The sequence below is a fragment of the Somniosus microcephalus genome, chromosome 12, assembly GCF_052327205.1.
Source record: "Somniosus microcephalus isolate GS21.2 chromosome 12, FLI_Smic_1.0, whole genome shotgun sequence".
In the NCBI taxonomy this organism is placed as follows: Eukaryota; Metazoa; Chordata; class Chondrichthyes; order Squaliformes; family Somniosidae; genus Somniosus; species Somniosus microcephalus.
Window position 1 is genome coordinate 44209378 of NC_140998.1, and position 144179 is coordinate 44353556.

Here is a 144179-nt window from a genome sequence, read left to right on the forward strand (position 1 = left end):
TCTTGTCCAGCGCACTGTCAGATCGCAGCCTGCCAACAGGACTCCAGGGGTGAGTTTGATGTGTAGCGTGAAAAAAATTAGCAGAGCGCAAAGCAGGCAGTTGATAGGGAAAGCGAGGAGACCCAAGGGGAAATTAGGACCTGTAACCCAAGGCTGGTGAGAAAGTAAAGGGAGAAAAGGGAAGAGAGAACAAAACAAATAGAAAACAAGGAAGTTGTTAATAGCAGAAAGCAGGATGAAAGGCAATATAAATGAAATAGTACAATTTAAAGGGGGTGCAGGAACAGAGCGACCTGGCGGTTCACATACACAAATCTTTGAAGGTGGCAGGACAATTTGATAAGTCTGTTAAAAAAGATACTGGATCCGTGGCTTTATTAATAGAGACATGAGTACAAAAGCAAGGAAGTTATGCAAAACCTTTATAAATCTCTGGTTAGGCCTCAGCTAGAGTATTGTTTCCAATTCTGGGCACCATACTTCAGCAAGGATGTCAAGGCCTTGGAGAAGGTGCAGAGAAGATTTACCAGGGATGAGGGACTTCAGTTATGTGGAGAGACTGGAGAAGCTGGGGTTGTTCTCCCAAGAGCAGAGGAGCTTGAGGGGAGGTTTGATAGAGGTGTTCAAAATTATGAGGGGCTTTGATAGAGTACACGGCGAGAAACTGTTCCCACTGCCAGAAAGGTCGGTAACCAGAGGACACAGATTTAACATATTTGGCAAAATATCCAGAGGAGAAATGAGGAGAACAAACTTTACTCAGCGAGTTGTTGTGATCTGGAATGCACTGCCTGAAACGAGGTTGGAAGCAGATTGAATAGTAACTTTCAAAAGGGAATTGGATATATACTTGAATAGGAGAAATTTGCAGGGCTATGGGCAAAGAGCGGGGGACTGGGGCTAATTGGAGAGCTCTATTAAAGAGCTGGCATAGGCACCATGGGCCAAATGGCCTCCTTCTGTGCTGTATGATTCTGTGATTCTAAGGTAAAGGTAAAATATAAAAAGAAGAGAAAAAAGAAAGAGGAATGAAAAGTGAGGAGGAAGGAAGAAACTGGAAGGTAAATGAAGAGGAAAAGAGCGTGGCAAAAATCTTCACGAGAGAAGAAAAAGAAAAGGAAGACAAAGTTTTATTTTAAAACAGGAGTAGGAGGGAGGTTTTGTGATGGGTGAATTATTGTAGCAACTGAACACATACACATAACTTGTATGTGAGACAGGCTGGAGAAGCTGTGTGATTGACTCCTGCAGCCCACCAGAGATAATGGGAGCAGGAGGAAATCACAGTTATTTCATTCCTACAGCAGTTCAGCTCTGTGCTCGTGAGTGAGCTTGATGGAGTAGGCCATGCCCTGACCCAGAGTGCGTATTTACAGCCAGTCCTGAGAACCAAGGCCTAGGGGGAGAAATTCACAATCGCCCCGTTTGGGGCGCTCATTTATTAAAGTTTGAAAAGTTAGCGCCAGGTGCTAACGATTACATACTTTTGTAAAATTCGCCGTTTGCGCTCCAAGAAGGAAGTGGAGTGCTAAATCAAGCGTTCCACTTCCTTCTTGGAGCGCAATCGGCAGCAAGCGGGACGGAGACTTCAGCAGCACTGCTCACTGGGCCGTGCAGCGCTGACGCATTCAAAGGCTCCTTCCCTCCCTTAAAGGGAAGGGCCATCGCTGCAGGCTCTGCAGTTTAAAAAGCACCTACCTGGACTACCAAGGCAGCCGCGAACCCATGCGATCAGCCCGGCACTCAAGCAGATCGATCGCGTGCAGGAACCTACGAAAAAACTTGGAATAGGAAAGGTAAATTTTTTTTTACTTACCTCGGCCACCTCGCCTTTAATTATCGCCCCCTGGAAGCGGCCGGCCGCCCGATGCATGCCTCCTGCAGCTGTCGATGTTTTCGCCCGGCGTTGCTGTAGGGGGCAGAAGTCAATTTCGGGTCCGGGGCACTGCCGGGACGATGCGCACGGTGATGATGTCACAATCTCCAGGTGAAGGAGATCGGGGTGCAGCGCTATAGCACCACCGCAAAACTCCTGCCGAATATGGTGGAAGTCGATGTCAGCGCCGCGCCTGGTCGCAAAGCCATTTGCGCCCCCCGGGGGCACTAACAGGAGGCGCAAAGGCACCCAATTTCACCCCCTTAGTGTTTTTTAGGAGTCTGTAGGCTGAGATGCAGAGCAAACTCTTGTCTCTAACCCTTTATTCAGAGGTACCTATGGTCCCAGATCCTTACAAAAGGCAAATATGTGAGGTAAATTCCAAGAAAGAAAGCTCCGTTGATGACCTCAGGACGACCCAAAGTGCTTTACAGCCAATAAAGTACTTTCTGAAGTATAGTCACTGATGTAATGTAGGAAACACAGCAGCCAATTTGCGCACTGTGATGTTAGTTGAGGGACAATTATTGGGCAGGACACTCGGAGAACTCCCCTGCTCCTCTTCAAATAATGCCATGGGATCTTTTATATCCACTGAGGGTGGACAAGGACTCGGTTTAATGTCAAATCCGAAAGGCGGCACATTCAATAGTGCAGCGCTGAAGTGTCAGTCTGAATTATAAGTGCAAGTCCCAGCCTTTGGCAGCATGGCCCAGACACACACTGACCCTGGTGAGGGGCAGAGGTTCACAGAGAAACACGGGTGAAGATCCTTCAGCCCCCACCGAATTAAATATTCAGATAAAATAAATAGCCAAGCTATAGAGTAACAATAAAAACAGAAAATGCTGGAAATACAAAAGAGAAGATCTTGCATATCATCCTTTTGTCATTTAATCACTCCCGCCCTCCAACCTATCACAGACCTTCCCCTTTGTTCTTCCCTCCACACCCTCCCCCATTTTCCCTGGCTCTGTACTTGCTTATAAACTGTTAAATCTCTAACTTCTCCCAGTCCTGACGAAAGGTCATCGACCCGAGACATTGGCCGGAATTTTCCGTACCTTGGCAGGTCCGCTGCGGCCGGTGTCCGAGGCGGGTCGCGACCCCGCTGCTGGCTCCATCCCACTGTACAAAATGAACTTACCTTAATGGGGTCTAGTAAGCCCACCCAGCTCGTTACCCGGCCCAATGAGATGGAGCGGTCTGGTGACGTCATTCATGACGCGTTTTAAGCTGGGATCCTTAAAGGGACCCTGGCCACATTACATTCTCAGTCCAATCTAACATAGTGGGTGTTGAATCTTTACTGTACAATCTTATAATAAAAGTTATATATGAGTGACAAATAAATATTTAAATAAAATTATCATTAAGTTATCTACAAATATGATCAAGAGCATAATTAAAAAAGTACATTAGTTGTGAAGTTATTGGTGCTTTATCACAAATCTATAGACTTTTGTATCAGTAACTGGCACAAATAAAAGATGTGTGTGTATAGGTAAGACATAAAATGATGCAGATTTTAAATGTAATTTTAAAGGGGTGGATTTACAATCTTATGCAAGTTCAGTGGAGCGGCTGCATTCCGCTGAACTTCAAGTGGTGCTTACAATATGTTTCTGGGATTTCTGCAGCTCTTCTGTTGCAGTTAAAAATGGACAAGTGAGCGAACTGCCGCAGAAATTCACCCTAAAGTCTCAGACATATTCAGGGACTGAAAGCAAATGGAACCAGTGGAATGAGTGATGAGAATGAAATTGTTACAGTTGATGACTTGATTTAATGTGTAACTGGATAATCACAGTATACTGTGAGAAAAACCTGACCAGAAAAACACAAAAATTTATTGAAATGCTATATGTCATTTTTTATAGTGCAGTTCAATTCACTGCAATTGCTGTTCAGTTGGAAGGCAACAGCAGAGAATGGCCAGTGAAAAATTTATATTTACCAGTAGCTTTTCAAGTAGAACAGAACAGAATCTCCATCAATCTGTTAGCTGATGTAATGAAGAGGTTTTTATTTTGGTTTGTTTTCCACGCTGTCAAGTAATCAGCTGGAGCAATGGCCACGGAACTCCCGTCTCAGGTTGACAGATGTGGTTCCCGAGCTGTGTGAATCCCATGGCCATACAGGGAAATTTAAAAAGTAGGGGGAAAAAGGCTCTTAAGTGCCTGTAAAGTACCTGATAATGATTTCAATTGGGTCCCCCGCCACTACAGGTCGGGTCGACTCCACGCTGACAGATGCGCCTGTGCGAAAGGCACGTGGGAGCGAGATGACAGCGGGTTCCCGTCCTGCTGTCAAAAAAAACAACTTTCCCACACAACCCGCCACCGATCGCACCCACTACCACCGTGGAAAATTCAGCCCATTAACTTTGTTGCTCTCTCCACAGTTGCAGCCTGAACTGCTGAGTGGTTCCAGCATTTTCTCTTTTTATTTCAGATCCGCAGTATTTTGCTTTTGTTATAGAGTAGTAGTGACTGCAGATATTTTGGATTTCCTCATTGATTAATCATAGTCCATATTTACTGAAGGATGGAACGCAAACGTAAGGGTTCATTTCCTTGTTGCAGTTCAGGTGGCTATTAAGGACTAGAAATTCGGTAGCTTAGCGCCTCCCATTAGTGCCTCCGGGGGGCGCTAACGACTTACCGCCCGGGTGCGGCGATGTTAGTGCCGTTGGCGAAATTTATCTGGCGGTTTGCGGCGGCACTAATCACTATCTCCACGCCCACCAGCAGCCGGAGATCGTGACGTCATCCGACCGCTCATCGCTCCGGTAGCGCCCCGGAATGGAAATTCATTTTCGCCCCCTGCCTCAGTCCCTGCCGTTAGGAACGACAGGTAGAGGAATCGTTTTCAGTTGGCTGAGAGCTGCAGGAGTGCTATTTAAAGGCGTAACCAATTTGAGGTTTTCCTACTTGAAGGAGTTTTGCTCCTGACAAAAATTTATCAGGTTCAATTGTCTTACTTTTGATACTGCAACATTTCCAACACTTAATGGGGGCTGTACTGGCACGGGGCCTCGCCCTCCAGCTTCACCGTTGGAGGCAGCGGAGGCAGAGAGAAAGATTGGAAAATGTGGCCAGAGGGAGGAGGGCCAACAGGGCTCTCAACAGGAGACCTAAATATCCCAGGGTATTCCGGGAGCACTTCTCCTACATTCATCTGTCAGAGGAGCAGTTCTTCGCTTCAGCAAGGAGGTGTTCACAGAACTCTGTCACCTCCTGCAGCCAGAGCTCCAGCCTCAGCTCAGGACCAGGACGTCTCTCTCAGTGTCATTGAAGGTCACAGTCGCTCTCAATTTCTACACCAAGGCTCCTTCCAAACTTCAACAGGGGATATTGCAAACATTTCACAGTTCGCTGTCCATTACTGCATCTGAGAGTTAACAGATGCTCTGTACAGAAGCAGAAGGGAGTACATCTCATTCCCCATGACCAGTATAAGGGGTCGTTTTAACGAGCTTATGGTGTGCTAGATCGGTTTTGATTTAGCACTGCTCGTGAGCGGTTCCGAAGCGCTCCCCCCTCACCGGTTCTAGACACTGGGCTTATTGCCAGACAACCTTGATGTGTGGCCCAACTTGTGACTCGGAAGACAAATGGATCAGGTGAGACAAGGTGAGTTTTAAATCAGAAATATCTTTATTTTCAAGGAGAATAAACACAGAGAATGCAAGAATCAATTTAGACAAAAATCATTAGCACGTCTCCCAATGGGAACTGAAATTTAACACACAAGGAATAACTTTGACTATCTTAAATCATACAACAATTCTTAATCAGCGGTATACTAAAACGGGGGTGGGAAAAACGCACGGACACATCGAGGGATAAATCACACTCCTGAATTCCAAAACCCTTAATGTTACAAACCCTCCCGTTGCTAAAATATACCTCAACTATGTCAGTTAGGTAGAGTTGGGCCTTTATGCTCACCAGAATTTTAAAACCCTCCTGGACCTTGGTACTCCTTGTTACGTCTGGGATCTCCAATCTTCCTTATGGGACCGGCTCCTGGACCCGCTCTCCTGCACAAACTTGGAAGTCCTCCGAACTCCTCGAGCCGTCTCCTCTTCCGCACGGTCTTCAAACTCCTGATGGTGTCTGGACTTGGACTTCACTGCTTCTGGTGATCTTGTGGATCTGTCTGAGTCTGGCTGAATCTCTCTCCTGCACAATCTTGAAAGTCCTCCGAACTCCTCGAACCGTCTCCTCTCCACTCGGCCTTCGAACTCCTGATGGTCTTGGATCTGGACTGAACTTCTGAATCTGCTCTCCTGCACAATCTTGAAAGTCCTCCGAACTCCTCGAACCGTCTCCTCTCCACTCGGCCTTCGAACTCCTGATGGTCTTGGATCTGGACTGAACTTCTGAATCTGCTCTCCTGCACAATCTTGTGGGTCCTCCTCACTCTGTCCTTGACCTTGTGTCTGTGTGAATCTGTGATGGATCTGTCTGAATCTCACTGAATGAATGTCTTGCTGTTGATTTTCCCTCTACAGTTATACTGTTTCCTTGCCCTTACCTCGGCGCCAAATCAGGGGTTTTCTTTTGTCAAGGTAATGGGCAGGCTGCTTTGACAAAAGCAAGTACTTTATTTTAATGTCTTGTAAATGAAACTGATGGGATCTGTCCTGTGTCCCTCTGAGTCTGGTACAGATAATGGTTTTTTTCTGTGCTCAGCGATTTCAGAGATGGGTTTGCATTTTGCTAGCAATTAGCGCACCTCCAGGTGCAAATACTTTTGTTTACGAGTTTGTTACTGCTGTAACCATATTATCATATCAATAGCAGTAAGTTCTGGAATCTTCTAATCGGTGATGACTCAGGCTGCTGTAAGATACTGCTGGTGTGTCCTTTTGAACTGAGCCATGAGAACTGCCAACTCCATCTTGTGTTCTCAGAATGTGGCCATTTCAGGGGTTTTACCAATCTAGACTGTATTTTCTGGATTTTGCGAATCCTACACCAGGGAGAAACAGGATGAACACTCATTTGGCTTTGCAAGGATAGCAGGCTTCCCCATGGTTCAGAATGCTATTGACTACACCCACGTGGCATTGCGGGCACCTCATCACAATGCAGTGGTGTTCTGTAACCGCAAAGGCAACCACTCTCTGAATGTGCAGTTGGTATGCAACCACAGACAGTGCATCCTCGCCGTCAATGCCTGATATCCTGGCAATAGCCATGATGCATTCATCCTGCGACAGACTGGTGTCCCAGCACTGTTCCACCCACCACATGAAGCTTGCGGCTGGCTGCTCGGAGACAAGGGTTATCCACTCGCCACCTGGCTGATGACACCCCTCTGCAACCCCAACAATCCTGCTCAGCACACATACAATGACAGCCATAGCGCCACCAGGAACCTGATCGAACAGACTATCGGCGTGCTAAAGCAACGGTTCCGCTGCCTTAACCGCTCTGGAGGAGCCCTGCAATACTCCCCTGATCGAGTCTCCATTTTCATTGTTGTGTGCTGCATGCTGCACAACCTGACCATTCTGAGGGCTCAGCCATTGCCACCAGGGATTGTAGGTCCACCTCAGGAGGAGGAAGAGGGAGAGGAGTGTAGGAATTATTAACGGGGATGGGGTTATTGTCTCTGGCCAGTCAGAAGCCTCTGAGCTGCTCCAGAGCCCCGTGTGATTTCGAAGCGCTCCCCTTTCCTGGTTCTGACCGCCGGACTTATTCGGTAGCGATGTAGACAGATACGAGACTCATGGTTGGGTGCAAAACAGACCAGTATTTATTGAAACAAAAAGAAACAACTTAAAACAATGAATACAACACACCTGTGCTCGATACAGCACTTTTACTGAACACAGTACACTTATTGTCCACTACAACACTCTTATGCTTAGTACAACACTCTTTTACTTAAATACAGCACCTTTACTACAGTACACACTTACTTAAATACAGCACTTTTAACTAGTGCAGCACTTTACTTCTCACAGTACACTTAGGCCTAGAAATTCGGTGGGCTGCACCACCAGTTAGTGCCTAAAGAGGGCACTCAGTGGCTTTAGCGCCACTGGCCGTGCCTTCCGCGATATTTAGCGGGGCGCTAATGGCGGCGTTAGCCTGTTGCGCTGCGCCACCACCGATGACGTCATCGGTGGGCGCAGCGCCCCGCTACCGCCCTGATCACAATCTTTGGTCGTGCCCGCCTCTGTAACGCCGATCGCGCCCGGTTCACGGGGCCTACCTGTGGCGGTAGTGGCGCAAATTAAGGTGGCGCTGCGGGGCGGCCATTTTTTCGGTGGCCGCCTGCCAGCACCTCCATCCCCGGCCTCCTGATCCCCCCGCCGGGCAATGCCGGCTGTGTCCCGAGAGCCCGGCACTTCTCCTCGGTGCCGGGCTCTTTTGCCAGCACTCGCGATCGGTCATCGCGCTGGTGCAAGCCCCTCCCCCTTAAAAAGGGGAGGAGGGCCTGCAGTACCGCAGTGCACCGTGCCGCAGTGTGTGGCGCTGCGGCATGTAGCGCTGCGATATTCAGTTTGCGCGCCCCAAGCGGGATGTGGGGAGCCTCGAGCAACACCCCAAGTCCCTCTTGGGGCGCTCCAACTGAATATCGGGAAGGCGCAAGCGGCTCTGCCCGGAGCGCAAATTCCAGCGCCCAGGTGAGCTTGGCACCCCAAACACGGCGCCACCGAATTTTTAGCCCTTAGTGTCTACTACAGCACTCTTTTACTTAGTGCAACACTCTTTTACTTAAATACAGCACTTTACTTCTCACAGTACACTTAGTGTCCTCTACAGCACTCTTTTGCTTAGTGCAACACCTTTACTTAATAGGGAAGGAGAGAACGGGCACAACGAGGGACAGTTGACTAAAATCACAATTTAACAAAATCCCCCTTAATTCCCACCCCTAAATACCTATCTAAGTTGCCTTGTGATGGGCTAGAAAAACTATGCTCACCAGTGAAACGCCTGCTCCGTGCCCCTGCGGTCTTAGATTCTTCACCACCCTGAAATGGAGATACCCCAGTGTTTAAAAGTAACTGCTGGTATTCCACTCCCTTGGGCGGGCTCCTGAGTTGTAGATAGGGCACGGAGGCGAGGCTGCAGAGAGAGAGAGAGAGATGGCTTCCTGAGAAGCTATCTTATACCCCATTTGGAGTCTAAATCTTCCCGCCCAAATCCGGATGTATCTGGGCTATACAAAAGGGAATCGATCTGCCCCATTGACTGTGATGGGTTTTGGATGAATTACCCAGTTCCCTTGTGATGGGTTTTTGAATGTATCCCCATTCATTGTGATGGGTTGAATAAAGCTGTCTCCGTTTGAAGAAAACATGTCTATTTCCTTAATTGCTGAGTAAACAGCCCTTGGATGTTAGTGTAAACAATCTGATTGTCCTGTGGTCACGCCCAACCGCAATTGATTGGCAGTCTCAAGTGCTTAATCTCTTAAGTCAATATTGTAAAGCGTTTGTGTAAACAAAGTTCCTTTGTTCATGCTGACAGTCTCAAGCACTTAATCTTTTGCGTCAACATTGTAGCAGTTTCCCAAGCCACATTTGATTGACGGTTTAAATACCTTATTGCTTCAGGGGATGGGTTCTTTCTAAAATCCTTTGTCAGCCATCTTTGATTTTCCTTTTCACAGCACACAGGCTGTGTTGTGTCTTCTGCCATGAGGTCGGACAGCCATTTTTGCTCCCTGGATTTTTAAAGGTGTATTCTGCCCAGGTATTCTTTAATCAAAAATAAGTCTTCGGAGCTGTAGAAAATTTCAAAATTATTGCGAAATCCTACAGTCCCCCATCGGATACTAAAACTTGCTTGTAGTGTCCTGTCCAAAGGTGAACAATAATTTCTGACCCCCCACAAACAACCTTCCCTTATACTTAGCTAGATCTATCTTTGATCCCCTGACACCTCTGATGTAAGAAAAAGGAGTCTCACACATTAAGTAACTTTAAAGTAAGCTTTAAGCAACTTATAATCACACTATATACAAGAGAGGTCCTCACCATGCCTCTGGTAAAAGCCCCGTACAATACTGAGCAGTTCAGTATTTATACCAGTCCAACAGGAAGTGACGTATGACAGGAAGTGAGGTATGTACAAAGTTCACAGTTCATAGTTCACAGTTCACAGGAAGTGATGCACATAACTTCCCGGAAGTTATTATTATTATCACATTCTTCCCTCCTGCAGGATTAGAAGGCTGTGGTCTTCCTATTGTTCCGCAGCCGCCGAACGAGGATGAGTCGCACCCGTTTGGGTTCCCGTCGTAGAGGGTCACTGGTCCGCTTACATGCAGTTGGCCATTGGTCAGAGTCTGTGTGGCCTGGATTACCCTGTGAAGGGTCGGGGAGATCATGGCTTCGTGTACGAGCCCCAATAGGTTCAAAGTCGGTCTGCCTCTGTTCAGAGGGAGGTGCAGAGCTGGTCTGTGGCGGATCAGTACTCTCGTGCGCGGTACTGGGAGGGTCGCAACTTTGAGTACGGGGTTCTACCGGCACCAAGCTAGTTGGTGTCCGATCAGGATCCTGGAGAGGGGTACCCGATAGATTCCAAGAGTTTCCCGGTAAAATACCATCACCCGATGTCCCACTAGGTCCTGGTGGGCAGGGAGCCAGATCCCGTAATGATACGGTAGATTCTCGGCCGTCGGGATATCGTATGTTTGCATAGGTGGGGTTGGCATCGGTTAGTTCGACCTCGTCTACGAGGGGGTCATTTTTAGACGTCCGAACGTATCTTCGGAGTAGTACCGGTCCAGGAGTAGTTAGCCATGATGGGAGTGATGTCCCATGAGATGAGCGACGCTGGACTCCAAAGAACCGCTCATGAGGTGTAGTATTTGTGGCTGTAGAAAGAAGGGACCGTATAGAGTGCAATGCATCCGGAAGCACTGCTTCCCATTGCTGGTCTGGTAGGCCCCGAGATCTTAAAGCAAGACGTACGGAATTCCAGATGATACCGTTATACCTCTCTACCTGCCCATTTCCGATGGGATGGTAAGGCGTTGTTTTGCTTGTAGCAATTTCCCATTCTGAGAGGTAGTCCTTGAGTTCCCTTGACATAAAGGAGGGACTCCGATCTGAGTGAATATAAGCCGGCATGCCACAGAGAGAAAATACCTGCTCAAGGCAGCAGATTACTGTGGACGCCAGCATATTGGAGCAGGGGAAGGCAAACGGAAAATGTGAATATTCATCAATCATGGTGAGCAAATATGTGTTCCGAGTTGAAGAGGGCACTGGGCCCTTAAAATCGATGCTAAGTCGTTGCATCGGTTGGGTTGCATGTATGAGTATACCATCTGAGGGGCGGAAGAACTGAGGTTTTAATTCCGCACAAAGCCGGCATTCTGAGCATATTTTCTTCATATCTCCAGTAGAAAAAGGGAGATTCCGTGATCGTACGAAATGTAGCACGCGCGTAACGCCAGGATGACACAATCCATTATGGACATCTATGAGAGTAGAGGATGACATAGTGGAGCAGAATGCCCGTGTGAGGGTGTCCGGGGCCACATTCTCCTTGCCAGGTCGATAGTGAATGGTATAACCAAAAGAGGCCAGTTCCATCCTCCAAAGTTGTATTTTATTATTCTTAATTTTGGTTCGTTTTCGATTATCGAGCATGAAGGCGACTGATCGCTGGTCCGTGATTAATGTAAAGTGCTGGCGAGCTAGAAAATGGTTCCACTTCCGTACTGCCTCTATGATGGCTGTGGCTTCCTTCTCAACCGGAGGATAATGTAGCTCGGCACCTTGTAAGGTCCTGGACATAAATGCTACAGGACGACCTTCCTGATTTAGAGTAGCCGAGATCGCCACCTCCAAGGCATTACATTCGACTATGAAAGGGAGATTCTCATCGATGGAGTGAAGAGTCGCTTTCTCCAACTGTTTTTTGAGAAGGTTAAAGGCTGCAACAGCCGCTGTTTCCAATGGAAAAGATCTAGCATGCAGCAAGGGTTGGATTTTGTCTGAAAAATGAGGAATCCATTTAGCGTAGTATGCAAACAGACCGAGAGCCCGACGTAAAGAAGCCGGATTCTTAGGTGACGGGAGCTCTTGGAGGGGGCGAAGTCTTTCTGGGTCTGGCTTAATGATACCATTGCCTACGCAGTAGCCAAGGATGTTGATGGTCGGTTGCGACTCAATAGATTTAGATTCATTCACGGTTAAGTTACGGCGATGGAGGGCATCCCGAAATTTTTGGAGGTTGGCGTTGTGTTCCTGTTGATCGTGACCTGCAATAGTAATGTTATCAAGATAGGGAAAAGTGTCCCTTAGGTTTTCCTGTTTAACCAGGCCATCCATTGCCCGTTGGAAGACAGCCACTCCATTAGTAACCCCGAATGGAAGGCGACGAAATTGGTACAGCCGTCCATTAGCCTCAAAGGCCATGTACTGCTTATCTGAGACCTTCAAGGGTACCTGATGATAGGCACTTTTTAAATCGTAAGTTGAGAACACTTTGTATTCGGCCAGTTTATTAACCATATCATCAATGCGTGGCAATGGGTAGGCGTCCAAGTCTGTATATTGATTGATGGTTTGCGAATAATCAATGCATAGTCGTTGTTTGTGAGGTTTTAGAGGGTTCTTGACAATGACGACTTGAGCCCACCAGGGCGACGAACATGGTTCGATGATATCCTCTGCTAGAAGTCGAGAGATTTCAGCCTCAATAAAAGATTGGTCTTCCTGATTAAAGCGCCGCGATTTCATTATTATTGGTTTGCATCGAGGCGGAATACTGGCAAATAATGAGGGTTCATCAAGTGAAGCTGCTGATAATGCACAAAACGGTAATTTAGATGGTATATTAGAAATAGTAAGTCCAGGTTTGGATCCGCCGAACTCAATGGTGAGTTTCTTATGCTGTTTTTGGAAATCCAGCCCTAAGAGGACATCACTACATAAGTCCTTGAGCACCGAAAGTCGGGTGGAGGGATACATACGACCATAAAGTGTCATATCAACAACACAAAAGCCGGAGATTCTGGTATTAAGTGATGACTGAGCCATCGCAATTGCCTGGTCCGATGGGAAGACATGTAGTTTCAATTTCGCAACAATCTGTTCTTTAATGAAACTATCAGTACTTCCTGAGTCAATTAAGGCATCTAAGGTATGCCCTTTAATTGAAACTTTTGTAGCTGCATGAAACAGGTTCTGTGGGCAAGCAGCTGTAATTGGTGTCGTTGCACAGAGAGTGGCTGAAACTCTCGGTGTGCTTCTTCGGGAGAGAGCTCGAGAGGAAGCTTGATAGGTCCTAGCTGGAGCATCTTGATAGGCCCTAATTGGGGCAGTTCGGTAGGCCTTAGCTGGATAGGCCCTCGTAGAGGCTCTTGATTGGCAAACTTTAGCAAAGTGTCCTTTTTTTTCGCAATGACTGCAGATCGCATTGCGAGCAGGGCAGAATTTCCTAGGGTGAAAAGCATCTCCACAAAAGAAGCATTCCTTCCTAGATTGCCAAGAGGCTGCTAAAGTGGGGTCATCCTCCTCTTCTTCATCAGAATTATCAGGATTAGATTCCTCCATGATAGGGTTCACCTGAGACCACTTGAATTGTCTGGTTGCAGTTACAGCAGCAGATCGAGATCTGGGCAGCTGATAGAGGTCTGCATTTCTCTTTGCCAAATCCAGAGAACAAGCTAGGTCAAAAGCTTTTTGTAGCTCAAGTGTTATACTTTCTAGTAGACGCTGGCGTATAAATGGAGAGGCAATCCCGCAGATGAAAGCATCACGAATCATTTCTTCGCGGTACAGCTCAGCTGAGGCTGCCTGAAAGTTACAATCTATGCTGAGCCTGCGAAGTTCTTGAAGGAATTTGTTAATCGATTCCCCTGACCCTTGTCGGGCTGTGGCCAGTAGATGTCTAGCATAGACCTCATTTGGAGTCTTGGCATACAGTTTTTTAAGTGCCCGAATCACCTCATCGTAATTATCCCATTCATCAACATATTCAAACACTGTTGGGGTCACATGGTTGATAAGCATCCTCAGTTTAGCAGGAGCAGTCACTTTACATTCATCAAGGAAATTCTCAAAAGTACGGTACCAATGCTTTCATACCCTGCCAGCTGCTGGTGTGTTTGGGTCCAAGTCCAGACGAGTAGGTTTAAGGAGGTTTTCCATGATGGGTGGTTCCCTGGATTCTTAACTCCGAGTTTGTCCGAAGGTCTAGTATTTGTGAGTGTAAATATTAAGGCCTAGAAATTCATTGTAGCCACTTTTGGGGGCGGTAAAGTGGGGCGGCCGCTAAAGTTTGCGCCCGCCGCCAAATCGAGGCCACTTCTCCGATATTCATTAGCTTCTCCCTAAGAGTTCGCTCGAGCGCTAAAACTGGTGCTGGACGCCTCTCTTTGGGCGCTAAGCCGGAGGTGCTGATCGATAGCGCCGAGGCCGGGCGCAGCGCAGGTGCGGCCATCTCGTGATTGACAGCAGACACCCTGGTGCCGGCCAGCTCTTAAGGGGGAAGGGTCGACTGTGTCTGCTGCCACGCCCTGGATAGTGGAGCCCTCCAGCTAGGCCTGAACACTGCTGCTGGACCCAAATAGTGCCTGAAGCCATGCAGAAGGCCCGTGAACGTATGCAGCGCTTCTCAGAGCGTGATCTGAGTGTGCTGGTTGGTGCTGTGGAGAAGAGGCGCCATGTTTTGTACCCGGACAATGGCAAGAAGGCGACGGTCCGCGTCTACAGGAGAGCCTGGAGGCATGTCGCCAGCAAGCTGTCAGCCAACAGCGAGGTCCCCAGGAGCGGTGTCCAATGCCGCAAAAAGTTTAATGACCTCACTCGCATTGTCAGGGTGAGTACCCTTTCCAGTGACCTCCTCATCCTTGCATGTGTACCTCACATTATGGGCAAAGGGACCTGAAAGCCCTAATGGCCAGCCCTCATCCAGCAGCGGTGGGACAGGCATGAACATCAATTGCACATTCTGCACTTAACACACTGGCCAAACTATTCCACCATGGGAGGCAGTGCAAACAAGATCAGGGCGACACACTGGCCAGGCTATTCCACCATGGGAGGCAGTGCACACAAGATCAGGGCGACACACTGTACTTAGAGGCCGTCCTTTCTCTTGCAGGCCAAGCTGGCTAATAATCGGAAGAGCCGGACTGCGACCGGGGGAGGCCGACCCCAGATCCAGCCGTTCACCGAGCTTCAACATCGCGTGGAGCGCATCATGGGTGCCCGGGTGATTGGCCCTGTTGCATGTGGAGATGCCGACCCTGTTCTGGCCAGCAATGGTAAGGACATCACCTTTTGGACCTCTCTCGTCCCACTTGCGCATCAGATCTACATCCTTTGCCACTGTCCGACCAATGCGCTGAATGCCACCACTCATGCATCCCTTGCTGATGCCCTATCCTCACTCTAAAGCTACTCTTGTGCCTTCCTGCTTTCAGATGGTGAGGAGGAGGTCCCTGAACTTGCCAGTGACAGCCCCTCAGAAGAGGAGCAGGAGGAGGAGCAAGAGGAAGGCGGCCCATCAGGGGAACCCTCAGCCGCGGCCACCCAGGCCAATGTAGGGGACACGTCTTCCCTGGAGGGGAGCGTGGCGGAAGTGCCGAAGGGGAGGGGAGCTCATGGGACCTGCGGCCTGCAGAAACGCGGGAGCGGGGTGGAAGCTCGGCGGCCTTCTCCCCAGAGGGGGGATGCGTCGGAGGGGAGTCCAATTGCTGGGCCCAGCAGCGTCCAGCAACGCAGGAAGGGTCGGCCAGCTCGGCGGCCTTCTCCCCAGAGGGAGAGTCCGGCCTCCAGTCCAGAGATGGCCTTCGCCGAGGAGACGGAACGCCTCGAGGACTTGTCCGCGGACTCGGAGCGCCGGCACACGGAGCTCATGGCGGCAGTGGCACGGTTGCCTGAAGCCATCGAGTCCCTTTCTCGGAGTGTGACCGAGTTCGGGCCCTCAGAGGCCACCAGTCGGGCGGAATTCCGGGCAGATCAGGCAGCGAGTCGGGCGGAATTCGGGGCAGCTCTGGCAGCGAGTCGGGCGGAATTCCGGGCAGATCAGGCAGCGAGTCGGGCGGAATTCGGGGCAGCTCTGGCAGCGAGTCGGGCGGAATTCGGGGCAGATCAGGCAGCGAGTCGGGCGGAATTCGGGGCAGCTCTGGCAGCGACTGGCCAGGTGATCAGTGCTGCCGTCCAGTCACTGGCTGCTCTGATGCGGTCAGTGAACAGGTCAACACGGGCACTCACTGCTGCCACACTCGCTGTGTCAGCCAGGCATCGCCAGGGCACCCGGCGCGCTGCAGCAGCACAGCGGTCTGTCCCTCGGCAGATTGGTGCGCATGCTGCAGTGCTGGCCCGGGCGAGTGCCAGTGTCTCAGGCGACCAGCGAGCGCCTGCCATCTGCCAGCTTGCCCCCATTCGTCCAGCCGCCACTGCCACTCCCCCAGTGGAGCTGCCAGGAGCTGCTGCAGCGACTGATGCTGGCCAGCCACAGCTGCAGCATTCAACAGCCGCCCGCTCGACGGCCAGACCTCGACTAGGCCGACCCCCAAGGGCAGCTGCCGTCACGACATGTGCCCCTCAGAAGCCTGCCCCCAGCCTTGCAGCAGCCAATGGCCTTACTTTGAGGAGGAGCAGCAGGGCGGGCAGGGGCCACACAAAGATGGCCAAGGCATCGCCCTAGCGGGCCAAATAGTCGAATGTGTGGCCAGTTGTGTTTGTTTTTTGAGGCCGAGAATTGGATGTTTGTTTTTTGAAGGCCGATGATGTGATGTTTGTTTTTTACGAAGGCCGAGAATGACGGCCATTTTAGTTGCACTATTTTGTTAATCCTCTCCAGGTTGTGGGAGCGAGTAATGTGTTTGAGTGTTTTTTGGGGGTTTCGTCTGTTTTTGGTTTTCATGTGGGAAGGGACCTGAGTTTGTACAATAAAGCATTTTATTTATTAACATTGTCCATGTTTGATTTTTGAAGTGTTTGTTGCCTTAACCGGCTGAGGGCTTGCGGAGCGGCTGCAATCATGTTCTTTCATTGGCACAAGCCATTCCCTGACAGGGGGCCTAGAAGTGACGTTCAATAAGCAGCCGACGGGCGGCCCTTGGACCTTGTGCCTCCCTCCTGGGCTGGTACTCCTCGTCCTCCTCCTCCTCATGCTCCTCCTGCTCCTCCTCCTGAGGTGGTGGTCCAACGTGTGGTGGCAGTGCCTGAGTCCTGCGGATAGCCAGGTTGTGCAGCATGCAGCAAACGACGACGAATTGGGAGACTCGATCCTGCGAATACTGGAGGGCTCCCCCGGAGCGATCGAGACAGCGGAACCGTTGCTTGAGGACGCCGATTGTTTGTTCAATGATGTTCCTAGTCGCTTGATGGCTCTCGTTGTATGCCTCTTCAGCAGGGGTCGTGGGCGCGCGGAGCGGGGTCATGAGCCAGGTACACAAAGAATAGCCTTTGTCCCCGATAAGCCATCCTCTTGGGGGAGGCTGTGCCTGGAACATGTCAGCCACAGTTGTCTGTCACAGGATAAAGACATCGTGGCTGCTGCCTGGAAAGCGGGCATTGACAGCTAGAATGCGCTGCCTGTGGTCACACACCAGCTGTACATTGAGGGAATGGTAGCCCTTCCGGTTGCGGTAATCCTCGGCATGCTCAAGAGGTGCCCGCAAAGCCACATGCGTGCAGTCAATGGCGCCCTGCACCACGGGGAAGCCCACTATTCTTGCAAATCCCACTGCACGCTGCTGCTGCTTGTCCAGGGTCATGGGGAAGGAGATGAATTGATGTCTCCTTGTGAAAAGGGCTTCGGTCACCTGGCGGATGCAGCAATGCACGGCGAACTGGGAGATGTTAGCGATGTCCCCAGTAGCGGATTGGAAGGAGCCGGTGGCATAGAAGCTGAGAGCCACCGTCACCTTCACTGCCACCGACAGAGACGTCCTGCGCATCAGCTGTGGCTGCAGATCTCTCTGAAGCAGCCGGCAGATGTCTGCAACCACCTCCCTTCTGAATCGTAGCCTCCTAACACACATCGCGGCAGACATGGTCAGATAGGAGGTCTGCTGGCGGTATACCCTGGGCGGGTAAGGCCTCAGTTGGCGACGCCTGTTGCCCCCTCTGCGTCTAGCCAGGGCTGCCACTCTCTCACGGCGTCTGTAAGCCCTTCTGGCATAAGGCTGAAAGTCAGCGTTGCCACCCAATGCAGCCCCCATTATATGCTGGCAAACACTGAGCTCTCAATGAAGGCAAAGATAATTGCTAAGCTCTGGCCTGAGCCAAAAATACCTGTCCTAGTGTTGGTCCAAACCAGTAAGCTCTCCTCCTTGGTCTCTGTCCAAAAAACCGTTGCACAAGAGTGAATGCTGCAAAATGGCGGCCCTTTATTGTGCAGGGTAAGTGCCCTTTAATTAGCGCTCCCCGCGGCCCACCTCGGCTGTGTACCGTTCCACTTCACAGTCGTTAGGGCCGCTCGGCGCACAATGGGCCGGCGCGAGTGAAGTTCCGGTTTGGGGCGCACAAAGGGCGTTGCACTAGTAAATGACGTCATGATCTGCGCGCGCAGCAGGGCACGCGCTAAGACTTTGTGCCGGCGCTAAATGTGTACTGAAGTTGGGGTGAGGCGCAGATCGCGCTGCGCCCTGGCGCTAAGCGCCTAGCGCTCGAGATCTACTCCTCCTAAGGCGCTAACGGCTGGCGCGCCCAACTGAATTTCTAGGCCTAAGTTGCTTAAATTGATGTAAGAAAAAGGAGTCTCACACATTAAGTAACTTTAAAGTAAGCTTTAAGCAACTTATAATCACACTATATACAAGAGAGGTCTTCACCATGCCTCTGGTAGAAGCCCCTTACAATACTGAGCAGTTCAGTATTTATACCAGTCCAACAGGAAGTGACGTATGACAGGAAGTGAGGTATGTACAAAGTTCACAGTTCATAGTTCACAGTTCACAGGAAGTGATGCACATAACTTCCCGGAAGTTAATATTATCACAACCTCCATCTCCCCTACCCAGAGAGAATCGCAGTACACGGTAGGCATCTATCGACAGAAAAACAAGATTAGTTAAATAATCAATACACGGAGGGTGTCCAATGCCCCTGCACCACTTGCATTCACAGTAATTCAAGCATGGAGGGGTCTAATGCCCCTGCACCACTTGTGATATAGTTTTAACATGATACAACCTCTTCAATGGGATTATCATCAAGCCAACATATCTGTTAAAAATACACATGGAAGAAAACGAGCTACCTCTTTTTTTAAATTAAAATGCAATTGCCTGACACTTTATTAAATGGCACTATTCTTTAGCCTTAAATGTATTTCAAATTTTCACACTCTGCAAACACAACAATTCATAGGCATATGCAATTTATTCCATTAACTCCAAACAAGTAGCCCAATCTTACGGTTAGGAACTAAATTCACGCATTATTTCCCTTGGAGTTGGGACCAGTACATAATACAAAATATAAAATAATTAACAAGCTTTTGTAAACTCTTCATCTTAATCTGGATTTCCAAATAGCAGCTTAAACGTTGTGGGCATCTGCCTCCTGCAGACCCCTCCCGTCGTGGGCTAGGGGTGCTCCTTCCTTGAGCATCCAAAAACATGCTGGTCCTCTGTACCTCCTGGAACTCTGAAAAAGACTTTAAAAAGTAAACATCTAGCCAGGTCCCCTGGCTCGGGGGAGTGTGATCAGGTCCCGCGACCTCGACTCACATAGACACTCTGGAATGGTTCCATACTTAAAATTTATACACTAATAATTACTATTACTGAAATGCAATATAAAAAATTTAAAATTAACACATTCTACCTTAATCCTCTATCCATATTACTTGGACAAAGCTATATACAAGCGCCGCCCGTCTCCGGGCGGCCAGCCTAATCCCTGTTTGGGCTGCCACAGGCTGCTCCCTGTGGCGTGGCTGGACTGATTCCAACTTCTAGTCCCTTGCAGCTTATGGCTGCTGGTTGGGGACTTCTTCCTTTTGGCTACTCACTGACTCAGGAGACCGCCCTGTTCCACTGGAAAGCTGGTGACCATACTTTCTTGGGCTGGGGTACCTGAAGAGACCTCCTAGGGAGTGTCACTGGTGGGGCTACCCTGGCAAGCGGACCCATAGCTTGTGTCACACTCCCTGCTGGCTGGGGACTTCCTCCTTTGGGTCCCTCCCTTCCTAAACCTGGGCTGGGGACAGGAAATCCCTTGCCACCGGCTGCCGGTGGCTGAGAGCCTTCCCCTTCAGGTTCAGGCTCCTCCCCGGAGTCCCACAAGAGAGGGGGAATCGCTCGGGCCAAGTGCTGGGGAGCTTCTCCTCTCATACACGCGACTGCGCCTGCGTGTGCAGTTTGCGTGTGCATACGCGCTGCAGGTTGGGGATTTCTAATCTCTGGTACAATCCCAGCTGCCTGTTCCCCTGCCCCCTGCTTAAACAACCCGCATTGCTTAATATAACTGGCAGCCTGCCAGTAATCCTGTTCAAAATCCTTTTCCTTCACCAGGGCGGCCTTAAATGTGGAATCTTAGGGGCATGGACCTGCTTTTGGTCCGGGGCCAAAATTATCCCCTGTGTGCCTCCCTTGTCCCGGATCGTTGCTACCGGACCTGCTCTACAGGGGTCCCAGAACTCTCCTTCCCTGTTCCCCTGCTTGAACAACTTACACTGGTCATGTATGGCTCCTTCCCAGCACAAGCCACAGCGCCTGCCTGTGCAGCCTGTGAGCTTGTACCTGCTTCGGGCTGAGGATTTCTGACCTCAGATTCACTCCCAGCTGCCTATTTCCCTGTGGGTCCCATTAAGCTAAATGGGACGTTGTTAGACTCGGTGGAATTGGTCAGGTCTTCCGAGTGGACCACCGTGCTGGAGGCTCCAGTGTCCACCGAATACCTCCCCTGCCCGATCTTCGCCCCCATCTTAACATAGGGCCTGCTCCCCTCAGCATTTTTGTGGGGACACAGGTCAACAGGTTGCACTGGCTCTAGTCATATTGGGGTGGCAGAGGGGGCTGAGGGAGCCACAGCACCGGTGGTGGCAGCTATTTTTCCCTGGCTGGCCAGGAGAGACTGTAAAAATGACTCTATCACAATGGGAGGGATATCTGGCCCTGCCTTTTGGGCTGGGGCTATGGGATCCTTTCCCTTGCTATCCTTCCAGGGATTCTTATAGTCTTTTCTCCAGTGACCGTCTTTCCCGCACCCATAGCAATTTAACCTAGCCTGGGAGGGACGGTTCCCCTCCTGGTGCCACTCTTTCTTACTCTGGCTCCCAGGTTTAACCTCATGGACCCTTCCTTTGAGTTGGGGCATCTCGATACCCCTCATGTTCCTGAAGGCTACTGTGAGCCGGCAGATCACCGCTTCTTCGGGGGTTTCGGGGGTTTCGGGGGTCGAACCAAGTCACTACCTGGGCTTGGATCTGGGGTAGGCTGTTTGTCATGAGACAACGGAGCTAGTGAGTCAATTGGACTGGGTCCAGTGCTGCCCGCCCTGGCAATCCCGGGCACGCGCTCCGGTAGACTGGCCACAGCCTGTCTGCGAACACCTGCGGGGACCCCCCTGGGAGCTGCACCGTTCTCTCACTGGGCGAACGGGCTACCATCATTGAGTCCCATGGCCTCCAATACCTCATTCTTGAGACCCTCATAATCCCTCTGCCCCCTTTTGCACTCACCAGATAGGGCCTGGAGGAGATCACCTGCCAGGGAAAACAGCAGAATTTTTGCTTGCTCTGCATCATCGCAGTCATTTACACAAGCTGCTTGCTCTATCTCACTGAAGTGCAGAGAGGGGTCTCCCTTTTTAGTGAGTGTGGGGATGTGGCTAACCATGTCCCTGAGCTGGTGGGTGCCATACGGCACCACAAACTGATTCTGGATGGCCCCGTGGTCATCTTCATCAACGGGCGGGCCGTACCTCCATTGTCGGAGGGGGTACACTGGTCCTGGTCTCAGCCTATCTAGCGGGGCCTGCTGTGCTTCCTCTACCACCTCATCCTCCACCCCCCTTTGCTGCCAGAGCTCCTGATAGCTCGGAGCCATGGGTGGCGGTCGTGGGACCTCTGATTCCCTGACCAGCCTTTTCCTGGGTGTTGCCAGTGGCGCGGTTTTACTTGGGTTGCCAGTAAAATCTGACGACCTGCCTTCGGGCTGATCAGACATATTTGCCCTTTTTAAAGCCATATATAAGCTTTCTATCTCTGCCCTACAGGGGCCATGATCTATTTCCTCAAACCCTTGCTCGTAGGCCAGCTTATATGCTGCCTTTACCTCCCTAACCTTTACCTCCTGCTCCTTTACTTCTTGTATGAGCTGGGCATTCTCCTCCCGCACCCTCATCTCATTGCTCTTGGCCTCTGCAACTAGGTACTTCAGGTACTCTGACTCGTGCCTCGTGTGGCTTTTGCCCTCACTAAACTGGACCACCAGGTGCTCTATCTTGGCTTGCTATTCTTCAACCTCCCTTTCCCTATCCCCACTCTCTGCTCTAGATTCCCTAAGCCTGCGGGTAACTTCCACAAGCCTGCGGGCACCTAACCACAAACAAACCAGTGGGATAAAAAGAAAACCAATAACTGCTGCTCTCTCCAGACCCAAACCACCGTCTGCTACATCGCACACCATTGCCGACGGTCCTGCCGCGGTCGCCATTTTGTAGGAATTATTTAACGGGGATGGGGTTATTGTCTCTGGCCAGTCAGAAGCCTCTGAGCTGCTCCAGAGCCCCGTGCAGTTTCAAAGCACTCCCCTTTCCTGGTTCTGATCGCCGGACTTATTCGGTGCGATGCAGACAGAAATGAGACTCGTGGTTAGGTGCAAAACAAACCAGTATTTATTGAAACAAAAAGAAACAACTTAAAATAATGAATACAACACACCTGTGCTTGATACAGCACTTTTACTTAACACAGTACACTTATTGTCCACTACAGCACTCTTTTGCTTAGTGCAACACTCTTTTACTTAAATACAGCACCTTACTTCTCACAGTACACTTAGTGTCCTCTACAGCACTCGTTTGCTTAGTGTAACACTTTTACTTAATAGGGAAGAAGAGAATGGACACAACGAGGGAAAATTGACTAAAATCACAATTTAACAAAATCCCCCTTAACTCCCACCCCTAATTACCTATCTAAGTTGCCTTGTAATGGGCCAGAAAAACTATGCTCACCAGTGAAACGCCTGCTCCATTCCCCTGTGGTCTTAGATTCTTCACCACCCTGAAATGGAGATACCCCAGTGTTTAAAAGTAACTGCTGGTATTCCACTCCCTTGGGCGGGCTCCTGAGTTGTAGATAGGGCATGGAGGTGAGGCTGCAGAGAGAGAGAGAGAGATGGCTTCCTGAGAAGCTATCTTATACCCCATTTGGGGCCGAAATCTTCCCGCCAAAATCCGGGTGTATCTGTGCTATGCAAAAGGGAATTGATCTGTCCCATTCAGTGTGATGGGTTTTGGATGAATTACCCATTTCCCTTGTGATGGGTTTTTGAATGTATCCCCATTCATTGTGATGGGTTGAATAAAGCTGTCTCCGTTTGAAGAAAACATGTCTATTTCCTTAATTGCTGAGTAAACAGCCCTTGGCTGTTAATTTAAACAATCTGATTGTCCTGTGGTCACACCCAACTGCAATTGATTGGCAGTCTCAAGTGCTTAATCTCTTAAGTCAATATTGTAAAGCGTTCGTGTAAACAAAGTTCCTTTGTTCATGCTGACAGTCTCAAGCACTTAATCTTTTGAATCAACATTGTAACAGTTTCCCAAACCACATTTGATTGATGGTTTAAATACCTTATTACTTCAGGGGCTGTTTTAAAAAAAAAATCCTTTGTCAGCCATCTTTGATTTTCCTTTTCACAGCACACAGGCTGTGTTGTGTCTTCTGCCACGAGGTCGGACAGCCATTTTTGATCCCTGGATTTTTAAAGGTGTATTCTACCCAGGTATTCTTTAATCAAAAATAAATTTTTGGAGCTGTAGAAAATTTCAAAATTATTGCGAAATCCTACAGGTGGGGGAGGAAGCGGAGGAGGAGGATGAAGAGGAGGAGGAGCAGCACCAACTTAGGAGGGAGCCACTCAATGTTGCTTCTGCAACGGCCTTTCGTGAACGCCTCATTACACAGCACTTCCAATAAATGAGAGAGCAGATGGCCTTTGCGCAGAACAACCACATCATTACAGCCAGCTCGCAGCCGCTATCACTGGGCAAAGCTCAAATGAGAAACATCACAAAATGTGCTGCATCGAAATAAAGATTTATTATTCTGCACAACTCCCTCTTAGCAAACACAACCAATAATATACAAACACAACAATTTATCGACAAACACAACTATTTGTTACCAAACTCAACAATATATTTACAAACACATCAAATTATTGACACACACTCCTCCCATTTGCTAATACCATATTCTGTACATCCCCTTCCTCAATGATTTCCCTCCCCTTTGCAATTCCCCCCTCCCAACCCTACTGCTCCTCTGTAATGTGGCCCCAGTGGCTGCAGCAAGGCTGGTGGAAGGCTGCTGAGTCTGGGAGCCAGAGGCTGCAGATGGCCTTGCAGGACACCTTCGACCAGTTTTGGGCCTGGAAGGCCTGGCTGCAGACTGCACCAACTCTGCATGGGCGGGTGCAGTCTGGGATGGCTGGGTTACAGGCTGTGGCAAGTGCAATGGCGGAGTGGCAGTGGTGGGAGCAGGAATGTTGTCATCCTGAGAGAGGACAGCAGCTTCCTGCTCGACCGACACACTGCCACTCCCCCGGGGCAGAACCACAGTATCCAGAGCAATCTGCTCGAGCACAGATTGCTGGCCTGCTGCGGCACCATGAGATCCCCGGTGGACTGTGGGCGACACAGCAATGATGGCAGCAGTCAGCGCTTGTGTGGCATCAATCTGAGACTGCATCAGAGCAGTCTGACATTGGATGCCAGCAACCACTGACTCCATTCCAGCACTAAGCCGTTGTGTTGCTTCGGCCTGTGCGGCAATAGCTGCTGCCACCTCACCCATGACAAGCAGCATGAGGTCTGGGTCCCCACGGTCTCTCTGTGAGTCGACCATCCTCTGTAAACTGCCAAGGATGGTCTCGATGGTTGCGCAGAGATGAGAACAATGCTGGAGGTGGACTCCTCCACGCTCCTAGCTAGTGCATCCATGCTCTCGGGCACGCTTGCCATTGCACCCATGAGCTCGGCGTGCATGCCCATCGCCTGTCTGGTCATCGCCTCCACATCAAGGTCCTCATCTGAGTCCTGTGCAGCAGAACTCGCGCGCGAACTCACCCTCCGGGGAGATGGCCCCCGAGCTTCCCTTTCCCCGTGGCGTTGCTGCAGTCCGCTGGGTCCCAGAGCTTCACCCACATCAGAGCCATTTCCTCTGCTCCCCTCCAGTGACCGCATGGCCCCATTATCGGATGTCTCGCCCTGGGGAGACACAGGCAGTGAGGCTCTGGCTTGTTGTTCCTCCTCCTCTCCCACATCACTGCCACTTGGAGGCTGAGAGATAGGCTGGTCAGATGGTGGCTGATTATCTGAAAGCATAAAGGCACAAGAGTGGGTTTAACATCAGGGGAGGAGGGCAGGAAGGTAGCAAGGAATGGAGACTGTATACTTAGATGGAAAGTGGGAAGGGCTTGTGGTGTGAGGGGGAAGTGGTATGAGAGAAGAGTGAGTGGTTCTGAACATATCGTTGTTGTCCCTAAGGGGGTCAACGTCTCTGACTGCCACAGCGCCCACCACCTGGGCCGCGATGATGCTGCGCACTCGCTCCTCCAGTTGTGTAAGGAGTTGCAGCTCCACCTGACCTCCTTCTGTGCATTGTTGCTCCCTCCTGTTATGAGCAAGCTTGGCCTGCAAGGAAAAGGACAGCATGTGAGTGAGTGTGCAGCCATGTGTTTGGCAGATGTGCCTACCATAGTCAAATAGCTGTTAATATATGCAAGGCATGAGATGTGGATGTGACTTTAGTAGGTGGGCATAGTTGGTGGGTGTGAGTTGGGGATTTGGTGGTTTATACCATCTATGCACAGAGTGAGGTTGAGATGGTGGCATGTAGAGGTTTTTGAAGCATGTACTTACCTTGACCACCCGAGTGAGGTCATTGAACTTCTTGCGGAAATGAGTGGGAGTCCTGTGGACCACACTTCTGGCCGAGACATACTGGGCCACCTCCCTCCACAACCTCCTGAACTCCTGCGGCAATGGCCTCCTGCCAGTGTCTGGGAACAGCACTGCCCGTCGCCGTTCACGGCCGCTACCAGAGCCTCCAAAGCCTGGTCGCTGAACCGGCGAGCTCTCTCCCTGGGCCTCTGATCAGCCATGAGATTTGTGGTTGATGGATCGCAGCTCCTTTCAGGCCAAGGTCACAAGCAGCAGTGATCAGAGTGAGGCTGTGCAGCATGTTTGAACCTTCCCTTTAAGAACTGGAAGGTGCCAGTCTGTCTGAGTACTTGTAAGTGACAGCGCCTAAACTTGAGTAGCGCTCTGAGGTAGCATCCCGCTCTCTGATGTTAGCGCCCTAAGAGGAGTGTATAATGCTTGATTTTGCGCTTCACTTCCCTCTTGGGGCGATAAAACTGAATTTCTCGGTCGCTGGTGCTAATTAGAGCTGGGCACTAAAGTTAATGCCCAGGCGATGATAGCACCCCAAAATGGTCGATATCGAATTTTTCCTCTAAAGATACTATTCAAAGAATAGCAGGGAGTTGCCCCTAAATCATTGCCAACTTCCTGTCCCTCCCGGACAACATCAACTGAAACAGATTAACTGCTTGTTCATCTCGTTGCTGATTATGCCATCTAGCTATGTCCTCCCCATGGTTGCTGCGGCTGCCCAATAATAACTATAATAATGGCTATACTTTAAATTCATTGTGCATGAAGTGCTTTAGGACACTTTTGAGAGATATGCTGAGAAGCTATGTGAATGCAAATTCTTTCTGATATGATTACTAAGTAGAGGCCATAATTTTGGATTCTATTTCTAAATAGATTACAATATCAATTAATTATGTCGTAGGTTAAATTGAAAAGTGTGGATTCGTTGTTTACACTCAGCTTTTAACTGCAGAGTTCAAAACATAAATTTTGCTAATAATCTGCTTAAATGAGGATAAAATCTAATAAAATTGCCAAATTGAACATCTTGGCCGTGAAATTCGATCTTGTAGCGCCGGCCGTTAAGGCCAGTTTTGTTGAAAAAAATCACCTTGCTTCCGCCCGCTTCTGGTGACCGCCATTTTGGAGAGGCCGGCAGCGCTGCCATTGCCTGTGCTCACCTCTCCCATGTAAATGTGCAACACCTGAATTGACGCACGACTGCGATTCTGGATGTCACCGCACTCCATACTGCCCTCTCCTAACCACACATGGAAGAACGTGTGCGCAGCAGTTGCACAGAGACGCGCTGTCAGCGCTTCTTAAAGGGACACACACATCTTTCAGGTAATTTTCAATTTCAGCTTTTGGGGTGAGTTTTCTACATTTTGTTGGAGTAGTGGCTTGCTGCAATACATATAAAAAGTTGCTAAAGTGTGCCAGGAGTGCTGCTGGATGCTTGCAAGGCTTTGGATGTTGAAGGAAGATCTCTGAGAAGACCACTTGCTCACAGTGCTGGGGGCTCTAGTTGCAGTCCCCCTTGGGCTGCAATATCACATGGAGTTGAAGTAGAGCCAGCAAAGGGGATAAGCTGCTCGCAGAGGAAAGAGGAGGAAGCAGAAGAGGAGGAAGAGGAAGGAAGGACGCAACCCAGACAGCCCCTTTCTGGCCGCAATATCCGAGATGAAATCAACTGCCTGCAGTACCAGTGACCACAACCCCAATTCCCCTTCAAACCAATGTAAGGTCCCACACCTTACATTCCCTCTGTTACTGACCATCACAGCGCCCTCTTGGCCACAATGCTGAAATAAAAACCACCACAAATCAAACTTTCCAATTAAATTTTATCCATATATGCATACAATATTACATTAAAAAAATCAACTAATCACCCTTGTGCATTCCCTTAACTACTGTCTTGTGTGTGGTTTTGCCTACCCTACTGATGTCACGCAGTGCTACCCCAGTGGCTGGTGGAAGGCTGCTGACTTTCATTGGGGGACACTGCAAATGGCCTTGCAGGACAACCTCGAGGAGCTGGTGGCTTGGAGCGACAAATTGAAATGACGGTGTTTCTTCTTCTTCTTCTTCTTCAGTCTCCTCTCCCTCTTCTTGGTCAGCCACAGGCTGGGCAGGCTGGATTTCTTGGGTGTCTGAAATGAGGAAGGCACAAGGGTAGGGTTGTGGTGAGGGGAGGGTTGGAAAGCAAGAGCTGCTTGTAAATCAGAAGAGATTGTGGGATGAGGTTAAAATGGGATGTGAGGAGGAGGATAACATATGAGGATACCTGCATCTTGTATTCTTTCAGCCCCACCGCTAGACAAGAACTCAGCCATGCCACTGCCAAGACTGGCCTGCACCCTCTCCTCCAAGGGGATGAGATAAAACTAGGAATGTGAGGTGTGCCTTGTATTCGGTAGAGATTGATGGGCAGGGAATCATGCATTGAGCAGTATGTGAGACTAGTGGTGCAGTTGGTAGGAGATGGCTTTTGAAGATGCATCCACTGACCTTGACCACTCATCTCTTATCCACTGTATGAACTCGGTAGATTCTTTATTGCTCAATTTCTTCTTTTTATTATTTCTGAACAAAGCACACAACCTAAAACACTACGGGGCCCACATCTTCTGCTCTCGTGGAACTGGCGTGCGTCATCAGCACAGCGGGACTTCTACCCACCACAATGACACAGCTTGACGAAGCCGAGTTGCCAGTCTCAGCACCATTTAAATACTTTTGGCAGGACTCCACCATTTGGGACAGAGATTTGCAACAGTGGACCTTCCAAGGCCCACCACGGAATGGCATTCCCAGCTGTTGGTCAAACCGCTTGCTGTGCAATTGATGGCACTGTATTTTAACATTTAACTTCCCTCATCTTCTGACACAGCAATACGGGGAGCCATGGGATAAACGGTCATTCCTTGCATCCGCTCTTGCTATGAGTCAATGCAAAGTCTGTTGGATGATGTATCACCCTAATTTGAACATTAATATTAATTTGGCCAGAACTTCGGGTCCCCACGGGTGAGTACGCGCTGGGTACTCACGCGTAGGCCCAACGAAAGTGCCGGTTTTGTGCATGCACTGCGCATGTGCGGGAAACCGGAACTTCCGTTCCCTTAAAGGAAGGGGTTCACAGGTTGAACACGTGCGCCGGAGAGGCAGCGCGTACGCCTGGAACTTCCGTTTTTTTGCAGGTTTCTCCGGGAGGATAAGTCTCCAGGAGCTACGCTTCTAAAAAGCAGTCACAAGGCCTGCTTTTAACAAGGTAAGTGGTGAATTACGTATTATTAAAACATTTTTTCCACAGGTTTATTATTTTTAAATACTTTAAAGAAAGGTAAGTTAATTTTTAGCCCTGTTAGAAACTGTAATTAATTTTTTCAAAAATTTAAATTATTGTTTAAAATAGTTATTTTATGTAATTTAGTTATTTTAAAAATGTTTATTTGAAGTTTTAGTTATGTTTTGGGGCTGAATTGTATTCATAAATTTGACAGGTCTTCCTGTCAAATCTATGAATACAGATTCCCTGCTACCATTGGCTCTCCATGGCCCACGTGATCCCAGGGGATGCTTCGAACTAACTGCACCCCTGGGATATGCAAGCACTGCGCGCCGGCAGTTGGAGGAGGCCCAGGATCGGAATCCCACACGGGCCCACAGCACAATGGCCGGCGTGCTAGGTAAGCCTCCGACCCGAATTTCTGGGCCAATATTATTTCAAACTGCCCCCATCATTTCCGGTGGAAAATGTGCTGATGTGAAAATGGGAAGAGACACAATCATAGAGTCATAGAGATTTACAGCACAGAAGGGGGCCATTCGGCCCATCATATCTGTGCCGGCTGAAAAAGAGCTATCCGCCCTAATCCCAATTTCCAGCTCTTGGTCTGTAGCCTTGCAGGTTACGGCACTTCAAGTGCATATCCAAGTACTTTTTAAATGTGAGGAGGATCTCTGCCTCTACCATCCTTTCAGTCAGTGAGTTCCAGACCCCCACCACCCTCTGGGTGAAAATGTTTTTCCTCAAATCCCCACTAATCCTTCTATCAATTACTTTAAATCTATGCCCCCTGGTTATTGACCTCTCTGCTAAGGGAAATAGGTCCTTCCTATCCACTCTATCTAGGCCCCTCATAATTTTATACACCTCAATCAAGTCTCCCCTCAGCCTCCTCTGTTCCAAAGAAAACAACTCCAGCCTATCCAATCTTTCCTCGTAGCTAAAATTCTCCAGTCCTGGCAACATCCTCATAAATCTCCTCTGTACCCTCTCTAGTGCAAGCACATCTTTCCTGTAATGTGGTGACGAGAACTGTACACAGTACTCTACTGTGGCCTAACTAGTGTTTTGTACAGTTCAAGCATAATCTCCCTGCTCTTATACTCTATGCCTCAGATAATAAAGGAAATTATCTCATATGCCTTCTTAACCATCTTATCTACCTGTCCTGCTACCTTCATGGATCTGTGGTCATGCACTCCAAGGTCCTTCGATTCCGCTACACTTCTCAGTATCTGACTATATAGGTTGTCTCTTTCCTATTTTCTACTCCCGCTACCTCGACCCCTGTTCCATTCAGAAATCGGTGGAGGGAGGCTTGAATATTCCAGACTCTGTCAATAGAATGTACAAATGAGATAGATAATTCATAAAGTATGTAGTTACTGTTCTTACATTCCCGCTACTTAATTCTAGCAGCTGCGATACTAGGCATTATTTCCAGGTGCATCTAATTATACCAATATTCTCACACTCTCAACCCCCTATTCTTTTACAATAATGGCATTCATCACAAGCAGGAGACCCTAACTGAACCTGTTAAGCAATCTACATTCTTTAATACCACCATTATAATTACTGCTAATAATAATAGGCTGAGTTCTCAATTTAATTCTGAGCACTATTTTGTTGACAGTATAAATTAGTCATGCAACTGAAATAGTTCAACAGCGATTATTCATTTTTTGATGCTCAGTACCTAATGTATTATTTGTTGTAATCTGTCGACAGTTACTGACTCCTATATTTCTTCACACAAATGGTAGTAGAAGTCTGGACAGGTACCTGAGGATGAGGAACTTACAGGATTACAGACAAAAAGCGGGGATGTGGGACAAAGCACGACTTCTCTTTCAAAGAACCAGCAAAGGCATGACGGGCCGAATGGCCTCCTTCTTGCGGCTAGTAATTCGCCTCCGTAGTGCCTGGTTTTACGGCGCCACGGGTGCCATTTTGTGTCCAAAATGACATCCTCGGGCACACAATTCTGGTGTGGGCCACGCCGGATGCCATTTTGGTAAAGGCCAAACAAGCGGCGTCCTTTACCCACGTCTGAAGCAGGTGTTAGGTCATTAACATATGCAAATAAGGGGCCCAATGCCTGCTTATGCTCCTTCTTGCAACATTGGTTTGCATCTGAGGCAGCTAGCACCAGTGCTGATTGTCTCCGGAAAAACTAACGCTAAACAGCACGGAATTAAAAAAAGCTAAGTACTTACCATAATCACTGCCGCTCCCGGACCCGAGATCTCCGACCTCACTCCCGACTCCGACCTCCAGGTCCCCCTGATTCCCCCGGGATCCTGATGTGAGAATCCTGGGAAGTCTCTATCTTTATATTCTCTCACTAACTAACCTGAACCAAATCAGTTGATTCTATTATAAATTGTAGTTTAAATATTTCATTATGTTATTGCTGCACTTATAATCATACTTGTAAACCTTGTTGTAATATGTCCTGGGTAGACCCGGTTAGATTTGAAAATGGAAGGAACCGAGCTGTTAAACCTCCCTTGACTAAATTTTTTTTTTAAAGTGCTTCTCAACAACCTTACTAATAAAAGCAGTCAAGATGTCTGTGGGAACAGCTGAAAGAATTAATGAGAAATTCGGGTCCCCACGGGTGAGTACACTCTGGGTACTCATGGGTAGGGCCAACAAAAGTGCCGGTTTCATGCATGCACTGCGCATGCGCAGGAAACCGGCACTTCCGTTCCCTTGAAAGAAGGGGTTCACAGGTCGAATGCGTGCACCGGAGATGCAGCGCGTACGCCTGGGCCTTCCGTTTTTTTACAGGTTTCTCCGGGAGGGTAAGTCTCCAGCAGCTACGCTTTTAAAAAGCAGTCGCAGGGGCTGCTTTTAACAAGGTAAATGGTGAATTAAGTAAAATTAAAACATTTTTTCCACAGGTTTATTATTTTTAAATACTTTAAAGAAAGGTAAGTTTATTTTTAGCCCAGTTAAAAACCGTAATTAATTTTTTCAAAAATTTAAATTATTGTTTAAAATAGTTGGCCCAGAAATGTGGGTCCCCACATGTGAGTACGCACAGGGTACTCACGCGTAGATCCAACGAAAGTGCTGGTTTCGTGCATGCACTGTGCATACACGGGAAACCGGAACATCCGCTCCCTTGAAAGAAGGGGTTGACAGGTGGAACGCATGCGCCAGAGAGGCAGCGCATATGCATCAAACTTACATTTTTTTTGCAGGGTTCTCTGGGAGGGTTAGTCTTTAGCAGTTACACTTTTAAAAAGCAGGCGCAAGGCACAAGGTAAGTGGTGAATTAATTTAAATTAAAACATTTTTTTCCACAGGTTTATTATTTTTAAATACTTTAAAGAAAGGTAAGTTTATTTTTAGCCCAGTTAAAAACCGTAATTAATTTTTTCAAAAATTTAAATTATTGTTTTAAATAGTTATTTCATGTAATTTATAGTTATTTTAAAAATGTGATTTAAAAAAAAATGTATTTGAAGTTTTAGTTATGTTTTGGGGCTGAACTCTATTCATAGATTTGACAGATCTTCCTGTCAAATCTATGAATAGAGATTCCCTGCTATGATTGGCTCTCCGTGGCCCACATGATCCGGGGGGGCGCTTAAAACTAACTGCACCCCTGGGATATGCAAGCATTGCGCTCCGGCAGTTGGAGGAGGCCCAGGATCGGAATCCCACTCGGGCCCACAGCACAACGGCCGGCACGCAAGGTAAGTACAGGTCGGGGACTTGCACCCGCAGGAAGCCTCCAACCCGAATTTCTGGCCCAGTGGAATTATAGAGACTATGGTAAGAGGCAAAGGGATTATCAGGGTTAGTTGATTTTTAGAATATTTGTTTTGATATCTTATAACCATTAATACCTTATAATCATCATGTAATAGCTTTATAATCATGGGCAAGAATTAAATGTAGAAGGCTGTAATCATCAATTGTATGCAATGATAACTTGAGTTATATGTGACCTGTAACCCTTTTTCTTATAATTAAAAATCAGTGAGTAAGCTGTAACCAGGCAGCCTGCGGTGAGAAAGAGAATTGCCATGGTCGAATAGAGGGCAACCAGCCTGGGCAGCAAGCCCAGGGGGCAGTGACCTGCACTTTCTTTGTGGGGTACTGCTGCTCCTCCTGGTCCCACAAAAATAAGTATTAAATTTATCTGTAAAAACCTCCGCTTCTGGCCCACCAGGTTTTACTATATGTCATATTGAACAGGCAAAGTGGAAGGCAATTTATCTAAATGCAAGTAGCATTCACAACAAGGTGGATGAATTAATAGAAGTAAATGGGTATGATGTAATTGTCATTACAGAGACATGATTGCAGTGTACCCAAAGCTGGGAACTGAATGTTCCAGGGTACTCAACATTTAGGAAGGACAGACAAAAAGGAAAAGGAGGTGGTGTAGCGCTGTTAATAAGGGATGAGATTGTGTAGGGTTCTCAAAATTCCCACATTCCCCAAAAGTTATGGATAAAGGGGCCCTGTATGGACAAGTTATTAAAAAGGGTACCCGAAAGAAAAATGCCTTCTGAAACCTCGTGACAGAAGCCTGCAGGATTTTAAAAAGTAAGGTCCTGCAAAGGCAGGCCCATTCAAAGCTTGAAACGAAACCTAACATGCATGGACCTGTGTGAAGGACTTTGTTATTTCTAAAAGCCAGACACTAGATAAACACAGAATATGCATCCTTCATCTTGAAACAGTTTAACTCAGGATAGACGTAATCATGAGGCCATTAACTTTTTGCATACATAATCGGCTACAGTTCGAAGTAGCTACCAAGGCAGGAGAACGCCGATTAAAAATCATAAATAACAAACAGCCAGGATGTTGAAGCCATTAAATAAGGAGACAACCGCCCCAAAAGCAGTTAAGGGGAATCACGGTAATCACCTTAGACGAGCCCGCCAAAATTAAACAAAGAACTGACCTGATTTGGCGCGCAGATAAGGGATGAAGAACCGGTATAATTGTAGGCCCACCGGTAGCCAAGCTCTCTCTTCCTCTCTTCTCTTCCCGCTCTGCTCAACACCGAGGACGCCCATTACAACACCGGGGGCCAAACGCGGGAGGAGAATGGGACCCGACTCAACATACACAGGACACATGGGGCCGCAAGCGGGCAGGTGAGACGAGATGAACGGCAAGGCTGATAAGCAGAGAAGGGCAGCGAAAAGAAGCATTGGGGACGAGCAGGCGCACACTCTGGTAAGCTGATATTCGATGCATGGGTAGAAGGAGCAGCTGATGACCACGAGCACCGCGGTAACAAAATCAAGCCAACACCATAGACCGCCAACCGAACCCCAACTGCAACAAAACCTTCGACAACCAGACCACCACCAGAAGAACAATCATTCTGCAAGGTAAAGTACCCAACAAAGACTTTACTCCTTATCTCTAACAGAGGAAAAGAGGGTGCTTTACTCAGACGACTCCACCGCCACGCCCTGGGACCACGTGATGATGGCAGACCCCAAAGGACATAAAGAGCGAACCCCAAAACCACAACCGGCTTAATCAACAGGTTTCAAACCGTAAAAAGGAACCCCATTGGTGAGCATAAATCCCTGGCCCCTCGTAGCTCAATCTAGTTAGGTATTGGGGGTGGGACAAGGGTAGGGGGATTTTTAATGCGTTTGTTCCCTCGATGTGCCGTGTGTTCCCCATTCCCAAATAAGTGTACTTTTATATGCCTGTAATTATTCTAGTAATTTCCAGTGTTGTAATATTGTTGTGACTTTAATAAAATTATGGTTTTCTTGCACCAAACCAGTTGTCTACTCTATTTCTGTATCACCGCCTGTACCTAAGTCCGGTGTCTAGAACCCAGGGGTGTGGGAGCGATTCGAACCGCTCAGAGACAGTCAGGGTCAGAGCTGACTGGGCACATGCCACCCGCTACAATCGGTACGGTAGAGATAAAAGATCTTTGCTTGGCAGATCATGATGTAGAACTGGAATCAGTTTGGGTGGAGCTAAGAAACAGCAAAGGGCGGAAAACATTGGTGGGAGTTTTGTATAGGCCACCAAAGAGTAGTGGTAATGTAGGGCATAGTATCAATCAAGAAATTAGAAGTGCATGTAACAAGGGCATTATAGTAATCATGGAGGACTTTAATCTAGATATTGACTGGGCAAATCAAATTACCACTAATGGTGTGGAGGACGAATTCTTGGAATGCATGTGAGATGGTTTCCTGGATCAGCATGTGCAGGAACCAACCAGGGAACAGGCTGCTCTGGATCTGGTACTATGTAATGAGAAAGGGCTAATCAATAATCTTGTGGTAAAGGGGCCTTTAGGGACAAGTGACCATCATATGATTGAATTTTACATTAAGTTTGAGAGTGATGTAGTCCAATCTGAAAATAATGTCTTCAATCTAAACAGAGGAAACTACAAGGGTATGAGGGACAAGTTGGTAGATTGGGAGACTACACTAAAAGGTGTGCTGAGTGTGGTTTAAACAGAGTGCTACGAGTTGGGTGAGTCAGGGAATTAGGTGAGGAGTGGAAGGAGGAGCTCCCTTGCTTCTGTAGGGGGTGGCGGGTGTGGCACGTGCGCCCAGTCAGTTATGCCCCTGACTGTTTGTGAGCGGTTCGAATCGCTCCCACGCCCCTGGGTTCTAGACACCGGACTTAGGTACAGGCGGCGATACAGAAAACTCGAGTAGACAAGTGGTTTGGATGTAAGAAAACCAAGATTTTATTAAAACAGAAAATAAAACAGTCTTATGAGAAGTCACTGGTATAAAATACAGGCAAATACAAAGTTACTATACTTATACAGGGAATGGGGAACACACGGCACATCGAGGGAAAAACAAACTACATTAACAATCCCCTTATCCTTATCCCACCCCCTATACCTAACTAGATTAAGCTATGAAGGGCCAGAATTCATGCTCACCAATCCAAAGCAAAGCCAACTGTTTGATGGATGCAGGTTTTGAGGTTTGGTCTTCTGTCCTCTTAGGTATCCCGTCGCCACGCGGTGTTCAGGGGCGCGGTGCTGGAGCTGCTGCTGCGGCACATCTTCTTCTCCTCCGCTACCATCGTCGTCTCGTCATGATGGGTTCTCCTCTTCTTCTCCCTTGGGCGGTCATCGGCAGTAACGTTGTGCCTATAGGGCAGTTGGCAGGTTTTACTGCCTAGATTTTCCTACCCAAGCGTTAAAACGCCAGTATATTCGTTGTGGCGTGGACACCTGCGTTTTCGCAGTGCTCAACAGAATGTTCATCTCACCAAGCGCCAGCTTATAACTAGACGCTTGGCCTCATCAATACGTTTTTCGCTGCCCTGCTCTGCTCTTATCGAGTTGTTACCGTCTTCTTCGTCTCCTTTCATCTCGTCTCGTTTGGTTACTATACAAGTCCTGGACTGCCTACTCACTTTCGTCTCACCCCCCTTTTGCAGCCTGGGCATCCTGGATGACTATGGACTCAGGTCTCGTTCCCCTCCCCTACAATTGGTATGGTGTCCTTGACTGTTTGAAAATTTGCTACGGGGAGCGAGGAGGGAACCCGCCACGAGGCCAGGGCACGAGTACGGGCAGCGACAGCCCAAGAGGCCGGAGCCACGAGAGCAGGAGTAAGGGCAAGAGCAAGAGCAAGAGAGAGGTTGCTACCCGGGGCCTGCAGTTATATTCCTTTCGATAGCCCCTTATCTGCGCGCCAAATCAGGTTAGTTCATTGTTTCAATTTTGGCGGGCTGCTTTAAATGATTATAGCAATCTAAGTTAACTGGATTTCAGATGGCCGTTTATCACACCTAATGGCCTGATGTCCGGGCTGTATTGTCATTAATGCATTCTAATCGGCTTGTCCAGTCTTGATGGCTCCCATAAGCTGCTTCTGATTATTTATGCGGACAACTCAATGGCCTCAAGTATAGGCCTAACTGGTTTTGATCTGTCTACGATTTGGCGTAATGCATATTCAATGTTTGCTGTCTGGCTTTCAAAACACAAAGTCCTTTTTCACAGAAACTGCATTTTAAGTTTTGATTTCCCCAAAGCTGCTTGTGCTGCCACAGAGTCCAAGCTTTTTAAAAACTTGCAGGCTTTTGGTCACGAGGTGCAGACGCCATCTTTCGGGTACCCTTTTTTAAAATGTCCATGCAGGGTCCCTTTTATTAATAACCTTGGGGGAATGTGGGAATTTTGCAAATCTTACACTCCCCCCTGTGATACTAAAACTTGCTTGAAGTATCATCCTTACAAGGTGAGCAAAATTTTCTGACCCTCCATAGTCAACCTTCCCCTGTAATTACCTATCTAATATACCCACAACACATGCACATCCCATTCCGCGAAAATGTAGTGTACATAAGCATACATAGGATAAATTACAGACTTTTACACACATCCAAGCATGGAGAGGGCCCAACACCCCTGCACCACTTGGTACACATACATCTTTATTAAACGCGTCGCAAAAAAGAAAAACTTTATTAAAAACAACAAACACAAAAAAACAACAATCTTTAATCAAAATACAAGGAAAATCCCAAACAGGCGTATCACCCTCCACCTTCACATAATGTTCCTTCCAGATCTTCTGGTTTCGGAATTCTAATATCTGACCTTTTCCCTTACATTGAATGCATACTAGATACAACACTATCCCTAACTGGCAAACCACGAGAATGTGGGAAGCCAGTCTGATCCACAAAGGGACCTCTGTGTTATTGAAAATGTCCCACCAGGGTGGAATCACAATATCCAGTATCTTAGCCCCTATCTCTACTGTTTTCTGCTCTAGAGTGTAAAAATGTTTCTGTGAAACTATAACGACTTTGAGTATTTTGGTAAGGTGTTCTGGGAGAGGGGGAGTTTCGTAGCCGAAGTGCGCTACCTACATCTGCAAATTCGTAAAATTCTCCTTCACAGTGACATGAACAGTGGAGGGTTCAGGGATGGGGCAATTCGCTCCTGGGCCACTTGAACTTCTGCCTCGGGTTTAAAACAGAAACTGCTGTCACTAACCGGACACCAGCTATGCTGTACATGCTGGTAGTGGGACGCGCCGGTGGTGACACAATATGTCCCACCTGCTATATATGCTACCTGTGGGGGAACATGGCCTTGTGCCATTGCCTCCATGGTGCAATTTATAGGTTTCGCGGCAGCAGCTCCGAACCCACACTGCGGTTTTGAATAGGCATTCAAGTGCTGGGGACACAGGATTGTGTGTGCTCCCTGGCTCCGGCACCCTGAGAGGTCAGTACCTGTCATAGCGTGCTCCCACTTTATGACATAAGGTGGGACCGCAGTGAAATGAATGTGCGCACCCCCTTGAATGACTCCAATGTTCTCAGCCCTGTATACCGGCGCGGGTCGGGCTGTCCTGTCCATGACCGGCATCCTAACTACTATTCATAAAAATATAGAAACATAGAAGAAAGGAGCAGGAGTAGGCCATTCGACCCTTCGAGCCTGCTCTGCCATTCAATGAGATCATGGCTGATCATCCAAATTCAGTACCCTGTCCCTGCCTTCTCCCCATATCCCTTGATCCCTTTAGCCTCAAGAAATATATCCAAAGCTTTCTTGAATATATTTAATGAAAAGGCCTCCACCGCCCTTTGTGGCAGAGAATTCCACAGGTTCACCACTCTCTGGGTGAAGAAATTCCTCCTCATTTCAGTCCTAAATGGCTTACCCCTTATCCTTAGACTATGACCCCTGGTTCTGGACTCCCCGGCCATCAGAAACATCCTTCCTGCATCTAGTCTGTCCAGACCTGACAGAATTTTATAGGTTTCGATGAGATCCCCTTTCAATCTTCTAAACTCCAGTGAGTATAAGCCCAATTGACACAATCTCTCCTCATACGTCATTCCTGCCATCCCAGGTATCAGCCTGGTGAATCTTCGCTGCACTCCCTCCATGGCAAGAACGTCCTTCCTCAGGTAAGGTGACCAAAACTGCACACAATACTCAAGGTGTGGTCTCACCAAGGCCCTGTACAACTGTAGCAAGACATCCTTATTCCTGTACTCGAACCCTCTTGCTATGAAGGCCAACATACCATTTGCCTTCTTAACTGCCTGCTGCACCTGCATGCTTACCTTCAGAGACTGGTGCACAAGGACACCCAGGTCTCTTTGCACTTCCCCTTCTCCCAATCTATTGCCATTCAAATAATAATCTGTCTTCCTGTTTTTGCCACCAAAGTGGACAACCTCACATTTATCCACATTATTGTGCATTTGCCATGTTTCTGCCCAATCACCCAACCTGTCCAAATCAGACTGGAGTTTCACGACATCCTCCTCACAGCTTACCCTCCCACCCAGCTTTGTGTCGTCTGCAAATTTGGCGATGTTACATCCAATTCCCTTGTCCAGATCATTAATATATATTGTGAACAGCTGGGTTCCTAGGACCGATCCTTGCGGTACCCCACTAGTCACTGCCTGCCACTCGGAAAACGACCCATTTATTCCAAATCTTTGCTTTCTGTCTGCCAACCAGTTCTCTATCCAAGTCAATACCTTGCCCCCAATCCCATGTGCCTTAATTTTGCACGCTAATCTCTTGTGTGGGACCTTATCGAAAGCCTTCTGAAAGTCCAAATACACCACATCCACTGGTTCTCCCTTATCTATTTTACCAGTTACATCCTCAAAAAATTCCAGTAGATTAGTCAAGCACGATTTACCTTTTGTAAATTCATGTTGACTTTGTCCGATCCAGTCACTGCTTTCCAACTGCTCTGCTATTACATCTTTTATAATAGACTCTAGCATTTTCCCCACTACAGATGTCAGGCTTACCGGTTTATAATTCCCTGCTCTTTCTCTACCACCTTTTTTGAATAGTGGGGTAACATTAGCTACCCTCCAATCCATGGGTACCGTTCCAGAGTCTATCGAGTTCTGGAAGATGACCAGCAATGCATCTACTATCTCTAGGGCCAATTCCTTAAGTACCCTGGGATGTAGACCATCAGGCCCTGGGGATTTATCGGCCTTCAGTCCCATCAATTTTCCTAACACCATTTCCCTGCAAATACTGATTTCTTTCAGTTCCTCCCTTTCATCAGACCCTATGTTCCCCGGCATCTCTGGGAGGTTATTTGTGTCCTACTTTGTGAAGACAGAACCAAAGTATGTATTTAGTTGGTCTGCCATTTCTTTGTTCCCCATTATAAATTCCCCTGATTCTGGCTGTAAGGGACCTACGCTTGACTTCACCAATCTCTTTCTCTTCACATATCTATAAAAGCTTTTACAGTCAGTTTTTATGTTCCCCGAAAGCTTACTCTCATATTCTATTTTCCCTTTCTTAATTAATCCCTTTGTCCTCCTTTGTTGACTCCTAAACTGCTCCCAATCCTCAGGATTATTGCTTTTTCTAGCCAATTTATATGTCCTCTCCTTGGATCTTATGCTATCCCTAATTTCCCTTGTTAGCCACGGTTGAGTCACCTTTTTTGTTTTATTTTTATGCCAAACTGGGATGAACAAATTCTGTAGCTCATCCATTCGGTCTTTGAATGTTTGCCATTGCCTATCCACCGTCAACCCTTTGAGTGCCATTGCCCAATCAATCCTACCCAACTCGCTCCTCAGACCATCGTAGTTTCCTTTATTTAAATTGAGGACCCTTGTCTCTGAGTCAACTGCTTCATTCTCCATCATAACGAAGAATTCGATCATATTATGATCGCTCTGACCCAAGGGGCCTCGTACAACAAGATTGCTAATTAATCCTTTCTCGTTACATAATACCCAGTCTAAGATGGCCTGATCTCTGGTTGGTTCCTCGACATATTGGTCCAGGAAACCATCCCGTAAACACTCCAGGAATTCCTCCTCCACAGTATTGTTACTAATTTGGCTGGCCCAATCTATATGTACATTAAAGTCACCCATGATGACTGCTGTGCCCTTATTGCACGCCTCTTTAATTTCCCTTTTAATGCCATCCCCAACCTCCGCCTTACTATTTGGAGGTCTATATACCACTCCAACTAATGTTTTTCTCCCCTTAGTATTTCTCAATTCTACCCATACAGATTTCACATCATCAGAGCTAATATCCTTCATTACAATTTTATTAATCCCTTCTTTAACCAGTAATGCTACCCCACCTCCCTTACCTTTTTGCCTATCTTTCCTGAATATTGAATACCCCTGGATGTTGAGTTCCCAGTCTTGGCCATCCTTGAGCCACGTTTCCGTAATCCCAACCAAATCATATTCGTTTACCTCTATTTGCGCAGCCAATTCATCCACCTTATTACAAATGCTCCTCGCATTAAGACACAAAGCCTTCAGGCTTGTTTTTTTAATGATCTTATACCTATTAGAATTATTATTTACTGTGGCCACGTTTGATTTAAACCATTGATTTCTCTGACTGCCACTTTTGTTTTTCTCCTTCCTATCTTTTGCTTTTATCCCTGTTTTCCTTTCCTCTGTCTCCCTGTTCAGGTTCCCAACCCCCTGCCATTTTAATTTAAACCTCCCCGAACAGTGCTAGCAAACCTCCCCGCAAGGATATTTGTCCCGCTCTGGTTCAGGTACAACCCATCCGACTTGTACAAGTCCCACCTTCCCCAGAAGCAGGGCCAGTGATCCAGGAAACTAAAGCCCTCCCTCCTGCACCAACTCTTTAGCCATGCATTCATCTGCTCTATCCTTCTATTCCTATACTCACTAACACGTGGCACCAGGAGTAATCCAGAGATTACAACCTTTGAGGTCCTACTCTTTAATCTGCTACCTAGCTCCCTAAATTCTTGCTGCAGGACCTCATCCCTCTTCCTACCTATGTCGTTGGTCCCAAAGTGAACCACGACCTCTGCCTGTTCACCCTCCCCCTTCAGAATGCCCTGCAGCCTTTCAGTGACATCCTTGACCCTGGCACCAGGGAGGCAACAAACCATCCTGGAGTCACGTCTACGGCCACAGAAATGCCTATCTGTTCCCCTTACGATAGAATCCCCTAACACTATTGCTCTCCCATTCTTTTTCCTCCCTTCCTGAGCAGCAGAAGCACCCCTGGTGCCAGGAAGTTGGCTGCTGCTGCCTTCCCCTGGTGAGTCATCCCGCTCAACAGTATCCAAATTGTTATACCTGTTTGAAAGGGGGATGGCCACAGGGGTCCCCTGCACTACCTGCCTGCCTCTATTGCTCCACCTGGTGGTCACCCATTTCCCTTCTGCCTGTGCAGCCCTACCGTGCGGTGTGACCAACTTATCAAACGTGTAATCCACGGCCCTCTCAGCGTTGTGAATGCTCCACAACCCAACCATCCGCAGCTCCAGCGCCTCAATACGGCTCATTAGTAGTTGCAGCTGGTTGCATTTCTGGCACACGTGGTCATCAGGGACACTGGCAGCGTGTTATTTGATCCCATGATCATGTGGTTGGACTGTCCACAGTCCACTGGGACTGGGTAGGCTTCGGAGGCTAGCCGGAGTTGGCACGGGCTTAATGCATTCTCAAATGGGTGGAGGGCTGCGAGGTGCTTGTTGCCGGTCCAGGAGGGGACTAAACCCTGTTTTAAATCCTCCAGATTACTGCGGCCCTTGCCCAGCAACCATGCCCCATACAGCACGCACACCTCGTTCTGCCCAGCCTGGTCAGAAGCATTTCTGTCCTCCCTTATGAGGGCATTCACCATCTTTGCGTGCTTTTCCAACTCGGCTATAATCTTTTTTAAATGGACCGTCATGGCCTAGTCCTCATGCAACTCCGAGCCTACTACCTTGTTCTCATCCATTAATATTTTCCTTAACTGTGTTTTTAAACTGTTTATCTGGGTCTGTAGCTCTATGTCATCCAAACTGTTGATGACAGCGGACCCGGTATTAAACGCAGTAAAAACATCATTCCATACTCCTCTTCTTTGTCTCCCAGCATTACCCAAAAACTCTCGGTGTGTGGTGTACAGTTCGGTTTTGTCAACATGGGCGAAATCGAACTCATAGAACTTCTTGAACATGTCCTTTAATAGGACCTGGTATAGCTGCTCTGTTTCCTTGGGACACCACTCCGGTAAATGTACCTCGGTGAGATTTAAAATCACGGCGGCTATCACGTAGTGCACCCCCTGGTACAGTACCTGATCCGTAGGTATCAATACCAGCCCATTCCCTGGTCCCTTGGTGGTGGTGGAGCAACCGTCCCGGCATGTCGTTGCTGCCTGAGTCGTGGGCAAGGGCTTTCGGGCGCGCGCCACTAGTTCAGTGGCTTTAACTGGGGCTGGGTACCGTGGGACTATGCATGTGTGTAGGTGGGTATCCCATTCTACCCCCTTCCCCTTATCCTGCCAGGCTGCAGAGAAGATGATAGATATGCCCGTAGGGCAGGCCCTTTTTGACCCCCACATATAGACATATATCCCCTGTTCCGATTCCCACCACTTGTCCCAACATACACTAGTCCCTTCTTGGGTCCCGGTGACCGTTCGGTGGGTGTCATTTCCCATCCGTTCCCAGTCGGCGGTGTGATACCCCATGTCCGTGCTCAGCTTCCTGAGCCACCACCATCTTCCCAGGGGAATCTGTCCTGTGCAAGTCAGGCACACGCGTTTCCCTTCAGTGAGACCACAACCTGTACGCTGGGGCAGGGGAGGCAGGCCTCTCCATAGGTGAATCCGGTCTGGCTGGAGTACCGGGTGGAGTTGGATCCCAACTGTAATGAATATACCTTTAAGGGAGGAACTACTTTGTACAGCTCATGTATACTGTAGTACCGGCAGTGACCACACCTGTATATAGCACTGAGTAGTAATCTGTACAGGCAGTTCCACTGTGAGCCACATTGAGTAAACACATGTTGTACCGTTTCTCCTGCAGTCTGTGTCTTATTATACACAGACAGAACATTGGCGACAAGGCAAGTTCGAACCTACCTGCAACTCTGCATCACCTCCCGGGGATTCGTTCCTGGAGATCAGTGGATTGGAGGTCAAGGCCAGAGACTCGGGCGTCGACCACGGGCAACTGCCCAGTCATCCAGCAGAGACTCGAGAATTGCGGGGGAGGCTGTCGAGAGCCAGGCTTGGCTTTCCAGTCGAGGTGGTTCAGCGAAACGGGCTGGCAACAGGTAGTGCGCAGACCCTTCCTGGAAAGCGGTGGGCTAGAGCCCGACCGAGCGGCACAGCAAAGGGCCGAGCAGCGTCGACGGGGGAGAGAGAGAGAGGGCAGAGCGCACAGGGTGCAGCCGGTGTTCAGGGACTGAGCAGCGTCGAAGAGCGGGAGAGAGAGACGCGCAGAAACCCGTGAGGTGCCGCCATTGCCACGAGGACTGCCAAGAGCGGTGTCGGCAGCAGCGCAGGAGAAGTGCGCGAAACCTACAGGGTGCCGCCATTGCCACGAGAGCCGTCGGGAGCGGCATTGGCAGCAGCGGGGGAGGAAGGAAAGTGCGGGAGACGCCATTTTAAGCCATTGGGAGACGGCATTTTAAACTACACCCAAAATGCCGAAGAGTGGCAGTATCACCGCATTTGACAATGAAGTCGAAGATTGGACTACATATGTCGAACGAATAGAGGTGTACTGCAAGGCAAATGAGGTGTCAGATGACAAGAAAGCATCGGTATTGTTAAATTTAATGGGTGCAAAGACGATGGTTTATTACGAAATCTAGTAACCCCAACGAACCCAATGGAAAAGAGTTTTGAAGACATAGTAATGATACTACAGGAACATTTAAACCCCACACCGCTGCTGATAGCAGAAAGATTCAAGTTTCACAAACGGAACCAGCATAAGGATGAAAGCAATGCTGATTATTTAACAGAACTGCGCAAACTATCGAAACACTGCCAGTTTGGAGCGGGACTGGCAGATACCTTAAGGGACAAGTTTGTGTGTGGGCTTCAAAGTGAAGGAACCCAGAAACGGCTTTTATCTGAAAAGGACCTTACGCTGGAAAAGGCTTTCAGCATTGCGGTATCATATGAAGCAGCAGCACGGGGCGCTGCAGAGATACAACAGAGACCGCAAGAATATGGCACAAACGAAATGTCATATGGAACAGAGAAGTGCTATCGCTGCGGCAGAACAACACACGACCAGAATGATTGCTGGTTCAAAGACAAAGTGTGCAGACAGTGTGGAAAAGTAGGACACATAGCACGAGTCTGCAGGTCGGGAAAGAAAACCAGCAATAAGAAACCTACCAAAGAAAAGTACAAGAAGGTACATAAGATGACAGAGAATAGTTCAGACGAACAAAAGAGTGATAACGACTCCAAAAGCAGGGAACGGAGTTGTCTGAAACTACATAATGTGATCACAACGGAGGATCACCGAACCATTTGGGTCACTCACAAGATAGCAGGAGTCCAGGTAAAGATGGAATTGGACAGAGGATCAGCCCTAACAGTCATAAACTGACGGGACTACGAGCGGCTATTCTCACACATACCCTTGAGAGACACAAAAATTATTTTGAAGATGTACACGGGGCAAAAAGTCTACCCCAAAGGAAAAATAAGGGTGACCGTTATATATAACGGTAAGGAAACACCAAAACTAGACCTGTATGTATTGCAAGATGGAGGACCACCATTACTGGACGTGAATGGATCCGGAAAATACAACTGGATTGGCATTCCATACAGGCACTGACTGTGGCTGACAAAAAGGATGACGACATCACACCTGGGCGACTGTCAAAGATCCTAACTGATGCGAAAGAAGTGTTCCAGTAAGGACTCGGAACATAAAAAGGCATGACAGCGACGATTAAAATTGAAGAAAACGCAAGCCCAAAATGTTTTAAGGCCAGACCGGTACCTTATGCGATCCGCCCAGCCGTCGAAGCAGAGCTGGAGAGTCTGGAACGTTCAGGTGTACTGTCCAAGGTAGACTGGAGCGAGTGGGCTACACCCATCGTCCCTGTGATGAAAAAGTCATTGAGCAGCACGCCTGGGGAACCAAGGAAGGTTCGCATCTGTGGGGACTTTAAGGTAACAGTGAACCCGGTCCTTCACACTGCACAGTATCCACTTCCGCAGATTGAAGATATTTTCGCCTCGCTATCTGGCGGGAAACGCTTCACTAAGATTGATCAGTGGGGGAATTAAAAAACAGAATGTGTCAGGAAGGGACAGAAGGTATGGAGTAAAAAGTAAAGTACTAAAAAGGGAAAAAACAGGAACTAAGTGTTACAAAACATATTTGAAAGTTCTTTATCTGAATGCACGTAGCATTCGTAACAAAATTAATGAGTTAACGGCACAAATAATGACATATGGGTATGATCTTGTGGCCATTACAGAAACATGGCTGCAGGGTGACCATGACTGGGAATTAAACATACCAGGTTATTTAACAATCAGGAAGGACAGGCAGGAAGGGAGAGGAGGTGGGGTGGCTATGTTAATAAAGGAAGGAATCACTATAATACAGAGAAATGATATTGGGTCAAAGGAGCAGGATAGTGAAACAGTTTGGGTGGAGGTAAGGAATAATAAGGGGAAAAAAACACTAGTGGGTGTAGTCTATAGGCCTCCGAACAGTTGCAACTCTGTTGGACGGAGTATTAATCAGGAAATAGTTGAGGCTTGTAATAAGGGAACAGCTATAATTATGGGGGATTTTAATTATCATATTAACTGGACAAATCAAATTGGGCAGAGCAGCCTTGAGGAAGAGTTCATTGAGTGTATTAGGGATGGGTTTCTTGAGCAGTATGTAACTGAACCGACCAGGGGGCAAGCAACCTTAGATTTGGTCCTGTGTAATGAGACAGGATTAATTAAAAATGTCCTAGTAAAGGATCCCCTTGGAATGAGTGACCATAACATGGTTGAGTTCCATATTCAATTAGAGGGTGAGAAGGTTGGATCTCAAACAAGCGTGCTGAGCTTGAATAAAGGAGACTATGAAGGTATGAGAGCGGAATTAATTAGAGTGGACTGGGAAAATAGATTAAAGGGTAAGACGGTACATGACCAGTGGTGTACATTTAAGGAGTTATTTTACAACTTCCAAAAAAAATATATTCCACTGAGGAAAAAAGGGTGTAAAAGAAAAGATAGCCATCTGTGGCTAAGTAAAGTAATTAAGGATAGTATCCGACTAAAAACAAGGGCATATAAGGTAGCCAAGTCTAGTGGGAGGATGGAAGATTGGGAAGTCTTTAAAAGACAGCAAAAAATAACAAAAAGATTGATTAAGAAAGGGAAGATAGATTATGAAAGTAAATTAGCAAAAAATATAAAAACAGACAGTAAAAGTTTCTATAGTTATATAAAAAGAAAAAGGGTGGCTAAAGTAAATGTTGGTCCCTTAGAGGATGAGACCGGGAAATTAATGGTGGGAAACATGGAGATGGCAAAAACACTGAACAATTATTTTGTATCAGTCTTTACAGTAGAGGACACTAAGAATATCCCAACACTGGACAAACAGGGGGCTCTAGGGGGGGAGGAACTAAATACGATTAAAATCACTAAGGAAGTGGTACTTGGTAAAATAATGGGACTCAAGGCGGATAAATCCCCTGGACCTGATGGCTTGCATCCCAGGGTCTTGAGGGAAGTAACGGTAGGGATTGTGGATGCATTGGTAATAATTTTCCAAAACTCACTGGACTCAGCAAAGGTCCCGGCAGATTGGAAAACTGCTAATGTAACACCCTTATTTAAAAAGGGTAGTAGGCAGAAGGCTGGAAACTATAGACCTGTTAGCCTAACATCTGTGGTTGGTAAAATGTTAGAGTCCATTATTAAGGAGACAGTAACGGGACATTTGGATAAACATAATTTAATAGGGCAAACTCAGCATGGTTTCATGAAGGGGAAGTCATGTTTAACAAATTTGCTTGAGTTTTTTGAGGAAGTAACATACAGGGTGGATAAAGGGGAACCAGTGGACGTAGTGTATTTAGACTTCCAAAAGGCATTTGACAAGGTACCACACAAAAGATTATTGCTCAAGATAAAAAATCACGGGATTGGGGGTAATATTCTGGCGTGGGTGGAGGATTGGCTCTCTAACAGAAAGCAGAGAGTTGGGATAAATGGTTCGTTCTCAGATTGGCAACCAGTAACTAGTGGTGTTCCGCAGGGGTCAGTGCTGGGTCCCCAACTCTTTACAATCTATATTAACGATTTGGAGGAGGGGACCGAGTGTGACATATCAAAGTTTGCAGATGATACAAAGATGGGAGGGAAAGTAGTGAGTGAGGAGGACATAAAAAACCTGCAAAGGGACATAGACAGGTTAAGTAAGTGGGCAGAGATTTGGCAGATGGAATACAATACTGGAAAGTGTGAGGTTATGCACTTTGGCAGGAAAAATCATAGAGCAAGTTATTATCTTAATGGCAAGAAACTGGAAAGTACTGTAGTACAAAGGGATCTGGGGGTCCTGGTGCACGAAACTCAAAAAGTTAGTATGCAGGTGCAGCAAGTGATTAAGAAGGCCAATGGAATGTTGGCTTTTATTGCTAGGGGGTTGGAATATAAAAACAGGGAGGTATTGCTGCAGTTGTACAAGGTATTGGTGAGGCCGCACCTGGAATACTGCATACAGTTTTGGTGTCCATACTTAAGAAAAGACATACTTGCTCTCGAGTCAGTACAAAGAAGGTTCACTCGGTTAATCCTGGGGATGAGGGGGTGGTCATATGAGGAGAGGTTGAGTAGATTGGGACTCTACTCATTGGAGTTCAGAAGAATGAGAGGCGATCTTATTGAAACATATAAGATTGTGAAGGGGCTTGATCGGGTGGATGCGGTGAGGATGTTCCCAATGATGGGTGAAACTAGAACTAGGGGGCATAATCTTAAAATAAGGGGCTGCTCATTCAAAACTGAGATGAGGAGAAACTTCTTCACTCAGAGGGTGGTAGGTTTGTGGAATTTGCTGCCCCAGAAAGCTGTGGAAGCTACATCATTAAATAAATTTAAAACAGAAATAGATAGTTTCCTAGAAGTAAAGGGAATAAAGGGTTACGGGGAGCGGGCAGGAAATTGGACATGAGTCTCGGTTCGGAATAGTCATGGCCCTGTGGGTAGTGGAGCGGGCCCAGGGGCCGTGTAGCCTTGTTCTGCTCCTACTGTGTTCTAATTCTGTTAAATTTCAGGAGATGGTTTTATTCCTGTTCCTGGCTGGGGTGGAGATCGCCTTTACAGAAGGTAAGTACTGTAGAAAATATAGGGACAGAGTGATCTCCTGGAAGAATTTCGATCGCCTAGATGGGTCGGAGAGGAATTTCCCAGATTTTTTTCTCCCAAATTGGCCATTGGGTCTTTATCTGGTTTTTCGCCTCTCCCGGGAGATCACATGGGTTCGGGTGGATGCAGAGTGATAGAAGATTTGAGGTTAGGATCAGATCAGCCATGATCTTATTGAATGGTGGAGCAGGCTCGAGGGGCCGATTGGCCTACTCCTGCTCCTATTTCTTATGTTCTTATGTTCTTATGTTCTTATGATCTGGCCCAGGCGTATCTGCAAATGGAGGTAGAAGAAGCATCAAAAAAATACCTCACAATCAACACCCATAAAGGTCTCTACCAATACAACCGGCTGGTGTTCGGGGTAGCATCAGCTCCGGCTATTTGGCAGAGGGCAATGGAACAAGTCCTGCAAGGGATCCCAGGGACCCAGTGTTATTTGGACGACATCCTGGTCACGGGCGAAAATGACAGTGATCACCTTGCCAACCTGGAGCAGGTGCTCACTAGATTGCAGGAATATGGGCTCCGAGCTAACTGCCCCAAATGCGAGTTTTTTAGAAAACAGATCTCGTATTGTGGCCACGTTATCGATAAAGAGGGGTTACATAAGTCACCAGAGAAGATTGAGGCAGTAGTCAAGGCTCCAGCACCGGAAAATGTGTCACGACTGAGGTCGTTCCTCGGGCTGGTAAACTACTACCGTAAGTTCTTGCCAAATTTGTCTACAATACTACACCCACTGAACACGCTACTGCAAACTGGGGTGCCATGGAAGTGGAGTGACGAATGTAGGCGAGCTTTCCAGAAGAGCAAAACACTAATCACACCGAAAGAGGTATTGGCCCATTACAACCCGGCACGACCAATTCGGTTGGCATGTGATGCGTCACCCTACGGCATTGGAGCGGTGCTGTCGCACAAATTCTCGGACGGCTCAGAGAGACCAATAGCCTTTGCATCACGATCACTAACCTCAGCTGAGCGTAACTATGCCCAGATTGACAGGGAGGCCCTCAGCCTAGTGTGGGGAGTGAAAAAGTTCAATCACTATCTGCACGGGCAGAAATTCACCTTGCTGGCTGATCACCAGCCTCTTATCTCCATTTTTAATCCGAAGACGGGCGTTCCGGTGATGACTGCACAACGACTACAAAGATGGTCACTTTTTCTAGGGGCGCACCACTATGAGATTGAATATAATGGCACGAAACAGCATGGAAGTGCTGATGGGCTATCACGCCTGCCACTGCCTACTGCGGAGGAAGCACCAGCAGTGGATCCTGTCGAAATATTCCATTCGACTATAGTTGAATACCTACCGGTAACTAGCGCTTGTATCGAAAAGGAAACCCGAAATGACCCGACACTGTCTCGAGTATATGATTTGACGGTGAAGGGATGGCCAGCACATGGCGACTCACTGTTGCCAGCATTCGTGACAAGGAGAGAACAGCTGTCAGTGTGCCGGGGGACCTTGATGTGTGGATCCCGAGTGGTAATTCCACCCAAGTTAAGGGATAGAGTGCTCAATGAGCTTCATGAGGGTCATCTGGGAGGGGTAAAAATGAAAAGCCTAGCCAGGGCTTATGTGTGGGGGCCGGGAATCGATAAACAAATCGAGGACCTGACCAAGAGCTGCTCAGGATGCCAGAGAGTCCAAAATGCACCACCACAGGCCCCTCTACACCCATGGGAGTGGCCCTCATCTCCATGGCAACGGGTGCATATTGATTTTGCTGGTCCATTCATGGACTCACTGTTTTTAATAGCCGTGGATGCGCACTCAAAATGGCCTGAGGTCATCAAAATGTCCTCCACCACCACGGAGAAAACTATTGCAGTCCTACGGACCATTTTTGCCAGGAATGGCTTGCCAGAACAGATTTGCTCCGACAACGGACCACAGTTTGTGTCCGAAGAGTTCCGGAGGTTCTTGAAAAAGAATGGGGTAAGGCATTACACATCCGCCCCGTATCATCGAACCAGAAATGGATTGGCTGAGAGGTTCGTACAAACCTTTAAGAAGGCAATAAAGGCTATGTACAATGACAACATTCCGCTGCAGCACAAGGTGGACAATTTCTTGTTCGCCTACCGGAATGCGACACATGCAGTCACCAACCAGGCCCCAGCCATGATGTTCTTTAACCGAAGGTTAAGATCTCGCTTGGATTTGCTCAGACCAAATGTACGAAGAGATGTTGAGAGTAAGCAATTCCAGCACATCCATGAGAAGCCAACAAGGAGCTTCAATGTAGGGCAACCAGTCTTGGCCCGCGACTACCTACAAAGTCTGCGAATTACTACACAGACCACAAGAGTAAACTTTAACAGGACTTTACTATTCGAAGGTCAGGGCGGAACTGCCCAATAAATCATTACACAGCACTTATATACCGGTGTGGTCACCGCCGGTATTACAGTATACAGCAGCCAAGATAAAGTAGTGCAACCCCTAAAATAGTTCTCTTAAAGGTGGACGGTTACATACAATAGTTCTCTTAAAGGTAGAACGGTTACATACACTACAATCCTCCCTTTTTAGCTGACAATATACCTATTCCCCATTAAACATAACATCATAACATATATTCAACTTCATGTAAAAACAGTTCACAGATGTAGTCTCTGCGGGAAACAGTTCACAGATTCAGTCTCTGCGGAGGCGCCTCCTGCGCTTCCTGACTCGGTCAGGATAACGCCTCGGTGGTGTAGTAGTTCTCGGTGGTGTAGTCGGTTCACGTTGCTGGGGTGACTCATCCAATAGTCCTTCACTGGACTTAACAGCTTGAACTTCCGTAACTTCAGAACCAGCCTTGCTGACTTCTAAAGGCTCGAGTACCTTGGGAAGTTTTCCTACTTCCAAACTGATTTGGCTCAGTTCGGAGGGACCACGTGCGTGACCTGGTAGAGGTGATAATGGTTCAGATGGGTCATCATCTTCTGCTTCGTCTTTTCCTTTTCTGCTTCTTGGAGACTCTCTGGGCTCCACTCCCAGCTGCATGCACAGTTCCTCCTCCTCTTCCTCCTGTTGCCGTATCAGCGCCACCATCTCCCGGTGTTTCTTAGACTTGTCGTGATTCTTCATGGTTTTTTTACTTTGGAAGACTTCCCCACAAGCTGGGCAGAACAGGTCGTGGTAATATTCGGTGTCGTCCAGGTAGTGGTAATAATCGGTGTCGTCCTGAGCTAGGCCAGCGAGAGGGTCCTCTATTTCCTCCATGCCCAGCTGGACGTTAGCCAGCTTTTGTTCCAAATCCAGACATCTCTCCTGAAGAGACTTCTTCATGCGTTCAGCTTCATCCAGCTTTTTCTGGGCTTCCTGCAAGTCTTTTACCAATGACATCATTTGTGATTTCAATACTTCAACTTCATTCGGAGATTGATTGATCGGTCTATTCAATCCCTCTACTGGAGCAGCTGTTTCAGCATTCTGTTGTTCTACATTGCCATGAGTCAGCGTACTCTTGGCATCCAAGGGCTGCTCTGTTGCAATCTTCTCAGTCTGTGTTGCAACCTCAGCTATTTCAATAACTTTTGAGAGCTCCGAACCCCTTCCCTTTGAAGATTGAAGCTCGTGTTCAAGTTTTTCCCATTTCAGAGTCTTGTCCCTCAGCATATGAAGGAGTTGGCTGACCGTTAACTCTTCTGACATCAGATGTTTCCCAGTATCGTCGTCATGTGTTTTTGACGTATAGGCTGCAGGGCTGTTTGTAACCTTGCACTGGGGCTCCTTTGCTGCTTTTAATTCGCCATCATCCGCAGCCTCCACCATTCGAATTTCAACAAATGAATCATCCGGTGATGCTGCACCCAACTTCAGTAGGAGCTCAGAATTCATGGCAACCAAATCAGCCTTTTCTGCCTGCAACCTGCTAACAAGCGCCTTCAGTTGCTGAACATCTTGCTCCAGCAGATTAGAGCACGCACCTTCAGAAACCGAATCAGCTTTGATTCGTTTGGCCTCCTCGCGCAGACGGTTTGTGTGCTCCTGCTCCATTTTCTCCATCAGCTGCTTCTGTTGTCTTTCCAGATTCTCCCACTGTGTCAAAGAACTTTTTCGTTGCATTCATCTCTTGCTCAAGACGGCGAATCATTTGTTCTAATTGCTGTTGTAGTTTGAAATGGAGTTGAGTTCGAGCCCGGTGTTCCTCAGAAATGTGCATGTCTGAAGACTGGACAGACTCAGAATTCTCTGTCAACCTATGTTGTTGTTGTTCGGTGGAAATCTGTTCTGATACTTTGCTCTCTTCTGAAGCATTTATGCACTCCTTCGTTTTTCCATCATGAGTCTGCAAGTCCATTTTAGACTTGTCTTTTGCACATGGGCTGGTCTTACCATCATCAGTTCCAGAGTCTGAGCTGATTGTCTTCACCGAGTTCTCACTCTCTGCTTTGTCCCTGTCACTGTTGCATATGCCCTCATCCAGTATTCTGGACAATCGTGCAGGTTTGACATTTTTCTTTCCGGAATCTACCGTTATTGCTTTTAGGGAGTGCCAGTCCATATTTATTTTCCTGATCCACTCTCATCCCAGAAGTGGTGGACCTCCCTCAGGTAGTACATATAATTCCATTCCTTGGTGTTCTTTGCCCTTGTGTATCACCTTGACTTTTATCTTTCCGATGGGGTATACTTTTTGCCCCGTGTATGTCTGCAATACTATCTTCGTGTCCCGTAGGGGAATATGTTTGAATAACTTTTTGTAATCTTGTTTATTCATGACCATCAACGCCGCTCCGGTGTCCAAGTCCATTTTCACATGGACTCCTGCTATCTGCAGTGTGACCCAGATAGTTTGTCGGTCAGCTTCCTTACTCATATTGTGAATTCTCAGACTACCCAGTTCCTTGCTGTTGGAGTCTGAATCCGAATTCTGTTCATCCGAACTCTTCTCAGCCACCTTGTGTACCTTGCTGTACTTTTCCGGCGGTGACTTTTTTTTGTTGCTGGTCTTCTTTCCTGACCGGCATACTTTAGCTATGTGACCAAGCTTGCCACATTTTCTACATTCCTGGTTTTTAAACCAGCATTGGTTCTGGTCGTGTGTTGTCTTCCCACAAGGATAACATTTCGTTGTACCCGAAGTCATTTGATCCACGCTGAGTACCGCTGCCTTCAGCTGCATTTCCGCAGTGCCTCTCGCTGCGGCTTCGTGCGATGCTGCAATAAGGACAGCCTTATCAAGTGTAAGATCGTTCTCTTCGAGCAGTCGCTTTTGTGTTCCTTCCTTCGACAACCCGCACACGAACTTGTCTCTCAATGCCTCTGTCAGATTTTCCCCAAACTGACAGTATTTCGCTAGTCTACGCAGTTCAACCAAGTACTCCGCGTTGCTTTCCTCTTTCAGTTGCGTTCTCGCATAAAATTTGAATCGTTCCGCTAACATCAGCGGTGTGGGGTTCAAATGATCCTTCAGGACAGCAACAATATTAGCGAAAGTCTGATCCGTCGATTTAGCTGGTGATAGAAGATGCTTCAATAGCCCGTATGTCTTCGCACCCATTGAGTTTAGTAAGGTTAGAGCTTTATCATCATTTGCTATTTTATTGGCCTTACAATATATCTCGATGCGTTCTACATACGTGGCCCAATCTTCCACATCGGAATCGAAATCGTTGATGTTACCACGCTTCGGCATCTTCACAATCTTTCTGAGAAACAACAACGAATATTTCTTTAACTTTTTTTTTCAAATGGCGGTTTCCCGTGCTTATCTTCTTCCCCGCCTCCGAGAATGGCGGTTTCCCACGCTTGTCTTCTTCCCCGCCTAACTGGTGGCTTCCCGCGTTTCTTCCTCTGGCGGGTGGGTAAGCTTTGCCCTCGGGCGACGACCGCTGGCTTTCAGTTTATTCTGAAGCGCGAGAACAGCTGATTGAGTTCCTTGTTCCCTTTCCCGACAGGGGCAAACGAGCGCTGGGGACAACCAGTTGGCGGCGGACAGTTCCAGCTCTTTGTCCTTTGCGGAAAGCTGCTGTAAGCCGCTGGGCGGAAATCTCGCTCGGTCTCCCTCGCTTGGTCCCGTTCCCCCCTCGCTCGGACTCTGCCTCTCCTGCTCGCTTGGTCTCCCTCGCTCTCCCGCTCGCTCGGGCTCTGTCTCTCCCGCTCGCTCGGGCTCTGTCTCTCCCTCAGCGGTTTTCAATCTTGCCTCCCAGCCCTCTCGCAGTCCGGTCCTTTCCTCCCCCGGCTGCGGCTGAGTTCTCCGCGGTTTTATTTATTTATTTATTTTTTTATTACCTCCCGCGCCTTACGATCCCGGTCGCAGCGCCTCGCGGCCTCGGTAGCTGCCCGGCCTTTTTCACCGGTCGCAGTCGAGCTGTCTCACGACGCTGTTGTGTCTCCCAGCCCGCTTGTAGCCCGGTCTCTCACACCGGCTGCGTTCCCGCTTGTAGCCCGGTCTCTCACACCGGCTGCATTCCCGCTTGTACCGCGGCTTCCGTGCCCTACGCTGCCCCAGTCTCAGCGCCTCTGGCCCCGACTTCTGTCCGGCTCCTTTCCCCCGGCCGTGGTCGAGTTCACCGCCCTTATATCCTCCGTTTCTTTTTATTTTCTCCCCTACTCACAGTCAACGTGGCCGACTTGCTTCTCGTCGCTGATCGGCTCACTCACCACCGTGATAGAAGGGACGATCACTGCCTGTTGCTGATGGAAGGCTTCGTGTCAGAATTCTTCCTTCTTCCTTGCTCTGCAGACTCGAGTCTTCTCTCAGCAGAATGACGAGGGCGGATGCTTCTTCTCGACGCTCGTTAACTGCTTCGGATGTATCTCTGCCGCAGGGTAAGATCAAACTCGTCGCCACTGTAAAGTCTGTGTGTTATATTGCGAATTACTACACAGACCACAAGAGTAAACTTTAACAGGACTTTACTATTCGAAGGTCAGGGCGGAACTGCCCAATAAATCATTACACAGCACTTATATACTGGTGTGGTCACCGCCGGTATTACAGTACACAGCAGCCAAGATAAAGTAGTGCAACCCCTAAAATAGTTCTCTTAAAGGTGGACGGTTACATACAATAGATCTCTTAAAGGTAGAACGGTTACATACACTACACTACCGAACAGAAAAATGGCAGCCAGGAACGATATGCACACGGCAGGGCCCACTAATGTACACAGTGGACGTTGGGGAGAGCATCGTGAGACGCCATGCTGACCAGATCCTAGAGTCAGAGGAACAAGTCAACCCCATGCCTCGCCCATACGTACCTGGTGATGAATTCGACGTACAGGTTGCATCTACCCCAGAAACAGTAGCATCGGAAGCTGATGAACCAACCGACGACAGGGGGCCAGAATCGCCTCCGCACCAAGAGCAAGACACTCGGGAAAGGCGCTATCCAGAAAGGATCAGGAAGCCTCCCCAAAGACTGAATATATAAATAGACTATTTTCAGCTAATGTTGCATGTTAAAAGTGTTAATTGTAATTAGTTTGATATTTAATTGTTAAATGAGTGTTATGGTACTGTTAATCTAAAAGGGGAGGAATTGTAATGTATATACCTTTAAGGGGGGAACTACTTTGTGCAGCTCATGTATACTGTAGTACCGACAGTGACCACACCTGTATATAGCACTGAGTAGTAATCTGTACAGGCAGTTCCACTGTGAGCCACGTTGAGTAAACACCTGTTGTACCATTTCACCTGCAGTCTGTGTCTTATTATACACAGACACAACACCAACCACCCGGGCCATCTTCCCTCGTGGGCGTAGACGGCAGGTCCCTCCGTGCCTTGTTCGCTGCTCCCGGCAGTTACCACTGGAGCCTTTTCTCCCAAGCACCCGTAGATGTGTGAGTCTTCCACATCGCCTCGCCTTCCGACGCTCATCCCTATCAGGGCGAATAGGATTTATGCTCCCCTTCATCCTGAAATCCTCTCTGCAAAGAGATACAAAAACATGCAGCCAGGTCCCCAAGAGATTCTCTGGCTTGGTGAAGCATAGTTCGGTCCCGCGACCTCGACTCAAATACATACACTCTTAGCAGATTACTACTTAATTAATAACTACCCATCACCTTCTTTAACTTAAGCTAAAACACCCAAACTTAAGCTGAATACTTAAACTTAACAATAACCAAACTTAAATTACCTAAACTATGTACATCCGCCACCCGTCTCCGGGCGGCCAGGCTAATTCCTGGTTGGACTGCGGCACACCGCTACCTCCAGCATGACCGCACCGTCCTGCACTGTTGGTCCCTCGCAGCCCGTGGTTGCTGGCTGAGGACCTCTGTCCTTGGACCTCCCCCTGACTTGAGGGGCCACCCTTGGTAACTGGAGAGCTGGTGACCATGGCTTTCTCAGCTGGGGCGTCCGTGGGGACCTTCTGGGGGCCTTGGTGGGTGGGGCATTCTTGGCCGATGGGCCTTTAACCCGAACCGCTGCTCCCTCAGGCTTGACCTGCTAGGGGCAGGTAGCTCTTCGCAGCCTGTTGCTGCAAGCTGAGAGTCTCTGCCCCCAGGTCCCATGGCTGGGTCCGGGGCGGGGTTTTCGACCTCAGGTCCCTCCTCCTCTACACCTGGGCTAGAGGCGGGGTTTTTGCCCTCAGGTCCCTCCCCCTCATCTGGATCCCAGAAGAGTGGGGGAGTGTTCCAAGCGATGGGCGGGGTGGCCCCTCCCTTTAAGCAAGCCACAGCGCCTGCCTGTGCAGCCTGTGAACTCGCTCCTGCTGCAGGCTGAGGATCTTTATCCTCAGACCCTACCCCAATTGGCTGTTTTCCCCTTTCAGGTTTAAACAGCTTGCACTGGTTGATATGAAACCATTTTGTACGCCGGGGCTTCTTCACGGCGTATACCATGGGGCTGGCTTTATCTACAATGCTGTAGGGCCCCATGTACAATGGTTCCAAGCTTCCTACTCGGGCATAGTTTCTCACCATGACCTGATCTCCTACCTCCCACTCGTGGTGCTTTCTGGGTTGGAGCAGCAATCGGTTACTCCGATGCTGCCTTCCCATGTTCCCAGCCGCCTGCTCGTGGACCTGCTTCAGGTGCTCAAAGAGGTTTCGGGCGAACCTGTCCCGGTTTACGTCTCTGAGCTGACCCTCTGTGAGCACTGGGGCTAGTACATGGGTGGGAGTCCGCATAACCCTGCCGGTCATTAGCTCGTACGGGGAGTACCCCGTGCTTTTAGACTGGCTGGCCCGGATCCCCATCAGAACCAACAGTAGGACCTCGGCCCATTTACAGGGCGAGTCCACCGTCTCCTTCCTCAACCTTTCCTTTAGGGTCCTGTTCATACACTCCAAAATCCCGATGACTGCGGGTTGTGGGCCACGTGCCATTTCCCCTCGATGCCTAACAGCATAAGGGTATTCTGCATCACCTGTCCGGTGAAGTGACTCCCTTTGTCGGACTCCACATACTGTGGTAGTCCCCACTGCAAGAACACTTCCCGGACCAGGATCCTGGCATTACCCAGAGCTGTGGCTGTTCTGTCTGGGAAGGCCTCTACCCATTTGGTGAACACATCCACCAGGACTAGGCAGCACTTATAGCCTCCCTGGGCGGTGGGCAGGGGCCCGATGTAGTCGACTTGTATCGACTGCCATGGTCCCTCTACCCTCCTGATGTATCCCATAGGTACCTTCCTTTTGTGGGGGTCGGGGTTATTGCAGCGCACACAAGACAGCCTGCACAGAACTCACGGACATCGTCCCTGAGTCCCGGCCACCATCCCGCCTGTTCCACCCGCTGCCAGGTGGTCTCAGGCACGGGATGTCCTGCTCCTGGACCCTCATGGGCCAGTTGAAGGAATTCCCTCCAGTGCTGCTGCGGTACTGTTCCCCCCGGAACAGAATATCCTCTTTTACGGAGAGGGTTGCTGTGCCGTACGGACCCGCTACCCTTTTTCCCTCAGTTACTGCACCGAGGACTGCTTTGAGGAAGGGGTCTTGGGCTTGGACCGTCTTAAGGTCCGGGGCTAACGCTACCCCTGCACTCCCTTGGGACCTGTCCCTACCTCTGACCGCCGCCATGGGTCTGGACCCAAATGGGTCCCAGAAAGTGCCTATGCGAGCACCCTCCTTGGCAAGCAAGTCAGCCTGCTTGTTGCCTTGACTGCGGGGTTCTGTGGAGGAATGGGCCTTCACCTTGTGGATGAAAACCTCCCCTTCCTCCCCCACTGCTGCTAGGATCTTCTCCAGCAGGGGTTTTACTGTGAGAGGTCTCCCGTCGGCGAAGGTGTATCCGCGGCGGGAACATGCTGTCCGAGCAAATCGTGTAGGGGGTGGGGAAGATTTCGGGATGTGTAACGATGTACACTACCGCGGACAGTTCAGCCTGCTGGGCGCTCATGGTTCTGGGGAGCTTAATCGCCAGGGCAATGTTTGCCACTGGGTCATAAACTCCACACCCCGTGAGACACTCGCCAGCAGATACCGTGCTGGAACCGTCTACATAGATCTCGCGGCCTGTGGGATGTATCCCAGCCTGTAAACTTATGTTCACTTCCCAAACCCCTTCTATGGGCTGTTCCAGGATATACCAGGTTGGCTGTGTGCTTTGGCTCACAGAGACCCTTCACCTTAAGATCCATCTGTGAGAGGAGCAAGGTCCAGCAGGCAATGCGGGCACTGCTCACTATTCCATCCTTGATCCTCCCATCCAGAAGCATCTGGGTGGGTGTGTGATGGGTGAGGAAGGTGATGGGAGAGGTGCCTGTGAAGATCAATGATCTTTTCACAGCCCAATGTGTGGCCAAGAGGTGCCGCTCACAGTTGGAGTAGCTCCTCTCCACATCCGTGAGTATCCGGGAGGAGTAGACCACCGGCCGCAGCCAGCCATGCCGCTCTTGGAGCAGCACAGCACTCAGGCTGTCCCCGCTGGCTGCTACCTCCAGGAAAAACTCTTTCCCCCCATCTATGGCCCCTAGAGCTGGTGCGGTCTGCAAGTCTTTCTTGAGCCTGAAAAGTGCTGCCTGGCAACCCTCATCCCAGGCCCACTCCACTCCCTTGTGTAGGATTCGGAGCAGAGGGGCTGCGGTGGCTGCATAGTCCTCAATAAAGTCTCTACAGTACCCGGTTAGCCCTAGAAATGACCTCACACCCGTTACTGTGTTAGGGACCGGTAACTCTTGTACCGCTTCTCTCCTAGCCTTATCTATGGCCCTTTCTCCAGCGCGTACGGTCAGGCCGAGGAATTTCACCTCCTGCTGGCCGATCTGCGCTTTCTTGGGGTTTACCTTAAAACCCTTCTGCCCAAGCAGCTCCAGCAGTTCAGCCAATAGTGGGCCATGCTCCACTTTCGAATCGGTGAACAGGAGCAGGTCATCCACATATTGGACCAACTGTCTAGGCTGGCTAAAATCCTTTAAACTGTTTGCCATGCACTGATGGAAAATGCTGGGGCTGTTGTGGAAGCCCTGAGGCAAGCAGTTCCACGTGTACTGTTGCCCTTTAAATGTAAAGGCAAACTTGTACTGTTCCTCCCTCCTTAAGGGGATGGACCAAAACCCGTTGGAAATATCCAGCACCATGAAAGTGGTCGTTGATGCTGGAATACTTCCTATCAGGTCTGCAACTGCTGCTACTGTGGGTGCACAGGCTGGGATGTTACTATTGAGCACTCGATAGTCCACCGTGGTCCTCCAGGAATTGTCCAGCTTTCTAACCGGCCACAAGGGAGAATTCACGTGGGTAGCTATCGGTCTCAGAACCCCCTGCTGTACTAAAGAGGACATGGCTGCTTCCATGTCTGGCTCTGCTTCCCTGGGGAAGTTATACTGTTTCTGTTGTCGGGCCATGGGGTCCCCATCTACGCTGACCTCAAACCCGCTGACCCTCCCGCAGTCATGTTTGTGAGTGGCAAATGTGGCCAGGTGGGCCTGCGCAAATGCCTGGAACTCCTGTGGGGTGTTGCTGACCATAAGCTCGAGGTTATAATCCTCTTTGGGCTTCATGGTGCATAGGGTCCCCTTCCCTTCCTTTCCTGGGATCACTACTACCTCAACGTTCTTCACTTTACCTGCCCCCCATAGGCAATGATTCCTCAAATCTACTAGGATCCCGTGGCCTACAATAAAGTCGGCTCCCAGGACCCCTCTTCCACCCTCCACTTCCCATTTCTTCAGGACACAGGTCCACTTAGAGCGAAGCGGTCCTAACCGAATGGCGAGCGGGATGGAAAACGAGCCAGCCTGTCCTTTGCCTGTGAACCCCGACAGACTGTATGGGACCCCGTTAGAGAGAGGCGAGGTGGTGGGGTTAGCTGAGTAGACCACGGTGCATGATGCCCCCGTGTCTAACAGATAGGTCCCCGTCACCTTTTCTACCTCCATCTCCAAAAGGGGTCTTTTCCACTCATCGTATCGGAGGGAACACAGGTAAACAGGCTGTACTGGCTCTAGTCATGGCTGTGGGTTGGATGGGGCTGATGGGGTGAGAGCACCTGTGGCGGCTGCTACTCTCCCCTGGCCAGTCAATAAGGACCTCATGGTGTCCAAAAGTGACTCGACCTCTGCGGGAGGGATTCCTGCCCCCGCCTTTTGGGCTGGGGCTGTGGAATTCTTACCCTTGTTATCTTTCCAAGGGTTTTTGCACTCCTTCCGCCAGTGACCATCCTTCCCACACCCGTAACAGTTCATCTTTGTGTTGGGGGATTATTCCCTTCCTGGTGCCACTCTTTCCTACCCGGTCCGGGTTTTACCTCATGCACCTTCCCCTTGGGTGGGTGTGCATCGGTTCCCCTACCGTTTCTATAGGCCAGAGTTAGCTGCCTGATCACCATAAGCTCGGTGGTCTGGGGATTTTTGGGGTCGAACCAGACTTCTGCCTTGGCCCGGACCTGTGGCAAGCTGTTCGCCACCAGGCAACAGAGCCAATGGGCCAGGAGATCCCCGTTCAGGAACCCCCGGTCCGGCCTCCCCGGACAGGCTCTCCGGTACACCGGCCACAGCCAGTCCGCGAAGGCCTGCGGGGTGTCCCCTGGGAGCTGGACCGTCTTCTCTACACGGGAGAAAGGACTTACCTCATTCATACACATGACCTCCAGAACCGCATCTCTAAGCTCCTCGTACCCACTCTGCCCCCTTTTACACTCGTCAGAGAGGGATTGGAGGAGACTACTCTCCAGTGAGAATAGCAGCGTCTTGGCCTGCTCAGCACCATCGCAATCGTTGACGCTGGCTGCCTGCTCTATGTCCCTGAAGTGGATCGAGGGGTCTCCCTTTTTGGAGAGCTTCAGGATATGGTTGACCATAGCCCTAAGCTGTTGGGTGTTAAAGGGTAATACGAACTGGTTTTGGAAGGTTCCCTCATCGTCGCCATCGACGGGTGGGCCGAACCTCCAATGCCATGCTGGGCACATCGGTCCCGGCTCCGACTTCACTGGCAGGGTTTGCCCAACCTCCGCTTCCACCTCTGGCTCCACCCCTGGCTCCACCCCCCTTGCTGCCAAACCTCGCTGAAACTTGGCGCTACGGGTAGTGGTCGTGAGATCTCCTCTCTCTCAACCGGGTCATCCCTGGGCACTACCGGTGACGTTGGAACTGTCCTCCCCTCGTTCCCCATAAAATCTGCCTGACCTGCCTTTGGGCTTATGAGGCATACCATGCCTTTTGCCTTCCGGAGGGCCTGGCTCAGATTTTCTATCTGCTCTTTACAGGGGCCGTGGTCTGCCTCCTCAAACCCCTGTTAGCTCGATAGCTTGTAAGCTGCCTTTACCTCCTGTACTTTCTCTTCCTGTTCCGTAATTTGCCTTGCCAAGCGGGCGTTCTTCTCCCACAACCTTAGCTCATATCCCTTGGCCTCGGTGACTTGGCACCGAAGGTATTCCAACTGGGCCTTGTGTTCTCCCATTAAATGCACTCTCTCCTGATTCAGGGCCTGCAAAGCTACTAATAACATCTCCCCTGCTGGAGCCTTATCCTGGATCTCCAGGGCTGACTCCCTCAGCTCGACTGCCTGTGCTGCAACGAGCCTGTCCAAACGCTGGACCTGCTTTTTGAAACACATCAGCCAAACTGCCTTCTCTAAGGACTTCTTGTGTTCCTTTCCCTCTGTTCACTTAGCTGCTGCATCTACCGGATGCCCAGCCCTTAACAGAATAGTGATCCACTTCTTAGTGATATTCACCTTGCTAAACACATAATCAGAAATCCTTTCCTCCATCATGGTTTGCTCAACCAAACCATTGTCTACTGTATCGCAACCCTGTTGCCGGTGTCCTGCCGCGGTCGCCATTTTCTGTAGGGGGTGGCGGGTGTGGCGCGTGCGCCCAGTCAGTTATGCCCCTGACTGTTTGTCAGTGGTTCGAATCGCTCCCACGCCCCTGGGTTCTAGACACCGGACTTAGGTACAGGCGGTGATACAGAAAACTCGAGTAGACAAGTGGTTTGGATGTAAGAAAACCAAGATTTTATTAAAACAGAAAATAAAACAGTCTTATGAGAAGTCACTAGTATAAAATACAAGCAAATACAAAATAACTAAAATTATACAGGGAATGGGGAACACACGGTACATCGAGGGAAAAACAAACTACATTATCAATCCCCTTATCCTTATCCCACCCCCTATACCTAACTAGATTAAGCTATGAGGGGCCAGAATTCATGCTCACCAATCTAAAGCAAAGCCAACTGTTTGACGGATGCAGGTTTTGAGGTTTGGTCTTCTGTCCTCTTAGGTACCCTGTTGCCATGTGGTCTTCAGGGGCATGGTGCTGGAGCTGCTGCTGCAACACACCTTCTTCTCCTCCGCTACCGTCGTCATCTCGTCGCGATCGGTTCTCCCTCGGGTGGTCATCAGTGGTAACGTTGTGCCTAGAAGGCAGTTGGCAGGTTTTACTGCCTAGATTTTCCTACCCAAGTGTTGAAACGCCAGTATATTCATTGTGGCGTGGACACCTGCGTTTTCGCAGTGCTCAACAGAATGTTCATCTCACCAAGCGCCAACTTATAACTAGACGCTTGGCCTCATCAATACGTTTTTCGCTGCCCTGCTCTGCTCTTATCGAGTTGTTACCGTCTTCTTCATCTCCTTTCGTCTCGGCTCGTTCAGTTACTATACAAGTCCTGGGCTGCCTGCTCACTTTCGTCTCGCCCCCCTTTTGCGGCCTGGGCGTCCTGGATGACTATGGACTCGGGTCTCGTTCCCCTCCCCTGCAATTGGTATGGTGTCCTTGACTGTTTGAAAATTTGCTACGGGGAGTGAGGAGAGAATCCACCACGAGGCCAGGGCACCAGTACGGGTGGCGGCAGCCCAAGAGGCCGGAGCCACGAGAGCAGGAGTAAGGGCAAGTGAGAGATTGCTACCTGGGGCCTGCAGTTATACTCATTTTAGATAGCCCCTAATCTGCGCACCAAATCAGGTTAGTTCATTGTTTTAATTTTGGCGGGCTGCTTTAAATGACTATAGCAATCTAAATTAACTGGATTTTAGATGGCCGTTTATCGCACCTAATGGCCTCTTGTCCGGGCTGTATTGTCATTAATGCATTCTAATTGGCTTCTCCAGCCTTGATGGCTCCCATAAGCTGTTTCCGATTATTTATGCGGACAACTCAATGGCCTAAGTATAGGTCTAACTGGTTTTGATCTGTCTACGATCTGCGTAATGCATATTCAATGTTTGCTGTCTGGCTTTCAAAACACAAAGTCCTTTTTCACAGAAACTGCATTTTAAGTTTTGATTTCCCCAAAGCTGCTTATGCTGCCACAGAGTCCAAGCCTTTAAAATCTTGCAGGCTTTTGGTCACGAGGTACGGACGCCATCTTTTGGGTACTCTTTTTTTAAATGTCCATGCAGGGTCCGTTTTATTAATAATCTTGGGGGAACGTGGGAATTTTGCGAATCGTACACTTCGCCTTTGCTTTTCCTAACTTTTCATCCTGTAGGAATTGGTTCTTACTTTACACCAAGGAAAGAGTCCGAGAGCGGGAGCAGTCAAACAACAACAACTGCAAAACCACTAAAGTGACACCACAACCAGGGAAGGAGCTGACAGGTACATAGGGCCTGGTGAGTATTTCTACAGTCTAGTCGTTAAAGTAAAAGTAAGGTCTCTAATTTAGAGTAAGTAGTGTTTAAAGGGAAGTAAGGTCCCTAGTGTATTTAATATTCTTTAATTTAAAGGAAGGAAAGGGAGTAAATTAAGGGTAGGACATGGCAGAGCAGCTCAGCAGTGTGGAGTGCTCCTCCTGTGCTATGTGGGAAGTCAGGGACACTATAGGTGTCCAGGGTGAACACATGTGCAGAAAGTGTCTCCAGCTACAGCTACTTGAAATCTGTGTTTCAGAGCTGGAGCTGTGGCTGGAGTCACAGTGGAGCATCCGTGAGGCTGAGATCTTTGTGAATAGCACGTTTAATGAAGTGGTCACACTGCAGATAAAGTGTGCAGTTTTGGTCGGCTTATCTGAGGAAGAATGTTCTTGCCATGGAGGGAGTGCAGCGAAGATTCACCAGACTGATACCTGGGATGGCAGGAATGTTGTACGAGGAGAGATTGGGTCGATTGGGCTTATACTCGCTGGAGTTTAGAAGAATGAGAGGGGATCTCATTGAAACTTATAAAATTCTAACAGGACTAGACAGACTGGATGCAGGAAGGATGTTCCCGATGGCCGGGGAGTCCAGAACCAGGGGTCACAGTCTAAGGATAAGGGGTAAGCCATTTAGGACAGAGATGAGGAGGAATTTCTTCACCCAGAGAGTATTGAACCTGTGGAATTCTCTACCACAGAAGGCAGTTGAGGCTAATTCATTAAATATATTCAAGAAGGAGTTAGATATATTTCTTAAGGTTAAAGGGATCAAGGGATATGGGGAGAAGGCAAGGACAGGCTACTGAAATTGGATGCTCAGCCATGATCTCATTGAATGGCGGAGCAGGCTCGAGGGGCCGAATGGCCTACTCCTGCTCCTATCTTCTATGAGTGCACAGGCAGCCAGGAAATGGGTGACCGCCAGACAGAGTAAAAGAACTAGGAAGGTAATGCAGGAGTCCCCTGTGTCCATCTCCGTCTCCAACAGATTTTCCGTTTTGGATACTGATGGGGGAGATGGTTTCTGAGGGGAATGCAGCAACAACCAAGACCGTGGCACTACGAGTGGCTCAGCTGCACAGGAGGGGATTCTATCGTAAGGGGAACAGATAGATGATTCTGTGGCCGCAGATGTGATTCCAGGATGGTATGTTGCCTACCTGGTGCCAGGGTCAAGGATGTTGTAGTGTATGTACCTTTAAGAGCCCTTGTGTACTGTAATACCGGTAGTGACCACTCGGCTATATAAGCCTGTATAGCGTCTTGTATCTTTTAGTTCACCTCCAGACTTTGCTCAGTAAACACCTGTTAAACCAACTCCTGCATTCCGTGTCTCCATTAACACACGGATACAACAGTGGTGACGAATTGGAAACGGTCTTACCTGCAATTCGGCAGCACCTCAAGGAGGTCGATTCCTCAGACGAAGGTCGAAGAAAAAAAAACTGTGGCTTCACCAGCTAGCCGGGCTGGTGGCAGGTACTGCACTAATCCTTCCTGGGCGGCGAGCTGGGGTCTCGATCGGGTGGCTCTGCAGCGGGGCCAAGCAGCGAGTCAGAAGGCGGAGGCAAACAGAGATGGAGCGTGGAGCACTCAGGAGACGGCCGGCGCTGCAAAGCAGGTCGGCGTTCGGACCAAGCAGAGGGAGGGAAAAGTCCCAGAGAGTCCGGCGGGAACGAGTCTCCAACTATTAAAAATATCTGTGTAAATAAAAACCGCGGCGAACAGCGTTGTCAGCAGCGGCAGCGGCGGGAAAGCGTGGGAGGCGCCATTTTTTTCTCGGCAGGGAAGAAAGGAAAGCACGGGAGGTGCCATGTTTGATTTTCAGGATGCCTAAGACTGGCAATATTACTGCTTTCGATAGTAATATAGAGGATTGGACCACATATCTGGAAAGAGTGGAGGTATATTGCACAGCGAATGAAGTAGAGGATGATAAAAAGGCATCGGTACTTCTAAATCTGATGGGCGCAAGGACATACGGGCTGTTACGAAACTTAATCACTCCAGCCAAACCGATGGACAAGAATTTTAAGGAGATTGTTGATACCCTGCAGGAGCACTTAAACCCAACACCGCTGCTGATAGCAGAACGATTCAAATTCTTCAGGAGGAATCAGCACAAGAATGAAAGTAACGCTGATTACCTCACCGAATTAAGAAAGCTGTCAAAGCACTGCCAATTCGGGGCAGGACTGGCAGATTCTCTACGAGACAAATTCATCTGCGGTCTCCTAAGTGAAGGAACACAGAAAAGGTTACTTTCTGAGAAAGATTTGACACTGGACAAGGCTTTCAGTGTGGCTGCATCATACGAAGCAGCAGCAAGAGGAGCTGCAGAGATACAGCAAAAGCCACAGGACTTCGGCACCCATGAAATGACACGGGGTTTCGAGAGATGTTATCGCTGCGGCAGATCCACCCATGACCAGAGGGACTGCTGGTTCAAGGACAAAGCATGCGGGCAATGTGGAAAGATGGGACACAATGCACGTGTATGCCGATCTGGAAACAAAAAATCCACTGACAGAAAAAAAATCAATAAGGAAAAGTACAGAAAGGTACAAATGATGACGGACAGTAGCTCTGAAGACCAGAAGAGCGACAGCGACTCCGGAAACAAGAGAATAAGCTGTCTCAAATTACATAATGTAATTGCCAAAGAGGATTACCAGACCATTTGGGTTACCCTCACGATAGCGGGGTCCCCAGTTAAAATGGAGCTAGATACAGGATCAGCTCTGACCGTCATAAGTCGACGGGATTACGAGCGGCTATTTCCACATATACCTTTGAAAGACACATCCATTATCTTGAAGACATATACGGGGCAGAAAGTATACCCTAGAGGGAAAATAAGGGTGCCTGTTGTATACAACAGCAAGGAAATACAGAAGTTGTATTTATACGTTCTGCAAGATGGTGGTCCACCGCTGTTGGGACGTGAATGGATCAGGAAGATACATTTAGACTGGCACTCCATTCAGGCATTGACGGTGACCAGTAAGAAAAAAAATGATGATGACGTCATACCTGAACGATTAAAAAACATCTTGTCCAACGCCAAAGAAGTGTTTCAACAGGAACTAGGAACCTTGAAAGGCGTCACCGCCTCAATAAAAGTGGAAGATGCGGCAATTCCCAAGTTTTTTAAGGCAAGGCCGGTGCCATACGCAATTCGTCCAGCAGTCGAGGCGGAGCTGGAGAATTTGGAAAAGGCTGGCGTGTTATCCAAGGTAGATTGGAGCGAGTGGGTAACACCCATCGTCCCGGTCATGAAGAAAACGTTGAATAATGATAAATCTGAAGAACAGAGAAAAATTCGCATCTGTGGGGACTTCAAGGTGACTGTAAACCCGGTCCTTCACACGGTACAGTATCCTCTTCCGAGGATAGAAGATATTTTCGCCTCACTATCTGGAGGGAAACGTTTCACCAAAATTGACTTGGCACAGGCATATCTACAGATGGAGGTTGAGGAGGCCTCTAAAAAGTATCTCGCGATAAACACACACAACGGCCTGTACCAGTACAATCAACTGGTTTTTGGACTAGCATCAGCTCCAGCTATCTGGCAAAGAGCTATGGAGCAAGTCCTGCAAGGGATTCCGGGGACTCAATGCCACCTAGACGACATCCTTGTAACAGGAGAAAACGACAACGAGCACCTTGCCAATTTGGAGCAGGTGCTCACGAGGCTGAGAGAACGGGGCCCACGAGCAAATCGTCCCAAGTGCGAATTTTTCCAGAAACAAATATCATATTGTGGCCACATAATTAACAAGGAAGGGTTGCATAAGTCACCTGAAAAAATTGAAGCGGTCTTAAAAGCCCCAGCACCTGAAAATGTCTCACAATTAAGGTCGTTCCTGGGATTAATAAATCACTATAATAAATTTTTACCGAACTTGTCAACGGTTCTGCACCCTCTTAACGCACTGCTACAAATGGGAGTAATTTGGAAATGGAGCGAAGACTGTAAACGTGCCTTCCATAAATGCAAAGGCTTGATCACGTCCAAGGAAGTGTTGGCTCATTACAACCCATCACTTCCAATCAGACTGGCGTGCGATGCATCCCCGTACGGCGTAGGAGCGGTATTATCACATAGATTCCCTGATGGCTCGGAACGGCCAATAGCTTTTGCGTCACGCTCATTGAACGCAGCTGAGCGTAACTATGCCCAGATCGACAGGGAAGCACTCAGCCTGGTGTGGGGAGTGAAGAAATTCAACCATTACCTACACGGACAAAAATTTACCTTGTTGACTGACCATCAACCCCTCATCTCCATATTCAACCCTAAAAAGGGCGTTCCCATTATGACAGCACAAAGGCTACAGAGGTGGTCCCTTTTCCTAGGGGCACACCAATATGACATAGAATACAAAGGATCAAAACAGCATGGGAATGCTGATGGTTTATCGCGTCTACCATTGCCAACGGTAGAAGAAGCACCTACCGTAGACCCAGTGGAGATTTTCCACTCAACCATAGTGGAATGTCTACCAGTAACAAATTCTACCATTGAAAAGGAAACGAGAAATGACCCGACTCTCTCATGAGTCTACGATTTAACGGTGAAGGGATGGCCAGCACATGGCGAACCACTGTTGCCAGCATTCTCGCAAAGAAGAGAACAGCTGTCAGTGTGCCGAGGAACCTTGATGTGTGGATCCAGAGTGGTGATTCCACCCAAACTCCAGGATAAAGTGCTAAAGGAGCTTCACGAGGGGCATCTGGGTGGAGTGAAAATGAAGAACCTAGCCAGAGCGTTTGTGTGGTGGCCAGGTATCGATGGAGACATCGAAGAAATGACCAAGAGCTGTCTAGGATGCCAGAAGGTCCAAAACGCCCCAACACAAGCCCCTCTACATCCATGGGAGTGGCCCTCATCTCCATGGCAAAGGGTACATATCGACTTTGCTGGTCCATTTATGGACTCAATGTTCTTAATCGCGGTGGATGCACACTCCAAGTGGCCGGAGGTAATAAAGATGTCCTCCACCACCACGGAAAAAACCATCACAGTATTAAGGACCATATTTGCCAGGAATGGGCTGCCAGAACAGATCTGTTCTGATAATGGACCGCAATTTGTGTCCGAAGAATTAAGGAAGTTCTTAAAAAACAATGGGGTTAAGCACTACATGTCCGCCCCATACCATCCCACCACCAATGGATTAGCTGAAAGGTTTGTCCAGACCTTCAAGAAGGCCATAAAGGCCATGGGTAATGAAGACATAAATCTACAACATAAGGTAGATAACTTCTTGTTTGCGTACAGGAATGCAACACATGTGGTTACAAACCAAACTCCTGCCATGATGTTTTTCAACAGAAGACTAAGATGCCGGCTGGATTTGATCAAGCCAAACATCAGAAGGGACGTAGAGAACCGGCAATTTCAAGGCATGAATGAAATGCCAACTAGAACCTTCCAGATAGGTCAACAAGTTTTGGCCCGGGACTACCGTACTGAGAAATGGCAGCCTGGAACTATTTGCACACGACTAGGACCACTGATGGATACCGTGGACATTGGAGAAAGCATAATAAGGTGCCGTGCTGACCAGATCATAGAGTCATCCGAAAAGGGACAACCTACACCACAACTCTATACGCCTAATGATGAAGCAGAGATACCCATAGTATCTACCTCCGATCCAGTGATACTGGAACCAGATAAACCCGACACTGGCATTCAAGCCGAATCGACCTTGCCAAAAGAACCTACTACACCACCGAAAACTACTACACCACCGAGGCGTTATCCAGACCGAGTCAGGAAGCCTCCAGAGGGACTGACTTATAATTGATTAACTGCAGCAAATGTGTAGATTATTGTTCTTGTAAACATGTTAATTAATGATTACTTAAAATGTTATGTACTAATTATCTAAAAGGGGAGGAATTGTAGTGTATGTACCTTTAAGAGCCCCTGTGTACTGTAATACCGGTAGTGACCACTCGGGTATATAAGCCTGTATAGCGTCTTGTGTCTTTTAGTTCACCTCTAGACTTTGTTCAGTAAACACCTGTTAAACCAACTCCTGCATTCCGTGTCTCCATTAACACACGGATACAACAGATGTCACTGAACGGCTGCAGGGCAGTACCCTGCAGTACCTTGTCCTTGCCTTCTCCCCATATCCCTTGATCCCCTTAGCCTTAAGAAATATATCTATCTCCTTCTGAAGGGGGAGGGCGAACAGTCAGAGGTCGTGGTTCACATTGGTACCAACAACATGGGTAGAAAGAGGGATGAGGTCCTGCAACAAGAACTTAGGGAGCTATGTAGCAGGTTAAAAAGCAGGACCTCAAAGGTTGTAATCTCTGGATTACTCCCAGTGCCACGTGCTAGTGAGTATAGGAATAGGAGGAAAGAGCAGATGAATACATGGCTAAAGAGTTGGTGCAGGAGGGAGGGCTTTAGTTTCCTGGATCACTGGGTCTGCTTCTGGGGAATGTGGGACCTGTACAAGTCGGACGGGTTGCACCTGAATCGGAACAGGATCAACATCCTTGCGGGGAGGTTTGCTAGTACTGTTGGGGGGTGTTTAAACTAACTTGGCAGGGGGATGGGATACGGAGTGGAGCTATAGTAGGGGGTGATGCACAGCCAAATATAGAGGAAAAACAAGTCAGCCTGGAAGGCAGAGCAAATATGTAATGGCACAAGGGAGTATGGCAAGGCTGGATGGCATTTATTTTAATGCAAGGAGTCTTGCGAGTATTCAGATGAATTGAAGGTGTTGATGAACACATGGGAGTGTGGCGGTACCACCGGTTGTCCCTTACATTGAGGTACATAATTCCCTTTAACTTACCTTTAAATGTATCTGTTACTGCACTCAGGCTTCATTCCTGTACTCTGCGTGATGACGTCATGACGTCAGAGCTCGGAACCTGCTAGCAGTTGAGTTCGGAACCTGCTGGCAGTTGAGCTCGGAACCTGCTAGCAGTTGAGTTCGGAAACTTCTAGTCAGTCCTCGTGGCGTCCCCGCTGGGGAAAGACCTACACCACGGTGCTCCTACAGTCAGCCATCTTACCTGCTACCTTACCTGTTGTATTTAACCTGTTCCTGTAAATGAACAACTTATTTATAGTTCGTCGAAGTCGAACTCGATTATTTAGTGGCGATGCACACGAATCGCTACATTGGTGACCCAACAACGTGAGTACGGGAGCTCATCAATTTCAACACTACAATTGGTGAACCCGTATCCGTGAACGATTTTCACGGTAGCAACGCACGCCTGAACCTCGTCTTCCCACAAGACGACCGACGCACAACCGACGAACAACCACGAAACAGCAACCGCCTAACACCGATTCCTCCAAAGGCGACCCCGTCTTTGCGAACGTATTCGCAAGGTAAGGGTAGCCTGGAGCAGATCCCGTTTGACACGGACAAAACTCAACCGGACCCCGTTTTTTTGTGAGCAATTTTCACAAAAAAAGCACGCCATGGAAGCACCAGCCGTTTTGCTGTCGCTACTGCAATCCAGGAAGCCACAGTTTCCCCCGTGCTTTATAAAGGTAGAAGCCCCGTTCGACGAGAACATCAATGCGGCGCCGACCACGCACTTGCTTATGGTCCCCGTACTCGTCTTTCCTACCGCCACACGGATCGTCCGCCTCTACGTCCAAAGCAACAGCAGGTATACCTCTCTCCAAGCACGGGGTACAGCATGTTCGGGCCCACAAAATTGGAGCGCGCCCTGCGGGGATACCACGAGGACTCACCCCCATGAAACACGAGGAAGCAGTCCTCGCGCATGAGGACCCATTCCTTGCGAACCACGAGGACCTATCCCACGTGAAAAACGACGACTCCTTCTCCGCCGATGACGCACCAGCCCTTCAGCCTGCTGGTTGTATTACCTACTACACGATTCAGCGTGAACAAAAAGCATGCCGCCCTCCCGGCTGTGTTCTCCTAAATCTACAACAGTTACAAGTGTTGCTGCCCTCCAGGCAGACTTGACCCCTCCTGAAAGCAACAACAACCCGGAGCATTGCCGCCCTTTCTCCAGTTTTCCCTTTAACAAACGCAAACCTCTACTGACGCTGCACACAATGAGGATGGGTCCAACGGGCATCCTGCGGCCGTGATCAGCCACGTGAAAGTTGCTGGCCTCACCGATCACTGATCAACGCAGCAACTATTCACCCTCTGTTGTGTTAACGTCATAGCACTATGGCACGTACTGTTCCATGAGTTCCAGCCTCCTGAAGGTTTCGCTCACCTGTCGGCGAGTTCACCGACTTCGCCAGTCAAGTCCTTCTGGATCGCTTGTCGGCGTTCTTGCAGATTTTGTCAGAACAAGGACTTGTTCCAACATCAACAGAGTCATCGCCCGCGTCCGCCTGACTTGCCCGTCACTCTGACAAGGCCCGCTGTTGCGCACGTCTCCACGGTCCTTCGCCTGACGGATACGTTTTATTTGCCACGACGTGCGTAAGGATCAGCTTACCTCGCCCGCCAAGTTGAGACAGCACGACCGCCGTGACCACCAGCTCGTCAGACCATCTCATCCTTGGACTTTCGTTAAAGTGAATTCTGGGGGGGCCTATGTGGCGGTACCACCGGTTGTCCCTTACATTGAGATACATAATTCCCTTTAACTTACCTTTAAATGTATCTGTTACTGCACTTAGGCTTCGTTCCTGTACTCTGCGTGATGACGTCATGATGTCAGAGCTCGGAACCTGCTAGCAGTTGAGTTCGGAACCTGCTGGCAGTTGAGCTCGGAACCTGCTAGCAGTTGAGTTCAGAAACTTCTAGTCAGCCCTCGTGGCGTCCCCGCTGGGGAAAGACCTACACCACGGTGCTCCTACAGTCAGCCATCTTACCTGCTACCTTACCTGTTGTATTTAACCTGTTCCTGTAAATAAACAACTTATTTATAGTTCGTCGAAGTCGAACTCGATTATTTAGTGGCGATGCACACGAATCGCTACAGGAGTATGATATTGTTGCTATCACAGAGACATAGTTGAGGGAGGGGTAGGACTGGCAGCTCAATATTCTGGGGTATAGAATCTTCAGGCGAGACAGAGTGGGGTGTAGCAATATTAATCAAGAGTCAATTACTGCTGCAAGGAGGGATGATATTTAGTAGGTTCCTCTAATGAGGCCATATATTGGGTAGAACTTAAAAACAAAAAGGGGGCAAGCACTTTGCTGGGAGTGTACTATAGGCCCCCAAACAGTCAGGGGAACATAGAGGAACAGATGTGTAGGCAAATCTCAGAGAAGTGTATAATAATAAGATAATAATAGTAGGGGATTTCAACTTCCCCAATATTTACCGAGATAGTCAGAATGTGAAAGGCTTAGAGGGTGCGGAATTCTTAAAGTGCATCCAGGAGAGCTTTTTGAGCCAGCATGTAGAAAGTCCTACAAGAGAGGGGGTGGTACTGGACCTAATTCTAGGGAATATAGCCGGGCAAGTGGTAGAAGTGTCAGTAGGAGAGCATTTTGGTGACAGTGACCATAATTCAGTGAGATTTAAGGTAGTCATGGAAAAGGACAAAGATGGACCAGAAATAAAGGTTCTAAATTGGGGGAAGACCGATTTTAATATGATATGGCAGGATCTGGCCAAAGTGGACTGGGATCAGCTACTTGTAGAAAATCCACATCAGAGCAGTGGGAGTCTTTCAGAAAGGAAATAGAGAGAGTACAACGCCAACATGTTCCCGTAAACATCAAGGGTGGGACCAACAAACCCAGGGAACCCTGGATGTCAAGGGATAAACTAGAATGGATTAGGAAAAAAGGGAGGCTTTTGACAGATACAAAGGACTAAAAACAGTGGGAGCCCTAGAGGAGTATAGAAAGTGCAGGGGGTTACTTAAAAAAGAAATTAGGAGAGCGAAGAGGGGCCACAAAAAAACACTGGCGGGCAAAATAAAGGAAAATCCCAAGGTGTTTTATAAATATATTAAGGGTAAAAGGATAACCAGGGAAAGAGTAGGGCCCATTAGGGATCAAACTGGCAATCTGTGTGTAGAGCCGGAAGATGTAGGTGAGGTTTTAAATGAATATTTTACATCTGTGTTCACTATGGAGAAGGACGATGTAGGCATAGAAATCAGGGATTGTGATATACTTGAACAAATTAGTATTGAGAGGGAGGAGGTACTAGCGGTTTTAGTAGGCTTAAAAGTGGATAAATCCCCTGGCCCTGATGAGATGTATCCCAGGCTGCTGTGTGAGGCAAGGGAGGAGATTGCAGGGGCTCTGACAGAAATTTTCAGAACCTCTCTGGCCACAGGGGAGGTGCCAGAAGACTGGAGAACAGTTAACATAGTACCATTATTCAAGACGGGTAGTAGGGATAAACCAGGGAATTACAGGCCAGTGAGCCTAACATCAGTGGTAGGGAAATTATTGGAAAAAATTCTGAGGGATAGAATTAGTCTCCACTTTGAGAGGCAAGGATTAATCAAGGATAGTCAGCATGGCTTTGTCAGGGAGAGATCATGTCTAACCAATTTGATTGAATTTTTCAAGGGGGTGACTAGGTGTGTGGATGAGGGTAGTGCAGTTGATGTAGTCTACATGGACTTCAGTAAGGCTTTTGACAAAGTCCCACATGGGAGACTGGTCAAGAAGGTAAGAACCCATGGGATCCAGGGCAATTTGGCACATTGGATCCCAAATTGGCTTAGTGGCAGGAGGCAGAGGGTGATGGCCGAAGGTTGTTTTTGTGACTGAAAGCCTGTGTCCAGTGGTGTACTGCAGGGATCGGTGCTGGGTCCTTTGCTGTTTGTAGTGTACATTAATGATTTAGATATGATTGTAGGAGGTATAATCAGTAACTTCACAGATGACACGAAAATTGGTGGAGTGGTAACTAGCGAGGAGGGAAGCCTTAGGCTACAGGACGATATAGACGGGTTGGTTAGACGGGCAGAACAGTGGCAAATGGAATTTAACCCTGAAAAGTGTGAGGTGATGCATTTTGGGAGGACTAACAAGGCAAGGGAATACACAATGAATGATAGGACCCTAGGAAGGACAGAGGATCAGAGGGACCTTGGTGTGCATGTACATAGATCCATGAAGGCAGCAGGACAGGTAGATAAGGTAGTTAAAAAAGCATATGGGATACTTGCCTTCATTAGCTGAGGCATAGAATATAAGAGCAGGGAGGTTATGATGGAGCTGCACAAAATGCTAATTCGGCCACAGCTGGAATAATGTGTGCAGTTCTGTTCACCACACTATAGGAGGGATGTGATTGCATTGGAGAGGGTGCAAAGGAGATTCACCAGGATGTTACCTGGGCTGGAGTGCTTCAGCTATGAAGAGAGACTGGACAGGCCGGGGTTGTTTTCCTTAAAGCAGAGAAGGCTGAGGGGGGGCCTGATTGAGATGTAGAAAATTATGAGGGGCATAGATAGGGTGGATAGAAAGGAACTTTTCCCCTTAGTAGAGAGGTCAATAACCAGGGGACATAGTTTCAAAGCAAGGGGCAGGAGGTTTAGAGGGGATTTGAGGGAAAACTTTTTTACCCAGAGGATGGTTGGAATCTGGAACTCGCTGCCTGAAAGGGTGGTAGAGGCATGAACCCTCACAACATTCAAGAAGCATTTAGATGAGCATGTGAAATGCCATAGCATACAAGGCTACGGACCAAGTACTGGAAAATGGCATTAGAATAGACAGGGCTTGATGGCCGGCGTGGACACGATGGGCCGAAGGGGCTATTTCTGTGCTGTATAACTCTATGTCTCTATGACTCTAAGATGGACATACAATGGCTCACATTCCAGGAAATAATGCATAATTTGCAACAAACATAAGGCATGAAAACCCAAAAGGAAAAGTGATCCAACCATGGCTAACAAAAGAAATTAACGCTAGTATTAAGTCAAAGGAGGAAGCTTATAAAGTTGCCAGGAAAAGTGGTCAGCCTGAGGATTGGGATCTTTTTAGAAATCAGCAAAGGGGGACCAAGAAATTGATAAAGAAAGGGGAAATGGAATATGAGCACAAATTAAGGAAAATATAAAAACGGATTGTAAAAGCTCCTATAGGTATGTGAAAAGGAAAAGACTGGCAAAGGTAAATGTAGGTCCATTACAGTCAGAGACGGGAGAATTTATAATGAGTAATGAGGAAATGGCAGGGAAATTAAATAAATACTTTGTTTCTGTCTTCATAGAGGAAGACAGAAAAAACCTCCCAGAAATACGAGAAAACCAAGGGTGTGGTGAGAAAGAGGAACTTAAAGAAATTATTATTAGTAAAAAAACAGTACTAGCAAAATTAATGGGACTAAAAGTCGATAAATCCCAAGGACCAGATGCCCTACATCCTAGGGTTTTGAAAGAGGTGGCCATTGGGATAGTGGACGCATTGGTTGTCATCTTCCAAAATTCTATAGATTCTGGAACGGTTCCTGTAGATTGGAGGATAGCAAATGTAATCCTGCTATTTAAGAAAAGAGGGAGAGATTGATTCCTGGGATGGCGGGACTGTCGTATGAGAAGAGATTGAGTAAACTAGGCCTGTATTCTCTTGAATTCAGAAGAATGAGAGGGGAGCTCATTGAAGCATACAAAATTATTACAGGGCTTGATAGGGTGGATGCTGGGAGAATGTTTCCCTTGGCTGGGAAGTCTAGAACCAGGGGCCACAGCCTCAGGATAAAGGGTAGTCCATTCAGGACTGAGATGAGAAGAAATTTCTTCACACAGAGGGTGGTGAACCTTTGGAATTCTCTACCCCAGATGGCTGTGGAGGCTCAGTCATTGGGTATATTCAAAACAGAAATCGATAGATTACTGACTAGTAAGGGCATCAAGGGATATGGCGATAGGGCCGGTGAATGGAGTTGAGGCGGAAGATCAGCCATGAGCTAATTGAATGGCAGAGCAGGCTCAAAGGGCCTACGCCTGCTCCTATTTCTTATGTTCTTATTTAAATCAGGCAGGAGTAGACCGTCTAACCTACTCTTCCAATTTCTAACTCTTAAAAGCTTGACTCCTAATTGGGCTGACAGGAACTGGAACTCTGTTGTTGCAGCACTCTTGCTAGTTCTGATCTACAAGTTTTTAATTATCTTTTGACTGAAAATTTTTGGCCTGAATTTACTATTTTCTTTTGTCTTCCTTAATTTGATATCATGACGCTTGGTTGTTGAATTTTTAGGGTAGTTAACCTTTAGCCGCATCTGTGTCCCTTTAGTTCTGGAACTAATCTAGGAGCCCTTGTCTGCACACCCTCCAATAACTTAATGGCCCAGAAATTCAGGTCTCCATGGGTGAGTACGCACGGGGTACTCACCCATAGGCCCAATGGAAGTGCTGGTTTTGTGCATGCACTGTGTATGCGCGGGAAACCGGCACTTCCGGTCCCTTAAAGGAAAGGGTTCAGAGGTCGAACATGTACGCCGGAGAGGCAGCGCGTGCACATGGAACTTACGTTTTTTTTGCAGGTTTCTCCGGGAGGGTAAGTCTCCAGGAGTCACACTTTTAAAAAGCAGGCGCAAGGTGAATTAATTAAAATTAAAACATTTTTTCCACAGGTTTATTATTTTTAAATGCTTTAAAAAAAGATGTTTATTTTTAGCCCCGTTAGAAAATGTAATTAATTTTTTCAAATATTTAAATTATTGTTTAAAATAGTTATTTTATGTAATTTATAGTTAATTTTTAAAATATTTATTTGAAGTTTTAGTGATGTTTTGGGGCTTTCTGGTATTTATAGTTTTGACAGCTCTTCCTGTCAATTTTATGAATGGGCATTTCTATGCTACCATTGGCTCTCCATGGCCCATGTGATCCCAGGGGATGCATCAAACTAACTGCGCCCCTGGGATACGCAAGCACTGCGCACCGGCAGTTGGAGGAGGCCCAGGATCGGAATCCTACGCGGGCCCACAGCTCAACAGCCGGCGCGCTAGGTAAGTGCAGGTCGGAGGCTTGCACCCGCAGGAAGCCTCCGGCCCGAATTTCTGGGTCAATATATCCTTTTTAAAACAGGGAGACCAAATCTACATGCAGTATTCCAGATGAGGTCCCACCAAGGGCGGATATAATTTCAGAATTGCCTCTCTGAAATTATCATTTATATCTTTAGCTATACATCCCAACGTTCTGTTTGCCTGCAGAGACTGTATTGCTGCTTTAAGTGACCTGTCACCAAATCCCCAAATCTTAGTTTTGTTTCGACAACCAAGCACATTTCCCTTTAGTGTACAATCCAAACTATTCTTTCCTCTGCTGAATCTCATAACTTTGCACTTCTCCATGTTAAATTGCATGTTAAATAAACGGGTTGGTCAGATGGGCGGAAAAGTGGCAAATGGAATTTAACCCTGAAAAGTGCGAGGTGATGCATTTTGGACGGACAAATAAGGCAAGGGAATACACAATGAGTGATAGGACCCTAGGAAGTACAGAGGGTCAGAGGGACCTTGGTGTACATGTACATAGATCTCTGAAGGCAGCGGAACAGGTAGATAAGGTGGTTAAAAAGGCATATGGGATACTTGCCTTCATTAGCCGAGGCATAGAATATAAGAGCAGGGAGGTTATGATGGAGCTGTACAAAACGCTGGTGAGGCCACAGCTGGAGTACTGTGTGCAGTTCTGGTCGCCTCACTATAGGAAGGATGTGATTGCTTTGGAGAGGGTGCAGAGAAGATTCACCAGGATGTTACCTGGGATGGAGCGCCTCAGCTATGAAGAAAGACTAAACAGGCTGGGGTTGTTTTCCTTGGAGCAGAGAAGGCTGAGGGGGGACCTGATTGAGGTGTACAAAATGATGAGGGGCATAGATAGGGTAGATAAAGAGGAACTTTTCCCCTTAGTAGGGGGGTCAATAACAAGGGGGCATAGATTCAGGGTAAGGGGCAGGAGATTTAGAGGGGATTTGAGGAGGAACTTTTTCACCCAGAGGGTGGTTGGAATCTGGAACTCACTGCCTGAAAGGGTGGTAGAGGCAGGAACCCTCACAACATTCAAGAAGCATTTGGATGAGCACTTGAAATGCCATTGCATACAAGGCTATGGACCAAATGCTGGAAAATGGGATTAGACTGTACAGGGATGGATGGGCGGCGCAGACACGATGGGCCGAAGGGCCTCTTTCTGTGCTGTAAAACTCTATGGGCTAGATTTTCAGTTGCTTGCGCCAGCAGTTAGCGCCTTAAGAGAAGTGATTTTCGGGCGCTATGCGTGTAGCGCCTGGGCGCAGCGCAGTTTGCGCCCCGCCCCAAATTAAGTTGCCCGTTAGCGCCGGCGCAAAGTTTAGCGGCCACCCGGATGCGCGCGCAGAAAATGACGTCACATCCTCGTGCAACGCCCTTTGGCCGCCCCGAATCCAAACTTCAGTCGGACCGCCCCATTGTGCGGCTGGCGTCCAGAGCGTTTGTAAAATGGAACGCAACACACCCTGGGGAGCGCAAATTAAAGGGCACTCGTACAAAAGGCACTCTGCATGTGTTGTGTGGAAGTAAGCAGGGTGTTGTTGTGAACGGTCCATTTATGTTTCCGGGCACTCATCATCATCATCATCATCATCATCATCATCATCATCATCATCATCATCCTCCTCCTCCTCCTCCTCCTCCTCCTCCTCCTCCTCCTCCTCATCCACATCCACATCCACATCATCATCCCGTTTCCCCCCAGACTTTGCATTTGAAAAAAATACATGCACCCTTCCCCTTTAAGAGCTCACTGGCACCAGAGTGTCTGCCGTGCGCTGCGCCCAAGCTCGGGTGTTGCGCTCTCCACCGCCGGCTTAGCGCCTAAAGATACTAGTGGAACGCCTCTTTTAGCGCTCCACCAACCTCTTAGGGCGAAGCCACTGAATTTCCGGCAACGGGGCGCTACTTTGGGGCGGGCGATAACTTCGGGCGGGCGCTAAGCTTAGCGCCCCAAAACTGTCTATACTGAAAATCTAGCCCCAAGACTCTATGACTCTATGACTCTATCTGCGAGCTTCTCTGCCTAGAGATCTCACTTCATTTTTGGGTTTCTGCACATTGCTCATCATTACTCCTGAATAGCAGAGGATACTGATGTATTCAGAGTTTAGTCACTTAACCGAGCTTCTCGTAAATGCCATTGAACCATTTTTCACTGATATTGTGGACTGGACAGCTGGATTAACAAACTTTGCAATGATGCATTAGATAAGTGCCTCATTAGCTACTTAAGAATTATTAAATGAACATTATAACCGGTACATTATGCTGCTCTTCTTGCTTTGCTTTTTCAGGATTTCTTTAGGTCATAAATTATGATGAAAAGTTCCGACCAATTTTTTGGAAAAAGGTGTCAAGTCAAGGCCTTTTTTCAATCAATGCAGCTCCATTTTCATCCTTGCATGTGCAAACATCACATTGATTTCCCTTACAGTAGCTCTTTAGCTTCTTTGATCCATTGCCAAAGCTTTAATTATATTTGGTATCAATGCAACTTTTTAAACAGTCTTTCACTGGACATCTGCCAAACATGACTGGATAACAGGGTCTTCCACGTCTACCAGAAAAAACTTTAAATTAAGTTATATATATGTATATATAGTACAGAGTGGCCTATAAATGCTACAGGGATAATCCTATTCTTCTACTGTAACTTTAGCAGATGACTGGTGGAAACCCCAGAGAAATGTCGCAAATAGCCACTTTCAGCCAATTACACCATTTGGGAGAATCCCCATGGAATTTCCAGGCCAGTGTATTGAATAATAACAAGTAATAATAATACAAATCAGATATTGCAATAGCATTTCACTGCCCCTACCCTTGCCCCATCCCCTGCCACTGCCTTTGCCCTTGAAACATAGAAACATAGAAGATAGGAGCAGGAGTAGGCCATTCGGCCCCTCGAGCCCGCTCCGCCATTCAATGAGATCATGGCTGATCATCCAAATTCAGTACCCTGTCCCTGCCTTCTCTCCATATCCCTTGATCCCTTTAGCCTTAAGAAATATATCTAACTCCTTCTTGAATATATTTAATGAATTGGCCTCAACTGCCATCTGTGGTAGAGAATTCCACAGGTTCACCACTCTCTGGGTGAAGAAATTCCTCCTCATCTCAGTCCTAAATGGCTTACCCCTTATCCTTAGACTGTGACCCCTGGTTCTGGACTCTCCAGCCATCGGCAACATCCTTCCTGCATTTAGTCTGTCTAGTCCTGTTAGAATTTTATAAGTTTCAATGAGATCCCCTCCCAATCGATCCAATCTCTCCTCATACGTCATTCCTGCCATCCCAGGTATCAGTCTGGTGAATTTCGCTGCACTCCCTCCATGGCAAGAACATCCTTCCTCAGTTAAGGCGACTAAAACTGCACACAATACTCAAGATGTGGTCTCACCAAGGCCATGTACAACTGCAGCAAGACATCCTTGTTCCTGTACTCGAACCCTCTCACTACGAAGACCAACATACCATTTGCCTTCTTAACCGCCTGCTGCACCTGCATGCTTGCCTTCAGCGACTGGTGCACAAGAACACCCAGGTCTCGTTGCACTTCCCCTTCTCCCAATCTATTGCCATTCAGATAATAATCTGCCTTCCTGTTTTTGCCACCAAAGTGGATAACCTCGCATTTATCCACATTATACTGCATCTGCCATGCATCTGCCCAATCACCCAACCTGTTCAATTCATACTGGAGTTTCTCGGCATCCTCCTCACAGCACACACGCCCACCTAGTTTTGTGTCATCTGCAAACTTGGAGATATCTAGTTCCCTCGTCTAGATCATTAATATATATTGTGAATAGCTGGGGTCCTAGGACCGATCCCTGTGGTACCCCACTAGTCACTGCCTGCCACTAGGAAAAAGACCCCTTTATTCCAACTCTTTGCTTCCTGTCTGCCAACCAGTTCTCTATCCAATCAGTACCTTGCCCCCAATCCCATGTGCCTTAACTTTACACGCTAATCTCTTATGTGGGACTTTATCGAAAGCCTTCTGAAAGTTCAAATACACCACATCCACTGGTTCTCCCTTATCTATTTTGCCAGTTACATCCTCAAAAAATTCAAGTAGATTAGTCAAGCATGATTTACCTTTTGTAAATTCATGTTGACTTTGTCTGATCCTGTCACTGTGTTCTAAGTGCTCTGCTATTACATCGTTTATAATGGACTCTAGCATTTTCCCCACTACCGATGTCAAGCTTACTGGTCTATAATTCACCGTTTTCTCTCTACGACCTTTTTTGAATAGTGGGGTAACATTAGCTACCCTCCAATCCATGGGAACTGTTCCAGAGTCTATAGAATTTTGGAAGATAACCAGCAATGCATCTACTATTTCTAGGGCCACTTCCTTAAGTACCCTAGGATGTAGATTATCAGGCCCTGGGGATTTATCAGCCTTCAAACCTGTCAATTTCCCTACAAATACCGATTTCTTTCAGTTCCTCCCTCTCATTAGACCGTATGTTCCCCAACATCTCTGGGAGGTTATTTGTGTCCTCCTTTGTGAAGACAGAACCAAAGTATGTATTTAATTGGTCTGCCATGTCTTTGATCCCAATTATAAATTCCCCTGATTCTGACTGCAAGGGACCTACACTTGACTTCACCAATCTTTTTCTTTTCACATACCTATAGAAGCTTTTACAGTCAGTTTTTATATTCCCTGCAAGCTTACGTTCATACTCTATTTTCCCCCTATTTATTAATCCCTTTGTCCTCCTTTGTTGAATCCTAAACTGCTCCCAATCCTCAGGTTTACTGCTCTTTCTGGCCAATTTATATGTCCTCTCCTTGGATCTTATGCTATCCCTAATTTCCCTTGTTAGCCATGATTGATTCACCTTTTTTGTTTTATTTTTAAGCGAAACAGGGATGAATAAATTCTATAGTTCATCCATGCAATCTTTAATTGTTTGCCATTGCCTATCCACCATCCACCCTTTGAGTAACATTCCCCAATCAATCCTACCCAACTCGCACCGCATACCATCGTAGTTTCCTTTAGTTAAATTCAGGACCCTAGTCTCTGAGTCAAATACTTCACTCTCCATCTTAATGAAGAATTCTATCATATTATGATTGCTCCGCCCCAAGGGGCCTCGCACAACAAGATTGCTAATTAATCCTTTCTCATTACATAATACCCAGTCTAAGATGACCTGATCTCTAGTTGGTTCCTCGACATATTGGTCCAGGAAACCATCCCATATACACTCCAGGAATTCCTCCTCCACAATATTGTTATTAATTTGGTTAGCCCAATCTATATGTAGATTAAAGTCACCCATGGTAACTGCCGTGCCCTTATTGCACGCGTCTCTAATTTCTCATTTAATGCCATCCCCAACCTCCGCATTACTCTTTGGGGGTCTGTATACAACTCCCACTAATGTTTTAGAACATAAGAACATAAGAAATAGGAGCAGGAGTAGGCCAATCGGCCCCTCGAGCCTGCTCCACCATTCAATAAGATCATGGCTGATCTGATCCTAACCCTCAAATCTTCTATCACTCTGCATCCACCCGAACCCATGTGATCTCCCAGGAGAGGCGAAAAACCAGATAAAAGACCCCATGGCCAATTTGGGAGAAAAAAATCTGGGAAATTCCTCTCCAACCCATCTAGGCGATCAAAATTCTTCCAGGAGATCACTCTGCCCCTATATTTTCTACAGTACTTACCTTCTGTAAAGGCGCTCTCCACCCCAGCCAGGAACAGGAATAAAACCATCTCCTGAAATCTAACACAGAATTAGGACACAGTAGGAGCATAACCAGGCTACACGGCCCCTGGGCCCACTCCACTACCCACAGGGCCATGACCATTCCAAACCTAGACTCATGTCCAATTTCCTGCCCGCTCCCCGTAACCCTTAATTCCCTTTAACTCTAGGAAACTATCTATTTCTGTTATAAATTTATTTAATGATGTAGCTTCCACAGCTTTCTGGGGCAGCAAATTCCACAAACCTACCACCCTCTGAGTGAAGAAGTTTCTCCTCATCTCAGTTTTGAAAGAGCAGCCCCTTATTTTAAGATTATGCCCCCTAGTTCTAGTTTCACCCTTCATTGGGAACATCCTCACCGCATCCACCCGATCAAGCCCCTTCACAATCTTATATGTTTCAATAAGATCGCCTCTCATTCTTCTGAACTCCAATGAGTAGAGTCACAATCTACTCAATCTCTCCTCATATGACCACCCCCTCATCCCCGGGATTAACCGAGTGAACCTTCTTTGTACTGACTCGAGAGCAAGTATGTCTTTTCTTAAGTATGGACACCAAAACTGTATGCAGTATTCCAGGTGCGGTCTCACCAATACCTTGTACAACTGCAGCAATACCTCCCTGTTTTTATATTCCATCCCCCTAGCAATAAAAGCCAACATTCCATTGGCCTTCTTGATCACTTGCTGCACCTGCATACTAACCTTTTGAGTTTCGTGCACCAGGACCCCCAGATCCCTTTGTACTTCAGTACTTTCCAGTTTCTTGCCATTAAGATAATAACTTGCTCTATGATTTTTCCTGCCAAAGTGCATAACCTCACACTTTCCAGTATTGTATTCCATCTGCCAAATCTCTGCGCACTTACTTAGCCTGTCTATGTCCCTTTGCAGGTTTTTTATGTCCTCCTCACTCACTACTTTCCGTCCCATCTTTGTATCAGCTGCAAACTTTGATATGTTACACTCGGTCCCCTCCTCCAAATCGTTAATATAGATTATAAAGAGTTGGGGGCCCAGCACTGACCCCTGCGGAACACCACTAGTTACTGGTTGCCAATCTGAGAATGAACCATTTATCCCAACTCTCTGCTTTCTGTTAGAGAGCCAATCCTCCACCCACGCCAGAATATTACCCACAATCCTGTGATTTTTTATCTTGAGCAATAATCTTTTGTGTGGCACCTTGTCAAATGCCTTTTGGAAGTCTAAATACACTACGTCCACTGGTTCCCCTTTATCCACCCTGTATGTTACTTCCTCAAAAAACTCAAGTAAATTTGTCAAACATGACTTCCCCTTCATGAAACCATGCTGAGTTTGTCCTATTAAATTATGTTTATCCAAATGTCCCGTTACTGTCTCCTTAATAATGGACTCTAACATTTTACCAACCACAGATGTTAGGCTAACAGGTCTATAGTTTCCAGCCTTCTGCCTACTACCCTTTTTAAATAAGGGTGTTACATTAGCAGTTTTCCAATCTGCCGGGAGTTTTGGAAAATTATTACCAATGCATCCACAATCCCTACCGCCACTTCCCTCAAGACCCTAGGATGCAAGCCATCAGGTCCAGGGGACTTATCCGCCTTGAGTCCCATTATTTTACCAAGCACCACTTCCTTCGTGATTTTAATCGTATTTAGTTCCTCCCCCCACTAGAGCCCCCTGTTTGTCCAGTGTTTGGATATTCTTAGTGTCCTCTACTGTAAAGACTGATACAAAATAATTGTTCAGTGTTTTTGCCATCTCCATGTTTCCCACCATTAATTTCCCGGTCTCATCCTCTAAGGGACCAACATTTACTTTAGCCACCCTTTTTCTTTTTATATAACTATCGAAACTTTTGCTGTCTGTTTTTATATTTTTTGCTAATTTACTTTCATAATCTATCTTCCCTTTCTTAATCAATCTTTTAGTTATTTTTTGCTGTCTTTTAAAGACTTCCCAATCTTCCATCCTCCCACTAGATTTGGCTACCTTATATGCCCTTGTTTTTAGTCGGATACTATCCTTAATTACTTTACTTAGCCACGGATGGCTATCTTTTCTTTTACACCCTTTTTTCCTCAGTGGAATATATATTTTTTGGAAGTTGTAAAATAACTCCTTAAACGTACACCACTGATCATGTACCGTCTTACCCTTTAATCTATTTTCCCAGTCCACTCTAATCAATTCCGCTCTCATACCTTCATAGTCTCCTTTATTCAAGCTCAGCACACTTGTTTGAGATCCAACCTTCTCACCCTCTAATTGAATATGGATTTCAACCATGTTATGGTCACTCATTCCAAGGGGATCCTTTACTAGGACATTTTTTATTAATCCTGTCTCATTACACAGGACCAAATCTAAGGTTGCTTGCCCCCTGGTCGGTTCAGTTACATACTGCTCAAGAAACTCATCCCTAATACACTCAATGAACTCATCCTCAAGGCTGCTCTGCCCAATTTGATTTGTCCAGTTAATATGATAATTAAAATCCCCCATAATTATAGCTGTTCCCTTATTACAAGCCTCAACTATTTCCTGATTAATACTCCGTCCAACAGAGTTGCAACTGTTCGGAGGCCTATAGACTACACCCACTAGTGTTTTTTTTCCCTTATTATTCCTTATCTTCACCCAAACTGTTTCACTATCCTGCTCCTTTGACCCAATATCATTTCTCTGTATTATAGTGATTCCTTCCTTTATTAACATAGCCACCCCACCTCCTCTCCCTTCCTGCCTGTCCTTCCTGATTGTTAAATAACCTGGTATGTTTAATTCCCAGTCGTGGTCACCCTGCAGCCATGTTTCTGCAATGGCCACAAGGTCATACCCATATGTCGTTATTTGTGCCGTTAAATCATTCATTTTGTTACGAATGCTACGTGCATTCAGATAAAGAACTTTCAAATATGTTTTGTAACACTTAGTTCCTGATTTTTCCCTTTTTAGTACGTTACTTTTTACTCCATACCTTCTGTCCCTTCCTGACACATTCTGTTTTTTAATTCCCCCACTGCTACCTAAGTCTATGACCTTCTCTGTTGTCATTTCTATTATTTGCTCTCTAGAAACCTCCCCCCCACTAATTAGTTTAAAGCCCTCTCTACAGCCCTAGTTATATGATTCGCCAGGACTCTAGTCCCAGCACTGGCCAAGTGGAGTCCGTCCCAACGGAACAGCTCCCTCCTGTCCCAGTACTGGTGCCAGTATCCCAAGAAGCAAAACCTATTTCTCCCACACCAGTCTTTGAGCCACGCATTTAACTCTTTAATTTTATTTTTCTGCCCCTTGGTATTTCTCAGCTCTACCCATACGGATTCTACATCATCAGAGCTAATATCCTTCTTTACAATTGTGTTAATCTCCTCTTTAACCAGCAATGCTACCCCACCTCCTTTTCCTTTTTGCCTGTCTTTCCTGAATATTGAATACCCCTGGATGTTTCCGTAATCCCAATCATATCATATCCGTTTACATCTATTTGTGCAACTAATTCATGCACCTTATTACGAATGCTCCTCGCATTAAGACACAAAGCCTTCAGGCTTGTTTTTTTAACAGTCTTAGACCTTTTAGAATTATTATTTACTGTGGCCATGCTAGATTTAAACCCTCGATTACTCTGACTGCCACTTTTGCTTTTCTCCTTCCTGTCTTTTACTTCTATCCTTGTTTCCATTTCCTCTGTCTCCCTGCACAGGTTCCCAACCCCCTGCCATTTTAGTATAAACCCTCCCCCACAGCACGAGCAAATACTCCCCCTAGAACATCGGTCCCAGTCCTGCCAAGGTGCAAACCGTCCATTTTGTACTGGTCACAGCTCCCCCAGAACCAGTTCCAATGTCCCAGGAATTTGAATCCCTCCCCCTTGCACCATTCCTCTAGTCACGTGTTCATCTGAATTATTCTTTTATTTCTACACTGACTAGCACGTGGCACTGGTAGCAATCCTGAAATTACTACCTTTGAGGTTCTATTTTTTAATTTACCTCCTAACTCCCTATATTCAGCTTTTAGGAGCTCATCCCAGTTTTTACCTATATCGTTGGTACCTATATGCACCACGACAACTGGCTGTTCACCCTCCCCTTCCAAAATGCTCTGTAGCCGCTCTGAGACATCCTTGACCCTTGCACCAGGGAGGCAACATACCATTCTAGAGTCTCATTTGCGGCCGCAGAAATGCCTAACTATTCCCCTTACAATAGAATCCCCTATCACTATAGCTCTCCCACTCTTTTTCCTCCTGTCCTGTGCAGCAGAACCACCCACGGTGCAAGGAAGTTGGCTGCTGCTGCCTTCCCTTGATAAGCCATCTCCCTCACCAATATCCAAAGCGGTATATCTGTTTGAGAGGGGGATGGTCACAGGGGACCCCTGCACTACCTGCCTGCGCCTACTACTCTGCCTGGTGGTCACCCATTCTCTTCCTGCCTGTGCAGCCTTTACCTGGGGTGTGACCAACTCCCTAAACATGCTATCCACGACGTCCTCAGCATCGCGAATGCTCCTGTATGTATCCACTTGCAGCTCCAGTGCTGCAATGCGATCTGTCAGTAGCTGCAGCTGGATACACTTCCCGCACCCATGTTCGTCAGGGACACGGGAAATGTCCCTGATTTCCCACATATTGCAGGAGGAGCATACCACGGTGCTGAGCTGTCCTGCCATGACTTACCCTTTAATTAATTCAAATTAAATTAAATTAAATCAATCCCACCAATTACACTACAATTAAATGATATACTCAAGAGCCCTTGTTTAACAGTCGTCCCGGCTACACAACAGAGACCCTAGAAACTATAAACTGCAAAATTTAAGTTTGGAAAAAATGAGAAAGAGATAAATACTCACCAACCAATCACTTACCTGCTTTCTGGTGATGTCACACTTTGATTACTTTTTACTTCTCTCTCCCGCTCTCGGAGCTCTGAGATTGGTAAACCTACCCGCGCCTCGGGCTCTCCATTTATCGCCACCACCGCTCCTCCCAGGTCTGCACTGCCGCTGCTGCTGCTGTGGGGCCTACCTGTGCCTCGGGCTCTCCTTTCATAGCCACCGCCGCTCCTCCCAGGTCCGCACTGCCGCTGCTGCTGCTGCGGTGCCTACCTGTGCCTCGGGCTCTCCTTTCATCGCCGCCGCCGCTCCTCCCAGGTCCGCACTGCCGCTGCTGCTGCTGTGGGGCCTACCTGTGCCTCGGGCTCGCCTTTTATCACCGCCGCTGCTCCTCCAAGGTCCGCACTGCCCTTGCTCCTGCCCTTGCCGCTGCCCTTGGTCCTCCTCCCTATCTCCCTCTCCATGGAACCTTCTGGGTTTTTCCTCATATACCCAACTGCCCCTCTCCTTTACTTGGGACAGAAGGAGCCATAACTTCAATTTCTCTAACCTTTTACAAATGGTCTTAAATACCTTTGACAACTTTTTGAGGTCATTATGCAACATACTGTCATCATCTACATCCAGCCTGGTTTGGAAATATTTGGGGGAGCCCTTTTTGTTCGGGTATACTTCTATCCACTTGGCATTGCCACATAGCTTTTTGAGCGTGGAATTCCCTCTTTAATTTTAATAAATTATTTAGCTAAAATATGATTATCATGCATTCTGAAACACAGATTCTGCTCTGATGGATTTTGCCCTCCATCTTGTTTATTTTAACATGAGTGAAAACTATGACCAACTTGTTAAAAAAGGTCAAATATTTCCACCTATTAAGCTACTTAATTTGCATGATCAAATCTAATGTTCCATTGGATGATTTATTTTACCACTTTCAGTTAATTAAGATGCAAGAGATTGCTAAAAAAACACATTAGTTTCATGCGTGCTAATTGTGAGTAATTACCTCTCATTTACAGCTCAAATAGCTTTAATGGCCATAGACTGATGTTCTGCTGTATATAATTTATTCTGTAGGGAAATTTAAGGCTTCCTTTGATTGTTTTGCTTGTTAACCACAAATATGTTGATTCAAGAGAAGTTTTGGAGTTCTGGTGAGATCCAGGCCAAACTACAAGTCAGCAAGATCCACTGCAAAGACCAGAAACAGCCTGAAGAAGGAAAAGATCAGTTATATTGCAAAAATAAGTAAGGCTAGTCTGCTTGATCCTCCAAAAGAAGTGACTGCTTAGACTAGAAATGCTCAAGGTTTTGAGTAACAATATCCCTTCAGCTTCTTTAGCCTATTATCAAAACTTCAGCTTTATTGGTTCTTGATGCAGTTTGGCGTGGCCAACTCAATTAAGCTATTTCAGTCTGAGCATTTTATTACCCTTAGGTAGCTTGATCCATCACTTGTTGACGGTTCCTCTCAATGGTAGCATTATGAATCTTCACACCTCAATTACTACATGATAGAAAGGAATGAACACTGTGACATTGCTTTGACAGACTCGTATACTGCTACTTTCAAATGCTGATTTACTGACCAAAAAAAGAACTAGTGTTTTACAATCATACAGAGAGCTCTTTGCCCAAATGTGTTACTTCTTGGCATTATTGTCTGAACTAATGGGTTCCAAATATCTTCTGGGGTTCTGCCAGACTCCCAGCATAACTCCGAACCCCCCACGCCACTTTCAAGGCCAATGGCATTAGGGGGTGCCTCTGTGGGGCCAGAAGTCCCTACATTGGGAGTCCCCATTTGCCTGGCTCGGTTTAGGACCAAGTTAAGGAGTGAAAGGTGGTGCACTGAGGGAGGTGAGGCCTTAAAAAGGGCGCAGATAAGCCCCACCAAGGTGATCTGGAGGGAATCAGAGGGTGCCGAGAGACATTCAATGGGATTTGAGGGGAGGCTGGACAACCTCCCCCAGTGACGAGTAGGTAACAGATTTTCTGGCTGTTTGGAGCAGGTGGGCGCCAAAGTCGTATGGGCACGAGCTGCCCCAAGCAAATTAGTCGCACTCCCGCTGAACCCACAAACTCTGGTGAGGTCAGTGCTGGAGGGCACTGGTGAGCATGAACCCGGTGTAAGCACTGGGATTGTAGCCCATGAATTGATGAAGCCATGACATTTTTGAATTTGGGCAGCAGATTACTATCATCCAAATATTTGGTACTGTGGTAATTGTCAGAATTTTTGTTTTCATTTGCTTAATATTTAGGTCCACATACAAGCAAATTCAATTATCAAATATTCTTGTCTTTCAGGAGTATGAAATCTAGGTGAAGATATTTTCAAAGATGATTCTTTTTATGCTCTCATCAACAAATTGATTTATTCCAGTCATGCTAATGCTGTAAGTTCTGGCACATTAATAAAAGTACAAGTTTTAATGGGTAACTCCTGATATTGGATCCTGTGTAGAAAATTAAAGCAAGTGTACAGTCACATAGAAATTAAACAGCTCAATAATTCTCCTTTTAATTAATTCCCCTTTAAAATAAAACAATGGTCATCTTATACTCCCATTCCAAACAAATTAAAGTTAGGTAGTCTAGGCATGTTAACTTGGGTAGTTCAGTTAGAAAGCAGCATTTGAAGTGGCTCCACTAACTCTCTTTCAGTTGTAGAATAGTATAATCATACAAGGTGCCCTAAAGAGCTACAAAAAATAACTAAAAAATGTGAAGTAATTATTTTTGCTTTGCAAACTGGAAGCTGTTGACTGCTAAGTTGGTCAATGTTTACTTTTACTTGATGAAAGATATTGCCATTAGATATTAAATGTGAAATTTGTGTGTTCAACCAAGGCCATAAGATTACCAGCCTTCTCAGTTATTTGTCTCTAATGTCCATCAATAAGATCTATCCCTGTTTTTCCAATATAAGTGGAATTCAATTTGCGAGATGATTCACTGAAATTCACCCTTGGAACTAGACTAGCAACAGTTGTTTTATGGCATTAATGGGCCAGAAATTCAGGTCGGAGGCTTCCCGCGGGTGCAAGCCCGCGACCTGCACTTACCTAGCGCGCCGGTCGTTGTGCTGTGGGCCCCCGTAGAATTCCGATCCTGGGCCTGCTCCAGCTGCCGGCGCACAGTGCTTGCATATCCCAGGGGCACAGTTAGTTCAAAGCGTCCCCTGGGATCATATGGGCCATGGAGAGCCAATCGGAGCAGGGAATTTCTATTCATAGATTTGACAGGAAGACCTGTCAAATCTATGAATAGAAATCGGCCCCAAAATCTAACCAAAACTTCAAATAATTTTTTTTTTAAATCACATTTTTAAATTAACTATAAATTACATAAAATAACTGTTTTAAACAATAATTTAAATTTTTGCAAAAATTAATTACAGTTATTAACGGGGCTAAAAATTGTGGTGATTATTCCTTGGTTAGTAAAACTATTGTGATTCGTTGTTTGTTAACTGCCTTGGGATATGTGTTGTAATCTCATTGGTAGTTGATGATCACATGATGTGTTGTGGCTACCTTAAATTCAGTCCTTTTCTAGCTTTAGTTGGGACTGGATGTAAAAAGATATGCTGCCGATTTTAAAGTTAATAAAGCCTAACTTTGGAAGGCAAATCTATTCTTTATTTCAATGTATTAACTTTATGTTAGAATGGAGCGATATCTTCAACCAGAACGATTCAAGGCTGACCCCAATTCTGCTGGAGTGGATGATAAATGGAAACATTGGTATTGTACATTTAAAAACTTTTTGGGCGTGTTGGATCAAGAGGCTCTAAATAAGCTGAATATGCTGATCAACTACATTGACCCGGATGTATATAAATATATTTTGCACTGTAAAACTTATGAAGAGGCTACTTCTACATTGGAAAAGATTTTTGTTAAACCAAAGAATGAGGTATTTGCACGTCATCTTCTATCTGCCCGTAGGCAGCAGGTGGGAGAATCTTTGGATACTTATTTACAAGCACTTCGGTGCCTTAGTGTTGACTGTAATTATAAGGCTGTGACGGCTGAAGAATATAAGGACGAATCGGTACGGGATGCTTTTATTAATGGATTACTGTCTAGATCAATTCGTCAGCGGTTGTTAGAAAATAAGACTCTGGATCTTAAAAGTGCTTTTGAGCAAGCTTCTACATTGGATATGGCTCAGAGAAGTTCGGATTCTTATGCTCTTTTTAATCGGCCTGCGACTATGGTTTCGGCAGTTTCGGATGAAAAGGAATTATGTGGACTTAATGGGAGTGGTTTACTAGATTTTGAAACAGTTTCTACTTCGGCGGCCGTTGCCTCTAGGATTCAGAAGTGTTATTTTTGTGGGAATATCCGGCACCCTCGTCTGAAGTGTCCTACTCGGGAGGCTGTGTGTAGTAAATGCGGCAAGAGAGGTCATTATGCACGTGTGTGCAAATCATCAGGTTCAATTACCTTCCCTTCTCCTGGTGTGGGAGGGTCTTCCTCCACTACCTCTTCTGTGACTATTCAGCCTTTAGATAGGGCGTTTATTGCATCAATTTCTGCTGCATTTGCTCATGGCCTAAACAAAGCTATAGTTACGGCTCAAGTTAATGGGTTGGAAGTGAAGGCCCTTATAGGTACGGGCAGTACTGAGAGTTTTATAAGTCTTCAGTTTGCGAAGGAGAAGCATTTGAAAATTTCGCCTGTTACGTATCAGGTGTGTATGGCTCAGACGACCCTTACTTCACAAATAGCTGGTTGTTGCTTTGTGAAAATGGTTCTTCTAGGTAATGCGTATATTGATATACGCCTATCTGTTTTGCCTAATCTCTGTGCGGATATTTTGATTGGACATGATGTGCTTCAGTTACACGAGTCTCTTAGTCTTTCATTTGGAGGGACTAAGCCACCTTTATCTATTTGTGGATTAACCTCTTTATCTATTCCTCCATTATCACTTTTTTCTAATTTGATGTCGGATTGTAAGCCAATTGCTACCAAGTCAAGAAGATATAGTAGTCAGGATAGAGAATTTATTAATTCTGAAGTTCAATGTCTCTTATTGGAAGGAATCATTGAACCTAGTTGTTCGCCTTGGCGAGCACAGGTAGTTGTCACGACTAACGAGAGACACAAGAAACGAATGGTGATAGACTATTCCCAAACTATTAATAGGTATACTCAATTAGATGCGTACCCTTTGCCTAAGATTGATGAGCTTATCAATAAAGTATCTCAGTATAAGGTTTGTAGCACTATTGACTTAAAGAGTGCTTATCATCAGATTCCTATTGTTAAGAAGGATCAACCATATACGGCCTTTGAGGCTGGTGGAAAGCTGTATCAGTTTTGCCGAATACCATTTGGTGTTACTAATGGTGTTGCTTGTTTTCAACGGGCAATGGATGCTTTTATAAGTGATAACTCCCTCTCTGACACCTTTTCATACTTAGATGACATCACAGTGTGTGGCAAATCAAGGGTGGAGCATGATTCTAATTAAAAGATTCCTTCAAGCTGCGGAAAAAGTTGGTTTCACTTTTAACAAAGAGAAATGTGTCTTTTCGACTACTGAGGTAAATCTATTGGGGTATATTATTTCGGGAAATAAGATTAAACCAGATCCAGAACGTCTGCGACCATTGATCGATTTACCTTGTCCTACTAATTCTAAGGCTTTGCAATGAGTTGTTGGACTGTTTTCTTATTATTCTAATTGGATTGCAAATTTTTCACGGAAGATCCGGCCTCTTATTCGGGTTACGACATATCCTCTATCATGGGAGGCCAGGACATGTTTTGAGAATTTTAAAAAGGATATTTTAGGAGCAGTTGTGCATTTCATTGATGAGCAGGTTCCCTTTGTGATTGAGACGGATGCTTCGGATTTTGCAATTGGGGCTACTTTGAACCAAAATGGAAGACCTGTGGCCTTTTTCTCACGTACTTTGAATAATAGTGAAAAAAGACATTCCTCAATAGAAAAAGAGGCATACGCAATAGTAGAAGCATTGCGTAAATGGAGACATTATTTATCGGGGCGACATTTCACGTTGGTAACTGACCAAAAATCTGTGTCCTTTATGTTTGATGTTAAACATTTTGGAAAGATTAAAAATGATAAAATAATGAGATGGAGGATTGAGTTGGCATGTTACCATTTTGACATAGTTTATCGTCCGGGGAAGGATAATGTTGCTGCTGATGCACTGTCGAGGGCTTATTGTCCGGTGATTCACGGAGATACGCTTATTAATCTTCACAGTGCCTTATGTCATCCTGGGGTTACGAGGATGATACACTTTGTACGCAGTAAGAACTTGCCTTTTTCAGTTGAAGACGTCAAGCGGATGACTTCATCATGTTCTATCTGTGCTCGGTGTAAACCGAATTTCTTTAAGCCTCAACGAGCTCATCTTATAAAGGCTACTTCTCCTTTTGAACGTTTGAGTGTTGATTTTAAGGGACCTCTTCCTTCAACTATTCAAAACCGATATATATTTACTGTTGTGGATGAGTTTTCAAGGTTCCCTTTTGCTTTTCCTTGTGCAGATGTATCAGCTGCTACAGTTATTAAATGTTTGACTCAACTTTTTGTCATCTTTGGGATGCCTGCGTATATCCATTCGGATCAGGGAAGTTCTTTTATGTCTTCCCAGTTGAAGGAATACCTTCAGAGTCGGGGAATTTCTACTAGTCGAACTACCCCATATAATCCCCAGGGTAATGGACAGTGCGAACGATACAATGGGGTGATCTGGAAGGCAGTTATGTTGGCGTTGACATCCCGGAACCTTAAGAATACACAGTGGGAAATGGTACTGCCTGATGCCCTGCATTCCATTAGATCATTGCTTTCAACGGCTACTAATGTGACCCCCCATGAAAGGCTCTTTAACTATCCGCGGAGATCTACTACGGGATATTCGGTACCTTCATGGCTTACTATGCAGGGACCTGTGTTGCTTCGACGCCATGTTAGATTGTCAAAATATGACCCCTTGATGGAGGAGGTGGAGCTGTTGGAGGCAAATTCCCAATATGCTCATATTCGATTCCAAGATGGGAAAGAAAGTACTGTTTCAATTAAAGACTTGGCTCCTTGTGAGGGCCAGCCCTCTTCTGAGGATAATAATAATGGTCATGATTCGGATAATGTGGATGCTGTTACAGATACTACGAATATTTCCAATCCGATTGCAGATAATCATACTTCTATTAGTCAGCCTTTGATAGATGTTTATGACCGTCCCAGTGCATCTTCTGATGGGATTTCTAATCCGGAAACCGTTGAGAATCGGGATATGGATAGCCTTCCTGCTGAAGATACTTCTGTGCCTTCTGGTGTGGGAGGGCAAGGAATTTCACCAAGGTTAAGAAGGTCGACACGAACAAGATATCCGGTCGACCGATTGAAAATGGACTTTTAAATTGATAGTAATGTTTTAAAAATTGTTGAAATATTATAGTATATTGTGTTATGTAAATAGTTTTATTCTCGTGCATAGTTTAGTTGTAAATAATTAATTGTAAATTGTAAAAGTTATTAGGTTAGAGTATATTTTAAAGGAGGGGTGAATGTGGTGATTATTCCTTGATTAGTAAAAGTATTGTGATTCGTTGTTTGTTAACTGCCTTGGGATATGTGTTGTAATCTCATTGGTAGTTGATGATCACATGATGTGTTGTGGCTACCTTAAATTCAGTCCTTTTCTAGCTTTAGTTGGGACTGGATGTAGAAAGATATGCTGCCGATTTTAAAGTTAATAAAGCCTAACTTTGGAAGGCAAATCTATTCTTTATTTCAAAAATAAACTTACCTTTCTTTAAAGTATTTAAAAATAATAAACCTGAGGAAAAAATGTTTTAATTTTACTTAATTCACCATTTACCTTGTTAAAAGCAGGCCTTGCGACTGCTTTTTAAAAGCGTAGCTGCTGGAGACTTACCCTCCCGGAGAAACGTGTAAAAAAAACGGAAGTTCCAGGCGTATGCGCTGCCTCTCCGGCGCACGCGATCGACCTGTGAACCCCTTCTTTCAAGGGAACGGAAGTTCTGGTTTCCCACGCATGCACAGTGCATGCACGAAACCGGCACTTTCGTTGGCCCTACACGTGAGTACCCAACGCGTACTCACCTGTGGGGACCCGAATTTCTGGCCCATTAATATTAAGTTTTCAGATGGCAGAGATGGGATCTGTAGAACCTTCCAAGATACTCCAACAATATTTCACAAGGGACTTACAGGGTCTCTTAGAAATTCTGTATGACTTCCCTTTGTCTTTATTGTTTGGAATGCACTGCCTGAAAGGGTGGTGGAGGCAGATTCAATCTTGGCTTTCAAAAGGGAATTAGATAAGTATCTGAAGAAAAGCAATTTGCAGGGCTACGGAGAAAGGGCGGGGGTATGGGACTAGCTGAAGTACTCTTGCAGAGAGCTGGCACGGATTCGACGGGCCGAATGGCCTCCTGCTGTGTTGTAACGATTCTCTATGATTCTATGATATTTAGGGATAACACTTTCATTTTTGGAATAGCTACCAAGACCCATTTCAGATATCAATATTATCTTCAGGATACAACTAATATGAGGCATAGGTTTGTCTTGGACAACTGTGCAAAATGGGCGATAATGAATCAGCAGCCTGTTTTGTACTCCGCCCAACTTTCCTGTCCAATGAAGTTGGACGAGGTGCAAAACAGGCTGCTGATTTGTTATTGCTTGTTTTTTTCCCTGCTGCTCGAGTTTTTAGCTGAGCATTTGGAGATGTTGAATTTTACTCTGAAGGAGCAGTTCTGACGACACTGTAGTCGTGTTACAGTGGATAAACATACGCCATGCATGATAAGGTCATTTTTCCCAGGTGCACAGCAGCCAAAGCAGCGGTCCTTAAAGGGACTGTTGGAGGCTGCTACCCAAAATAAGTTATAAGTTTTTCACTTACCTGACTCTGGAGCCAGATGAATGCTTTCCCAGGCTTCATATTGAAACCATGGGCCGCTGTCGGTCCGCACTCATCCTCTCCTATTTGGCTTCCCATCCTGTATTTACTAAACACTTGGCCATCATCTCACTCCCCCACCACTGCCCCCACAACACCATCTGCCCCCCCCTCCCCCCGACCCGTCCCGTTCCACCCCCCTCGGCAGCAGACTAATTTGCAGTGGTCCTCTGTAGGCCTATGTACACACATCCAGCATGCACTGCATCAGATTGCTACATTGTAATGATGACTACACTTCAAAAAGTACTTCATTAGCTGTAAAGCACTTTGGAACGTCCTGAGGTCATGAAAGGCGCTATAGAAATGCAAGTCTTTCTAGCTTTCTATCCATTTCCTAGGCCACTGGATCAATCCCAGAAATTAAAGGAACAAATACAATGAATATTTTTGAACCAACAAACAAAGAATCTATGTTAACAACAGGTGAGTGAGATTAAACAAACTATACACTGCATTTTCAGCCCACCAACTATGAATGGCCTAAAAATGTAGGGGGCAAAATTCGGTTACGTCCCATTTGGGTAACCGAATAATCGCTGGAGATTTAGCGCCTGATGCGGAAGTACCGCCCCAGCCACTAAATTCGGCTTACCGCCCCAGGGAGATAACGGAGCGCTATCTCCGGCGCTCCACTTCCTCTCAGGGCAGTGTCGGGGGCGTAAAGTGCGGTAGCGCCAGAGCGATACGTGGCCGCTCCGCGTAGCACTGACATGTTTCAGCGACCCTCCCCTTCTGTTAAAGGGGTGGGACGCTGCAAGCTCTGCAGGGCCTCCGATGGCCCACAGTAGCCCACCAGGGCAGCGTGGTGCTGTGGCTGCAGCCCGGCACCGAGACATGGGCCACGCCAAGGGCCGAACCTGGAGGTCAGTCAAAAAAAAAAAAATGGTGGCACGGGTTGCGGCCACACCTCCCTTTAATTAGCGCCGCATGAGTGGAGGTTGGCTCGGCTCGCGACCCGTGAGGCTGGTGCTGACACCACCCATGGTAGCCTTGCGGGGCACAGCCGAATTTCTGCCACAGGGCAGTAAGGGGTCGCGGCACACAGCGATGACAAAAGAACATAAGAACATAAGAAATAGGAGCAGGAGTAGGCCATTCAGCCCCTCGAGCCTGCTCTGCCATTCATCAAGATCATGGCTGATCTGATCTTGGCCTCAACTTCACTTTTCTGCCTGTTCCCCATAACCCTTGACTCCACTGTAGTTCAAAAACCTGTCTACCTCAGCATTGAATATATTCAATGACTCCGCCTCCACAGCTCTCTGGGGTAGAGAATTCCAAAGATTCGCGACTTTCTGAGAGAAGAAATTCCTCCTCATCTCTGTCTTAAATGGGCGACCCCTTATTCTGAAACTATGCCCCCGAGTTCTAGATTCCTCCATGTGAGGAAACATCCTCTCAGCATCTACCCTGTCAAGCCCCCTCAGAATCTTATATGTTTCAATAAGATCACCTCTCATTCTTCTAAACTCCAATGAGTATAGGCCCAACCTGTTCAACCTTTCTTCATAAGACAACCCCTTCATCCCAGGAATCAACCTCGTGAACCTTCTCTGAACTGCCTCCAATGCAAGTATATCCCCACTTAAATAAGGAGACCAAAACTGTATGCAATACTCTAGGTGTAGTCTCACCAATACCCTGTACAGTTGTAGCAGGACATCCCTACTTTTATACTCCATCCCCCTAGCAATAAAGGCCAACATTCCATTTGCCTTCCTAAGTACTTGCTGCACCTGCATGCTAACTTTTTGTGTTTCGTGTACGAGGACACCCCAATCCCTCTGTACTGCAGTATTCTGTAGTCTCTCTCCATATATATAGGCCCAGAAATTCGGGTCTCCACGGGTGAGTACGCACGGGGTACTCACCCGTAGGCCCAACGGAAGTGCTGGTTTCGTGCATGCACTGCGCATGCGCGGGAAACCGGAACATCTATTCCCGTAAAGGAAGGGGTTCAGAGGTTGAATGCGTGCACCGGAGAGGCAGCGCGTGCGCATGGAACTTCCATTTTTTTCCCAGGTTTTTCCGGGAGGGTAAGTCTCCAGGAGTTACACATGTAAAAAGCAGGCGCAAGGCCTACTTTTAACAAGGTAAGTGGTGAATTAATTAAAATTAAAACATTTTTTCCACAGGTTTATTATTTTTAAACACTTTAAGGAAAGGTAAGTTTATTTTTAGCCCCGTTAGAAAATAAAATTAATTTTTTCAAAAATGTAAATTATTGTTTAAAATAGTTATTTTATGTAATTTATCGTTATTTTAAAAATGTGATTTTTAAAAATGTATTTGAAGTTTTAGTGATGTTTTGGGGCTTATAGTATTTATAGTTTTGATAGCTCTTCCTGTCAATTTTATGAATGGGCATTCCCTGCTACCATTGGCTCTCCATGGCCCACGTGATCCCAGGGGACACATCGAACTAACTGCACCCCTGGGATACACAAGCACTGCGCACCGGCAGTTGGAGCAGGCCCAGGATCGGAATCCCATGCGGGCCCACAGCTCAACGGCCGGCGCGCTAGGTAAGTGCAGGTCGGAGGCTTGCACCCGCGGGAAGCCTCCGACCCGAATTTCTGGGCCATAATATTTTGCTTTTCCATTCTTCCTACCAAAGTGGATAACTTCACTTTTTTCCACATTATACTCCATCTGCCAAATATTGCCCACTCACTTAACCTATCTATATCCCTATGCAGACGCTTTGTGTCTTCCTCACAATTTGCTTTCCTACCTATCTTTGTATCGTCAGCAAATTTGGCTACAGTGCACTCGGTCCCTTCATCCAAGTCATTAATATAGATTGTAAATAGTTGAAGCCCCAGCACTGATCCCTGTGGCACCCCACTAGTTACAGTTTGCCAACCTGAAAATGACCCATTTATCCCGACTCTCTGTTTACTGTTAGTTAGCCAATCCTCTATCCATGCTAATATATTGCCCCCAACCCCGTGAGCTCTTATCTTGTGCAGTAACCTTTTATGTGGCACCTTATCGAATACCTTTTGGAAATCCAAATACACTACATCTACTGGTTTCCCTTTATCCATCCTGCTCACTACATCCTCAAAGAACTCTAATAAATTTGTTAAACTTGATTTCCCTTTCATACAACCACATTGACTCTGTTTGATTGTATTATGATTTTCTAAATGTCCTGCTACTACTTTCTTAATAATCCTTAGTAATTGATTTCAGCATTTTCCCAATGACCGATGTTAGTCTAGCTGGCGTATAGTTTCCTGCTTTCTGTCTCCCTCCTTTCTTGAATATGGGCATTACATTTGCGGTTTTGCAATCTGCTGGGACCTTTCCAGAGTCTAGGGAATTTTTGAAGATTACAACCAATGCATCCACTATCTCTGCAGCCACTTATTTTAAGACCCTAGGATGCAGGCCATCAGGTCCAGGGGACTTGTCAGCCTTTAGTTCCATTAGTTTGCCTAGTACTTTTTCTCTAGTGGTTGTGATTGTTTTAAGTTCCCTCCTCCCTTTTGCCCCTGGATTTTCCACTATTATTGGGATGCTTTTAGTGTCTTCTACCATGAAGACAGATACAAAATATTTGTTCAAAATCTCTGCCATTTCCTTGTTTCCCATTATTTATTCCCCAGTCTCATCCTCTAAGGGACCAACATTTACATTAGCTACTCTATTCCTTTTTATATACTTGTAGAAGCTCTTACTGTCTGTTTTTATATTTCTTGCTAGTTTACTCTCAATCTATTTTATCCCTCTTTATTATTTTTTTAGTCATCCTTTGCAAGTTTCTAAAAAATTCCCAATCTTCTGGCCTACCACTAATCTTCACAACGTTGTATGCCTTTTCTTTCAATTTGATTCCCTCCTTAACTTCCTTCGTAAGTCATGGATGTTTCATCCTTCTCATAGAGTCTTTCTTTCTCACTAGAATATATCTTTGTTGAGAGTTATGAAATATCTCCTTAAATGTCTGCCACTGCTTATCTACCATCTTACCTTTTAATCTATTTTCCCAGTCCACTTTAGTCAACCCTGTATCATACCCTTGTAATTGCCTTTATTTAAGTTCAGGACACTAGTCATTGCCGGCGGTGCAGCGGCCTGGGGCTCTACCGGCGTGGGCGCAGTATTATCGGCTACCCCGGGAGGCGCTAACGGCAGGCGCAAAGGAGACAAATTTCACGGCCATAGTTTCCTGCTCTACAACAGATATATATATACATGTGTCTTAAGAATAGAAGATTTATACAACTGAATGGCTTGAATTTGTATAATAGCTTTTCATAACTCTTAGCATTTCTTCTGCAGCAATACTCCACCAACAAAAATCTGTGGATCCATTTTTAATTATATTGAACCAGCAGGCAAGGTATCATTTCAACATCTCACCCAAAGGACAGCACCTGCAATAATACAGCACTTCCTCAGTACTGCACAGAAATGTCAACCTAATTTATTTGCTCAAATCATGGAGTAAGTCAGAGGGGAAAGTACTGCCAACTGCGCCAAGCTAACACGCAGAGAAACATACAGCTGAATGAGGTGGGTGAAAGGTATGTAACTTTTTTAATATTTTAGTCTACTAAGGCTATAATTAATCATATTATGCATATTTTTCAGTGGAGACTTAAATTGCATGTAATTTTTCTGTCATTTTCCTGAATAGTTAATTATTTTATGTGTATTTTTATATCCATTGAGGAACTGCAGTCTTATCATTTTTAATATCACCTCCAAGCACACATCAACCATGTCCTTAAACCCATGTGTCTTCCACAATCAAAAATCTTCTCAAAAACTATCGCATTGATCCTCTCCCTGGTTTCCTCCTCTCCCCCTGCCTCTTTACTTGTGATCACTGTCTGCTTTTACCTCTGTAATGTACTTACAGAGCTAATAATATGTACCTCAACTTCTTCACTGGACTGCATTAGAATGTCGGTGGCAGAGAAGCTTTTAGAAACAATAATCCAGGAGAAGATTAACAGCCACTTGGACAAGTATGGACTAATTAAGGAGAGCCAGCATGGATTTGTTAAGGGAAAATCATGTTTGACGAACTTGATTGAGTTTTTTGATGAGGTAACAGACAGGGTGGATGAGGGCAGTGCAGTTGATGTTGTGTATATGGACTTTCAAAGGGCATTTGATGGCGTACCACATACTAGGCTTGTTAGCAGAATTGAAGCCCATGGGATAAAAGGGGCAGTAGCAGCATGGATACAAAATTGGCTAACGGATAGAAAACAGAGTGTTGTGGTGAATGGCTGTTTTTCAGGAGGGAGGTATAAAGTGGTGTTCACCTAGGTTCAGTACTAGGACCACTGCTGTTTGTGATAAACATTAATGACTTGGACTTGGGGGTACAGGGCACAATTTAGAAATTTGCAGGTGACACAAAACTTTGAAGTGAAGTAAACAGTAAGGAAGGTAGTAATAGACTTCAAGAAGACATAGACAGGCTGGTAGAATGGGCAGACATGTGACAGATGAAATTCAGTGCAGAGAAGTGTGAGGTGATACATTTTGGTAGGAAGACTGAGGAGAGACCATACATACTAAATGGTATAATTTTAAAGGGGATGGAAGAACTTGTGCACAAATCTTTGAAGGTGGCAGGACAAGTTAACAAAGTAGTTAATAAGGCATATGGAATCCTATGCTTTATAAATAGAGGCATAGCATACAAAAGGCAGGAAGTTATGCTAAACCTATATAAAACACTCGTTCGGCCCCAACTGGAGTATTGTGTCCAATTCTGGGCACCACACATTAGGAAGGATGTTAAAAGCTTTGGAGAGGGTACAGAAGAGGTTTACTAGAATGGTTCCAGGGATGAGGGAATATAGTTACGTGGATAGACGAGAGGAGCTGGGGTTGTTCTCCTCGGAGCAGAGAAGGCTAAAAGGAGCTTTGATAGAGGTGTTTAAAATCATGAAGGATTTAGATAGAGTAAAGAAAGAGAAGCTGCTTCCATTCGCTGAAGTGTTGATAATGAGAGCGCATAGATTTAGATGATTGTCAAAAGAAACAGAGGCGACATGAGGGAAAACCTTTTTACGCAATGAGTGGTTAGGATTTAGAATGCACTGCCTGACAGGGTGGTGGATACAGATTCAATAGCAGCCTTCAAAAGGGTATAGTATAAATAATTGAAGGAGAAAGCATTACAGGGCAATGGGGAAAGAGCAGGGGAGTGGGACTAACCGGATTGCTCTTCAAAATAGCCAGCGCAAACTCGATGGGCCGAATGGCCTCCTTCTGAGCTATACTATTTTATGATCCTATGATATAGAAGGTCACTGCAATGGATCCTTGGAATTGACACCCTTGCAGCATCCACAGTCCGAACCAGAGTAGAGATATGGTGTGGAGATGCCAGAGTTGGACTGGGGTGGACAAATGTAAGAAGTCACACAACACCAGGTTATAGTCCAACAGTTTGATTTGAAATCTCCAGCTTTCGGAGCACTGCTCCTTCATCAGGTGAAGTGGAGAGATGCATAAAGACACAGCTTATATAGTCAGAGAATAATGCCAGATGATTACAGGTAATCTTTCTAACTGCCATTTATCGCACCTCGGCAGAGAAATAATCACAGCGCTCTGAAAGCTTGTGATTTCAAGTAAAACTGTTAGAGTAGAGATACAACAAGGTCTATTCAACCACCAGAAACATTATGGAACATACCATTGTCATAGAATCATAGAATGTTACAGCGCAGAAACACATCAGGCAGTCCATCAAGTCTGTGCTGGTGTTCTTCTCCACCTGAGTCTAATCCCACTCTCCTGCTTGCTCCCCATACCCTTTAATATTCCTCTTTTTCAAACAACTACTTGATTCCCCTTTAAACAGATTTATGGACTTTGCTTCAACACGGTTTGTAACAGAGAATTCCATTTTCTAACCATTTGCTAACCCCCATCCTCTTAATTGATTTTGTGATTATCTTAAATGTGTGCCTTAATGACTTACCGATCAGTGGCAGCAATCTAGCACTATTTCTTTTATCATAACCCTTCATAATCTTGAAGACCTTTATTAGATAACACCTTAATCATCTCAGCATTAGTAAAAAGAGCCCTAATTACTCAAGTCTGTCTTCATAACAGTAACCACATCCCCTTACAGCTTGAAACACTTTAGTGGTCTGAAGAGATGCAGGTAGCTATCCATTCATGTCTACACAGATTCAAAAGTGGACACCTCAGTACTTCTAGCTCAATCTTACAGGGTATTTTGCCCTGATTCAATGAGTCCTGTGGATGATCCTACTCAGACAGTGATACTAACCTTTTATATAAAGACCCTGTGAGGTTAGTCATGCATTGTGACTGACTTGGTGCAATCTGGTCAAGCTCACGATCCACATTTGCCCAGGTGTTTGTCAAAGGTAGTAAAAGTGATACATTGCACTATGAGGTGCTGATTTGCTGTGTGATCATAGTTTGAGGTATAACTTGTTGCTTGTAACTGTCCCATGGCCATGCATGGAAAGCATTCAGTGGACTGTTATCTAATGGCACAGGCTGAGCTTTTATTAATACTTAGGATGGTCCAACACAAAATAATGTTCAGATTATGAAGGTACACTTTGTGGTATGCATTTCTTCAGGTATGCTTTCTTCAGGTCACCCGTCTTTTACTTGCCCAATATCCAGCTCACTTGCTTCCAAACTTGCTGAAGGAGTCTTTTTTGAGGAAAATGCATTTCCATCCCATATCGGGCACACCTCCTTTCCTGAACTTCATTAATCAGGACCTCCAGTGCTTGGTCATTGAAGCATGCCATTGTCAATTTCCCAGTCTCCATACCACAGTGAAATTGTATGGAAAATCCCAGGCCTACTCTCCTCTGCACAAATGCAAGGGTTAATGTATTTCCTTAAGGTATCTAACTGTTGCTGTGCATATTAACCATTGGCAATGCTTCACTGGAGACCCTGCTGTATGGCCAGAAGATAGCACAGTGTACATATGCAACTAAAAGCAGGGATAACAAGGCTTTAGAGGCCAAAGCGAATTCTCAAAAAAAAATTTTTTTAGTAACCAACAGTTAACCTTAAATAGCACACTGACAGCAATGTCTAGGCTACTGTGGCAAATAACTGTTGCAATTCCATATCTTGAAAATTGCTTGAAACTTAGTGAAAAATACTAGCTGTGAGCCGTACACTTCTGAGATGGTACAACTTACATGCAAGTGAGGAACATACCACCAGCAGGAGCTGTACAGCAAAGGTCTGCATTTTATATATTATGACTTGGAAATTCGTCTCGGGCGGTGGCGAGAAACGAGCGGTACTGGATTGGCCGCCCGTTATACGCAGCGTCTGATATTCCATTCTATTGCATTCACTGGAACTGAATATCAGGCGCTACGTATAACGGGCGGCCAATCCGATACCGCTCGTTTATCGCCACTGCCCAAGACGAATTTCTAGGCCATTAACTTTTCAAAACACAAAGATGATAAAGTGGCTTTAAAAGCTACGTATGAACAGAGCATAAAATAAAACTTAGTTCCTCTGTTGCACAATATGTATTTGCAGTAGTGTTGTGATTTCACACACCTGAAATATGGGTAATTGTTGTTTTGACACCAGAGGAGAAAGACTTCACACAGAGTGAATATGACATTTAAAACCATACAATAAATTCATATTCAACACTCAATCAACAGAGAGATAGAAAAATAATGAAGTAAATCACTCAACTCCAGACAATGTTTGATTGGTTTAATATTCTGTGACGATAGATTTATTGGTGTTTGTGGAAATATCAACAGTGTCCAGCAATATGATGCTTCATGTTTCCAACGATCAGAATGTAAAGTATAGCCCAGAGTATTGTAGCTGACAAGTCCAAAATACAGGCAAGTAGCTAAAGATGACAAAGCTGGCACTTTTATTGAGTGATAACCTGAAGAAGACAGTGTTTTGAAGATGTCCACCTTTTGACATTTTTCATGATACTTGGCGTGACAAGGCTGCAAGGAATAGATGCATTATTTGCATTGAATTATATTTTAATGCATAACGTACTCTGCAAGTGCTCAGTACTAAAAGGTCATATTGATGTGTATTGAAGTCCAGATAAATCAGCCCCATCTTTGCCTGGAGATTTGCAGGTAAAACCTGTTTTAAAAATGGTTGGCCTAGAAATTCAGTGCCCTTAGCACCGATTTTGCGGCGCTAGAGGGCCTAACGCTGCAATTGGCACCGGTTCCTAAATTGCCTGGGGCCCTTCCGCGGCGGTAGACCGGTAGCGCTGCGCCGGCACCGATGACGTCATCGGTGTGCGCAGCGTCCCGGTTGCCGTGGTAACCCGGCCCCAAGCCGAAATTCAGTTGCGGCCGCCTCGCCAGTGGCAGCCGCAACTAAGACTCCGGCAAACGAGTGTTGCCGGAGTCTGCGCCGGCGCTTTAAGGAGGCGCGGCGGCCGGCCGCTTTCCCGCCAGCCGCCTGCCCGCAGCTCCCTCCCTGGACTTCTCCCCCCCCCCCCCCCCCGGAACAGATGCAAGCCCGGCACTTGTCCGAGGTGCCGGGCTCATTTTTGAAGAGATTTGCGCGGGCCGCGGCCGGGTGCAGGCAGCTCCTCCTTAACGGAAGGAGGAGGCCTGCACTTCCCGAGCCTGCCGCACGGCAGCGGGCGCCGCAGCGCTGGAATAGCGCCGCAATGCGGCGCGTTGCGCCAGTTTTCAGGCGCTAAAACCCTTCAGTAGCGCCTGCAGCCGTTTGGGCGCGGCGCTACTGAATTTTTGGCGCGCGCAAAGGGACTTAGCGCCGGCGCTAACTTCCGGCGCTAAAGCCCTGGCGCAGCGCAAACTCAATTTCTAGGCCGTTGTGTTCTAGCCTGTGGAAAACTAACATATTGAATCCGTGATAAAACAGAAAGCTATGAAGTGTGAGAATTTATTTACAATTTGTCCTTTGAGTGACATAGCATGTGCTTATAACACACTCTGTCCAAGTTTAAGAAGTCACACGACACCAGGTTATAGTCCAACAGCTTTATTTGAAATCACAAGCTTTCGGAGCGCTGCTCCTTCTTCAGGTGAAGTGGAGAAATGCATAAAGACACAGCTTATATAGTCAGAGAATCATGTCAGATGTTTACAGGTAACCTTTCCAACTGCCATTTATCACACCTCGGCAGAGAGATAATCACAGCAGTCAAAGGTGTGAATGGTGTCCAAACAGGTCAGTCAGGGAAACATTACATCAAAGAACAATGAGGTGGGGTCACAAGGGGTCAAATATTGCAGATGCTGGGGTCTGTATGAAAAACAAAAAAACAGACAAAAAACATTTTTTTGGCTGGAAATCACAGCAGGTCCGGCCGCATCTGTGTAGAGAGAACAAGCCAATGTCGACTCGAGTCTGGATGACCCTGCATCAGGTGGGGTTACATGTAGCGTGACATGAACCCAAGATCTCGGTTGAGGCCGTCCTCATGGGTGCGGAACTTGGCTATCAGTTTCTGCTCGACGATTTTGCGTTGTCGTGTGTCTCGAAGGCCACCTTGGAGAATGCTTACCCGAAGATCGAAGGCTGAATGTCCTTGACTGCTGAAGTGTTCCCCGACTGGGAGGGAACACTCCTGCCTGGTGATTGTTGTGCGGTGTCCATTCATCCGTTGTCGCAGTGTCTGCATGGTCTCGCCGATGTACCATGCTCCGGAGCATCCTTTCCTGCAACGTATGAGGTAGACAACGTTGGCCGAGTCACATGAGTATGTACCATGTACCTGGTGGGTGGTGTCCTCACGTGTGATGATGGTATCTGTGTTGATGATCTGGCATGTCTTGCAGAGGTTGCTGTGGCAGGGTTGTGTGGTGTCGTGGTCGCTGTTCTCCTGAAAGCTGGGTAATTTGCTGCGAACGATGGTCTGTTTGAGGTTAGGCGGCTGTTTGAAAGCGAGTAGTGGAGGCGTGGGGATGGCCTTAGCGAGGTGTTCGTCGTCATCGATGACATGTTGAAGGCTGCGAAGAACATGGCGTAGTTTCTCTGCTCCGGGGAAGTACTGGACGACGAAGGGTACTCTGTTGGTTGTGTCCCGTGTTTGTCTTCTGAGGAGGTCTATGCGATTTTTCGCTGTGGCCCGTTGGAACTGTCGATCGACGAGTCAAGCGTCATATCCCGTTCTTACAAGGGCGTCTTTCAGTGTCTGTAGGTGTCCATCGCGTTCCTCCTCGTCTGAGCAGATCCTGTGTATTCGCAGGGCTTGTCCATAGGGGATGGCTTCTTTAATGTGGTTAGGGTGGAAGCTGGAGAAGTGAAGCATCGTGAGGTTGTCTGTGGGCTTGCGGTAGAGTGAAGTGCTGAGGTGTCCGTCTTTGATGGAGATTTGTGTGTCCAGGAATGAGACTGATTCTGAGGAGTAGTCCATGGTGAGTTTGATGGTGGGATGGAACTTGTTGATGTTATCGTGTAGTCTTTTCAGTGATTCTTCGCCGTGGGTCCATAGGAAGAAAATGTCGTCGATGTATCTGGTGTATAGCGTTGGTTGGAGATCCTGTGCAGCGAAGAAGTCTTGCTCGAACTTGTGCATGAAGATGTTTGCGTATTGGGGAGCGAATTTGGTCCCCATGGCTGTTCCGTGTGTTTGGGTAAAGAACTGGTTGTCGAAGGTGAAGACATTGTGGTCAAGGATGAAGTGGATGAGTTGTAGGATGGCGTCTGGAGATTGGCTGTTGTTGGTGTTGAGTACTGAGGCTGTCGCAGCGATGCCGTCATCGTGGGGGATACTGGTGTAGAGTGCCGAGACGTCCATCGTGGCGAGGAGTGTTCCTGGTTCAACTGGTCCGTGGGTGCTGAGCTTCTGTAAGATGTTTACCTGTAAACATCTGACATGATTCTCTGACTATATAAGCTGTGTCTTTATGCATTTCTCCACTTCACCTGAAGAAGGAGCAGCGCTCCGAAAGCTTGTGATTGCAAATAAAGCTGTTGGACTATAACCTGGTGTCATGTGACTTCTTACATTTGTCCACCTCAGTCCAACTCCGGCATCTCCACACTCTGTCCAAGTTGTACATTTTCTGTATTTTTACTCCTAAAAGCAAAGCATTGGAAAATTCATGAGAGATACGGAAATTGCTAATTACAATAAATAGAAGACAATTACCATGATAGATCGAGATCTGAACGGATGGCTCCATTACCTCACACTTCTCCAAAAATAGTGGATCCTATGATTGAGTTATTTCACATAACGTAAAGTCAAGCAGCTAATGTTGAAGGGCATAGGGAGCAAGCAGAATAGTGAGATTAAACAACATGGCTTATGTAGAGGAACGCACAGCCACTGACCTGATAAGCCGAATGGCCTCTTTCTGTAGTGTGATTCTAAGTCACACCTGAATATGATGTTCATCGTTAGTTAATTATATTGGTCATGCACATGTTGCTTTCCTGTGCCTTAATAGTATATAAAAAAAGACAAAAACAAACTATACATGAGTTTTTGGAGTGTTTTTATCAGGTATCTAATTTTCATAACATTATTTCAACCAATGATTAAACAGTATCATTGACTTTGCTTTGCTTATTATTTCCGATTTATTGATCGGGATCCTATTCTTATACTACATAAGGCTAGGTTACAGCTGTGGTCCCACAATGGACCCACAACTGAAATCTGTGTGTTGCTTGCATAGAACCAGTATGTGCGTTACATCTACTAGGCTGGCCTCAACCTTGAAACCAGACTAGTAGATATACTGTACATACTGGTATCGGCCTTGGCTTAGTAGTAGCACTCTCACCGATGGTACAAGTCCCGCTCCAGAGACGTGAGCATGTAATCTAGATGAACACTTCAGTGCAGTACTAAGGTTTAATTAACTAAGGTGCTGTCTTTCAGGTGAGACGTTAAACCGATACCCTATCTGCCCTCTCAGGTGGATGTAAAAGATCCCACAGCACTATATGAAGAAGAGAAGGGAAGTTCTTCTGCTGTTGTGGTCAAAATTAATCCCTCAACCAACATCACTAAATCATTAAAACAGATTATCTGGTTATTATCTCATTGCTGTTTGGGAAGCTTGCTGTGCGCAAATTCCTTGAATTACAACAGTGACTACACTTCAAAGGGTACTTCATTGACTTTAAAGCACTTTAGGATAACCTGAGGTCATGCAATTCTTTCTTTCTTTTGTCTTTCAATGATTCTGATCCTTTAATATCTATATGAGACATTTTTCAACAGTTCAGAGTTATTTCTGGTAAAGACAAGGGAGGCAATTTCCATCTTCAGCATAAATCATGCGGGCGATGGGTGAGGCATGCATCGTGCAGGCCCGAAGGAATCAGCATGAGCCACATGCCATATTCGTGGCCAGGCCTAAATTAAATTAAACTGGCAAGCTGCCAGTATAAGATCCGGTCCCAGTAAGCAGCTTCCTGATTGGATCGGTGAGAAATCTAGCATGGTGGCTGCCACTTAAAAGCATCCTGCAGCACCTTAAAGAGGAGGTGCTTTAACAGTGGTGGATAGCAGGCAGTGAGATTTTGCAGAAGAAGGCAAGATAACTTTGACCAGGGCTCCCTTCTTGACGATGACTGAATTCTCAAGAAGAGCACAACCCTGAGACATCATAACCTCTGTTTGGCCAAAAATGGTGCACAGACAAGATTTTTTTCAAACAGGTCTGCAAACAGGTTTCTGGACAGGAGAGTTTATAGTGGAAACTGGTACCAGGCTATGAAGTCAGTGGGTGTGAAATTGGACTTCGGTGGTAACGCAAAATGGATGATAATGAATCGGCAGCGCATTTTACACCCCGCCTTTTTCATGGAAAAGAAAACTAGATACGGTGAAAAATGGGCTGCCGATTAGCTATCGCTGGTGTTGCACGCCTGCTGCAGTCCAATTTCATCCCCAGTTTTCTCACGCAAATACTCATTGTGCCAACACAAATAGGATTCATGCCCAATGATAACACAGGCCTTTTATTAATGTTTTACATTATAATGCACAAGAAAAGTCCTTACTATAAAATGGGTAAGTGAATACTTGCTGGTTAAAAATACTTACGGGGGGGAGAGTATTGCTGTGGAAAATTGTTCAAATAATGTCACATTAGTCACATGCATTTTGAAGGAATAAAACTTGGAGCTACACTGATATGCATCGTTCGTCAGCAAATGAAAGCTATTTCCCAGTTGTGTTTCCAAGGCCTATAAGGAAGGTCTGACTGCAAGTTGCATTGTCCCATGGGAGTTAGATTTTAATCCAAGTCATAGAGCTGTGGAGAGTACTTAATGAAATTAGTTTTGTACCTACATTTGGTACTGATTCAGAATTTCCTCAGCAAACTCATTTCAAGGCTGCATAGTCAGTTAAACAGTCAACTGGAGACTTCCCTTCTTAATTTTTAAACAGTTTATCAACCTGATTCAACTAGAAACTCTACTCATCTTTAAATCCAGAACCATATTTTGGCTTACATAGTACTACACTTTCTTAATATGATTCAAAATACTTCTTGCCCTCTCCTGTGCATTCAGTTAGGCAAGGCAGATGTTCCATTTTAAAGATGGGGGGCCAAATTCGGTTGCTTTGCACCTCCCGTTAGTGCCCCGCTGTCATCGCCATGTGCAGTGCCCCGCTCATGCCTGTAATGATCAATAACATGTCATTCTATAGTGGACACTAGGTGGAGCCGTAGAGCTGTATATAGCTGTATGTATAAGACTACACTACCCAGCTGTATGATATTAAGACTACATTACCCATGAGGCACTAGGCTACCCACAAGGCAACAGTCAAGATGGCAGCCTGCACACAGGAGCACACATGCTGCATCTCTACAGATACTGTACCTAGAGAACGTGTACTGAATAAATGACTAGCTAGAAGCTAGCTGTGTTCATAATAAGAATGTCTAGTCATTAATGAACATAAGATGGTACCAGGATGGTGAAGATCTGCTGAAAATTGTGAAAAGCGACATGGAGAATTTGAAGCCACCAGAGCGTTTGAATCTCAAGGGAAATGTCGACTACAATTGGCGGATTTTTAAACAACAATTCGAACTCTACATTGCAGCCATCGGATTTGGTACAAAGCCAGACGCAAGGAAGATAGCGTTGCTGCTTACGGTTGCAGGCCCACAGGCGATAGAGGTATTTAATATATTTGTATTTAATCCAGAGGAAAACAGAGAAAAATTAGAAGATGTGCTAAAAAAATTTGATGCACATTGCTCTCCCAAAAAGAATGAGACGTATGAAAGATACATCTTACGTTCTCGGACACAGCAACAAAATGAGACTTTTGATAGCTTTATAACTGATCTGAAACTGAAAGCACAGACATGTAATTTCTCTGAGCTCAAAGCATCCATGATTCGTGACCAGATTGTGTTTGGTATTCATGATAAAAAAGTCAGGGAACGTCTGTTGAGAGAAGCCGAACTAAATTTGGAAAATGCGGTGAAAATATGCCAAGCCAGCGAGCTAGCTTGAAAGCACGCGAAGACTTCCAGTGAAATCAATAATGATGCAATTGTAATGAGTGATAATGCTGCTGTCGGTGCTGTGTCCTACAAGGGGAAGAAACGTGGGCAGAACAGAAATGATAAGCATTCGGAGGATTAAATTTTAATTGTAAATGCTGTGGTTACAAACACCAGTGCGGCATCGGCAGCGGGTGGAGGCGGAGCTGAGCGGCAGAGCGACTACAAGAGGCCCCAGAGGCTCAGGTAGGCCCCAGTGCAGCATCGGCAGCGGGTGGAGGCGGAGCTGAGCGGCAGAGCGACTACAAGAGGCCCCAGAGGCTCAGGTAGGCCCCAGTGCGGCATCGGCAGCGGGTGGAGGCGGAGCTGAGCGGCAGAGCGACTACAAGAGGCCCCAGAGGCTCAGGTAGGCCCCAGTGCGGCATCGGCAGCGGGTGGAGGCGGAGCTGAGCGGCAGAGCGACTACAAGAGGCCCCAGAGGCTCAGGTAGGCCCCAGTGCGGCATCGGCAGCGGGTGGAGGCGGAGCTGAGCGGCAGAGCGACTACAAGAGGCCCCAGAGGCTCAGGTAGGCCCCAGTGCGGCATCGGCAGCGGGTGGAGGCGGAGCTGAGCGGCAGAGCGACTACAAGAGGCCCCAGAGGCTCAGGTAGGCCCCAGTGCGGCATCGGCAGCGGGTGGAGGCGGAGCTGAGCGGCAGAGCGACTACAAGAGGCCCCAGAGGCTCAGGTAGGCCCCAGTGCGGCATCGGCAGCGGGTGGAGGCGGAGCTGAGCGGCAGAGCGACTACAAGAGGCCCCAGAGGCTCAGGTAGGCCCCAGTGCGGCATCGGCAGCGGGTGGAGGCGGAGCTGAGCGGCAGAGCGACTACAAGAGGCCCCAGAGGCTCAGGTAGGCCCCAGTGCGGCATCGGCAGCGGGTGGAGGCGGAGCTGAGCGGCAGAGCGACTACAAGAGGCCCCAGAGGCTCAGGTAGGCCTCAGTGCGGCATCGGCAGCGGGTGGAGGCGGAGCTGAGCGGCAGAGCAACTACAAGAGGCCCCAGAGGCTCAGGTAGGCCCCAGTGCGGCATCGGCAGCGGGTGGAGGCGGAGCTGAGCGGCAGAGCGACTACAAGAGGCCCCAGAGGCTCAGGTAGGCCCCAGTGCGGCATCGGCAGCGGGTGGAGGCGGAGTCGGGACCAGCGGGAGCAGCGAGGAGGAGCTCGGGAGAAAACCCGGCGACCAGCGAGGCCCGAGACCACAGCTGGGGCAGTCGGGAGAGCAGGAGGCCAGTAACTGGTGAGTTTAAAAGCTCACCTTTCGCGGGCTTTTTCTTTCACAGCTGGTGCAGTCGGGAGAGCAGGAGGCCAGTAACTGGTGAGTTTAAAAGCTCACCTTTCGCGGGCTTTTTCTTTCACAGCTGGTGCAGTCGGGAGAGCAGGAGGCCAGTAACTCTTATATAGGTGGAGCTGTTGCTAAACCCGAAACACTACAGTGTAGTGTCTCCCACCCTTCCACCTCCTCTAACCTTTTAGGGGTTAGGGGAAGTTGAAAAGGTAGGTTCAATTTATTTTATTTCAGGAGCCTAACCTAGGTGGAAAAGGTTCCAGGACAGGAGGCGGCAGTGAAAATACAACACCAGAAAACAGGTAGGTGACTGGTTGGTGAGTACTTTCACAAACTTATTCTAAGTAGAATTCAATAATTAAGCTAAATCGTAGTAAATCAAAGGGTCTTGTAAGGGTTATGTCATGGAAGGGCAGCTCGGACCCGTGTCATGCTTCTCCTGTGCCATGTGGGAAATCAGGGACACTGTCCCTGACAACTATGTGTGCAGGAAGTGTGTCCAGCTGCAGCTCCTAGCAGACCGCATGGCGGCGCTGGAGCTGCGAATGGACTCACTCTGGAGCATACGCGATGCTGAGGATGTTGTGGATAGCACATTCAGTGAGTTGGTCACACCGCAGGTAAAGGCTAGCTCAGACAGTAAATGGGTGACCAAAAGGCAGGGTAAAGGCAGGAAGGTAGTGCAGGAGTCACCTGCGGTCATCTCCCTCCAAAACAGGTTTACCGTTTTGGGTACTGTTGGGGGAGATGACTTATCAGGGGAAGGCACCAGCAGCCAGGTTCAGGGCACCATGACTGGCTCTGCTGCACAGAAGGGCGGGAAAAAGAGGGATAGGGCTATAGTGATAGGGGATTCAATTGTAAGGGGGATAGATAGGAGTTTCTGTGGCCGAGACCGAGACTCCAAGATGGTATGTTGCCTCCCTGGTGCAAGGGTCAAGGATGTCTCGGAGCGGGTGCAGAGCATTCTGAAGGGGGAGGGGGATCAGCCAGTTGTCGTGGTACATGTAGGTACCAACGATGTAGGTAAAAAGAGGGAGGATGTCCTACAAGCTGAATTTAGGGAGTTAGGAGCTAAATTGAAAAGTAGGACCTCAAAGGTAGTAATCTCTGGATTGCTACCAGTGCCACGAGCTAATAAGTTTAGAGAGAGTAAGATAGATAAGCTAAATACGTGGCTTGAGCAGTGGTGCAAGGGAGAGGGATTTAAATTCTTGAGGCATTGGAACCAGTTCTTGGGGAGGAGTGACCTGTACCAAGGGGACGGTCTACACCTGAACTGTGAGGGAGCCGATGTCCTCGGGGTAATATTTTCTAGGGCGGTTCGGGAGGATTTAAACTAATTTGGCAGGGGGATGGGAACCTAGGTAGTGGAAAAGAGGGAAGTCATATGAAGTCAGAAATAGATGGTAGAAAGGTGAGAAGCAATAAGCAAAGGAGAGAAACACAAAGGGCCAAACTAATTCATAATGAGAGTGTGAAAAAAGCAAGCCTGAAGGCTTTGTATCTTAATGCTAGAAGCATTAGGAACAAGGTGGATGAATTAGTTGTGGAAATAGAGGTAAACAAGTATGATTTGATTGGGATTACAGAAACGTGGCTGCAGGGTGGGCAAGGCTGGGAACTTAACATCCAGGGATATACAATATTTAGGAAGGATCGGCAAAAAGGTAGGGGAGGTGGGGTAGCATTGCTGGTAAAGGAGGGGATTAATGCAATGGAAAGGAAGGATATTAACTCGGATGAAACGGAATCTGTATGGGTAGAAATGAGAAATAGCAAGGGGAGGAAAACGTTAGTGGGTGTGATATATAGGCCTCCAAATAGTAATATGGAGGTGAGGGAAGGCATAAAAAGGGAAATTAGAGAAGCGTGCGATAAGAGCACAGCTGTCATCATGGGTGACTTTAATTTACATATTGATTGGACTACCCAAATTAGTAAAAATTCTGAGGAGGAGGAATTCCTGGAATGTTTTCGGGACGGTTATCTGGACCAATATGTCGAGGAGCCGACTCGAGATCAGGCCATTTTAGACTGGGTATTGTGCAATGAGAAGGGACTTATCAGCAATCTTCTTGTACGAGGCCCCTTGGGTCAGAGCGATCATAATATGATCGAGCTCTCAGTCGAGATGGAGAGTGAGGAAATTGAATCAGAGACTAAGGTCCAGAACTTAAATAAAGGGAATTACGAGGGTATGAGACGGGAATTGGGTAAGATTGATTGGGTGGTGTTTCTGGGGGGATTGACAGTGGATAGACAATGGCAAGCATTCAAAGATAGAATGGAAGAATTCCAGAACATGTTTATACCGGTTTGGCATAAAAATAAACCTAAAAAGGTGACTCAACCGTGGATAACGAGGGAAATTAGGGACAGCATAAAATTTAAAAAAAGGGCATATCAACTGGCAAAAAAAAGCACCAGACCGGAAGATTGGGGGCAGTACAGGATACAGCAAAAGAGGACAAAGGAATTAATCAGGAAGGGGAAAATAGAATACGAAAGTAAACTTGCAGCAAACATAAAGACAGACTGCAAAAGCTTTTATCGGTATATCAGGAGGAAAAGACTGGTAAAATCCCAAGTCGGTCCCTTGCAGTCCGATTCGGGAGAATATATAATGGAGAATAAGGAAATGGCAGACCAATTAAACTCATACTTTGGTTCTGTATTCACAAAGGAGGACACAAATAACCTCCCAGGAATATCGACAAACATAGGGACTAATGAGAGGGAGGAGCAGACAGAAATTAGTATCTCTAGGGATATGGTGTTGGGTAAGTTGAGGGGACTGAAGGCCGACAAATCCCCGGGGCCTGATAAACTACATCCTAGGGTACTTAAGGAGGTGGCCCTGGAGATAGCAGATGCTCTAAGGATCATCTTCCGGAACTCCATTGACTCGGGAACAGTACCCGTGGATTGGAGGGTAGCTAATGTTACCCCAATATTTAAAAAGGGGGGTAGAGAGAAAGCAGGGAATTATAGACCAGTAAGCCTTACATCGGTTGTGGGCAAAATGCTAGAGTCCATTATTAAGGATAAAATAGCGGAGCACTTGACAAATGGGGAAAGGATCGGACAGAGTCAACATGGATTTACAAAGGGTAAATCGTGTTTGACTAATCTGCTGGAATTTTTTGAGGAAGTAACTGGTAAAATAGATGGGGGAGAGCCAGTGGATGTGGTGTACCTTGACTTCCAGAAAGCCTTCGATAAGGTTCCACACAAAAGATTATCATGCAAAATTAAGGCTCATGGGATTGGGGGCAAAGTATTAACGTGGATAGAGAACTGGCTGGCGGATAGAAAACAGAGAGTTGGAATAAACGGCTCGTTTTCGGAGTGGCAGGCAGTGACCAGCGGGGTGCCGCAAGGATCTGTCCTGGGACCCCAGCTGTTCACAATATATATAAATGATCTGGATCAGGGAATTGGATGCAATATTTCCAAATTCGCTGACGACACTAAACTAGGAGGAGGGGTGGGCTCTGATGAGGATGTCAGGAGGCTACAGTGCGATTTGGACAGGTTGGGGGAATGGGCGGATACGTGGCAGATGCACTATAATGTGGATAAATGCGAGGTTATCCACTTTGGGGGTAAAAACAGGAGGGTGGATTATTATCTAAATGGCAATAGATTGGGAGATGGGGAAGTGCAGAGGGACCTGGGTGTTCTTGTGCACCAGTCACTGAAGGAGAGCATGCAGGTGCAACAGGCGATTAAGAAGGCAAATGGTATGTTGGCCTTCATATCAAGGGGGTTCGAGTATAGGAATAGGGATACCTTACTACAGCTGTACAAGGTGCTGGTGAGACCGCATCTGGAGTATTGTGTACAGTTTTGGTCGCCCCATCTGCGGAAGGATGTTCTTGCCATGGAAAGAGTGCAGCGGCGATTCACCAGGCTGATACCTGGAATGGCGGGAATGACCTACGAGGAGAGATTGAATAGTTTGGGCTTGTACTCACTGGAGTTTAGAAGATTGAGAGGGGATCTCATCGAAACATATAAAATTATGGCAGGCCTGGACAGGCTGAATTCAGAGAGAATGTTTCCAATGGCAGGGGAGCACAGAACCAGGGGCCACAGTCTAAAAATAGCGGGCAAATCATTTAAAACAGAGATGAGGAAGAATTTCTTCACTCAAAGAGTGGTGAGCCTGTGGAATTCCCTGCCACAGAGGGCTGTGAAGGCTAATTCAATAAATATTTTCAAGAGAGAATTGGATATATTTCTGAAGGCTAAGGGGATTAAGGGTTACGGAGAAAAGGCGGGGACGGGGTACTGAACTGGTAAGATCAGCTATGATCTCAGACGAAGATCAGCCATGATCTCATTGAATGGCGGAGCAGGCTCGAAGGGCCGAATGGCCTACTCCTGTTCCTATCTCTATGTTTCTATGTTTCTAAAACAATGCCCAGCATTTGGAAAAATGTGCACAAAGTGTAATGGAAAGAATCACTTTGCCAAACAATGCTTTTCAAAAGTAAAAACAACGAAAGGGCAATAAGTTAATGTGATTGAGGACACTGATTTAAGTGAGACATTTTTTGTAGGAATGGTGTCATGTGACGATATCAAAAAAGATACAGAAAATGTGCAGCCCTCAGAAATGAACAATGCTGAACATAGAGTCATAGGCCTAGAAATTCAGTATAGCCACTTTTGGGGCGGTAAAGTCGGGCGGGCGCTAAAGTTAGCGCCCGCCGGAAAGTGGAGGCCACTTCGCCGAAATTCAGTAGCTTTGGCCAAGGAGTTTGGGCGAGCGCTGAAACTGGCGTTGCACTCCTATCTATAGGCGCTAAGCCGGCGGTGCGGACTGATAACGCCGAGGCCGGGCGCAGCGCAGGTGCGGTCATGTTTTGATTGACAGCAGACACCCTGACGCCGGCCAGCTCTTAAAGGGGGAAGGGTCGACTTTGTCTGCAGCCACGCCCTGGATAGTGGAGCCCTGCAGCTAGGCCTGAACACTGCTGGTGGACCCAAATAGCACCTGAAGCCATGCAGAAGGCCTGTGAACGAGCACAGCGCTTCTCAGAGCATGCTTTGAGGGTGCTGCTTAGGGGGTTGGAAAAGAACAGAGAGATCTTGTGCCCGGACAGTGGCAAGAAGGCTCCCAGGAGGCAGTACAGGAGAGCCTGGAGGGAAATCGCCCAGAGGGTGTCAGCCAACAGCGATGTCCCCAGGACTGGTGACCAATGCCGCAAGAAGTACAACGACCTCAGTCGGTTGGTCAGGGTGAGTACCCTTTCCAGTGTCCTCCTCATCCTTGCATGTGCACCTCACATTATGGGCAAAGGGACCTCAAAGGCCTAATGGCCAGCCCTCCTCCCGCAGCTATGGCACTGGCATGATCATCAATAGCACTCTCTGCACTTAACACACTGGCCAAGCTATTCGACCATGGGAGGCAGTGCACACAACAACAGGGCACCACACTGTACTTAGAGGCCGTCCTTTCTCTTGCAGGCCAAGCTGGCGCGGAATTTGAAGAGCCAGACTGTCACCGGGGGAGGCCGTGCCCAGTTCCAGGAGCTCAGTCAGCTGGAGGAGAGCGTGGCTCAACTCATGCGTGGCCGGGTGACTGGCCCCGTTGCTATTGGAGATGCCGACCCTGTGCTGGGACCCAATGGTAAGGACATGACCGTTTGGACCTCTCTGGTTCCCCTTGCGCTTCAGATCTACATCCTTTGCCACTGTCCCACCAATGCGCATAATGGCACCACTCATGCCTCCCTCGCTGACGCCCTGTCCTCACTCTAAAGCTACTCTTGTGCCTTCCTGCTTTCAGCTGGTGAGGAGGAGGTCCCTGAAGCTGAGAGTGCCAGTCCCTCGGAAGAGGAGGACGACGAGGACCAAGAGGAAGGCGGCACATCGGGGGAACCCTCATCCGCGCCAGGGGATGGCAATGGAGGGGACACGTCTTGCCTGGAGGAGAGCCAGGGGGAAGTGTTGCAGGGGGGTGTAGCTCCTGGGCCCAGTGGCGTCCAGGCACGCGGGAAGGGTCGGGCAGCACGGCTGCCTTCTCCCCAGAGGGGGGGAGTGTTGCAGGGGAGGGCAGTTCCTGGGCCCAGTGGCGTCCAGGCACGCGGGAAGGGTCGGGCAGCATGGCTGCCTTCTCCCCAGAGGGGGGAAGTGTTGCAGGGGAGGGCAGTTGCTGGGCCCAGTGGCGTCCAGGCATGCGGGAAGGGTCGGGCAGCTCGGCGGCCTTCTCCCCAGAGGGAGAGTCCGCCCTCCAGTCCGGAGACGGTCCTCGTCCAGGAGGTGCGCCTCCTTGATGAAATGTCCGCGGCCTCGGAGCGGCGCCACAACGAGTTCATGGGGGTTGTGGGACAGTTGCCTCAGGCCATTGAGTGCCTGGCTCATAGTGTGGCCAATTTCGGGGACTCACAGGCCAGGGGTGTCGAGCAACTCGCGGCAGCACAGGCCAGGGGTGTCGACCAACTCGCGGCAGCACAGGACGCGAGTCGCGAGTTCATGAGTGGTGCCGTCCAGACACTGGCTGATTTGATGCGGGCACAGACCAGGGCAGTTCGCGCACTCACTTCTGCCACACTCGCTGTGTCACGGAAGCATCGCCAGGGCACCCGCCGCCCTGCTGCAGCACAGTGGTCTGGCCTTCACCAGATTGCTGCGCTTGCTGCAGTGCCAGCCCGGCCGAGTGCCAGTGTCTCTGGCGACCAGCGAGCACCTGGCATCAGCCAGCTTGCCCCCATTGCTGCAGCCGCCACTGCCACTTCCCCAGCCAAGGTGCGACAAGCTGCTGGAGAGACTGATGCTGGCCAGCCACAGCTGCAGCAGTCAGCAGCCGGCCCCTCCAGGGCCGGACCTCGTCTAGGCCGACCCCCAAGGGCATCTGCCATCACGCATTGTGCCCCTCAGGAGCCTTCCCCCAGCCTTGCAACACCCGCAGGGCCCAGGTTGAGGCGGAGCAACAGGTCGGGCAGGGGCCGGAGAAGCCTGCACAAGGTCTCGCCCTCTCGGCACACCAAGTAGAGTGTGTTGCCAACTGTTTTTTTTATATGGGGGTGTTTGTGTTCTGGAGGGGGGGGGCTTATTTTGGTAAGGCCGAAGATGAAGGCAAATGTTTTTTTATATGGGGGTGTTTGTGTTCTGGAGGGGGGGGGCTTATTTTGGTAAGGCCGAGGTTGAAGGCCAATTGGATGGACGATTTTTGTTATTCCTCCCCAGGTTGTGGGAGTGAGATATGTTTTTGACTGTCTTTTGGGGGTCTTGTCTGTTTTTCTGTTTCATGTGGGAAGGGCCCTGAGTTTGTAAAATAAAGCTTTTTATTTATTCAGCTTGTCCAGGTGTCATGTTTCAAGTGGTTGTTGCGTTAACCGGCTGAGGGCTTGCGGAGCGGCTGCATTCAGGTGCGTTCATTGCCACAAGCCATTTCCTGACAGGGGGCCTAGAAGTGTCGTTCAATAAGCCGTCGGCGGACGGCCCTTGGACCTTGTGGCTCCCTCCTGGGCTGGTACTCCTCCTCCTCCTCCTCCTCCTCATGGTCCTCCTGCTCGTCCTCCTGAGGTGGTGGTCCAACGCGAGGTGGCAGTGCCTGAGTCCTGCGGATAGCCAGGTTGTGCAGCATGCAGCAAACGACGGCGAACTGGGAGACTCTATCCGGCGAATACTGTAGAGATCCGCCGGAATGATCCAGGCAGCGGAACCGTTGCTTGAGGACGCCAATCGTTTGCTCTATGATGTTCCTTGTGGCTTGATGGCTTTCGTTGTATGCCTCCTCCGCAGGGGTCCTGGGCGCGCGGAGCGGGGTCATGAGCCATGTACACAAAGGGTAGCCCTTGTCCCCAATAAGCCATCCCCTTGGTGGAGGCTGTGCCTCGAACATGTCAGCCACAGTAGTCTGGCGCATGATAAATGCATCGTGGCTGCTTCCTGGAAAGCGGGCATTGACAGCTAGGATGCGCTGCCTGTGGTCACACACCAGCTGTACATTGAGGGAATGGTAGCCCTTCCGGTTGCGGTAATCCTCGGCATTGTCGATAGGTGCCCGCATAGCCACATGCGTGCAGTCAATGGCGCCCTGCACCATGGGAAAGTCGGCGATCCTGGCAAATCCGACTGCACGCTGCTCCTGCCTCTCTAGGGTCATGGGGAAGGAGATGAATTGGTGTCTCCTTGCGAAAAGGGCATCGGTGACCTGCCGGATGCAGCGATGCACGGCAAACTGGGAGATGTTCGCTATGTCCCCAGCAGCGGCTTGGAAGGAGCCGCTTGCATAAAAGTTCAGAGCCACCGTGACCTTCACTTCCACCGACAGAGACGTCCTGCACATCAGCTGTGGACGCAGATCTCTGTGAAGCAGCTGGCAGATCTCTGCAACCACCTCCCTTCTGAAGCGCAGCCTCTTAACACAATGCGCGGCAGTCATGGTGAGAGAGGACACCTGCTGCCGGTATTCCCTGAGTGGGTAAGGCCTACGTTGCCGACGCCTGATGGCCCCTCTGCGTCTAGGCATGGCTGGCCCTCTCACACAGCGTCTGCGAGCCCTTCGCACATAATGCTTGAACTGAGGGTTGGAACCCCATGCAGCCCCCATAATAAACTTGCAAACAGTGAAATCACAATGAGTCAAATTTCAAAGCTCTGGCCAGAAGCCAAAAATACCTCTCCTATGTTGTCCCAAATCAGTAAGGTCTGTTCCTTGGTCTCTGTCCAGAAATCCAAAGCACTAAAGTCATTGCAGCAAAATGGCTGGCCTTTATAGTTCAGTGTAAGTGCCCTTTAATTAACGCTCCCCGAGGCCCGCAGGGCCTCTGCTGCGTTCCACTTCACAGTTCTTAACAGCGCCATGCCCACATTGGGCGGGCGCCACTAAATTTCCGGTTTGGGGCGCACAAACAGCGTTGCACGACGAAATGACGTCATAAGCTGCGCGCGCAGCTGAGCGGGCGCAAACACTTTGCGCCGGCGCTAAATGTCAACTGAAGTTGGGCGTAGGCACAGATCGGCCTGCGCCCGGGCGCTAAGTGCCTAGCGCTGGAAATCTACCCCTCTTATGGCGTTAACGGCTGGCGAACGCAACTGAATTTCTAGGCCATAGAGTCACAGGGCTAGATTTTCAGTTGCTTGCGCCAGCAGTTAGTGCCTTAAGAGAAGTGATTTTCGGGCGCTATGCGTGTAGCGCCCGGGCGCAGTGCAGTTTGCGCCCCGCCCCAAATTAAGTTGCCCGTTAGCGCCGGCGCAAAGTTTAGCGGCCGCCCGGATGCGCGCGCAGAAAATGACGTCACATCCTCGTGCAACGCCCTTTGGCCGCCCCGAATCCAAACTTCAGTCGGACCGCCCCATTGTGCGGCTGGCGTCCAGAGCGTTTGTAAAATGGAACGCAACACAACCTGGGGAGCGCAAATTAAAGGGCACTCCTCCTGCACTATAAATGGCAGTCTGCATGTGTTGTGTGGACGGATCCAGTGTGTTGTTGTGCACGGTGTATTTATATCATCATCATCATCATCCTCCTCCACCTCCTCCTCCTCCTCCTCTTGAAAAAAACACATGCACCCTTCCCCTTTAAGAGCTCACTGGCACCAGAGTGTCTGCCGTGTGCTCCGCTCGGGCGCTGCGCTCTGCACCGCCGGCTTACCGCCTAAAGATAGTAGTGGAACGCCTCTTTTAGCGCTCCACCAACCTCTTAGGGCGAAGCCACTGAATTTCCGGCAACGGGGCGCTACTTTGGGGCGGGCGCTAACTTCGGGCGGGCGCTAAGGTTAGCGCCCCAAAACTGTCTATACTGAAAATCTAGCCCATAGAATCATAGGCCTAGAAATTCAGTTGGCACCGCGCCAGGGCTTTAGCGCCGGAAATTTAGCGCCGGCGCTAAGTCCCCCTGCGCGCGCCAAAAATTCAGTAGCGCCGCGCCCAAACAGCCGCCGGCGCTACAGGAGGGTGTCAGCGCCTCGAAATGGGCGCTGACTGCCGCATTGCGGCGCAATTCCGGCGCTGCGGCACCCGATGCGGTGCAGCAGGCTGGGGAAGTGCAGGCCTCCTCCTTCAGTTAAGGAGGAGCTGCCTGCACCCGCCCGCTGGCCATTGACATCTTGAAAAAAATGAGCCCGGCACCTCGGAGAAGTGCCGGGCTCGCAGGCCAGATGCATCTGTTCCGCGGGGGGGGGGTGGAGGAGTCCGGGGAGGGAGGTGCGGGCAGGCGGCCGGCGGGAAAGCGGCCGGCCGCCGCGCGACCTTAATGCGCCGGCGCTAACTCGCGTAGGACTCTGCTGAAACATCGTTAGTTGCGGCTGCCACGGGCGAGGCGGCCGCAACTCAATTTCGGCGTTGGGGCCCGTCACCACGGCAACCGGGATGCTGCGCACACCGATGACATCATCGGTGCCGGCGCAGCGCAACCGGTCTAACGCCGATGGCAGGGCCCCACTGAATTTACAAACCGGCCATAACTCCGGCGCTAGGCCCTCTAATGGGGCGCTAACCCTACTGAATTTTCAGCCCATAGAGTAATACAGCATGGATAGAGGCCCTTCGGCCCATCGTGTCCGCGCCGGCCATCAAGCCCTGTCTAATCTAATCCTATATTCCAGCATTTGGCCCATAGCCTTTTATGCTATGGCATTTCAAGTGCTCATCCAAATGCTTCTTAAATGTTGTGAGGGTTTCTGCCTCCACAACCCTTTCAGGCAGTGAGTTCCAGACTCCAACCACCCTCTGGGTGAAAAAGTTCTTTCTCAAATCCCCTCTAAACCTCCCGCCCTTTACCTTGAATCTATGCCCCTGACATAAAGTCAATGCAGTAAAAGTGGACAAATGGATGATCCCACTGCAGATAAATGGAGCATTAGTTACATTGAGACTGGACATTGGGGCAAAAGCAAACTTAATCAGTATGAGTGACATAAAAAATATGAAAGAAAAGCCCAAAATACAGAAAAAGTCAGTATTACTGAAGAGCTATAATGGACAGAAAATAGATAGCTTAGGTGTATGCAGACTTAATGTGACAGTCAAAGACAAAGTGCATCATCTCATGTTTTCTGTTGTGGCTGAAGGGCTTGATTCTCTACTAGGTGATGATGTACCTATCAATTCATTCCATGAAAAGCGACGAGTTAAGATAGTAACTACAGGTTTCTATTGGCTAAATAACAGAGCCCACCCTCGTGGGTGATCGGTTCCAGCAAGGAAGAATACTAGCCAAGCAATCACCTTTATACCTGGGCAAGCAGGCGGAGCCATGGGTGGAGTCAGCTGAGGTATGCCTAGGTATAACAGCGTGCGAGGCAAGAGGTAACCTTGTGTAGTGATAACAACAGTGTAAACAATAACAGTGGTTTACCACAGGTGACAAAGCTTGTGAAGACTTAGAACTTGTCAAGAGAGTCTACCATATAAACTGTGCCATAAGCAGACCAGATGACTCAGGTGATGAAGCAGCGAGCCCATCAAGGATGAAAAGGCCAAAGGGTATCCATGTCTTTGTAGGGGGTCGTTTTAACGCGCTTATGGTGTGCTAAATCGGTTTTGATTTTCGCACTACTCGTGAGCGGTTTCGAAGTGCTCCCCCCTCATGGTTCTAGACACTGGGCTTATTGCCAGACAACCTTTGTGTGTTGGCCCAACTCGTGACTCGGAAGACAAATGGTCAGATGAGACAGATTGAGTTTTAAATCAAAACGACCTTTATTTTTGAAAGAGAATGTACACAGAGAAAATGGCAACAATAAATGCAGACGAAAAATAACATTTCTCACAGAGGACTAAATTATACACTGAGAAAATTAACTTTAAAGCATATAAACAGTTCTAAAATAGCGATAAGCTAAAAGCAGGGGTGAGGGAAGCGCACGGACACATCGAGGGATAAATCACACTCCTGACTTACAAATACCCTTAACGTTACAAACCCTCCCGTTACTGAATATACCTCAATTATGTCAGTTAGGCAGAGTTGTGCCTTTATGCTCACCAGAATTTCAAAACCCTTCTGGACTTTGGTACTTCTTGTTATGTCTGGAATTTCCGATCTTCCTTATGGGACCGGCTCCTGGACCCTGTTACTTGGTGTTGTCCGGGGCCTCCGACCTTCCTTATGGGACCGGCTCCTGGACTCGCTCTCCTGTACAAACTTTGGAAGTCCTCCGAAATCCTCGAGCCATTTTCTGTTCCGCGCGGTCCTCGAACTCCTGATGGTAACTGGACTTGGACTTCACGGTGTGAACCGTCTCCGGAGGAGTCTTCCTTACTCTGGTCGAATCTTAGACTGGCTTGCTGACGATTTACCTGAATGGTTATACCCTTTTCTGGCCCTAATCTTGGCGCCAAATCAACCGTTTTCCTTTGTTAAGGTTGCTTTAACAAAAGCAAGCACATTAATTTTAACTGCTTGCAAATCGAACTAATGGGAATCCGATTAGTGTCCCTTCGTTTGTGTGTGCTCAGTGGTTTCTGAGATCGGTTACCGCTCTGCCAGCGATTAGCACACCTCCAGGTGCTAATAGTTTTGTTTACTGCCGTAACCACATTACAATATCAAAAACAGTAAGGTTCTGGATTCTTCTAATCGATGATGACTCAGGCTGCTTTAAGGTACTGTGTGTGTGTCCTTTTGAACTGGGCCATGAGAACTGCCAACTCCATTCTGTGTTCTCACAATGTGGCCACTTCAGGGGCCCTACCCGTATACTGTATTTCATGGATTTTTGCGAATCCTACATCTTCAAAAAGCCTAGTTTCTCCAAGAAGAAAGAAAAAGACTTTAAGGTCAAAGAGAAGCCAAAGGAAGAAAAGCACAAAGAGGAAAAACACATGGAGAAAAAGTCCAAAGATATAACCGCAGCAGATGTTGTTAAGCAGTGGAAAGAGAAAAAGAAAAAGAAGAAGCCTGCACCAGAGCAGGAAGCAGTTCCGGTGGATACTCCTTCTTCCCTCAGGCCAATCTTTGGTGTTCCATTAGCCGAGGCTGCTGAGAGGACTATGCTGTATGATGGGATCCAGCTGCCAGCAGTTTTTCGAGAGTGCATTGACTACATTGAGAGTTATGGCATGAAGAGTGAAGGAAACACTGAAACCCTCTCCAAGCAAAGATCGCAAGGAGACCTCGATCTATACAAGAGCAGATTGATGGCAATGCCGCAACTGCATCTTGTCATTCACTGCCAGAACAATCTCATGAAGACACATCAGACTTACCCGTGTTGAGAAGATCCACACGTGAAGTAAAAGAGCCTGATAGACTTAATCTTTGAGTACAATGTAAAGCTTTGAAAATGTGTTGACTGTTTTGAAAATGTTTATGTTTATAGAGCACTAACAAAAGTGTTACTGATATTATCTTTATTGTTTTCTTGAAAGTTGATTGATATTGATTTTGTTAAACCTCAAAGAAAGGGGGATGTAATGATCAATAACATGTCATTCTATAGTGGACACTAGGTGGAGCCGTAGAGCTGTATATAGCTGTATGTGTAAGACTACACTACCCAGCTGTATGATATTAAGACTACATTACCCATGATGCACTAGGCTACCCACAAGGCAACTGTCAAGATGGCAGCCTGCACACAGGAGCACACATGCTGCATCTCTACAGATACTGTACCTAGAGAACGTGCACTGAATAAATGACTAGCTAGAAGCTAGCTGTGTTCATAATAAGAATGTCTAGTCATTAATGAACATAAGAGTGCCCCGGCTGCAAACTTCAGTTGCACCCCTGTCCTATGGCCGGACGATCTGTCTGACAGGGTCAGGGGGGCATTTTTGCAGCCGCGGCGGCGCTAGTTAAAGGGCAGGTGTCGGGCGGCCATATTTATTTGGCCGACTGCCAGCACCTGCTCTCTTCCCCTTTTTTCTTCGGGGTGCCGGCCATGATCGCTCAGCCCGGCACAACTCTTGAGTGCCAGGCTGTTTTCCCGGCACCCCACTCCCCGGTGGTCCAGTGCGCAGCGTTAGGCCCCTTCCCTTTAATCAGGGGAGGGAGACCTCTAATGACGCGGTGCTACGTGCCGACGCGCGTGCTGCTGTTGTACATAGCGCCGCAAAATAGCGACCAGTAGTGCCCCGCCTCCTGCTTGGGCACTACCACTGAATTTACAGTGCAGGGGCGCGAACGTTTTCAGGGCGCTAGAAGTAGCGCCCCAGCGAAGTTAGCGCCCCAATGGGGGCATCACCAAATTTCTCTGCTCCTGGGTATTTGGATGATACTTGATGTTTACTCTCTTTGTATTAAGCTGTAAAAGACCCTATCATAAATTGATCAATTTAAATCAAGTTCTCAGTGGAATTATGAGACTGGAGGCAAGGTTATCCTTGAAATCAGGAATAAACAATAATTAATTCAAAAATCTCGATTAGAAAACCACAAGACTAGATAATGTGGCAATTCTATATTTGTGGTGCAGGATGGTTTAATACCTGATGATGATTTTTCTACATTATTCAGTCCTAAATACGAGGAGGGCTTGTATTGCGTTAGATTCCTGCCATTCCCAAGAGTGCTCAGAAATGTCAGTAGATATGAAGCAAAACAAAATTGTTTTCTCAGCCTGCCATCTTTCATCTTGAGAAGCTAATATTCACCCAAAAGAATTACCAAATTGAATTGTCTGTGAAGTATGCTGAAAAAAATCTCAGAACAGCATCCTGTGTCGTACCAATATAGCAATTCCATTTTGCTGCTGCTATTTTGAAGCCTCTCAGGAAATGTTCCGGTCTCTAACTTTGTGCTGAGCAATGCAATAAATGGTCCAAAACAGTTATCACAACATATAACCAATATCAGTATCATAGAAGAAAAAACAGTCTTTATTATTCATTCTGTTTGGGTTGGACTTGATTGCAAAAGCTAAAAGATATTGGCCCAGAAATTCGGGTCTCCACAGGTGAGTACGCATGGGGTACTCACCCGTAAGCCCAATGGAAGTGCCGGTTTCGTGCGTGCACTGCACATGCGTGGGAAACCGGCACTTCCATTCCCCTGAAAGAAGGGGTTAAGAGGTGGAATGTGTGCGCAGGAGAGGCAGCGCGTGCACATTGAACTTATGTTTTTTTTGCAGGTTTTCCCGGGAAGGTAAGTCTCCAGAAGTTAGACATGTAAAAAGCAGTCGCAAGGCCTGCTTTTTACAAGGTAAGTGGTGACTTAATTAAAATTAAAACATTTTTTCCACAGGTTTATTATTTTTAAATACTTTAAAGAAAGGTAATTTATTTTAGCCCCATTAGAAAATAAAATTACTTTTTTCAAAAATTTAAATTATTGCTTAAAATAGTTATTTCATGTAATTTATAGTTTATTTTAAAAATGTGATGTTTTTTAATTTATTTGAAGAATTAGTGATGTTTTGGGGCTTATAGTATTTATAGTTTTGACAGGTCAAACTTATGAATGAAGCATTCCCTGCTACCATTGGCTCTCCATGGCCCACGTGATCCCAGGGGATGCATTGAACTAACTGCGCCCCTGGGATACACAAGCACTGCGTGCCAACAGTTGGAGGAGGCCCAGGATCGCAATTCCACGGGGGCCCACAGCTCAACGGCCAGCGCGGTAGGTAAGTGCAGGTCGGGGGCTTGCACCTCGATTTCTGGGCCATCATAATTTGCCCCTACCTAATTTCACGGCCTCACCAAAGGTCCGGGGGGGTCGATCTTGACTTTGGCTGAGAGTGTAAGATGGGTGACAGCGAGTCAGCGGCCCGTTTTACATTTCTCGTGATTTTTATTTCCGTTGAAGTCAATGAAAATAAAAATCTGGGAGAGATGTGAAACGGGTCGCCGTCTCGCGATCGCCTGTTTTACACTATCGCACAAAGTCAAAATCTACCCATAGCTTTTTAAGCATTTTATGCAGTCCCCTGTCCAAATCATTAAAGGTTAAGTGCAAATTAAAAGGCAAGTTGTTTTGCTACATGTGTTTGAAATATGCAATTGTTTAGATTGGAACTTGTTAGCTTTGTAAAATGGGATGGTTAATGCAAGTGTAAAATTGCTTTGTCCATTGATGTATGAATAGGTTTGTTTAGAAAAAAAAGTCTCTCTGAAATCCTGTAACATAATTAAAGTGCAAGGTCCTTCCGAAAATTAATGATCAAAAGTTAATGACTTGGAAATATAAATTGTCTATATTTATTTGGTTTTAATATCTGTTCACAGTTTCAGTTTTTCAATGATCTAAAGGAATTAATGATGCACCAGTAACATCTTGGTGATGTTTTGGTTTCATAGTGAGCCGAGCGTATGAAATTGTATAAATGGACTGCGAAGATTTCTTCCAAACTACAACTACAACCCAAAAATCTAATTTTACTAATGTAGAACTCTGCAGGAAAGCAGTTATCTGTGTGGTAATGCAGTGGTTTAGAAGAGTGACCTTTCACCTCTGGAACCGCCCATTTTCATCGGATGAATGCCTCTTCTGTCTGCTAGCTATGTGATTCCTATGTTAAATGCCATTAGTCAGTCTCAACCATTTCTACTGACCATAGAACCAGAGCACAACACTACCCCAAATTCTAGACTCATCTTTTGTTTCTTAACTTGTCCCACTACCATCTCCTTTTGCCTTGCACCACCATCCCTTTTGTCCATTAATCTCTCCTGCCTTCCATCCTATCACAGATCTTCCCTTTATTTTCTTTCCTCCACTCGCCCCTTTCCCTGCCCCTGCACTTGCTTAAAATCTGTTACTTCTCCAACTTTTTCCAGTTCTGACGAAGGGTCATCGACCTGAAACGTTAACTCTGTTTCTCTCTCCGCAGATGCTGCCTGACCTGCTGAGTATTTCCAGCATTTTCTGTTTTTACTACCCCAAATTGGTTTGTTAATCTCACTCTCGGAGTCCGTGGGATGGCCATTGAGGCAAATAGACAACTGATGCCATAGGGGGTGCTCCACTGAGATTGGGATGTTGTTGGAGAATAGTAAAAAAAAAAAAAAAAATTCATATAGTACCTTATCATGTTGCCAAATATCTGAACGTGCTCTAGACGATAAATTATTTTTTCGAATGCAGTGACTGTTCTTATATAAGCAAAATATGGCAGCCAGTAATAGCCCACAAACAGTAATCTTATTAATGGCCAATTGGTTTGGCTTTTTTTCGAGGTATTGGTTGAGGGAGGAAGGTTGGCCCAAACACTTGGAGAACATTCTGCTTCTCTTCAAATAGTGTCATAACGCCCACCTGAACAGGGTGGTGGGGCGATGTTTTAGCACTTGCCCAAAAGCAACCTCCAGCAATACAACACTCCCTTTGTACTACCACTTGACTGTCAGCCTGCTTTATGGGAACTTCACTTTGCAGTTAACTATGCTTGTGATGTCTGTCTCTGACATTGGGTGCCTGAACAAGAAAAGCCTTTCATTTCTCAGCACTAACAATCCTCCCCTTGTTGAACACATAGAAAATTTATAATTATTTTTTAAGTTTCTCAACGCGATAGTATTTAACCTTAGAGTCACCCTCTGCTTTACGAACAGTGCTCAGATACCGCCTCAGATATTTTTTAGGGCCAGTTTTCGGGTGCATAACTGACGGTGTGCTTCCAACGTGCGCCCAAATGGGAGGTTCGCGGGTTGACAGAAATGGGGCCTCGGGCCTCATTGTAATAACAGTGGCAAACTGCTGCCGTCTGTCACGCCTCCAGAGGCAGCTTGCTCGTTGGCCTGGATCCAATTTGGGCTGCTGTCTCACTGGCAAGAAGGGCCAATTTCACCCCCCCCCGCAAATCCCTGAGGTATTATTAAACCAGCTAATGGATAAACATAAATTAACAGGCCCAGTTGAGTAATTTTTTGTAATCAATTAATCTAAAGATAAACACCCAATACCCTATGACATATGATTCCGTGGAGCACTGATCTGCTCTTTGTAATGCTAATTTCATCATATTCAAAGATGTCTCATGACACAAAACATTTGACTCACATGATTATGTTGCAAATTACAGAAACAATATGTGAATGCAGGCTTTAAAGTTAAAAGCAGTTGAGCAGTTAGCATTAAAAATACAATAAAGAAATTGAGCACAATGAATCCATGTTGCTGATTAAACGACTAATACAAAGATTGAGGGGTAAGACACAGCCATTAAGAGAAAATAATCTCTGTTTTATATGCCTAGGGTATTAAAAAATACCGTTGCAATTTCCATAAGATTAATAGCAAAGAATCTGAGGGGGAAAGAAAAATTCATGGGGTAGATTTTCATTTGTGAAAGGATGAACTCAGGCAGAGAGCAGAGAAGATAATTGTGTGGGGAGTATCAGGCACCCATAACAGGATCTGCCCAATTTCTCGTCCATTCAATTCAATAGAAGGGACGGTGGCATAGTGGTTAGCACTGTTGCCTCACAGCGCCAGGGACCCAGGTTCAAATCTGGCCTCGGGTGACTGTCTGTGTGGAGTTTGCACATTCTCCCCGTGTTAGCGTGGGTTTTCTCCGGGTGCTCCCGTTTCCTCCCACAGTCCAAAGATGTGCGGGTTAGGTTGATTGGCCATGATCAAAATTGGCCCTTCGTGTTAGGGGGGAATTAAATACATGGGGTTACGGGGATAGGGCTTGGGTGGGATGGCTGTCGGTGTAGGGACCAGGTGCTAGGGCTTGGATGATCAGCCATGATCTCGTTGAATGGCGGAGCAGGCTCGAAGGGCCGAATGGCCTACTCCTGCTCCTATCTTCTATGTTTCTATGAAATCTGACAGGCTCTGTTATGGGCATGTGGTGCTTCCCACCTGACTTTCCTCTGTGCATTCACCCCGTGCAATGGAGATAAAAAATGTAACCCTTCAACAGAACCTTAGGGAGTAATTTTAACCAAACCCCACCATTGGGAAACTGACGGGATAGGGGGCAACGCTGGTTTTTACACCCGCCCCACTTTACTCTCCATTGAAGTCAGTGTAGAGTAATATTGGGAGGGGTGTAAAACGTTCCACCCAATCCCATCGGATTCCCGACGGTGGGGTTCGGATTAAGATTATCCCTGTAATCTCTCTGATGCTGAAAAAAAATATTATTTTTGACAGTAGTTGTAAAACAAAGTTTTGCAAAAAGAATTTGCCAAATAATGAAACCATTGACCCACGAGTCTCCTTTAGCAAAACATCACTCTCCCACACTGCCCTTGTACCCTGTGATTTGCTGATTATGCTTCTGCCAGCTCTACCAAGTAATCGACATCAGGCACGAATACCTTTGCCTTCCTTGCCTGCAGCGCGCAGCATGCACAGTGTAGTTTACAAATTCTAACTGCTGAGACCAAAGTACTTCATCCTGATGGAGAAGAATCACTGGGGTCTGCACCAAAGTGAGAGTTTGGTTTCGATGCGTTTTACTTTTGCCTGCAGCATGTAATGTGCACCCTGCGGCCGCATGTATCTTCATGTGATAAAAAATTCATACATTTAAATTTTTCCCAACTGGCCTTTAAATGTTCTGCTATCATTTAACTGCTATCGTGTAGGCTAACAAGTTATATTTGAGAGTATACATTGCAAATACTTAGATTTTAAAACAAGACCTGCAGATCTTATCTTTGTCAATGCCTGAAGAATCTATTTAAAACCAAATAGTCTACTCAATGCTCTTAATGGTGCTATTTACACATGTTTTCTCCTTCAGGCTCTGTTACATTCAGGAGGAGAAATGTCATCACAGGTATTCAGGGGAATATAAAAATAAAAGGTAAACATGTAAAGTAGTGTGTTTTGAGTGCTCTTTGCCAAAGAAATCCTATTTCTCACAGTGTTTGGCATTTTGTCCCTGGCCAATAATGCCTCCCACATAATGAATGAATGAAAGCGCTTGCATTTATTTTGCACTTTTCACGACTTCATGACATTCCAAAGTGCTTCACTGTCAATGAGGTACTTTTGAAGAGTAGTCACTGTTGTAATGTAGCAAAACGTAGCAGCCGATTTGCGCTTGGCAATGAAATAAATGACCAGATAATCTGTTTTGGTTTTGTTGGTTGAGAAATAAATGTTGGCCAGCATACAAGAACTCCTGCTCTTCTTCAAGTAGTCCCGTAGGATCATTGACGTCCGCCCGGGGCTTGGTTGAATGTTTCACCTGAAAGTCGGCAGCGCTGTCAGTGCAGCGCTCTTTCACTACTGCACTGAAGTTTCAGCCTAGATCATGTGCTCAAGTCTCCAGTGGGGTTTGAACCATAACTTTCTAACCCAGAGAAAAGAGTGCTACCACTGAGCTAAGGCAGACACTTCAATGCAGCATTGAGGGAGTGTTGCACTTTCAGAGGTGTTGTCCTTCGCGTGAGATTTTAAACCGAGACCCCGACTGCTCTCTCAGTCGAGGAATGTGCACACATGTCACGGATGGCTCATTTGGTAGGTCTGCTATGTGACGTAGTACTGAGCCATAACGATTCAAAAGCATTATAATGGCCTAGAAATTGGGTATAGCCCCGCTTGAGGCGTTAGAAATGGCGCTGCGCAAAGTTTATAGCCAGACGAAACTTATCGCCGCCTGGCGCGATATTGGGTTGCATCGCCCCCAAAGGGGATTGAGGCGCAAATTCAGACGTTGCACGGGCCTCCTAAGGTGCAAAACTTCCAGCGCTAGCCAATATCGACGCGGACGGGTGCAGCGCAGGTGACCTCAATTACCGATAACCACGAGACTTCCAGGCGCCGGCCGGCTCTTAAAGGGGTGGGTCAGTCAGCCTCAGCTTCCACACTCATCACCCTGTAGGCCTCAGAATCGGCGCTCGCCCTTCTCTGGCGCAAAAAACTTGGTCAAGATGGAGAAGGTGAGACAGAGAGCAGGGCGCTTCAGCACTGAGGCTCTGGAGCAGTTGGTGTCCGCAGTGGAGCGCTGTCGAGATGTTCTCTATCCTGACAATGGCAGGAGGCCGAATCAAAAGGAGTACCGCCGAGCTTGGAGGGATGTTTGTCAGAGGGTCAACTCCAGCAGCATGGCGACCAGGAGCCCTGTTCAGTGCAGGAAGAAATTCAATGACCTCACTCGGGTCGTTAGGGTGAGTGTTGTTTATGCAAACTTCTGATTCCCTCCATCTGCAGCTGACTTCGCGCACCCTGTAGCCATGATGCCCCAATGGCCATCTGTCAGCAAGCACCCATAGCCCTTTCTGGGCACACACATGCACAATTGACTCAAGGCATCATGTAAGGGCTCTTGCACCATGGGGGGCATGAGATGATCACCCAAGGCATCATGTAAGGGCTCTTGCACCATGGGGGGCATGAGATGAACACTCAGGGCATCATGTAACAGAACTTCCCCTTCTTTCCCCTGCAGTCCAAGCTGGCGGCGATCCGCAAGGACCAGCTTCGAACCGGTGGCGGACCTCCACAAGTGGTCACTCTCACGGATCTCGAGGAGAGAGTGCACCAGATTCTTGGAGGACGTCTGAGTGGTCCTGTTACCACTGCAGCTGCCGACCCCATTGTCGACAGCGAGGGTAAGGCTCTCACCTTTTTCAGCTGTCTCCTTCCACTTGGTCCCCCCGCCAGCATGCTTTCTCAGTGTGCAGCCATGTCAGAGCCTTGCCACAATCTGGCATGCCTTGCCGCCAACCTGACCTTTTGCTAAAGCCACTCTTCGACCTCCCTGCTTGCAGATGCTGCATCACCAACTCGGGATCTGTGCCCTGAAGCTGCCAGTGCCAGTGCCTCCGGAGGCGAGGATCAGGAGGAAGCCGGAGCACCCGTTCCAGCCTCAGGGGAGCCTACACATCTGCAGACTGGGGATAGTAGCTCCCTGGAGGGGAGGGGGGGTGGCTCTGACGATAAGCCAGTTGCCGGAACAAGCGGCCTGCAGCAACGTGAGGGGGGTAGGCAAGTTCGGCCACCGGCTCCCCGGAGGGCAAGGCAGGGAGCGATGACTGCTGCACAGAGTGCAGAGGAGGTGCATAGCCTGGCTGAATTGAGCACCCAGGCCTGGCTCAGGCACACTGAGCTGATGGCTGCAGTGGGGAGGATGCCTCAGTCGATCGAAACACTGGCAAAGAGTGTGCTGGACTTTGGAGCAGCAATGGAGAGGACTGTCCAGGGCTTCGGGGCAGCAATGGAGAGGACTGTCCAGGGCTTCGAGGCTGCTATGGAAAGGACTGTTCAGAGCTTCGGACAATCCCTGGAAAGGTCTGTCCAGGGCTTGTCCGAGGCAGTGGAACGGACTGCTCCGGCCTTGTCCGAAGCAATGGAAAGAACTGTCCAGGGCTTCTCCGAAGCACTGGCACCTGCCACACAGGTCCTCACTGCTGCCACGCAGTCACTTGCTGGCCTCGTCCACACCCAGATTGAGGCAACGCAAACTCTCACTGCAGCCACCCTCTCTGCATCAGCTAGGATCACCCCGGGCCCTTCCAGCACCACACGAGGCCAGGAATCAGTGGAGCAGTCGATTGTGGCGGATGAGCCGAAGTGGTCCCCTCAGAGAGCCAGTGTGTCGTCTGACCATGGTGCAGGTGTCCTCTCTCGGCAGGTGACCATTGCTCATGCCACCGCTGGTACGTCTGCAGTGCAGCTGCCACCACCTGCAGGGCACACTGCTTCCAGCCATGCCCAGATCAAGCAGCCAGCCTCCGCACCCTCCAAGACCAGAGGTCGTCCAGGCCGTCCCTCAGGGGCTTCTGCGCTTCCACACAGTCAGCAGGTATCCCCCAGCCTTGACCCCGCCACTGGGGTTCAATTACGTAGGAGCAGCAGGGAGGGAAGGGGCTGACCGCGAAAGAGAAGTCGTTCTCCATCAAGGGGCCAGCAGTAGAGGGAGGTGCTGAGACGTTTCTTTGGCCAAATTCAAGGACTCCCTCACCTGTTGTGATTGTTGGAAATGGTTTGTTTAGTTTTGCGGCTTTGCCGAAGAGTTAACTGTTATTTTGTTAGTTATGGTTTCTGTTGACATGACGTTGTTATGCTGGAAGGAAGGACTTTTTTGACAATAAAGAAAAGTTTTAATTTGCAATGGTACACGTTACTATTTACTGTCATGCTGGCCTTCAGAGGCTTTGAAAGATCCGAAGTGCGCAGGATGAATGACACCCATCATTCCGTCAGAGGGGCCTCGAACCGAGTCCTGATGAGCCTCTGACGGATGGCCCTTCCACTTTCAGGAGCCCTCCCATCTTCCTCCTCCTCCTCCTCGTCCGCATGCTCCTCCTCCTCGTCCGCCTGCTCGTCCTCTTCCTCCTCCTCCTCGTCCGCCTGCTCTGCTGGACCTTGAGGGACAGCTGGCATTGGCTGGGTGCGTCGAATGGCCAAGTTGTGGAGCATGCAGCAGACGATGACGATGTGACCCACTTGCTCCGGCGAGTACTGCAGGGCTCCCCCCGAATGGTCCAGACAGCGGAAACGCTGTTTGAGCACACCAATAGTGTGCTCCACAATGTTCCTGGTCGCCTGGTGGCTGCTGTTGTACAGCTCTTCTGCTGGGGTGGCGGCCAAATGGAGTGGTGTCATGAGCCATGGGCAGAGAGGATAGCCCTTGTCTCCAAGAAGCCAGCCTTGTGGGTGAGCCGGCCCCTCAAAAAGGTCACAAACTGAGGTCTGCCGCAGGATGAATGCATCGTGGCTGCTCCCTGGGAATTGGGCGCTGACTGCCATGATCATTTGGCGGTGGTCACAGACCAGCTGCACATTGAGGGAGTGGAACCCCTTGCGGTTGCGGAAGTCCTCAGGATTCAGTAATGGCGCCTGCAAAGCCACGTGTGTGCAATCAATCGCCCCCTGCACCATGGGGAAGTCTGCAATAGCAGCGAAGCCCTGCGTGCACTCCGCCTGCTTCTCCAGGGTCAGAGGGAAGGTGATGAATTGACGCCTTCATCTATAAAGGGCAGCTGTCACTTGCCGGATGCAACCGTGCACTGCAAACTGAAAGATATTCGCAATGTCCCCAGTGGCTGACTGAAAGGATCTGCTGGCATAGAAATTGAGGGCAACAGTCACTTTGACGGCCACCAACAGAGAGGTCCTGCACCGTAGACGCGGCTGCAGACCCTCAGCAAGCAGGTGGCACAGCTCAGTTACAACCTCCTTACCAAATCGGAGCCTTCGAACACACTGCTCCTCCGACATGGCAAGGTATGACACCTGCTGCCTGAATACCCTCGCAGCGTACCCTTGGATTGGCCGACCTCCATTGCCCCTCCTCCTTCTGGCCAATCCCGGCCCTCTCTCCCGCCATCTCTGTGCTCCTTCAAAGTGTCCAGCCATGAGGACGTGGCCCTCCAAAGCAGCTCCCATTCCGATGCCAGTCGGGCAAAACGCTGTTAGGTGTAGCGCTCCAACTGCTCCAGACAGGTCTGAAGGTCCCAAGTATTCTAAGGCTAAATCCAAAAAAATCTGCTCAACAGTAGCTCACCAACTCTCTCCAGCAACGATCACAATGAACAGGCCAAGTGGCTGCAGCTTTTATACTAGAGCTGTCCCCTTTAAATAGTGCCCCCCCGACTCCGAGAAGGGCCTGGTAACGTTCCATCGAACTGTCACTAATAGCGCTAGGCGGAAAGGTTCCGGGTGCCACCGAATATCCGGTCAGGGGCGCCTAAAAGGCGCTGCACACTGAAATGATGTCATGATCTGCCTGCGCACGTGGGTGCGCGCTAACAGTTAGCGCAGGCGTTAAATGTATAGTCAATATGGGAGGTGTCGCTATCTTCATTGCGCCCGCCCGAACATTGGGTAACGCCCCACATTTCGGACTCATTAGGCGCTAATCGCCGGCGCTAACAACCGAATTTCTAGGCCATTGGGTTTAATCTGTGGTCCGCGCTGAGTTAGCTGACCTCAGCCAGGCTGGGAATCAGCGGTGCTGCACTTGATCTCAGTGTCCTATGCAAGGGAGGAGAAAAATCAGCCAGGGTTCCCACTCTTGGCCACTATTTAGAGATCCCTTCTATAAAGAGTAGTAGTGCAGTTATTGGGTAAGGGCAAAACTGGGCTCACTGTGATGGCCACTACAGTTAAATAGCCTGCCAAAACTTTACTAAGCGGCGGTGTGAAGAATGATTCCTTGGGTGAGGCACTGAAGAACTACTGACACCTGTGAGCATGAGTCACTTGCTTTCTTGCATAATAGTGCATAATAATAAAATATAGGATTGCTTGAATTCTCATAAACACAAAGGGATAGAGATTTTGCAGTTGGTTCTCCTGATCTCCCTCCATAACCTCAGTGGAAGATTGGTGGAAACCCGAGAATTGGTGTAAACAGCTATTTATGCTATTTCTCTGGGATGTCTACTGATTTTCTGCCAAAGCTATAGCAGGAGATTGCCAGGACCCCCTGCGCAAATTCCAGGTGAAAACATTTATTAAAACTAGGTGAAAAAGCCCAAGGGAGCTTTAACAAAGCCTCTAGCAAGAAACATACTAGCCTTTTAGTAAACACTGAGGAGCGGGGTGCTGGCAAAAGATCACGGTCGGCACCCCGCAGGAGGAGGCCAGAGGGGGCAGGTGCTGGCAGGTGGCCCAAAAAATATGGCTGCTCGGCACCTGCCCTTTAATTAGCGCTGCCCCGGCCGCAAAAACGCCCCCCTGACCCTGTCGGACATATCGTCTGCTGATAGGTCAGGGGTGCAAGCCAAGTTTGCAGCCGGGGTGCGAGCGGGGCGCTGAGCATAGTGATGATGTCATCACCAGAGGCGCAGCAACGCAGGGCACTACCGGCTTTCGCCGCTGCTAACCTCCCGCTGAATTTCGCGGGAGGCATTAGCGGCACCACGCCCGGGCGTTGGTTGCTTTGCACCCCCTGCTTGGGGTGCTACCACTGAATTTTGGGCGCGAGGGTGCTAACATTTTTGGGGCACTAAAAGTAGCGCCCAAGCGAAGTTATCACCCCAAAGGGGGCACGAGCCAAGTTTCACCCCTTAAGGTGTTTTGGCCTAGAAATTCATTGACGCCACTTTTGGGGCGCTAAAGTGGGGCGTCCACTAAAGTTTGCGTCCGCCCCCAAATCTAGGCCACTCCTCCGATATTCATTAGCTTCGCCCTACTAGTTCGGGCGAGCGCTAAAACTGCTGTTGGACGCCTCTCTTGGGGCGCTAAGCCGGAGGTGGTGATCGATAGCGCCGAGGCCGGGCGCAGCGCAGGTGCGGCCATCTCGTGACTGACAGCAGACACCCTGGCGCCGGCCAGCTCTTAAGGGGGAAGGGTCGACTGTGTCTGCTGCCACGCCCTGGATAGTGGAGCCCTCCAGCTAGGCCTGAACACTGCTGCTGGACCCAAATAGCGCCTGAAGACATGGAGAAGGCCCGTGAATGTGCGCAGCGCTTCTCAGAGCGTGATCTGAGTGTGCTGCTTGCTGCTGTGGAGAAGAGGCGCCATGTTTTGTACCCGGACAATGGCAAGAAGGCGACGGTCCGCGTCTACAGGAGAGCCTGGAGGCATGTTGCCAGCAAGCTGTCAGCCAACAGCGACTTCCCCAGGACCGGTGCCCAATGCCGCAAAAAGATAAATGACCTCACACGCATTGTCAGGGTGAGTACCCTTTCCAATGACCTCCTCATCCTTGCATGTGCACCTCACATTATGGGCAAAGGGACCTGAAAGCTCTAATGGCCAGCCTTCATCCAGCAGCTATGGCACAGGCATGAGCATCAATTGCACATTCTGCACTGAACACACTGGCCAAGCTATTCCACCATGGGAGGCAGTGCACACCAGATCATGGCGACACACTGGCCAGGCTATTCCACCATGGGAGGCAGTGCACAGCAGATCATGGCGACACACTGGCCAGGCTATTCCACCATGGGAGGCAGTGCACACAAGATCACAGCGACACACTGTACTTAGAGGCCGTCCTTTCTCTTGCAGGCCAAGCTGGCGAATAATCGCAGGAGCCAGACTGCGACCGGGGGAGGACGACCCCATCTCCAGCCACTCACCGACCTGCAACATCGCATGGAGCGCCTCATGGGTCGCCGGGTGATTGGGCCCGTGGCATGTGGAGATGCCGACCCTGTTCTGGGAAGCAATGGTAAGGACATCACCTTTTGCACCTCTCTCGTCCCACTTGCGCATCAGATCTACATCCTTTGCCACTGTCCGACCAATGCGCTGAATGCCGCCACTCATGCATCCCGCACTGACGCCCTCTCCTCACTCTAAAGCTACTCTTGTGCCTTCCTGCTTTCAGATGGTCAAGAGGAGGTCCCTCAACTTGCCAGTGACAGACCCTCCGAGGAGGAGCAGGAGGAGGAGCAAGAGGAAGGCGGCCCATCAGGGGAACCCTCAGCCGCGGCCACCCAGGCCAATGTAGGGGACACGTCTTCCCTGGAGGGCAGCGTGGCGGTAGTGTCGAAGGGGAGGGGAGCTCCTGGGACCTGCGTGCTGCAGAAAGGCGGGAGGGGGGTGGAAGCTCGGCGGCCTTCTCCCCAGAGGGGGGATGCGTCGCAGGGGAGTCCAACTGCTGGGCCCAGCGGCCTCCAGCAACGCAGGAAGGGTCGGCCAGCTCGGCGGCCTTCTCCCCAGAGGGAGAGTCCGGCCTCCAGTCAGGAGATGCTCTTCGCCGAGGAGATGGAAGGCCTCGAAGACTTGTCCGCGGACTCGGAGCGCCGGCACACGGAGCTCATGGCGGCAGTGTCATGGTTGCCTGAGTCCATCGTTTCCCTCTCTCGGAGTGTGGCCGAGTTCGGGCCCTTAGAGGCCACCAGTCGGGCGGAATACCGGGCAGATATTGCAGCGACTGGCCAGGTGATTAGTGGTGCTGTCCAGTCACTGGCTGCTCTGCTGCGGGCAGTGAACAGGTCAACACGGGCACTCACTGCTGCCACACTCGCTGTGTCAGCCAGGCATCGCCAGGGCACCCGGCGCGCTGCAGCAGCACATCGGTCTGTCCCTCGGCAGATTGGTGCGCATGCTGCAGTGCTGGCCTGGGCGAGTGCCAGTGTCTCAGGCGACCAGCGAGCGCCTGCCATCCGCCAGCTTGCCGCCATTCCTCCAGCCGCCACTGCCACTCCCCCAGTGGAGCTGCCAGGAGCTGCTGCAGCGACTGATGCTGGCCAGCCACAGCTGCAGCAATCAACAGCCGGCCGCTCGACGCCCAGACCTCGACTAGGCCGACCCCCAAGGGCATCTGCCGTCACGACATGTGCCCCTCAGGAGCCTGCCCCCAGCCTTGCAGCAGCCAATGGCCTTACTTTGAGGCGGAGCAGCAGGGCGGGCAGGGGCCACCCAAAGATGGCCAAGGCATCGCCCTAGCGGGCCAAATATTCAAATGTGTGGCCATTTGTGTTTGTTTCTTGAGGCCGAGAATTGGATGTTAGTTTTTTGAAGGCCGATGATGTGATGTTTGTTTTGGACGAAGGCCGACAAGGACGGCCATTTTAGTTGCCCTATTTTGTTAATCCTCCCCAGGTTGTGGGAGCGAGTTATGTGTTGGAGTGTTTTTTGGGGGTTTCGTCTATTTTTGGTTTTCATGTGGGAAGGGCCCAGAGTTTGTACAATAAAGCTTTTTATTTATTCACATTGTCCATGTTTGATCTTTGAAGTGTTTGTTGCCTTAACCGGCTGAGGGCTTGCGGAGCGGCTGCAATCATGTTC